Raw genomic sequence first — 114592 nt, forward strand, 5'->3', positions numbered from 1 at the left:
GAAATCACATCAGTGCAGGGGAAGTATAAGGCATTTTCCACTTGTGCATCTCACCTCTCAGTTGTCTCATTATTTTATTGTACAGTCTTAGGCATATACTTTAGCTCTGCTGGTACTCACAGCTCACACACAAGTGAAATTGCCTCAGTGATGTACACTGTGGTCACACCTATGCTGAACCCCTTCATCTACAGTCTGAGGAACAAAGACATAAAGAAAGCTCTGAAAAGAATCATTGGGATAACTGTTACATAAGGGCTAATTTTCCTGGGACTGAAGGAGTGCCTATTATTTTAGGGCTCAAAATTCAGAGATAGGTATTGCTATCCTCTGATCAGATTGTTGAAGAAGAAATTTCTCCTTCTATTTTTCCTGAAATTTCCATTTATTTGAACTAAACTCCTCTACACAATTTAAATCACTCATTTTGTAAAGCTTCTTTGGTGTATAAACAGCTTCCCCTTTGTCCATATTCATATATTCATATTTATAAGTAAATTTTCACATTCCAAAGTTTTTCCCAAGCTTGGATCAGAAATATCTGGTAGTTCCTGTTGTAGCTCAGCAGGTTAAGAATCCTGTGTTGCTGCAAGCTGCAGGCATAGGTCACAGATGTGGCTTGGATATCATGTTGCTCTCGCTGTTGTGTAGGCCAGCAGCTGCAGCTCCAATTAGACCTCTAGCCTTGGAACTTCCAGTGCTACTGGTGTGGCTGTAAAAAGAGAAAGAAGAAGAAATAATAAATATTTGAAAAATTGCATATCTTATATAGGTCAAATTGGATTTCTTAAAAATAATTTTGTTCTCAAATGACCTGTATCATACCATGTAATTTTTCCCTAATTTTCCTGAAGGGAGAATCATGAGGTATAAGACTTACATGGGCAAAAAACTATACTTGTCAACTATGATCATTTATGCGATATCATTGTAGAGGAAAATATGAAGTTCAGATTTTACTTTAGTCTATCACTTATTTCATTATTACCTTAACCTCTCTTCTTCAAAATATAGACTGTAACATTGCTCCATTTAATTCTCAGCATTTTGAAGTGTTACTATTGGCTAATAATGTCTGAGGCACTAACCTGGTCTTGTGCTACTATGACAAGACCACACAGATATTTCTCTTACCAAGTCTATGCTGTGGCTGGATTGGCCCTGTGGTTCTTATTATGAATGCAAGATGCATTTCAGCAATATCTATTGGGGAAATAAAAAAAATAAATTCACAAGTCCTAGAGGGTACACAGCATGCCCAAGGGCCAGGCAGATAGGTCTCTGGTAGAGATCTAAAGAGATGGAGAGAAGAATAAGGCATCAACTAGGGGATCCGCCTTATTGGGTTCAGGGGTGGGGGAGTGGCTAGGATTCTACTAGTTCACACTTTATTGGTGAATTTAAAACATAAGCATGGAATTAGGGCATGCAAGTGGAAATTAGGTTCACACATGCTACCCCATATATGTTTACTCAAGGCTTTTTAAAAGAGGAAGTTCATAGGTGGGAGTAGCCTATGTATTTATCTAGTATCTATGTCATTCAGCTGACAATATGATTATTTGACATGGTTACCTTTTTTTTGTTTTTGTTGTTTTCTTTTTGGTTTTTAGGACTGTGTCTACAGCGTATGGAAGTTCCCAGCCCAGGGGTTGAATCAGAGCTTCAGCTGCCAGCCTACAACAGAGCCACAGGAATGCAGGCTGAGCTGTGTCTGCGACCTACACTGGAGCTCACAGCAACACCTGATCCTTGACTCACTGAGTGAGGCAAGAGACTGAAACCACATCCTCATGGATGCTAGTCAGTTTTGTAATGAGCTGAGTCACAACAGGAACTCCAACATGGTTAGCTCTGAAATGGATGATTCAGAAACCAAAAGCTGAATTTCAGGCGCTTATATAAAAAAACTTAATGTCAGATACTTACACTGCAAGTATGCATTCTTCTGGTTTTATTTCACTATTCACCTTAGTGTCCAGAATGTCTACCATAGTCATTGGCAAAAATTTGATTATCAAATATATATCTTCCAATGAAGTCTACAAGAAAAGACAAATTGTGATAAATTGACTGATATGATCTTAGTGTTAATTTACAAATGACCATAAATATAAGGAAGCAAAATGTCAAACAACACATTTTGGTACTAAGCAAAATATTTCTTTTCATACTTCACATTGATTTATTAAAGCATGGAGGTTGTAGAGGCCACAGGTTGAAGAGGTTTATTCACTGAGGTGAGGAATTGGTTACCACATGTTATGTGTTTATTTATTATCATTCTATTTCTGCTTGAAAACTTCTAATGCTATCTACTATACAACTCTACTGTTCAAGGAAATATTTCCCATTTTAATTTTTTATTATTTTATTTGAGTATAATTGACTTACAAAGTTGTATTAATTTCAGGTGTACAGCAAAATTATTATGTCAAACATATACATATATCTATTTCCCACATAGGTTAATACTGATTAAGTATATTTCTCTGTGCTATACAGTAGGTCTTTGTTAATTGTCTATTTTAAATACAGTGATGTTATACTCATCCTTCCAATTTATTCATCCCCCTCCCATGGATTCCACGATGGTATTTGCAATAGCCAAGACATGGAAACAACCGAAATGTCCATCGAAAGAGGAGTGGATAAAGAAGATGTGGCACATATACACAATGGAATATTACTCATCCATTAAAAGGAATGAAATGGCATTTTAGCAACATGGATGGACCTAGAAATTATCATGCCAAGTGAAGTCAGTCAGACAATGAGACACCAGCATCAAATGCTATCACTGAAATGTGGAAAAAAAGGACACAATGAACTTCTTGGCAGAACAGATACTGACTGACAGACATTGAAAAAATTATGGTCTCTGGAGGAGACAGTTTGGGGGGTGGGGGGTTATGCTGGGGGTGTTGAATGGAAATTCTATAAAATTGGATTGTAATGATCATTGCACAACTATAAACATAATAAATTCATTGAGTGATAAAAAAAGAAATTTGTGTTAGATTCTATTTTATAAATAAGTTTTGTATCTTTTTTTGATTCTTCACATAAGTGATATCATTTGATACTGTCTTCCTCTGACTTCCTTAACTTAGTATGATTATCTCTAGGTCCATCCATGTTGCTGCAAATGACATTATTTTGTTGTTCTTTATGGCTGAGTAATGCTCCATTGTATATATGAACCACATTTTCCATTGATAGACATTTAGGTTGCTTCCATGTCGTGGCTATCTTAAATTCTGCTTCAATGAATAATGGGATATTCATTATACCTCCCTGGGGTTCATGTATCTTCTTGAATAATAGTTTTCTCAGATAGATACCCAGGAGTAGGATTCCTGGATCATATGTTAGTTCTATTTATATAAACACTTATTTAAGGAAACTACATGCTGTTCTCCACAGTGGTTGCACCAATTTACATTCCAAACAGAAGTGTAGGAAGTGTCCCTTTTCTCTGCCCTGTCTCCAGCATTTATTGTTTTGTAGACTTTTAGATGATGGTCATTTTGGCTGGTGTAAGGTGGTACCTCATAGTAATTTTGATTCGCATTTCTCTAATAATTAATGATGTTGAGCATATTTTCCTGTGTTTTTTGACCATGTGCATGTCTTATTTGAAGAAATGTAATTTAGCTCTTCTGCCAATTTTTAATTTTTTTATATTGAGCTGCATGAAAGGATTACATGTTTTGGAGATTAGGCCCTTGTAGTTTGCATCATTTGCAAAATTTTCATCTATTCAATGGGTTGTATTTTCATTTTGGTTTTTTATGGTTTCCTTTATTGTGCAAAATCTTTTTATATTAATTAGGTCCCATGGGTTCATTTTTGTTGTTATTATCATATACTAGGAGGTGAATCTAACAAGATGTTGCTGTGATTTGTGTCAAAGAGAATTCTGCCTATGTTTTCCTCTAGGATTTTATAGTATCTGGCCTTACTTTTAGGTCTTTAATCCATTTTGAGTTTATTTTTGTGTTTGGTGTTAGAGAGTGTTTGAAATCTCTTCCTTCATATGTAGATTTTCTGTTTTCCCATCTCTATTTATTGAAAAGGCTATCTTTCTTCCACTGTATATTCTTGCCTCCTTTGTCATGGATTAGTTGATGATAGGTGAGGGGATTTATTTCTGTTTATCCTGTTACACTGATCTATATGTCTGTTTTTGTGCCAGTAGCATATGGTTTTGATGACTCTAGCTTTGTAGCGTGGTCTGAAGTCAGGGATCCTGAGTCCTCCAGCTCCACTCTTCTTTCTCAGGATTAGCTTTGGCTATTTAGGGACTTTTGTGTTTCCATACAAATTAAAAAAAATTGTTCTAGTCTTGTGAAAAATGCCAATGGTAATTTGATAGGGATTGTATTGAATCTATAGATCACCTTGGGTTTTATAGTCATTTTGGCAATACTGATTCTTCTAGTCCAAGAGCATGGTATACCTTTCCATCTGTGTCATCTTTGATTTCTTTCATCAGCACCTTATAGTTTTCAGAGTAGAGGTCTTTTGACTTTTTAGGTAGATTTATTCTTTTTGAGGCAATGGCAGATGGGATTGTTTCCCTAACTTCTCTTTCTGATAATTCATGTTAGTATATAGAAATTCAGCCAATTTCTGTGTCATAATTTTGTATCCTGCAACTTCACCAAATTCATTGATGATCTATAAGAGTTTTCTGGTAGTGTATTTCAGGTATCTAGGTATATCATCATGTAATCTATAAATACATATAAGTTTTAGTTCTTTTACAATTTAGATTCATTTTCTTTCTTTTCCTTCTCTGGTTGCCATGGCTAGGACTTCCAAAACTAGGTTGAATAACAGCAGTGAAAGGGTATATCCTTTTTTTGTTCCTAATACTAGCAGAACTGCTTTCAGTTTTCACCTTTGAGAATGATTTTAGCTGTGGGTTTATCACATATGGCTTTTATTATGCTGAGTTATTTTCCCTCTAGGCCCATTTTCTGGAGAGTTTTTTTATCAGAAGTGAGTATTGAACTTTGTCAAAAGGTTTTCTGCATCTATTGAGGTGACCATATGTTTTTTACTCTTTAGTTTGTTAATGTGATATATCACACTGACTTGTAGATATTGATTTGTGGATATTGAAAAATCTTTGCATCCCTGGGTTAAATCCCCCTTGATCATGTTGTATGGTCCTTTTAGTATATAGTTGGATTTGGTTTGGTAATATTTTCTTGCATATTTTCACATCTATGTTCACCAGTGATATTGGCCTGTAATTTTCTTTTCTTTTTTGTGGTATCATTATTCGGTATTTGTATCAGAGCGATAGTGGCCTTATAGAATGTGCCTGGGAGTGTTCCTTCACCTGCAAATTTTTTGGAAGAGTTTCAGAATAATAGGTGTTAACTCTTCTCTGATATTTGATAGAATTCTCCTGTGGAGGTGCTGTACTTCTGTTTTTTGGAAATTTTTAAATCACATTTTCAATTTGAGTACTTGTGATTGATCTATTCAAATTTTCCAGTATTCAGTCTTAGTAGGTTGTACCTTTGTAAGAATCTGTCCACTTCTTATAGACTGCCCATTTTATTGGCATATATTTGATTATTGTGGTTTCTTATGATCCTTTGTATTTCTGTGGTGTCATGACTAAATTTTAACTTGAAATCTGCTGATTAGCAATGTTGATTAATCTAGTACCTTAGTCCTTCCTTGCTCCAAAAAAAAAAAAACATATTCAAGGGTACTAGAAAGTAGTATATGGACATATTTTGGAGCCCTTTATTCTACTTACTACAAAGTGTTTGTTAGAAGTGTATCATTTTACGTCATTTGAGAACCCTTATATAAAAAAAGCAACACAGTATTTCCATAACCTCTGAAATTAGTAAATATATGATTCCTTCAAAATTACATGCAAAGATAGTTTTTTTGCTGCAGAAAAAATGAAACTATCTACAGCTAACTATATCACAGGATCACAGCCTTATTACTCAAAGAGTGGTCCACAAACCAGGACCTGCAGCATCACTGTCACCCAAGAGGTTGTTAAAAATTAAGAAATTCTGGGCCAACCAGAATTGGGCTCATTCTGGGCTAAGTCAGATTGTAGTAAGATTGTTGTTGATTTTTAGGTATATTGAAGTTAGAGAAAAGTTTGGGTAGAATAAATTTACCACCTTTTATTTTTGACATTTGAGTAAGGATGTTATTTCGAGGATGCTTTCCTATGGGATTTAGATATTTATCAGCATCCCTTCAGACATTTCCAAAAATTCCAGGGGAAAAATCCTTTATGGTTTAAAACCAATGGCCTAGGATTTGAAAACTAGGAACATCTTGACAGATTTCCAATCAAAATCCACCACATACTCAGATACTAACTTTGGCTAAGATCACTAAACCCCTCCAAGCCCCATTTATGAAACTGAGAATGTAGTTCTCAAATGTACTTCCTCATAGATAAGAGTTTTGTAAGTATTAAATCATATAATTCATATAAGTATTAAGATTTTAGAACATTAAAAAGTACTACATATATCTCTTATCAACAAACATTTCATAATAAGGGACTGAATCACAGCTCTGAAAAAAAAGGTGTAAGTATGAAATTCCTATTTTTTATGGCCAAAGTATTATGAAGAAAATGCATTCATGCCTAAAATTTTATTATTAAAAAAAGCTCAGTCTCACACTACATCTTGTTGAAAAGAATTTAAATTCTCTGGAGATTTATGGGCTGTGTCTCCATCACAAGTCAAAGCTTTGAAGATATAAGATACCTAAACCAGACAGGTTACTCTGTCTTAGACTTGGAGAAAACTCTAACTCAGTTTTGAGATAAAGTGCTGGAGGTTTAGAAATCTGTAAGGGAGATAATTTCATAGAGAAGGAGTGAAAACAAAGAAAGCAAAATTGGTTTCTCTTGACTTCTACTCTAATCCCTTGTGAATAGAGAATAATTAGGTATGATTTTCTCCCATCAAGAAATTTTCCACAGGGAAATTATGTGTTTAGAAATGGAAACAACAAGATAGGAATGTGCCTAATGAACAGATAGAGGGAGCTATAAATATCACCATGTCTTCAGTCTTTCAGTGTGTGTAAACTTGGCCTGGAAGGGCATGAGGTTCTTTTTATTTCTTGGTTTTGAGTTATAGTTCTGGCTTCAGGGCTGTAGCTTCATTCCTTCCTGTTGTCCTGTCTTGGAAGACAGTTTTAGTCTCCATCATCAACCATCTAGGGGAAAATTCAAAATCCTCCACGGAGAACTTCCTCTAAGGTTACTCATCCAGGTGAGTCCATTAACCCAGAAGATGGTGCGTGAGGAGGTCAGGAAGAATGGAAGCCAATTCAACTCAGCCCAAAGGCAAGAGATGACCGTGTTTGTTTGCTTATTAATTTATTGAGGTATTTTTTTCAGTGGCTGCATAATATTCACAGTGTGGCTGTACTATTCAAACTTTTATGATATTTCATATTCTTTTTCACTAAATTGGTATTATGTCAGTGTTTTAAAAATGTGTTGAGATTGTTACTTTCAAACCATAGTTTTAAGCAGTAATAAATTTTATCCCAGGGGACACAATGAGCAATGTCCAGGGACATATTTTGCTTCACACTGGAGAGGGGTGGGTGGAGACCACAGATGCCATAAGCATCCTTCAATGTACAGCATGGAACACATAACAGAGAATGATCTGGCTCAGAAACCCAGTAGTGCTAAGACTGAGAAATCCTGGGGTAAAGAATACCATCATTTATATTTACAGCTGTCTTTGTATTGCTTTCCAATCTTGTAACACTTTATGCTTATGCCAGAAAAACTAAAATACTACTTATGTACCAGTTTAAAAATTCCAACCTCCATCATTGTGACAGCTCTTTCAAGTCCCCACCCCCTCCCCCATGAGGCTGATGGATTGAAAGACATTTCTTGTTTTTATAAACTACTGCTTGGTTTCAGCAAATTTTACACATTTGATCACCATTTTCATTTGCCTCTTATTGCTCTATGTTATATTTTTCTAGAGTTTTCAGCATTTTAAAATATTTCTACAGATCATTGTTCCTCATTTGACTTTTGAAGATTGTAGGTAATACTTCTGTGGGGTTTTTTTATGATGCCTGAGGGAGGGGACCAATTTTATGTTTTTCCAGATAGATAGCCATTTGCCAGCTTTTATTTAAGAACACAAACTGTTCCAACTAAATGGAAATATAACCTGGCCATGCAGTAAATATGCATATACACTGGACCTAATTCTGTGTGGTCAGTTCTATCAGTCAATCATACTGTGTCCTTCCACACTACATTTTAAACATAGAAGCTTTTCCTTAGTCCTTATTTGTAATAACATCCTTTTATATGAACTGTGCTCTAATTTCACATCTGTTTTTCCTTATCACAGTCTTTTAGTCTTTTGTATTTATATCTGTTTTTAAAATAGTAATCATCTTATTGCCTCTTGGAAGAGATGTTCTTTTGCATTCAAATAATTATAGTCTCTTTTTTCATAGGAATCCATTTACATTTATATATGAAAAAAGTATAACTTTAGGTACTACTTCTTCATCTTTTCAAAAAATGTATTTTATATTGTTCATTTCTTTAATTAAAGCCCATGTTGATGTGATTAAAATTGTATGTTTTATTTCAGAATTCAGTCTTAGATGTTTATTAAATGCCATTTAATACAATTATTTGAATCTGCTAGGCTTATTTTTAGTTTCCTTAATATTTTTATTTTAAGAATTCTCATTTTCTTAATTTTTTTCTATATACATGCACACATTTTGAAATAAAAAGATAAAGAAAGTGTGAGGTCTCTCTTTGGGGGATCTTAAATCCTAATGGAAAAGGCCTACTGCAGTAAAATCAATGCATGAATGTAACACACTGTCCTCAGAGATAAATCATATACAAAACATAAATTTTCACAGCTTGATGACTATTTTACCAAGCGTGGTTTGGGGAGGCCTTTTCATGCTGAGCAAGAAACAGAAATCTAGCGGGCACCCATTAGATGTGTCAAAAAAGAAATAAAAAGCCAATGTTTAAGAACAACACAGAAAACAATACCCCCCAAAAATGAGAGAAGTACAAGCACATTCACTCTTGGCCCATAATAAAACAAGTGTAGTGAAATAAATATAAATAGGTACAGGAGTAACAATTAGATCAAGGTCATGAGGTGGATCCCATGGTGAGGCAGGAAGAGCGATGAAAGTTCAGTCAGTGTTTGGTCCCTCGAGTCTAAGGCACTTCAGCACCCAAACTGCTTCTATTCTCTCTGCAACCTGGCTCTTATGAAGGGCCCCTCATCCATGTTGCTTTCACTCACTAGCAGGACTGGCCTTTTATTTTATTTTTTTTTGTCTTTTTGCCTTTTCTAGGGCTGCTCCCGTGGCATATGGAGATTCCCAGGCTAGGGGTCTAATTGGAGCTGTAGTCACAGGCCTACACCACAGCCACAGCAACTTGGGATCTGAGCCACATCTGCAACCTATACCACAGCTCACAGCAATGCTGGATCCTTAACCCACTGAGCAAGGCCAAGGATTGAACCTGCAACCTCATGGTTCCTAGTCAGATTCATTAACCCCTGAGCCACGATGGGAACTCCAGGACTGGCCTTTTTAAACTGGACTTGTCTTTACAGCAGTGGGTTCTAGATGTTTTTGACTGTATTTTTATTCTATGATCCAGTGTGTTTGCATACAGAAACCTAAAAATACAAACATGTGATGTATGCACACTCACACACAACTAAAAAAAGCTAACCATGAAATAACTTTGGATGCACCTTTACTATGTGTGATGCTCTCTGAGATTTTCTTTTGTGCCATATTGTCCATTTGTTTAATTATTCAAACCATAGTCTGAAACCCTAATGGGTCCCAATCTCAAAATATAAAAACATTCCTCTGATGTATCTTACATACCCATGTTAGTACAGTTTATTCTCTGTACCTGCCAGTCTACATCTAGAGATTCACCCACCTGCAGATCAAAAATATTGAAAAGATTCCAGAAAAAAATCTTCGAATCTTCCATGCACCAGCAATTACTTACATAGCTTTTCCATTTTGTTTGGTATTATAAGAAATCTAGAAATAATTTGAAGTGTATTGGAGCCTGTATTAGGTTATATGCAAATACCACATCAATTTATATAAGGAACTTGAGCATCCACAGATTTTGGTATCTGCAGGGAGGCCAGGAACCAGTCTCTTATGGGATCAATGTGATGGTAAATTGGTCAAATACTTTTTAAAACAGTATAGAGGATCCTAAACAACTTAAAAATAGAAATATTGCATGATCTAGCTATTCTCCTTCTGAGAAAATATCCAAAGAATCAAAAACACCAACTTGAAATGTATATGTACTTCCTTGTTCATAGCACCAGTATTCATAATAACCAAGATATGGAAACAACCTAAATGTCTGTGGATGAATGAATTAATAAAGAAGTTGTGATGTTTATATACAATGCAATACTACTTAGCCATTTAAAAAAACTGGGAAATCCTACATTTGTGACAACATGATTGAACTTTGAAGGCATTACTGGAAATGAAAGAATTCAGACAAAGATAAGAACAATATGATCTTACTTAAATGTGGAATCTAAAACAAAATGCAACAACCAAACTCATAAAAAAAAGAAAATAACAAACTGCCATTATCTGAGGCAGAAAGTCAAAGCCAGGAGAAATGAAAGAAGGTTGTCAAAAGACACAAATTTCAAATTATAAACAAGTGCTAGGGATTTAATGTACAATATAATAAATATAGCTACCACTGCAGTATGATATATAGGAAAATGTTAAGAGAGTAAATTCTAAGAATTTTTATAAATAGGAATTTTTTAATTTTTCATTTTCTTTTTATTGTATCTGTATGAAAAGATAAATGTTAGATGAAACTACTATGGTAATCATTTAACATTATAGGTAAATTAAACATTTATTGATAAGGGATCAATCTCTGAAATATACAAACATCTCATGCAGATTTATATAAAAAAGCCTAATCAAAAAAGGGCAGAAGATCTAAACTGACATTTCTTCAAAGAAGACAAACAGATGGCCAAAACACATGAAAAAAATGCTCAGCATCACTAGTCATTAGAGAAATGCAAATCAAATATACAATGAGGTATCAACGCACACCAGTAGAATGATCATCATCAAAAATCTCCAAATGATAAATGCTAGAGAGGGTGAGGATAAAGGGAACCCTCTTACATTTGTTGATGGTAATGCAAATTGTTGCAACCTCTATGGAGAACAGTAGGAAGGTTCCTTAAAAGACTAAATACAGAACTACCATATGATCCAGCAATCCCATTCTTAGACATATATCCAGAGGAAACCATAATTCAAAAAATACATGCACCCCAATGTTCATGGAAACACTGTTTACAATAGGCAAGGCATGGAAGCAACATAAATGTTCATCCACCGAGGAATGTATAAAGATGTGGTATATATATATACATTGGAATATCACTCAGCCATAAAAAGAACAAAATCTTGCCATTCCCAGCAACGTGGATAAACATAGAAGTTAGCATACTAACTGAAGTAAGTCATACAGAGAAAGACAAATACCACTTATATGTGGAATCTAATAAAAATGGTATAAAAACTGATTTATAAAACCTAAACAATCTCACAGATTTTGATATTGAACTTAATATTACCAAAGGGGAAACTGTGGGGGAAGGAATAAATTGGGAACACGAGATTAATACATACAGAGTACTATATATAAAATTGATAACTAGCAAGAACCTACTCTATAGCACAGCAAGTCTACCCAATGTTATCTGGTAATCTATATGGGAAAAATATAATGGATATATATATATATATCTGATTCAATTTGCTGTAAACCTGAAGTTAATACAACATTATAAATCAACTATACCCCAATAACATTTCTAAAAAATAAAATAGAGAAATACGATGTTGTCAAAAAAATCATTCAAGTTCACAAAAGAAAATCAGCCTAAAATAAATGAGAATAACTACACCTTCAAATGATATTTTTTGGAGTTTGTAGCATTGGTACTTCTAGGGTTATTAAATCTTACATATCCTCCAAAAAACCATATTCATGCCATATGCCTTCAAACTTCACAGTGGTGTAGGTCAGTTTTTTCAATAAAACAGGAAGAAAACAGATTTTGCTGTAATTATTTTAAGTCGAGGGAATAGTTTTTGCCTTGTTCCTGATCTTAGAGGAAAAGCTTTCATCTTTCATCATTGAATATGTTGTCTGTAGGCTTGTAATATATGTTTTTTACTATGTTGAGGTATGTTCCCCTCTATACCCACTTTGTTGAGCATTTTTACCATAAAAGTATGCAGAATTTTGGGAATTATCATATGATTTTTATCCTTCATTTTGTTAATGTGGGTTATCACATTGATTGACTTGCAGATGTTGACCCATTCTTGCATCCATAGAATGAGTAACACTTGGTTTTGATGTATGATCCTTTTTATATCACATTGACTGACTTGCAGATGTTGAGCCATTCTTGCATCCACAGAATGAGTAACACTTGGTTTTGATGTATGATCCTTTTTATACATATTGTTGAATTTGGTTTGCTAATATTTTGTTGAGGATTTTTGCATCTCTGTTCTACAACGATGTCAGTCTGTAATTTTCTTTTCTCATGGAGTGTTTTCCTGGTTTTGGTGTCAGGGTAAGTCTGGCTTTATAAAGTGCATTTGGAAGCATTTTTTCTCTTCTATTTTCTTGAATATTTTGCGAAGGCTGTCATGAATTCTTCTTTCAATGTTTGTTAGAATTCACCAGTTAAACCATCTGGTCCTGGATGTTTGTTGGAGGGTTCTGGATTATTGATTCAATCTCTTTCCTTGTAATTTGTTCAGATTTTCTATTTCACCATGATTCATTATTTGTAGGGTGTAGGTTTCTAAAAACGTATCTGTTTCTTCTAGTTGGTCCACTTTGTTGGCATGTAGTTGTTCATAGTAGTATTTTTTAATTCTTTTTATTTCTATTATATCAGTTGTAACAACTCCCCTTTTATTTTTTTTATTTTATCTGTGTGAGTCCTGGCCATTCTCTCTGCTGGGCACACACATCCACACATAACTTTTCATCTCCTTCCTGCTCTTACTTGAGGTCACTATTCAAATATCACCATGTTTGCCAGTCTTTCCTAAATACCCATAAAAATAGAATGTCATATTCAATCTCTTCTTTACATCAATTATCCATTTTAACATACAACTTGTCCCCATCTGAAGTATTATATAATTTTATCATTTTCTTATATATTTTTCAATTAGGAATTGTAGGAAATTTTGCTCTGTGGTGTCCCATACAGGCTAGAAAGTGCCTAAAATGTGGTCAGACTACAATTTACAGTCCTGAAATACATGGATAATTTCCCATTAAAACTGTAAAAGCCATGACCCTCTTGGGAAAAAGCTGATTGGGACAGAAATTCCAGAAGTGGCACAGGGGATCCACTAAAGAAAACCAGGTCCATACAACAAATATTAAAATTAATTTATTGACTGCGAAGTTTATATTGTAGCATTTTGAACTTGTGCATAATGCAAGTTTGTGTCATTATTAATCATGATATTTATTTCTTTCCCAGAAGTTACCTATACCACATGGAACCAGGAAATAATACACGAATTTCAGAATTTCTTCTCCTGGGCTTTTCAGAGGAACCAGAACTGCAATCCCTCATATTTTGGATTTTCCTCTCCATGTATTTGATCACTGTGTTTGGAAATTTGCTCATCATCTTGGCCATTAGCTCAGACGCCAACCTCCACACACCCATGTACTTCTTCATCTGCAACCTGTCCTTTGTAGACATATGTTTCACCTCCACCACTGTCCCAAAGATGCTGTGGAACATCCAGACCCAGAGCAAAGTTATAACCTATGAAGGTTGCATCACACAGATTTATTTTTTCACACTATCTGCAGTTTTGGATGTCTTTCTCCTGACTGTGATGGCCTATGACAGGTTTGTGGCCATCTGCCAGCCCTTGTACTACACAATCATTATGAACTCCCAATTCTGTGTAATCCTGGTTCTAATATCCTGGATCATATGTCTCCTGAATTCTTTGATACAAAGCTTAATGGTGTTGAGATTGTCCTTCTGTACAAACTTGGAAATCCCCCACTTTTTTTGTGAACTCAATCAAATGATCCAACTTGCCTGTTCTGACACACTTATCAGTAACATAGTGATGTATTTTGCAGCTGTCCTGATGGGTGGTGGTCCTTTTTCTGGTGTCCTTTACTCATACTCTAAGATAGTTTTTTGCATATGTAGAATCTCATCAGTGCAAGGGAAGTTTAAAGCATTTTCCACTTGTGCATCTCACCTCTCAGTTGTCACCTTATTTTATTGTACAATGCTTGGAGTGTACCTCAGCTCTGCTGCTTCTCAAAGCTCACAGTCAAGTGCAACAGCTTCAGTGATGTACACTGTGGTCACACCCATGCTGAACCCCTTTATCTATAGTCTAAGGAATAAAGACATAAAAAGAGCTCTGAAAGCATTCTTTGAGAGGCAAACTTCAAAATAGTCCATTTTCTGAGAACTGAGGATATACCCATGATTTGCAGAGATCAAAACATCAGAGTCAGAAATTATGATTATTTAATCAGACTTTAAGTAATATTTTTCTATTTATTTCCTAAAATCTTTGTTTTGACCTCAACTTCTCTATTCAATTTAAGTAACTGACATTTTAAACTTTCTGCTCTGATATCCAACAATTTTACTTGTAATTATTTTCATATTTTCCCAAATTTATTTCCAGTCATGGATCAGAAATATCTGGAAATTGCCATTTACCTAGTGAAACAACATTTTTAGAGTATTTTTCTCAAATTACATCTATTACACGAATATTTTGGTTTTAATAAAAGGTTGTCATGTGCTATACTACTCTGATGGAATAAAGCACAACTGATGACCAAGAAAGTTTATATAACTTAATAATAAAGTAAAATCTGTGACCACAGTTTTCACTTTTATATCTAATATCTTTTATCTTTTCTTAATGTTGTTATAGTTGATTTACAATTACATTCATTCTATATCACTATCTTAACTGCTCTCACTCCTAATGTAGATTTTAACATACTGGTACGTTAAAGCTTGTCACTAGGCTTATTCTCCTCATTAGGATTCTGGGTTTGGAGGTTCCTGTTGTGGCTCAGTGGTAACAGAAACTGACTACTATCCATGAGGATGCAGGTTTGATACTTGGGCTCGCTCAGTGGGTTAAGGAATCAGCATTACCATGAGCTGCAGCATAAGTTAAAGATGTGCCCCAGATCCTTTGTAGCAGTGGCTGTGATGTAGGCCAGGAGATGCAGCTGTGATTTGATCCCTAGCCTGTAAACATCCATATGCTGAATGTGCAGCCCTTAAAAGAAAAAAAAAGATTCTGGGTTTGTTTTTTTGTTTGTTTTGAGCTCAGTGTCCACAACACTTTAATCACTGACAAAATTATCAAATATGTTTCTTCAAGAGCAATATTTTTTGCAAGACAAAGTTTAATAAATATATTGACCCAATATGACCTTAGAGTCATATATGACATTCAATATTAAATATTTAAACCATACATTGAATTACTACTTGTAATATTTCTTCTTCATGACATCTATCTTTTGGATTAAGGAAGATTGTTGTCCATATATAAGGGGCTTTGTATATATGAGTGAAAGACTGCTTGGCACTTTTTATATTTTTATTTAACCATCTTCTTTTTTATGCTTCAAAATTTTCAGAAAAATGCCTGTAATATGAATCCCTGTGTTTCTATAAAGGAAATGTGTTCCCTTTCCTACACTGGAATAACTACTAAAGGGGTGGTTAAAAAACATTATCGGTATCACCCATTACACTTCTCCTTTATACTAAGGAATCTTTTCATGTTTATAGTCAAAAAGTGCCTCAAGGGAGCTTGAATTCCTGTTCATTCATATGAATCAACAGCACCAGTTTTCATATATAAATATGCATGTCATTTCAACCTCTCTAGGTTACCTAGAAATAAGCCCTAATTAGACACTTTTTAAATAATGCTGTCTGAAATATCACAGTAACCAAGAATGCTATCTTCAAATATAAAAAAATGCTAAGAATAATCAACAAAAGATTATTATTTTTATTATTATTATTACTTCTATTCACTGTGATCAACATATCAGTTAGTTGTTGCTACATGCTATCCTAAAAGCAAATGATTTAACATAATTCCTTTATTACCAAATGTTAATGGATGATGTGACATTGTTCAGAGCTCTGCTACTCTCCTCATGAGTCTATAGTCAGCTATGAGTATCTATACCTAATGCTGAAGCTCATTAATAAAGTTCTGTGAGGCCAGGTTTGCTTCTCTCTGAAATCAACATCCAAACAGTTTACTCCATTTTTATATTTGGGTTCATTTTTTTTCTTTTATATAAATGAAAGAATATCAAATGTGAATTCATTTAATTTACTTCTACTGGTCCTATATCCATATGTACCACTTCTTTCTTCCCAGGTAGAAGAGATACCTCCTATCACTGTTCAATGAAATCATCTGTTCATGCTCTAGATCCTACTCTGACGCATGCAATGTTAGATTTTTTTTTCTGATTTATAGGACTACAATTGCAGTATAGCACACTATAACTACACATAATTAAAATGTACAATTTGATAAATAAAAGGAGTCATACAAAAAGTACAGAGCACAACTTTAATAAATAAAAATAAATAAAAAATTAATTGGGGAAGGATAAATATGGTGGAGGAGTAAGATGTGGTGTTCACCTTCTCCCACAAACACATCAAAAAAGCACATCAACCTGAAGAATGATTCACACAGAACATCTACTGGATGCTGGCAGAAGAACTTAAACCTCCAAAAATGGCAAGAAACCCTTGACATAACTGGGTAGGATGAAAGAAAAAAAAAAAAGAAAAGAGAGAAAAGGAATCAGGACTAGACTAGAATTCATGAGATGGAGCTGGGAAAGAGAAAGGGAATCCACAACCTGGGAAGCCACCTGACTCCCAAGAAGATCAACCAAGGTGAAGAGACCTCAAAATCCCTGATAAAAGCACAGCAGCTGAACTGAGGAGGGCAAAGCAGAGGGAGAGCTGCACAGATCATCTGCAACAGTGCCCCACACACCACAGTGTGAGATGCTGGGGCAGGGGCTGGGCCCTGAGACTCAGGCTCTGGAGGTCAGGTCCAGGGAGAGGACTAAGTTTGGCTGTGTGGAGACAGACTGAGGAGCTAAGGATCAGTGTGCCACAGGCTGACTGGTGCACTATGGGATGGGGAGCAGAATGCCACAGCAGAGGGAACCTAGGAGAAGGCTGGCCTACAAGAGAAGCAAGGTGCCATTGTTGAGAAGGGCAAGAGGAGGAGGGGTGGACCACCATAGGAATCTCCCTGTGCACACACAGGCTCTTAGAGGGTGCAGTGCTTCCAGCACAGACTGTGGGTGGTGAGAGGCCACTTGCTCAAGGTATGGGAGACAGGGCACTTATTGTGCAGGCTACAGGTGCCAGGTACCTCTTGTGTGGGCTAAGGGCAGCAGGGGGCTAAGCATTACATGGTACCTCTTGTGTGATTTATGGGCAGCAGGGACAGACCACAGAAGTCATCACAGTAAACAGAGGGAGGCATGGCCTGCCACCAGTGGAGTCTTGTGAACAGGCTACACCTGTCTCAGTCACCTCAGTGGTTGGCAAAAAAAATGGTCACTGCAACCAAGCATCATCCATTGTTGCTCTCACTCCCCTGGAAACATACCTGCCCTGTTTTTGCCACTGCCAAATGCTCTGGACATTGCCCACACACTTGATCACTGTAACTCCCCAGGACCCTACAACTAGGAGCAACATGTGCAGCACCTCCTGTATGGGCTAAGCAGGATGGAGTGATTCTTGCATGGTCTAAAGGTGGTGGGGGTAAACCACCACAGTTATCTCTGACTTCAGATGTGGGTGTGGCCCAGCACCACTAGATGTCTGTGAACAGGCACCACTTGCAGCCCCAATAAGCTCAGAGGGCACCACGGAGGAAGGCATTGCCACCAAAAACCATATGTTGCTGCTCTCACTTCTGTTGGAACTCACACACCTTGTCACTGCCATTGCGAAATGCTTTGTGCACTTCCTAAATCTGACTCAGGCTCCTAACCTCTCACCAGGGTTCTGAAACTAAGAGTAGCATATGACACCTTCCTGCTATCAAGAGCCCAGAAAATAGGTACCTGTTGCTTCCTTCTCTCTGGAAACACACTCAGCACCATGGGGATAACATCCTGTTTACATTGAAGAATGAGACAAAATATCCAAACTCCCAAACTAAAAATTAATAGTAACACCCCACAAAATATGAAGGGATGAACTTGCAAAGAAATAGCCCTTCAGGACTATAGTTTGGCTTGCCTAAACTCACAGAAAAAGAAAATTATAAGCAAGATGAAGAAGCTTAGGAACAATTCCCAGTTAAAAGAATAGGAGAATTCACCTGAAGCAGCAAACAATGAAACAGAATTCTTCAGTTCAAAAGGGGGATAAGAAAAATAAGGAATTAAGGCTGAATATCAAGGAATTAAGAGCAGATATAAACAGTAATACCAATTACTTTAGAAAGAAACTAGAAAATATAAGGATTACCAGGAAAAATTATAAAATTCATTTGCAGAGACACAAACTAAGCTAAAGGCACGAAAGAGCAGAATGAATAATGCAGAAGAATGAATTAGTGATTTGGAAGATAGAATAATGGAAATCACACAATTAGGACAGCAGACAAAAAAAAAATGAAAAAAACACAAAAGCAATATAAGAGATCTATGGGATAATATAAAGCAGGCCAAACTATGAATAATAGGAATTCTGGAAGGAGAAGAAAAAGAAAATGGGATTGAAAATATATTTGAAGAAATTATGGCTGAAAAGTTTCTGTATGGAAAGGAAACAGATATCAAGATACAGGAAGCACAGAGTGCCCCAAACAATATGAACCCAAACAGGCCCACACCAAGATATATTATATAAAAAATGTAAAATGTTAAAGATAAAGAGAGGGTTCTAAAGACAGCAAGAGAAACACAACCATTAATCATAACAGAATATCCAAAAGCCTATCAGCTCTTTTCTCTACAGAAACAATACAGGCCAGAAGAGAGTGGCAAGATATATTCAAAATTCTAATAGGGAAAAATTTGCAGCCTAGAATACCCACCCATCAAGGATATCATTTGAAATAGAAGGAGAAATAAGGAATTTCTCCAATAAACAAAAGCTAAAAGATTATAGTAATATTAAACCCATTATAAAAGAAATACTGGAAAGGATGCTCTAAATAAAAAAGAAATAAGAAGAAATAGGATGGAGGAAATCACATTCAGAAAGAAATCACTTAAATAAGCCAGTATACAGATCTAAAATTGAAAAAAAAAATATTGTAAAAGAGATGATAAACACAGAAACAGCAAATGAAAAAATATGAAGATGTTAAAAAAAAAGATTTCAAAATCTTAAAATGTGGGAGGAAAGTAAGAAAATCTAGACTCTTTTTTTAATAAGTTGTTTAAGCCTATATGACTATCAGACTAAATCAAAGAAGGGGTTAACATACTTAAAAAACAGGGAAACCGGAGTTCCCGTTGTGGCGCAGTGGTTAACGAATCCAACTAGGAACCATGAGGTTGCGGGTTCGGTCCCTGCCCTTGCTCAGTGGGTTAACGATCCAGCGTTGCCGTGAGCTGTGGTGTAGGTTGCAGACGTGGCTCGGATCCCGCGTTGCTGTGGTTCTGGCGTAGGCCGGTGGCTACAGCTCCGATTCGACCCCTAGCCTGGGAACCTCCATATGCCGCAGGAGCGGCCCAAGAAATAGCAACAACAAAAAAGACAAATAAAAAAAAATAAAAAAATAATAAAAAACCAGGGAAACCACAAATACAAAACAAACAGTATATTCATAAAAAACAAAAAAGAAAAGTACATAAGTATAAATAAAGTGTAAATCATTCAAACAAAAAAAAAAAGAAAGGAACAAATGACAACTATAGAATTAACTGAAAATCAAGCTTTAAAATGCCAATAAATGCATATTTTTCCTTAATTACCTTAAAAGTCAATGGAATGAATGTTCCAATCCAAAGATATAGAGTAGCAGATTGGATAAAAAAAGCAAAAGGCTACAATATGCTTTCTACAAGATACTCACCTTAGGGAAAAGGACATATATAGATTGAAAGTGAGGGGATGGGAAAAGATATTTCATGTCAATGGACAAGGCAGAAGGAGTTGCAAAACTCATATCAGATAAAATAGACTTTAAAATGAAGGCCATAAAGGAAGACAAGGAAGGACACTATTTAATGGTGAAAGGATCCATTCAAGAAGAGGATATTACAATTGTCAACATATACTCCCCTTATATAGGAGTACCCAGATATATACAACAAATACTAACAGACATAAAAGGAGAAATTGATGGGAATACAATCATAGTAGGAGATTTTAACACCCCACTCATGTGAAGGGACAGATCTCTAGACAGGAAATCAATAAGGCAAGAGAGATCCTAAATGACACAGAAGAAAAGTTAGACTTAATTGATATTTTCAGAACATTACATCCCAAAAAATCAGAATATACATTATTTTCAAGTGCACATGGGACATTCTCAAGGATTGACAACATACTGGCCCAAAACAAACCTAAACAAATTTAAGTGTACAGAAATAATTTATGGTGTCTTCTCTGACAACAAAGGCATGAAACTAGAAATAAACCGCAGGAAAATTAGTGAGAATATACTAACTCCATGGAGACTAAACAACATGCTATTAAAAAACTAAAGATCAGGAGTTCCCATCATGGCACAGAGGAAACGAACCCAACTAGGAACCATGAGGTTGTGGGTTAAATACCTGGCCTTGCTCAGTAGGTTAAGGATCCAGTGTTGCCATGAGCTGTGGTGTCACAGATGTGGTTTGGATCTGGAGATGTTTCAGCTGTGGCATAGGCTGGCAGCTGCAGCTCCAAATGGACCCCCAGCCTGGGAAACTCCATATGCCATGGATGTGGCCCTAAAATGAAAAAACAAACAAACACAAAAACAACAAAAAACCCACTAAAGATCCAATGAAGAAATCAAAAATAAATTAAAAAATACCTCAAATACCACCAGAGTCGCAAAAAAAAAAAAAAAAAAACTCAAGACAAATGATAATGAAGATACAACCATTCAAAATCTACAGGATGCCACAAAAGCAGTGCTCAGAGGGAAGTTCATAGCAATAAGTGCCTTCCTCAAAAAAGAAGAAAAATCTCAAACTGAGAACTTAATCCACCATCTAAATGAATGCAATAAAGAACAATCAAAACCTAATGTCAGTAGAAGGAGAGAAATCATAAAGACCATAGAAAAGATCAATAAAGCAGAGATCAAAAATAATAGAAAGAATTGGAGTTCCCATCATGGCGCAGTGGTTAACGAATCCAACTAGGAACCATGAGGTTGCGGGTTCGGTCCCTGCCCTTGGTCAGTGGGTTAACGATCCAGCGTTGCCATGAGCTGTGGTGTAGGTTGCAGACGTGGCTTGGATCCCGTGTTGCTGTGGCTCTGGCATAGGCCGGTGGCTACAGCTCCGATTCAACCCCTAGCCTGGGAACCTCCATATGCCGTGGGAGCGGCCCAAGAAATAGCAACAACAACAACAATAACAACAACAACAAAAAAAGACACAAAAAAAAGACACAAAAAAGACAAAAAAAATAATAGAAAGAATCAATAAAACCAAGAGCTGGTTCTTTGAAAAAGTAACCAAAATGACAAACCTCTGGCCAGACTCACCAAGAAGAGGAGAGAAAAAAACCCAAATAAACCAAATAAAAAATGAAATAGCAGAAATCACAATGAATGCTGCAGAAATCCAAAAAAAACTATAAGAGAATACTATGAACAGTTATATGCCAAGAAATTTTACAACCTAGAAGAAATGGACAGCTTTCTAGAACTTATATCCCACCAAAACTGAATCAAGAATGAATAGATAAACTGAACAGACAAATCACTAGAAATGAAATTTAATGTGTAATAAAAAGATTCCCTGCAAACAAAAGTCCAGGACCATATGGATTCACAGGAGAATTCTACCAAAAATACAAAGAGGAACTTACAAATATTCTTAAACTTTTCCAAAATGTTTAAGAAGGAAAAGTTCCAAAGTCATTCTATGAAGCCATCACCCTAATACCAAAGCCAGACAAAGATCCTACCAAAAAAGAAAATTACAAGCCAATATATTTGATTAATATAGATGTGAAAGTGCTCAACAAAATTTTAGCCAACAGAATCCAACAACATATTAAAATATCACATACCATGACCAATTAGATTAATCCCAGTTTCACAAGGGTGGTTCAACATATGCAAATCAATCAATGTCATACACCACATTAACAAAGAAAAGTCAAAAAACACATGATCATCTCAATCGATGCAGAAAAATCACGTGACAAAGTCCAACATGCCTCCATAAAAACTCCTACCAAAATGGGTATGAAAGGAGTATACTTTAATGTAATCAAAGACATTTATGACAAACCCACAGAAATATAATATTCAGTGGAGAAAAGCTGAAAGCCTTCCCACTAAAATCTGGAATAAGAGGAGGATGCCCACTCTCATTGCTTTTATTCAACATAGTATTGGAAGTCCTAGCCACAGTAATCATACCAAAAAAAAAGTATACCAATTGGAAAAGAAGGAGTAAAATTTTTCACTGTATGCAGATGACATGATACTATATATAGAAAACCCTAAGGACCCACACAAAAACTACCTGAACTGATCGACAAATTCAGCAAAGCAGAAGGAAGATTAATATTTAGAAACTGGTGGAATTTCTGTATGTTAACAATGAAATATTAGAAAAGGAATACAAACATCTTTTAAAATCACACCCCCAAAAATTAAATACCTAAGAATATACCTGGCAAGGCAATGAAAGTCTTATATGCTGAAAGCTGTAAAACACTAACCAAGGAAATTAAAGAAGATATAAAGAAATGGAAAGATATTCCATGCTCCTGGGTCAGAAAAATTAATATTGTAAAAATGGCCATACTACCCAAAGCAATCTACAGATTCAATGCAATCCCTATCAAATTACCCATGACATTTTTCACAGAACTAGAACAGACAATCCAAAAATTTTTATGGAACCACAAAAGACCCAGAATTCCAAAGAAATCCTGAGGAACAAAAACCAAGCAGGAGGCATAACTCTCCCAGACTTCAAGCAACATTACAAAGCAATAGTAATCAAGACAGTGTGGTACTGGTGCCAAAACAGACATACAGAGCAATGGAAAAGAATAGGGAACCAGAAATGAACCCAGACACCTCTGTCAATTTATCTTCAACAAAAGAGGCAAGAATATAAAATGGGAAAAATATACTAACAATTTATACAACTCAACATAAAAAAAAACCTAATTGAAAAATGGGCAAAAAACCTGAATAGACTTTTCTCCAAAGAAGATACACAGATGACCAACAAGCACATGAAAAAATGCTCAACATCACTGATTATTAGAGAAATGCAGATCAAAACTACTATGAGGTACCATCTCACACCAGTCAGAATGGCCATCCTTAATAAGTCTACAAATAACAAATGCAGGAGAGGGTGTGGATAAAAGGGAACCTCCTACACTCTTTGTGGGAATGTAAATTAGTGCTATGGATAAATGTATGGAGTTACCTCAGAAAACTAAATATGGGACTATCATATGACACGGCAATCCCACTCTTGGGTATATATCTGGGCAAAACTTTCCTTGAGAAATACACATGCACCTGTATGTTCATTGCAGCGCTATTTACTATAGCAAAGACATCAAAACAACCTAAATGTCCATCAACAGATGAATGGATTAAGAAGATGTGGTATATAGACACAGTGGAATAATACTCAGCCTCAATAAAGAACAAAATAATGCCATTTACAGCAACACGGATGGAAATAAAGACTCTCATACTAAGTAAAGTCAGAAAGAGAAAGACAAATACCATATGATATCACTTATATCTGAAATACAATACATGGCACAAATGAAGCATTCCACAGGAAAAACACTAATGGACTTGGAGAACAGACTTGTGTTTGCCAAGGCAGAAGCGAAGGAGTGGGATGGTCTGGGAATCTGAGTTTAATAGATGCAAACTCTTGCCTTTGGAATGGATAAGCAATGATATCCTGCTGTATAGAACTGGGAACTATATCTAGTCACTTATGATGGAGCTTGATGGAGGGTAAAGTGAGAAAAAGAATGTATATATGTATGTGTGACTGGGTCATTTTTCTGTATGGTAGAAAATTGACAGAACAGAGTAAATCAGCTATAATTGAAACAATAAAAATCATTTGAAAAATAAAAATAAATAAAAAAGTTTTACATATTCTTTATCAATACATCGCTAGTATAACAATCATACAGACATAGTTTGAGATTTTTATTTTAAAACTCTGATTCTCCACCAGACACAATATTGTTCCACCAGGAGACATTGAGCAATGTCTGGAGACTTTATTGGCTGTAATTTGGGGTGCATACCCCACCAGAAATAATGACCTGGCCCAAAATGTCAATAATGCCAAGATTGAGAAACTGCAATTTTAAATATCTGTATTTTAACATTTATAGCTATCTTCAGGTTTGTTCCCCAAAGTGTAACACTTCGTATTTCTACTAGCAAAATTAGAGAATCCTCTTTCACTATCTGTTTAAAAATTCCATCCCCAATCAATATGAGAGATCTTTACATTGTCTCAGACTGTTGAATTTGAAAGATTTCTTGTTGTTTTCTTAAACTATTGCTCAACATATATTCCTATATTTGATCACCATGTTAATTATTATTTGCTTATTAACACTATGTGTCCATAAATTTCATGCCTTTCACAGTGAGTAGCATTTCAAATGATTTTTACAGATTCATGTTTAATGACTTGGATATTTTCCATAAAAAATGTTTTAAATTCTATATAGTCAAATATATCTTTTTACATCTAATTTTCTTGCCTTATTTATAATGGTTTTGCCCTCCTGTAGCTTTTTATTGTTGTTATTTACATGTTCACCTACTATGTAATTTTTCCATTTACATTGAAGTATTTACTCCTTTTGAATTCCTTTCAGATGTGTGAAGTGGGTAACAACTTCATTTCCTCCTAGATGGAAATCCAATTATGACCACTTTTATGAAACAATCAACATTTAACAACTAAATTGAAATACAACTTTGTCCTATGTTAAATGTCCAGATGTACTGAAACCTAACTTATGATTCACTTAAAAAATAATAACAAAACATCAACTACATGCTAGAAATTTAGGTACACTTCATTTATGCTGCTTTTATGTCAGAATATTTGCTTAATTAATTATTGATCCATGTGATGTCTTTCAATTACCACTCTTATGCATCATATCTCAGTTTTCCTTGCTCCATTCATTTAATACAGTTCTATAACACTGATCTACCTAATTTGTTTCTCTGCCAATCATTTTATTTCACAACTTTTCATTTTCTTGTATTTGATTCTGTATAAGTGCACATATATTCACATAAAAGTTTGAAAAACTAGAGTGAACAATGCAAGTGATGGCCTTGCTCCTCTGATACTTGTTTTATAATGTTGAATTCATAGAACAATTAATGTGTATATGACACATACCTCAGACATGAATCCTGTGAAGAAGGTTACTTAAAGTTGGAGGATGAGTTGCCATGGTTTGTGAAAAATTTTATAGTGTGGTTAAGGGAGCCTTTGCACAAAGGCCAGAATCAAGACTAGATTGTGCCCAGTGAATTTTTCAAAAAAAGATATTAAAATTCAAAGCTCAGGGAAAAAAAAGAAAAGAAAAAGAATATAAGCCACATAAGAAAAGTAATAAAAGAGACTTGCCTCATCCACTTCAAGATCATATAAAATCCAATTGGTCAAAGAAATAAGAAATATGGAATAGATACAGGAAAAAAAACAGTCTTCTACTGCCTCATGTATCACATACAACCTATATTACATTGTGATTACTTTACATATTTCTTTTAGTGAAATGTTGGTTTATTCCCTTAACACATTTTTCTCTTGGAACTTTGAATTTATAAGTGACTGATACCATAAAGATATCACTGTTTTTGTCTACTGGCCAAATTTATGTTTGCTTCTTTTATTATTTCTGCTCACTATCAAGGAGTTGTAACAGGATTTAGAATATCACCAAAACAGAGGATTTTTTTCCTTTAACACCATCTCTCAGGGACCACTCGAATTCTTAGATCTTTTTTCCCAGTCATGTCCAATTCTCTCTCTTTCTCACTCCATCTGTCTCTCTGTTTCTCTTTCCTAAATGAGCAGATTATTTATGTTCCTTTAAATACAGGACAGAAAATGAGCATGCTAATCTGGATCCTCAATTTTATCTGTCCATGAGAAACAGTAATTGGAACTTCAAGTATCATTTCTACATTATTTAAGGAAATGATAATTGATTTGGCCAATTTGAGTTACACCCAATCATAGATTAAACATTGGAGATGGATATGAAAAAGCGTGGTAAGAACATAGGTCATTAAGCAATTGTTGGTGTGTGTCTATGTGGGAGGGGTGTGTGTGTATGTGTGTGTGTGTGTGTGTGTGCGTGTGTGTTGCGGAATGAAATAAGTCCTTAGAGAATGGGTACAGAGCAGATCTCATATAGTCCAAGGTGACTCTTTTAATATGAGATTAGGACTCAAACAACAAATGGTATTAAAGAAGGGATCTATTTCAATTTACAGAATGCCTTTGCGACAAGATTTGTAAAGTACAAGAGGTATGGATGAGTGATTCTTTTTGTCTTGAAATTAAAATAGTGAGGCCACTTGTTTATTCAAAAATGCCTGATACCATCACTGATCACTCTTTCTTATTCCTCTTTGTGTACTCCTTTCCACTTTTGGACTCTAGATAAAAGTCTTATAATACTGAAGGCATTTAAAGTGGCCCGTCCCTCTGTCAGGGACATGCTGTCCCAGGTATGCTTGAGGCTCTTGTGTTTTCTTCCTTGAGGCCTCTGTTCAAATATCATATTGATTACTTGTCTTTCCCAAATACCAATTAAAAATTAACATTACTAGCACTCTTTCCTTTATACCCACTTTGCTTTATTCATTACCCCTGCCACCATCTGACATAGTATATTTTATTTTATTAGGTTAAATTTTTTCTCCATCATTGAATTGTAGTGGTGCTGGGAGCCACAAAGTAGCTAAGAAGAACAATCCTGCGTGAGGCCTAACTGTAAGCAAAGCTATAGCAGAGGATGAAGAGACTGAAACTGCAAAGCAGCTTCGAATAATTCCCCAGCTGATCCTGTTTAGTAAAAATTCCTGAAAAATGATTTCCTCTTCTATTCTTGAGCTTTTCTGCTGTCTGACGTTAATGTGTGTTGTAAGTCATTCTTGGCTCATAAAATGGGAACCTTCTCAAATTCCTGAGCCTCCACCCAAGTATGGGCCATTACCTACTTATAAACCTAAGCCCTTGCCAAATAGGTTGAAAACAGTTGAACGATGTGTAAGAACTTTCCTAAGAATGGGAAGTTTCCCTGCAGTGGAATAATAGTAGATGGTAAATATTATGCAGAACTGCTACATAAGGCTGGGGATTTTGTTGGACTTTGGTCCGTTCCCATGGAGACAGATTAGGGGGTGGTTTGGGTGTTGCCCATGGCCCAACAATTGTGGCTACTATAAGGCGAGATATGTTTCCACTAAAAACACTACCTGTTGGGACCCAGCAGGTGGAAATTATTATTTTAATATTGGCAGGATTATTTAATACATAGACCTGATAATTAATAAAGGCTTATATAACTATAGACAAAGATTATATAAGACAGTTTATGTTCCCACAATCTGCTAATCGTCTGAGGTCAGCCTGACCTCAAAATCAAGCCACGTATGAATACCACACTCCCCATTAACAGCTGCTCATGCCTGCTATAGGAGCACAATAGGTAGCTTGAGGCAAGAATATCTATCACCTTATGCCAAATCATGCTGAAGCAAAAATTAGATGCCTATTATTCTTCTTGCTAATCATTTATTTTCTAAGAATAAAGTACAGTTTGCACGTATTTTCTATGTAATCATTTAAAATCTAAAACTAAAAGAACAGTTTGGAATAATAAATTAGCACATATTGTTGTTTTGTATAATCTTGCACAAAAGTAAAATGTATAAAAGCTGATGCTCTCCCTTCAATAAATGAGTCATCTGCAGAATTTGCTGAGGGAGTTGGCTCCAATTCCTTCCATGCCGTTTGTAGCCCCTCCTCCTGTTCGTTTTCTCCTGGCTGCTGGGGCTGGAACTTGGCATAGTGGCTTTGGGTTTTCAGGACCTTATACTCATTCATTGCCTAGATATCACCTGGAACACATACAACACTTTATATATCCTCTAATGTATGGAAGATATTCTTAGTAATGCAGTAGAATGCATGATCTTCTGGGGAAAATGCTGAGAATGGGGTAAAAACTCCTAATCAAAGATGAAATAGAGAATCCTTTTTTTTGTTGTTGTTGCTTTTTAGTGTCATGTCTGTGGCATATGGAAGTTCCCAGGCTAGGGGTTAAATCAGGGCTACAGCTGCTGCCCTACACCACAGCCACAGCAACACAGTATCTGAGCCACTTCTGTGACTTACACCATGGCTCACAGCAATGCCAGATCCTTAAAACACTGAGCCAGGTCAGGTATAGAAACAACATCCTTAAGGATCCTAGTTGAGTTCGTTACTGATGAGCCACAATGGGAACTCTGAAATGGGGAAAATTTAAGTGGACAGATGCGTACACAAATACTGAAATTACTTTCTTGACAGCAAATTTTTTAAAATGTAGCATTTTAATTATGTGAGTAATGACATTTGTGTGAAATTTATTGATATCTATTTCCTCTTTCCTGATTTCAGGATTTATTCTTCTGGGACTTTCAGAGGAATCAGAACTGCAGCCTCTCATTTTGGGGCTTCTCTTCTCCAATTAGCTATCACTATGTTTGGATACCTGCCCATCATCCTGGCTGTCAGCTCAGAATCCCACCTCCATACACCCATGTACATCTTTCTTTCTAACCTGTCCTCTTTGTAGACGTCTGTTTAACCTCCATCATCATCCCAAAGATGCTGTGGAACATCCAGACACAGAGAAAAGTAATAACCTACAAAGGATGCATCATCCAAATGTTCTTTTTCATAATCTTTTCTATCTATCTACTATCTATCTACTGGCATTGATGGCCTATGACGGGTTTGTAGCCATCTGTCACCACCTGAACTACATGATCACCATGAAACCCAGTCTCTGTGGATTCTTAAGTGTCCTGGCTCACTAGTATCTTGCATTCGTTGGGATCTTTTTATTTTTTAAGATTTCATTTTTTCTATTAGAGTTGATTTTCAATGTTCTGTCAATTTCTGCTGTAGAGAAATTTTAGCAATTATATATATATATATATATACAAATAATATATATGTGTGTGTATATACATATATATATATATATATATATATATATATACACATTCTTTTTCTCACATCATCCTCCATCATGTGCCAACACAAATGAATAGATAAAATTCCCTGTGCTGTACAGCAGGATCTCATTGTTTATCCACTCTAAATGCAATAGTTTGCATCTACTAACCCCAATCTCCAGGTCCATCTCACTTCCTCCCCCTTCCCCTTGGCAACCACAAGTTTGTTCTCCAAGTCCATGAGGTATTTCCTTTATTGTAGATGGGTTTATTTGTGCCATATATTAGATTCCAGGTATAAGTGATATCATATGGTATTTGTCTTTCTCTTTCTGGTTTACTTACTATGAGTCTCGATTTCCATTGATGTTGCTGCAAATGGCATTATTTCATTCTTTTTTTTGTGGCTAAGTGGCATTCCACTGTGTATACATACAACATCTTCCTAATCCAATCGTCTGTCAATGGACATTTGAGTTGTTTCAATGTCTTGGCTATTGTGAATACTGCTGCAAAGAACACGAGGGTGCATGTGTCTTTTTTAAGAAAAGTCTTGTCCAGATATATGCCCAAGAGTGAGATTTCTGAATCATAAGGTAGTTCTATATATAGTTTTCTAAGGTACCTCCATACTGTTCTCCATAGTGGTTGTACCATCTTACATTACCACCAACTGTGCAGGAGGGTTTCCTTTTCTTCACACCCCTCCAGCATTTGTTATTTGTGGACTTATTAATGATGGCCATTCTGACTGCTGTGAGGTGGTATCTAATGGTACTTTTGATTTTCATTTCTCTAATCTTCAGGGATGTTGAGCATTGTTTCAAGGGCTTGTTGGCCATCTGTATATCTTCCTTGGAAAATAGTCTATTCAGGTCTTTTGCCCATTTTTCCACTGGGTTGTTGGCTTTTTTGCTGTTGAGTTGTATAAGTTGCTTGTATATTTTAGAGAGTAAGCCCTCATCAGTTGCATCATTTGAAACTATTTTCTCTCATTCTGTAAGTTGTCTTGTTTTATTTTTTGTTTCCTTTGCTGTGCAAAACCTTGTCAGTTTGATTAGGTCCCATTGGTTTATTTCTGCTTTAATTTCTGTTGCTTTGGGAGACTGACACTGAGAAAACTTTTGTAATGTTGATGTCAGAGAATGTTTTGCCTATGTTGTCTTCCAGGAGTTTGATGCTGTCTTGTCTTATATTAAGTCTTTCAGCCATTTTGAGTTTATTTTCATGCATGGCATGAGGATGTGTTCTAGTTTCATTGATTTGCATGCAGCTGTCCAGGTTTCACAGAAATACTTGCTGAAAAGACTGTCTTTTTCCCATTTGGTGTTCTGGCCTCTTTTGTCAAATATTAATTGACCATAGGTGTCTGGGTTTATTTATGGGTTCTCTATTCTGTTCCATGGGTCTGTATGGCTGTTTTGTTACCATTACCATACTGTCTTGATGACTGTGACTTTGTAATATTGCCTGAAGTCTGGGAGAGTTATGTCTCCTGCTTGGTTTTTGTTTTTCAGGATTGCTTTGGCAATTATAGGTCTTTTGTGGTTCCATATAAATGTTTGGATTGTTTGTTCTAGTTCTGTGAAAAATGTCCTAGGTAATTTGATAGGGATTGCACTGAATCTGTAGATTGCTTTGGGTAGTATGGCCATTTTTACAATATTAATTTTTCTGACCCAGGAGCATGGAATATCTTTCCATTTCTTTATATCTTCTTTAATTTCCTTGGTTAGTGTTTTACAGCTTTCAGCATATAAGTCTTTGACCTCTTTGGTCAGGTGTATACCCAGGTATTTGATTTTGCAAGGTGCAATTTTAAAGGGTATTGTGTTTTTGTATTCCTTTTCTAAAGTTTCATTATTAGTATACAGAAATATGACTAACTTCTGAATGTTAATCTTCTATCCTGCTATTTTGCTGAATTTGTTGATCAGTTCAAGGAATTTTTGGGTCAAGTCCTTAGGATTTTCTATATATAGTATCATGTCATCTGAATACAGTGACAGTTTTACCTCTTCTCTTCCAATTTGGATAGCTTTGATTTCTTTGTCTGATTGCTGTGGCTAGGGCTTCCAGTACTATTTTGAATAACAGTGGTGAGAATGGGCATCCCTATTTTGTTCCAGATTTTAATGGGAAGGCCTTTAGCTTTTCTCCATTGAGGTTTATATTTGCTGTGTATTTGTCATAGATGGCTTTGATTATGTTAAGGAATGTTCCCTCTATACACATTTTGGTGAGAGTTTTTATCATTAATAGATGTTGTACTTTGTCAAATGCTTTCTCTGCATCTATAGAGATGGCCATATGATTTTTGACTGTTCTTTTGTTAATGTGGTATATGGTGTAGATTGATTTGCATATGTTGAACCATCCCTGTGAACCTGGGATGAATGCCTCCTGTTCATGGTATACTATCTTTTTGATATGTTGTTGGATTCGGTTGGCTAAAATTTTGTTGAGAATTTTTGCATCTGTATTCATCAATGATATTGGCAGATTTTTTTTTGGTGGTATCTTTGTCTGGTTTTTGGAATTAGGGTGATGGTGGCATCATAGAATGTCTTTGGGAGTGTTCCTTCTTCAACATTTTGAAAAAGTTTAAGGAGGATGGGTATAAGTTCCTCTCTGTATGTTTGGTAGAATTCGCCTGTGAAGCTTCTGGTCCTGACTTTTATTTGTAGAGAGTGTTTTTATGACATATTCAATCTCATTTCTACTGATCACTCGGTTCAGTTGGTCTATTTCTTCTTGATTCTGTTTTAGCACGCTGTAAGTCTCTAGAAAGTTGTCCATTTCTTCTAGGTTGTCAAATTTGTTAGCATATAATTGTTGATAGTATTCTCTCATGGTTTTGCATTTCTGTAGTATCTGTTGTGATTTCTCTTTTTCATTTTTTATTTTGTTTATTTGGGCTTTTTCTCTCCTTTTCTTGGTGAGTCTAGCCAGAGGTTTGTCAATTTTGTTTACCTTTTCAAAGAACCAGCTCTTGGTTTGATTTATTGTGTCTATTGTTTTTTGAATCTCTATTTTATTGATTTCCTCTTTGGTCTTTATTTCCTTCCTTCTGCTTACATTAGGTTTTGTTTGTTCCTCTTTTTCTAATTCATGTAAGTGGTGGGTTAAGCTGTCAATTTGAGACTTTTCTTCTTTTTTGAGGAAGGTCTGTATTGCTGTGAACTTCCCTCTGAGCACTGCTTTTGTGGCATCCCACAGATTTTGACTTGTGTCATTATCATTTGTCTTGAGGTATTTTTTAATTTCCTTTTTGATTTCCTCATTTTACCCACTGGTTTTTAGTAGCATGTTGTTTAGTCTCCATGTAGTAGGTCTTTTCTTATTTCTTTTCCTGTGGTTGATTTCTAGTTTCATGCCATTGTGGTCAGAGAAGATACTTGAAATAATTTCTATACTCTTAAATTTGTTGAGGTTAGCTTTGTGCCCCAATATGTGGTCAATTCTTGTGAATGTTCCATGTGCACGAGAAGAGTGTGTATTCTGATTATTTTGGATATAATGTCTTGAAAATGTCAATTAAGTATAACTTTTCTATTGTTTCCTTTAGGATTACTGTGGCTGTATTTATTTTCTGTCTAGAGGAAATGTCCATTGTTGTGAGCAGGGTGTTAAAGTCTCCTACTATGATTATACTCCCATCAATTTCTCCCTTTATGTCTGTTAGTATTTGTTGTAGGTATCTGGCTGCTCCTATGTTTGGGGCATATATGTTGATGATTGTAATATCCTCTTCTTGAATGGATCCTTTAACCACTAAAGAGTGTCCTTCATTGTCTTTCTTTATGGCCTTCATTTTAAAGTCTATTTTGTCTGATATAAGTATTGCTATTCCTGCTTTCCTGTCTTGCCCATTGACATAAAATATCTTTTCCCATCACCTCACTTTCAATCTATATGTGTCCTTTGTCCTAAGGTGAGTTCCTTTTAGACAGCACATTGAAGGTTTTTGCCTTTTAATCCAATTTGTCACTCTATGTCTTTTGATTGGAGCATTCAATCCAAATGTACTGAAAGATGTTTGGATTAGGAAGACGTGGTATATAATACACAATGGAGTACTACTCAGCCATAATAAAGAATGAAATAATGCCATTTGCAACAACATGGGTGGAATTGTAGAATCTCATCCTGAATGAAGTAAGTCATAAATAGAACAAAATACCGTATGATATCATATATCTGGTATCTAATATATGGCACAAATGAAGCTTTCCACAGAAAAGAAAATCATGGACTTGGAGAACAGTGGAGAATCATGGACTTGGAGAACTTGTGGTTTGCAAGGGGGAGGGGAAGGGAGTGGAGAGGATGGGGACCTTGGGGCTAATAGTTGCAAACTATTGCCTTTGGAATAGATAAGCAATGAGATCCTACTGTGTTGTGCTGGGAACCATGTCTAGTCACTTACGATGGATCATGATAATGTGCAAAAATAGAATGTAGGCATGTATGTGTAACTGGGTCACCATGCTGTACAGTAGAAAAAAAATTGTATTGGGGGAATAACAATTTTTAAAAAGTAAAGAAAAATAAAAATAAATTAAAAAATTGTACAACATTGTAAATCAACTATACTTTTAAAAGCATCAAAAATCATGATGCTGTCAGAGGAGTGCCTGAGGTTGGTGAACACTGACTTAATTCCAAGGGTTTCACATGCCCAGTAGTTAGTTCTCAGTGTGTATAGTTGTCATCAGTGGAAGCCACCTATGCCAGAACCAAGCCATGGTCTTTGACTTCATAACAACATGGTGGGGGTGAGAATCAAGTGTGGCCAATGGGGACACATGGTAATACCACTGGGTATCACCTACCTAAGTGTGGATGGATGACAAGAAAGTCAAAGAACAGGAGACAGTAACAGAGAGAAGAATGCACATCAAGTTAACCATGATTTTTTTTTTCCGTGTGGGACTGCTATTTTTGTTTTCATATGTGCTTTTTAGGTATTTCCAAATGTTCTGCATTTTTCCTGTATTTCTTTTGAAATCATAAACACATCCTATGTTCTCTTTGGAATACAGAGTCAATTCTGTATTTATACTCCAAAGAATAGTAGCTCAAAGGCATTATAAGACTCAGCAGCCCATGAGTGAGGGAACAGAGAAGATATCTATGGGCACTGCTGATCTTTTTTCCTTCTCATTTCTTGGAAGAGCTTCTGAGAATGGTCTCTTCACCTGGATTCTTCAGGTTTTCCCCTTTTCTCACTACTTAGTCCTTTTCACACCCTCCCAACTCTGTCCTGAAGCCATCACTGTAATCTTCAAATTTTATCTTCATATCCCTCCCTAAATCTGAAGATCCCCTAGCCAGCTAGACCCCTTGCCCATGCACTCATTGGCCATTTTATCTCCTATCCCAATATCCCTTGTTCACTCATTTCCACCAATCCCAGAATCTCGCTGCCCTCAGCTTCCAAAGAACATTGAGAACACTCTAACTCCATCCAAATGCCCATCTCCTATTTCCCTCCCAGGTTTCTTATCTGCCCATCCCTGCCCTTTCTCTCCAGGATCTCCCATATCCCTCTTCCAGCAGCAGCCTCCCAGCCCCTCACTTGTTCCCCTGAGTCCTACCTGTTAACCAGCACCCACAAACCTCCCTCAAACACTCCACCCCATATCAAAGTTACTGTAATTTCCTCCCCAAATCCCCACCCACTTCCATTCTTCCAGGACCCTCATACTCATTGCCTTCTTTTACAACATATTCCTGATTCTCATATTTCATCCTTTCACCTACCCTATGTGTGCTCAGTGGTTTCAGTCACCTGAGAACCATAGGACTTCTGTCCATCCCAGAGTGTTGAGTCAATAATCCTTAGAGGGTCCCCATGTTCCCCCAGTCCAGCTAGTTCTCCTCATTCTGCCAAGATCTCCCTCATTTAACACTCTCTCCCGTTCTGTTCCCCCAATTGCTATACCAACTCAGATCTACTCATCCCACACTCATGAATCCTTACAAGCCCTCTGATTTCACCCTCCACCCCTCATATCTCCCTGTATCCACTGTCCTCCTAGTTTCTGTCATCCATCCTTTTTCCCCCTCTGAAGCTGAGGTTACCCCAATACAGACACTCTCCAATTCCATGGTGCTCCCAACTTCCCCCCATATCCTCCACAGAACTGAATGCCTCTGCAGGCCCCCTTCCCAGTGCCAATCTCTTCAAATACAATTCTGATCTAGCCCCCTCATAATTCCCCCAGTCTTCCCTTCTTCATTTACAAAATTTCCCACCTGATTCTTTCCAGGTCCCTGGCCCCTACTCACTATGTCATTTTATCTCCCACCCCAGAACACCCCAAAGGAAGACTGACCATCTAGCTCAGTCTCACAGGCTCCTACAGTCCCCAGCAGCCCCCAATGTTCCCCTCCATATACTTTATTTCTATACACCTTCCCCAATGCCCCTCTTTCCATGCTACCCTCTAATCCTAATGAATTCTCATAATCCTAACTCTGACTGTTGCAGCCTCCAGTCACTAAACCCAAATGCCCAACCTCTGAATATTAAAGTATTCCCAGGATTCAAGGACTGCATATATGCAGATTCTGTTGTCTGTAGTTGCAGTGAATGACTTTTATTTTTTTAATTTTTACTATACTTGATTTACAATGTTCTGTCAATTTCTGCTGTACAGCAAGTGTGTACACACACACACACACACATATATTCTTTTTCTCACATTATCCTCCATCATGTTCAATCACAAGCGATTAGATATAGTTACCTGGGCTATATATAGCAGGATCTCATTGCTTATCCACTCCAAATGCTATAGTTTTCATCTACTAACTCCAAACTCCCAGCTCATCCCACTCTCTCCCCCTTGGCAACCACAAGTCTCTTCTCCATGTCCATGAGCATGTTTCTTTTCTGTAGATAATTTCGCTTGTGACATATATTAGATTCCAGATATGTGATATCATATGGTATTCGTCTTTCTCTTTCTGACTTAATTCACTTAGTGTGAGAGTCACTAGTTCATCCATATTATAGAAATTGAAATTATTTTGTCCTTTTTATGGCTGTCATCCCGGGACTCCAGGACTGCATAGATGCAGAGCCTGTTGTCTGCAGTTTTGCAGGAACTGACTTGTAAACTTCCAGTTCCATGACACATGGGCTCCTTAACATCCAACTTTGAGAGCTTCTTCTTACATATTTCAAGTGTCCAGATTCTATGTTATCCATCAGGGGGCTAAATGAGTCCCTGTTTCCTAATTCATACAATGACCATTATATCTACAAAGAGGGAAGCCAGTTAGGGGAGGTGCTCATAGCCAACCCCCTAAATGGAGAGCTGAAGGGAGAAACCTCTTCAACCTTGTATCGTAGCCCTCCCATCCCCTCCCCACCCATTCTTCTTTTTTATTATACTTGATTTACATTGCTGTGTCAATTTCTGCTGTACACAAATATATATATACAAATTGTGTGTACATACACACACAAATTCTTTTTCTCATACTATCTTCCATCATGTTCTACCCACTTTTCTTGATGGTATGGGCTTGTACTGTAACTCTAGAATGAGAAGTGTAACCCCACTTCAGAGCCTTGTCTCACAGACATTTCCAACTCTGTGATACAGCTCTGGAGAAATGATCTGGGGGAACCTGCATGCTTACTTTCCCTGGTTAACTCTTTTATGGACACAGTCATGGCATTTGGAAGTTCCCCAGGCCAAGGATTGAATATGAGCTGCAGCTATGACCTATGCAAAACCTATTGCAGCTGTGGTAACATAGGATCCTTTAAGCTACTGCACCAGGCTGGAGATCAAACCTGCACCTCGCAGTGACCCAAGCCCCTGCAGTCAATTTCTTCACCCACTGTGCCATAGTGGGAATTCATCCCTGGTTAACTCCTGTTCATCTGTGGGTTTCATACCAGAATTTAATCTGTATTTTCTCATTTAACATTCAAAAAAACCCATAAGATGTGAGGGAAAATACTGAAATCTGCCTTCCAAACCCTAATCATTTTGGGATGCTGCCATCAGTGGACCCAGAGCTCTCTCCCAACTATCCTCCAAGCCAGGGCTGTTCCACTCCTACCATGTCCCTGCAGGGGCTCTGTGTCCCCTAGACCACATTATATTCTTTACTGTATATTCCCTTTCTCTTTACATATTATCATGAACTAAACATTTGTGCCCCTACTAAACTCATATGTTGAAGGCCTAACCCATAATGTGATGGTGTTTAGTGATGGGGCCTTTGGGAGATTAGTTAGAGTTAAATACACATGGGGCTTTCATGGTTGGATTAGTGCCCTTGTAAGAAGAGTTGCAAGAAATCTTGCATTTTTCTCTCTTTATACACTTAAACATGGAGAAAAGGCCATGTAAGCACAAAGTGAGATGTCTGCCATTTACAAGCCAGGAAGAGAGCTCTTACTAGAAACAGAACCCTGTCAAACCTTGATCTTAGACTTGATTAAGATCAAACCTGATCTCTAGAATTATGAGAAAATAAATTTATGTTGTTCAAGCTACATAATCTATGGTATTTTGTTATAACATCCTGAGCTAATACACAGGTCTTCAACAATCCTGGACATGGGGATCATGTATGCCTTGTTCACTTTAGTTTCCTTCTGTTTGACATCATGCCTTGCAAAAGACTAAATGTTCATCAAACATTTGAAGAGCTAATGGACACATTTCCAATAGGATGAATAGCCCTTCTCAACATCCTAGGACAGGGGGTGGCAAACTATGGCCCTTGGGCCAAATTTGACTTATGTATCACCTGTTTATGTACAGCTCACAAGCCAGGAATATTTTTTACATTTTTGATTGAGGTATGATTGACATGTAGCATTGTATTAGTTTCAGATATACAACAGAATTCAACATTTGTGTGTTGCAAAATTATAACACAGTAAGTCTCATTAATATCTGTCCCCACACATATTCACAATGTTTTTATTCTATGATGAGGACTTTTAAGATTTATTCTCTTTGCAACTTCCAAGTAGGGCAATACTGTACTATTATTAACTATAGTCACCATACTGTACATTACATTCCCATGATTTCTTCATTTCATAACTGGAAGTTTGCACCTTTGACCTCCATAATCCTTTTTGCTTACACCCATTGCCTGCCTCTGGTAACCACTGACATGTTTTCTGTATCTATGAGCTTGAATTTTTATTTTTTTTTAGATTCCACATATAAGTGAGATAATACATTATTTTTATTTCTTTGACTTATTTCACTTAACATAATGACCTCAAGTTCCATTCATGATATCAAAAATGACAGGATTTCATTTTTTCTTAGGGAAAACAGTATTCCTGTGTTTGTGTTGTGTGTGTCTGTTTGTGTATGTGTCTGTTTTTGTATCTTACATTTTCTTTATCCATTCATCCATCAATAGATACTTTACATTTTTTATGGCCACACCCCATGGCATATGGAAGTTCCTGGGCCAAGGACTGAATCCAAGCCACAGTGGCAGCAATGCTGGATCCATTAACACACTGCACCAGGACAGTGATCAAAATTGCACCTCTACAGTAACCCAAGCCACTGCAGTCAGTTTCTTAACCCACTGCACCCCAGCAGGAGCTATTTTACATTTTTTAATGGGTGAAAAAAAATCAAAATAACATTTTGTGTCATGTGAACATTACATGAAATTCACATCCAGTATTGATAAATAAAGCTTTATTATAACACAGCCATGATCAGGAGTTCCTGTCGTGGCTCAGCAGAAACAAATCTGACCAGTATCTATGAGGACAGAGATTTGATCCCTGACCTTGCTAGTGGGTTAAGGATCTGGTGTTTCCATGAGCTGTGGCAAAGGTCACAGATGTGACTCAGATTCCCACGTGGCTGTGGTGTAGGCCAGTGGCTACAATTCCAACTCCACCTCTAGCCTGGGAATCTCATATGCCATGGGTGCAGCCCTAAAAGAAAGGGAAAAAAAGCCATGATCATTCACTTATGAGTGTCCATAGCAGTTTCCATGCTACAATTTCAGAGTTGAGTTGTTACTATGGTAAATTTTGTATGTTAAATTGACTGGGCCATGGGATGTCCAGCCAACTGGTCAAAAATGATTTCTGAGTGTATGGGTGAGGCTGTCTCCAGAAGTGATTAGCATTTGAATTGGTGGATCCAGTAGAGCTAATGGCCCTCTCCAGTGTGGATGAGCATCCCCAATCCATTGAGAGACTGAATAGAATAAAAATGTGGAAGCTGGTTAAATTAATTCAGCCTGACTATTTGAGCAGGGATATCAATCTTCTGCTCTCCACACTCATGGTTCTCAAGTCTTCAGACCCAAACTGGAACCACATCATCAGCTGTCTAGCTCTCAGGCCTTCCAACTCTATCACTGGCTTTCCTGGGTCTCCAGCTTGGAAATGGCAGATTGTAGGACTTCTCAGCCTCCATTATCATGTTAGTCAATACCTCATAATAAGCATTTACATGCATGTGCGCACGTGTGTGTGTGTGTGTGTGTGTGTGTGTGTGTGTGTGTGTGTCCTATTGGTTCTATTTCTCTGGAGAATCCAGACTGATACACTGGTCCACAAAATCCAAAATATACCTGTCATGATCTGAGCTTTCAAACTATGTGAAAATTGGTGTGAGGATGAAAGAAGATGGTGTCTGTCAAATGGTTTATACTTCAATCACCCAGCTCTACAGACATGACTTAAAGGACCCTTTAGCAGCTAAACCAACTCTAGCTGCAAAAAATTTACTTATCTCCCCCTGAGAGCTCCATGAAGGCAGGACCTGTGTCTCTCTTGATCTCGCCTTGGATGCGGTGAGTAATAAATATTTTTGAATGAGTGACTAATTAAACCCATAGAAAACAGAAGCAATTAAGAAATACAGACTATGGTATGAACACTATCATTCTTTTGGATGTTGTTTGTATTAAAATCTCTTGAGAATGATTTTCCTGCTCATAGACTTTCAGCATCTGGAAGAGTCTTTGTAGGAAGGAGAGGCTTCAGAAAAGGGTTTACCCAACATGCCTGAGGCATTGGGCCACAGCTAGCCCTTGCTCTGTTGACAGTTTTCTGAATGCACTGTTGGGCACAAAAAAATTCCAGATTTTGCAAGAATTGAGTATCGAACATGTCCACCACGACTTCTTTCACATTGCTGACACAATGGATTTCTTGAAACACACATAACAAAGTCTTTTTTATACTCTCTTCATGACTCAAAGAATAATACTTCAGATTTTTCCATAGAATTAGAGGATACAGTTCAAAAGATTTTCAGAATATGTTTTTTTTTATTTTAAATGATTTTTATTTTTTCCATCATATCTGGTTTACAGTTTTATGTCAATCTGTCAATTTTCTACTGTACAGCAAGGTGACCAGTCACACAAACTTATATACATTCTTTTTCTCACATTATCCTCCATCATGCTCCATCATAAGTGACTAAATATAGTTCCTAGTGCTATACAGAAGGATATCATTGCTTATAAATTTTAGAAATAATATATGGCTATAGAAAGATAACCTAAAAAGGTTCCTTTGAAAAAAGAAATAAGGAATTTAAGAAGTCTTTAAGCACTAAATTTTTTTGACAGTTGGGTTTGTCAGGGTAAGATCAAAAGTCCTACCATATTGCATTTTGGTAGACCTTGGTCTTTCTCAGGAGTCTCATCTCCCTACATTTCCTACCCTCAAGTTATAGAATATAAGAATAGTTAAATATACTACCAAAAAAATACCTGTCTTTTCAAAATGTATGTCCTGATTCCTCTGCTTAAAGATTTTGAAATATTGTTTCCTGCAGAAAGTCATAAAAAGGGGAAAGTGGAAGATTAATGAAAGGTTGGAAATGTTATCTCTTGTAAATCACCTGAGATGTAAAGGAAGAAGCATTCAGTTCTTCTTATACCTATCCTTACCATCCTAAATATGAGTTATTTATTTATAGGTCTATAGGAAGATCAGGGTAATTTCAGATGCTTGAGATGGGCAACTTCACATCTTTATCTCTACTCAAGAAGTTTATGAATATTGCACTTTGGGAAATTAGACAGAAATAGACACAAGGGAAAATATTTTGTTTTTCTTGAACAAGACTACAGGAAGCCACAGAAGAGATGCCATAATGAGAGGGACACATTTCTACATCTTTTAAACACAGAGACACCAAATTTTATGAGACAGTATAAGGTAAATTCAGTAGTATATTTGTTTTGTCCTTTGATAGTGGAAAGAGCTGATCAAGTGCCTGCATTTAAAAATCACTCATTGGCTATATGATGCCATTACTGTATTTTGCTACACAGAAAGTACATTTCCTTCCTCACTGTGTATATTATCTCTGATGGGATAGAGGATAATGGTAAATATTTATTCAAATAGCTATAATATGAGGCAGATTTTGATGGTTCTACAGTAGGTCAGCTAAACCTATGTATAATAGGTGTGCTAGGCAGAAAATGGTCCCCTAAAGATATTCACATCCTAATCTCTGGAACCTGTGAATTTATTACTTTACATGGAAAGGAAATATATTTTGTAGTATAATTAAGATAGGGATTTTGAGACAGGAAAATTATCCTGGATTATTAAGATGAGCCAATATAATGACCAGGGTTCTTATAAGGAAACGGGGGAAATAGAGAGTTATATACAGGAAAATAAATATAATGACATAAGCAGAGGAAACTGAGGGAGACTTGAAGATGCTGAAGGCTTTGAAAATTGAGTGGAGGATGGGGCCACTAGCCAAGGAATGCATGCAGCCTCTAGAAGCTAACAAAAGAAACAAATATTCCCCTAGAGACTCCAGAAAGAATGCAATTCTACTGAACCTTGATTTTAGTCCCATAAAACCCATTTTGGAACGACTGAGAAGCTAGGAGATCCCGGCTGGGGGGACGTCAGATCTCATTGTTCTCCTAATCTTTCGACTCTCCCCCAAAGCCCCTCAATAAAATGCATTGATCTCAAAAAAAAAAAACATTTTGGACTTTTAACTTCAAGATCTGTAAGATAAATCTGGTGTTGCTGTGGCTGTGGTGTGGCTGGCCAGCTATAGCTCCCATTAAACCCCTAGCCTGGGAACTTCTATATACTGTGCATGTAGCCTTAAAAAAGAGATTAAAAAGTGTCATGATTTTATCTACATTTTGAAAAGTTAGTTCTGATTTCTGTGTAAAAGATGCATTGGGAGGTGACAAAGGTGGAAAGAGTATTCAGGAGGATGTTGCAGTGTTCAGGCAAACGACGATGGCAGCCTAGCTGAGGAGGAGGTGATGGAGGTTGAGCCAGATGGACAAATTGGGGACACACTGAGAAGATAAGCACAACAGGATTGAAAAATGGGTAGGTTGTGATGGGAAATAAGATAATTGTTGGAAATAACTTTTAGGTTCCAAACTTGTGCCACAGGATTAATGTGGTACCATGTAGATTGAGAAGGACACCATGGGAAAGGATTGGACTAGGGTAAAGATTGCAACGTTTGTACTGGAAGGCTGAGATGAAGACGTCTTTTGAGATGTCAAAGATGTCAAGTACTTCTCTAGATTGCAGAGGAAATGTCAGAAGTAGAGAAAGATAGTGGGTAACACTTGCATCTATCTGATGACTGAATCTAAGGAAGAAATATTATTGTCTAGAAGGAAAGAATTTAATGCAAATTGAAATTGTTTTGGAACCAATCCTCTTGTTAGAACTATAAAGGAAACAATAGAGAAGAATGAGAGAGAATGGAATAATGACATGGAGGGGCATGTAAGTAGAATCTAGAGGGAATAAGGAAGGAGTGTTTCATGAGAAAGGGGTGATGAATAATCAAAAGTTTCTGAAAGAACTTTTTGGGAGATAGAAATCATTGTAGATCTAAGAGATATTTGTTCAGTGGAATGATGGAGGAAAGAAGCTATATCTTCATGGGTTGAAGGAGTGGTTTAAAGGAAAGGAAATGGAGACAAGAGTGAAAAGTCAACCCTCAGCTGGTAGCTAGAAGAGGGCCAAGTAGGACAAGTTTGTAAGATAGAAGAGGACCAAACATGTATACATGACTATGGGAAGAATACTGTTGAAAAGTTGAGGGAAGGAGGGAAGGAGGGAGGGAGGAAGAGAGAGGGAGAGAGAGAGAAAGGGAGGAAATATATGTGAACAATAATGTAAGGATAACTGATAAGGCATGAATGATGGGGTCCAAAGTGCAGGTGGAAGCACTGTCTTCGGAGAGAAGAAGGAAAATTGTGTCAGTATGGAGAAGGTGCATGTCACTGTTTGGTACAGTTTACGACATGGAATTCACAAAGTGTCATCAATGACGACTTTGATTTTCTCTGTGAAATAGGTGATGAAAATATTTCTTAGAAAGGGGGAGGAGATAGAAGATTCAGTGGTGGAACCAGTGCTTATGGAGGTTGGTGAACAAGATAATGAGAGAATTGCTGAAGGACTTCCAGGCATATAGTAAGCTCCTGTAAATAGGAAGTAAAACTTAAGGGATTTAACAGAAGATGGAAGAGGTGAGAAAACATCAGTAAAATGTTTGTAAGTTTAAAGTAGTAATCGTTGGTTCTTAGGAGTCATTGCCATGAATTATCCCATGTCATTACTGCCTTTCCTTCTTGTTTTTCCTTTGGGTAAAAGGTGACAAAAATATTAGGCAGCCTTGTTAAGAAAGTCTAAAGTGCTAGATAACACACTTCTGTTTAATGCATAAATAAGTACATAATTCCAGCCCCAATTTTTGCATTTTTGTAGGGGTGCTGTTGAATGAGTGTTACATGGAAGAAGGTGTAGAGGAAAAGGATAGAATAATGTGGCTCTGTGTGGAATGTGCCTTGCCACTTCTGATCATTGATTCTTGCTTATTTAGTTAACTATTCATGGCACATAGCAGATGTTCAATAAGGGTATTTATATATGAATAAATGGTAAACACATGATAAACACAGTTCCCTAAGCAACAAGAGTGGGATATATTTTCAAACAAACTAAGACCATTTCTAATGGTTAATGCATCAATGAGTAAAACCAAGTGTGAGCCATCCTAGGACATCAACTATTGCATACCTAGTTGTCGAGTACTAAAGCATGTGCTGCACAAGTGGATTAGTTAGTTACACTCTGTGTCCGCAATGTGAGATCTTACAGCACTATATTTGCAAGCATCAGACTCGGTCTTTCTGGACAGTGTGTACTTCTCAGACCTGGATTTGGTTATATCGATCCCTTTGAACCATTCCCCATATTGCTTCCGGACCTGCAGAGGCAAAACCACACTCTGGGTCAACTCACTGAAAGGAGTGAGGTTGGGAAGAGTCCTGAGTGGGAGTCAGACAGTAGCAGTACCTGTTGGTTGAGGAGGCAATACACCAGGAAGATGAAGACACCCTGCAGGCTGTTGATGATGGTGAAAAGGTAGGCCATGACATGGGCAGCTGGTCCCACCTGCAGGATTCCCAGACACCATGTGCATCCCAAGATAAAGAGCTGAGCTGTGGCTTTAAATGTCAGCATCCTGGATAGGAGGAGAAAGGAGGCTCATGATGCACCCTGAGCAACACAATCAAGGCCATTCTCATCTTTGACCCATGCATGCTCCTGCCTTCCCCTGTTGGTAATGAGTTTTCAGACTGAATTGCGATTAGCTTTGATATTTACTATCAATTATTTTCCACAATAGAAATGCCACTCAGGTCCAGGTAGGCACTTTAATTTGGATTGAAGAGGGTAGTGACACTTCATAATGTAAGCTGAAAAATACCTTTATGATGCTCCATGGAGATCCCTAATTTCATTCAACCAATGCATTATACACTGTGCCAGGGCCTCAGAATTAAAAATAACAAAGGCAAAATTATTACTATCATAAAGCTCACAATCTATTCAAATGACAGATATACAACCAAACAATAACATGCAAATTTTGGGAAATATTATAGAAACATGAAAGAAAGAGCATCATTTATGCCCAAGGGCTCCTGGAGCAAAGGAATACCCAAGCCTCCCAGGAGATTTGATTTTGCCTAGGAGTTTCTTTTTTCCCAGAGAGAGGAATGGAAGAAGGGTGAGAAGGAGCTTGAAATGACGGTGGAGTATGAAAGTGTGCTGAGTTGTGGGAGCAGTCACAGATTTTTCTAAGGACTTCATGGGAACATATTTGTTCTTTGCCTTTTTGTCATAGGACTGATGACAAAAGCCCAAAGATTGTTGCTGAGGGAGTCACAAGCTGGGCTTAGAGATGGACACTGTACACCACTGGATCTGAACTGGCTTCCATAGAAGGACAGCTGCATCTGTTCTATTCTGGGTTCCCTCAGAAGACTCTAAGAAGGGGCACCAGGAACTGCCCAGGCTCACAGCTTTGCTCTTGGGACCACACTTCTGTGGGCTTGTCAGCTGCTGTTCCATCTTACCTTGTGTTCTGGAGGGTGGACACATCACTGTTGAGGGAAGAGAGTTTGCTTTTCAAAATCCAGAGGGTCACCAGAAAGAAAACTATATTGACCTTCAGGAAACCACAAAATGTTTATTGAGTAAAATTTTGATCCTTTATCTAGTCTGTCCAACCTCAATTCTGCACTTATATTCCATGTCTAGTAACAGTATTAGAGTGTGTAGTTTTTGCCATAGGAATAGTCTTAGAAAACCAAAGCAAACCCAGGACAAGTCAGGAACATTCTTGCTTCCCTCACCTCCTCACTCCCACCACATTTACAGTTATGCTCTTCTGATAGCCCTCAGCTGAGCATTAATGATGCTTTGATGTCATTACTCACCGAGAAGATGGAACAGACTGGTCCAAGGAAACTCCATTTAAATCCCTTTTCTGAGTTGAGCCAGCAGCTAAGCAAGGGAGAGAATGAAAAACTCATTGGTCCACAGAAATCTAGAAAAAATATATAAATTCATTCATTCATCAACAAATACTGAGTGTTCTGTGTCAGGCTCCATGGCTGGCTCTGAAGATAGAGTGGTCAAGAAAATAAATATGGTCTTAAGCCATAAATCTCACATCAGTACGAGACACACAATTAGATACATGGCAGTGTTAAAAGAAAACTGGGAGGTGATGATAATGTATAACTGAATATCATGCTTAGTTTGGGAACTAAAGGATTAGGATGGTTATAGAGAAGATTCTAACAATCCTAAATGAAAAAAAAGAAACATTTTAGCTTAGATATTAATAATGAGTGGATGTTTACTGAGGGAAATAGTGTGGAAAGAGGGAAGAAGTCTATAAATGTGTTTGTTTTTGAGAGTCCTGTGACCCTAACATGGTTTTAAGGTGACTTTCTTGCAGTATTCAGTTTAATTTTTTTATCTGCTGCATTTCCCATCCTCTGAGATTTTTTTTCAATTATATGACTTTATTGAGATATATTTCACATACCGTTAAATTCACCCATTAAAACTGCATAGTTTAGGAGAGGAGGATCAAGATGGCAGAGGAATAAGATGTAGTGCTCACCTTTTCCAACAAACACATCAAAAAAACATATCTACATTTAGAACAATTCACCCAGAACATCTAATGAACACTGGCAAAAGAACTTAAACCTCCAAAAAGGGCAAGAAATTCTCCAAATAACTAGGTAGAGCAAAAGAAAAATAAGAGAGAGAGAGAAGGAATCAGGAAAGAACTATCACTCTTGAGAGGGAGCTGTTAAAGAGGAAAAACTCACACCCAGGGAAGCCACCTAACTGATGGAGAAATCAGCCAAGATAGAGAGACCTTAAAATTGTTGAGAAATGGCAGAAACTGGACCAAGGAGGGCAAAGCAAAGTGAGAGTCAAACAGAACATCTGCACCACTGCCCCAGACACCACAGCCTGAGATTCTTGGTCAGATGCTGGGCACTGAAACTCAGGCTCTGGAGGTGGGTACCAGGGAGAGGACTAGGGTTGGCTGTGTGGAGACAGCCTGAGGGGCTAGGAAGCAGTGTGCTACTGGCTTGGAGCAGAATGCCAGAGCCAAGGGAACCTGGGAGGAGTTCTGGGCCTGCAGGAAAAGCAAGGTGCCACTGTTGGGGAGGCTGAGAGGTGGAGGGGTGGACAGCCACAGGAATCTCATTCCCTGTGTATGCACAGGTCCTCGGAGTGTGGGGAGGCTCTGGTGCAGGCTACTGCTGGTGAGAGGCCACTTCCTCAGGCTATGGGAAACTGGGCACCTCTTGCATGGTCCACAGTGGCAGAGACAAACCAGAGCAGTCATCTCAGAAACCAGATGGAGGTATGGTTCACCACCACTAAGGCTCTGTGAACAGGCTCCACCTGCAGCCCCACTCATCTCAGAGGTCAGCAAAAAAAGGGCATTGCAACTGAGCACCACCAACTGTTGCTCTCACTCCCCTAAGAACACAACCTCCCTGCTGCTGCCACTGCCAAACACTCCAGGCAGTGCCCACACATTCCTTATCACTATCACTTCCCAGGACCCTGCAACTAGGAGAAGCCTAGCAGGATGAGGCTAAGCAGGATGAGGTGTTTCTTGCGTGGTCTACAGGTGGCAGGGACAAACCGTCACAGTTATCTCTGACTCCAACGGTGGCATGACCTGCCACCACTAGGGGTCCATGAACAGGCACCACTTGCAGCCCCAGTCAGCTCAGAGGACACCACAGAGGAGGGCATTGTGACTGAATACTACCTGTTGTTGCTCTCACTCCACTGGGAATTCACACACCCTACCACTGCCACTTCCAAATGCTCTGGACACTGTCAAAATCTGCCTGAGGCTCATTATCACTTCCCAGGGCCATGCAAATAGGAGCAGCCTGTGACACCTTCCCACAGGTCCTTGCTACTGTCAAAAGCCCAGCAACCAGGCAATGACTACAGCCCTGCCCATTGCATCCTTCTCCCTAGAAACACACTCAGTACCCAATCAAGGGGATATTATAATAAAAATGGCAAAAGTTAAAGATAAAGAGGATTCTAAAGACATCAAGAGAAAATAAAAGCATTAAGTATAAGGGAATCCCCATAAGTCTATCAGCTGATTTCTCCACAGAAACACTACCAGAAGAGAGTGGCAAGATATATTCAGAATTTTAAAAGGGAAAAAGTTGAAGCCTATAATACTCTATCTAGCAATAATATCATTTAAAATAGGAGAAATAAGAAATTTCTCCAACAAACAAAAGCTAAAGGAGTACAGAAATACTAAACCCATTCTAAAATAAAAACAGAAAGTGCTTCTCTAAATGAAAAAGAAGAAAGAAGAAATAAGATGTGGGAAATCACAATTGGAAAGCACTTATATAAGCCAATATACAGATGTAAAACGAAAAAAAATCTATTGTAAAAATAACAACAAACACAAGGCACAGCAAAAGGAAAAACTTGAAGATGTTCAAAAAAGGACTTCAAAATCATAAAATATGGGAAAGGAAAGTAAGAAATCTAGACTCTTTTTTCACAGCGTGTTAGAGCATATATGACTATCAGGCTAAAGCAAGCAGACATAGGAAGGAGTTGACATACTTGAAACATAGGGCAGCCACAAATCAAAACCAAACATTACATTCACAAAAACTAAAAGGAAAAGGACACAATAATAAAGTAAAAGTAAATCATCCAATCAAAGAAAGAAAGGAACAAAAGGAGAAACATAAAATCAACTGTAAAACAAGACTTAAAATGGCAATAAATACATATTTATCAATAATTACCTTAAATGTCAGTGACTGAATGCTCCAATCAAAATACATAGCATGGCATATTGGCTAAAAAAAGCAAGAGCCTATAATATGCTGTCTAAAAGAGATTCATATTAAGGCAAATGGAACACACAAATTGAAAGTGAGGGGTTGGAAAAAGATATTTCATGAGAATGGAAAAGACAAGATAACAGGAATCGCAATACCCATATCAGACAAAATAGACTTTAAAATGAAGCCCATAAAGAGAGACAAAAAGGACACTATTTAATGATGAAAGTATCCATTAAAGAAGAGGATATTACAATTGCCAATATATGCTCCTGATATGGGAATAGCCAAATACATACAGCAAATACTAACAGACATAAAAGGAGAGATTGATGGGAATACAATAATAGTAGGAGACTTTAAAACCCCCTTCACATCAAAGGACAGATCCTCTAAAGAGAAAATCAATAAGGCAACAGAGATCCTAAATGACACAATAGAAGAGTTAGACTTCATTGACATTTTCAGGACACTACATCAAATACACACACACACACACACACACACACACACACACACATTCATTTCAAGAGTACATGGAACTTTCTCAAGGAATGACCACATACTGGGGCACAAAATTAACCTCAACAAATTTAAGAGTATAGAAATTATTTCAAGTATCTTCTCTGACCACAATGACATGAAACTAGAAATCAACCACAGGAAAAGAAATGAGAAAAAACTGACTACATGGAGAATAAATGACATACTATGAAAAAAAACAATGGGTCAATGGGGAAATCAAGAAGGAAATTAAAAAATACCTCAAGACAAATGATAATGAAGACACAACCATTCAAAATCTATGGGATGCTGCAAAGGCAGTTTTCAGTGGAAATTCAGAGTGATACAGGCATTTCTCAAAAAGGAAGAAAAATCTCAAATTGACAATTACCCAACACCTAAATGAATTAGAAGAAGAAGAACAGGAGTTCCCTTCGTAGCTCGGAGGAAATTAATCTGACTAATATCCATGAGGATGCAGGTTAGATAACTGACCTTGCTCAGTGGGTTAAGGATCCAGCATTGCTATGAGCTGTGTTGTAGGTAACAGACATGAATCAGATCTGGCATTGCTGTGGCTGTGGTGTAGGCCAGTGGCTATAGCTCCAATTTGACCCCTAGTCTGGTAAACTCCAAATGCCATGAATGTGGCCCTAAAAAGACAAAGGATAGATATATATATATAGATAGATGATAGATAGATAGATAGATAGATAGATAGATAGATAGATAGATAGATAGATATCTTTATTTTTTTAATAAAAAAGAAGAATAAACAAAATCTGGTCAGCAAAAGGTAGAAAATCATAAAGATCAGAAAGAAAATCAATAAAATAGATATTCAAAACACAATAGTAAAACCAAGAAAACCAAGAGATGTTTTCCTGAAAGGGTAAACTAAATTGACAAACTTCTGTCCACACTCACCAAGAAGAGAAGTGAAAAAATCCAAATAAACAAAAAAGAAATAAAAAAGAAAAAACCTCAGCAGATTATGCAGAAATACAAAAAAACATAATAGAATACTATGAACAATTGGATGCTAACAAGTTTGACAACCTAGAAGAAATGGACAACTTTCTAGAAACTTACAGCCTGCCAAGACTGAATCAAGAAGAAACAGATCAACTAAACAGACTGATCACTAGCAATTAAATTGAGAATGTAATTAAAAAAAAAAACACTCCCTACAATCAAAACCCCAGGACAAGATGGCTTCACAGGTGAATTCTATCAAACATACAAAGAACATATACCGAGTCTTCTTAAAATTTTCCAAAAGGTTGAAGAAGAAGGAACACTCCCAAAGATGTTCTATGAAGCCACCATTACCCTAATAACAAAACCAAAGATAGTATGAAAAAATAAAGTTATAGGCCAATAACTTTGATGAATATAGACACAAAAATTCTGAACAAAATTTTAGCCAACTGAATCCAACAACATATAAAAAAGCTCATACACCAGGACTAAGTGGGATTCACCTCAGGTTCACAAAGATGGTTCAACACATGTGAATCAATCAACATCATACACTACATAACAAAAGTCAAAAAACACATGATCATCTCAATAGATGCAGAAAAAGCATTTGACCAAATCCAACAATGATTTATGACAAGAACTCTTACAAAAGTGGGTATAGAAGGAACATAAATTAACATAATATAAGCCATTTATGAAAAACCCACAGCAAATATAATACTCAATGGAGAAAAGCTGAATGCCTTCCTGCTAAAATGTGGAACAAGACAAGAATACCCATGCACTTTTATTCAACATAATATTGGAAGTCCTAGCCACAGCAATCAGACAAAACAAATTAGAAATAAATGTATCCAAAGTGGAAAATAAGAGGTAAAACTGTCACTGTATGCAGATTACATGATAATATTTATAAAAAACCCTAAGAACTCCACATAAAAATTATTTGAACTGATAACCGAATTTAGAAAAGTAGCAGGATACAAGATTTACATTCAGAAATTGGTTGCATTTCTGTATACTAACAAAGAAATATTATAAATGGAATAGAAAAATACAATAACTTTCAAAATCACACCCACAAAATTAAATACCCAGGAATAAACCTGAAAAAGGAGGTTTAGACTTATATACTGAGAACTATAAAATATTAACCAAGGAAACTAAAGAGGATTCAAAGAAATGGAAAGATATTCTATGCTCCTGGATTGGAAAAATTAATATCATAAAAATGGCTACACTACCCAAAGCAATCTACAGATTCAATACAATCCCTATCAAATTACCCATGACATTTTCCACAGAACTAGAACAAACAATCCAAATTTTTATATGGAACCATAAAAGACCCAGAATTTCTAAAGCAATCCTGAGATACAAAAATCAAGCAAATGGCATAACTCTCCCAGACTTCAGGCAATATTACAAAACTACAATAATCAAGACAATGGGGTACTTGTACCAAAACAGACATAGAGACCAATAGGACAGAATAGAGAACCCAGAAATAAACCCAAAAACTTGTGGTCAATTAATCTTCCACAAAGGAGGCAAGAATATAAAATGGGGAAAAGACAGTCTTTTCAGCAAGTGGTGATGGGAAAACTGGACAGTCCCATGTAAATCAATGAAACTGGAACACACCCTCACACCATGCACAAAAGCAAACACAAAATGTCTGAAAGTCTTAAACGTAAGACAAGACACCATCAAACTCCTAGAACATGGGCAAAACATTCTCTGACATCAATATTACAAATGTTTTCTTAGTTCAGTCTCCCAAGACAACAGAATTAAAAGCAAAATTAAACCAACTGGACCTAATCAAACTGATAAGCTTTTGAACAGCAAATGAAACCTTAAAAAAAAGACAACCTATGGAATGGAGAAAATATTTTCAAATGATGCCACTGTCAAGTGCTCAATCTCTAAAATATACAAACAACTTATACAACTCAACAGCAAAAAAGCCAACAACCCAATTGAGAACTGGGAAAAGACCTATATAGACATTTCTCCAAAGAAGATATACAGATGGCCAACAAGTACATGAAAAAAAAGCTCAACATCACCAATTAGTAGAGAAATACAAATCAAAACTACTATGAGGTACCACCTCACACCAGTCAGAATGGCCGTCATTAACAAGTCAACAAATAACAAAGGCTGGAGAGGGTGTAGAGAAAAGGGAATCCTCCTATACTGTTGGTGGGAATGTAAATTGGTACAAACACTATAGAAAACAATATGGAGGTACCTCAGAATAACAAAATATAACACTACCATATGACCAATCAATCTCACTCCAGGACATATACCCAGACAAAACTTTCCTTGAAAAAGATTATGCACCTTTATTCATTGCAGCACTTCACAATAACCAAGACATGGAAACAACTTATATGTCCATTGAAAGATGAAGGGATTAAGAAAATGTGGTATGTATTCACAATGGATTACTACTCAGCTATAAAAAATAACAAAACAATGCCATTTGCTGCAACATATATGGAACTAGATATTTTCATACTAAGTCAAGTAAGTCAGAAAAAGTAAGACAAACAACATATTATATCACTTATACCTGGAATCTCATATGCTGCACAAAGGAATCTTTCCAGAGAAAAGAAACTCATGGACTTGGAGAACAGACTTGTGGATCCTAAGGGGGAGGGGGAGGGGGAGGGAGTGGGATGGACTAGGAGTCTGGGGTTAATAGATGCAAACTATTGCATTTAGAGTGGATAAGCATTGAGACCCCGCTGTATAGTGCAGGGAAGTATATCTAGTCATTTGTGATGGAACATGATAGAGGACAATGTGAGATAAAGAGTACATATGCATATATATACATATGTATATATATATATGACTGGATCACTTTTCTGTACAGTAGAAATTGACAAAACATTGTAAATCAACTATAATGGAAAAAAATAAAAATCATTTTATAAACTGCACAGTTCAATGATCTTTAGAATATTGAGCTGTGCAACCATCACCATACTCTAACTTCAGAATATTTTCAACTCCTAAAAAAGAAATTTCATTCAAATTTGCAGTCACTCCTCACCCCCACTTTTATGCACCCCCAACCCCAACCCTAGCCCCAAGGCACCAGTAGTCTGCTTTCTTTTTTAATTTACTTTTTATTTTATAATGGAGTATAGTTGATTTACAATGTTGTCTTAGTTTCAGGTATATGTGAAAGTGATTCAGTTATACATATCTCTATTTTTTTCAGATTATTATGCTATATAAGTTATTATAGAATATTGAGTAGAGTTGTCAGTGCTATACATAATGTCTTTGTTGATTATCTGTTATGTATACAGTATTGTGTATATGTTAATCACAATCCTAATTTATCCCCCTCCAAACTTTGGTCACCATAAGTTTGTCTGCCAAGTCTGTGAGTCTGTTTATATTTTATAAATAAGTTCATTTGTATCATTTTTTATATTCCACATATTAGTGACATCTTATGATATTTGCCTTTGACTTATTTCACTTAGTACAATAATATCTAGGTCTAACCACGTTTCTGAAAACGACATATTTCTTTATTTTTATGGCCAATATTCCATAATGTATATATACCACATGTTCTTCATTAACTCATCTGTCAATGGACATTTAGGTTGATTCCATGTCTTGGTTATTGTAAATATTGCTGCAATGAACATTGGGGTGCATGTAACCTAATTTCTGTCTCTATGGATTTGCCTATTTTGGACATTTCACATAAATAGAATCATACAATATGTTATCTTCTATGACTGGATGCTTTCACTTAACATTATGTTTTCAAGACTAATCCACATAACCACATGTTTTTATGGCTGAAAAATCTCTTCATTCTTTGTAATGGCTGTATAACAATCCATTGTATATTGGAATTAATTTTGTTTATTTCCAGTTTTTGGCTATTTTGAACAATGTTGCTATAGCCATTCATATACAAGTTTTTGTGTGAACATATGTTTTCATATGCTTAGAACATATACCTAGGAGTGGAATTGCTGAGTCACATGGTAGCTACATATTAAACCTTCTGAGAAACTGTAAAACTGATTTTTACAAGAGGCTGAACTAGTTTTATTATGACCAGCAATTTTTCCACATCCTTACAAACACTTTTTATTGTAAGTCTTTTCTCATTTTAATCACTTTATCAAATAGGTATTAAATGACATCTCATTTTGTGGTTCTTGATTTGCATGTTCCCAATTACTATTGATGCTGAGCATCATGTGTTTATTGATTATTTAAATATCTTTGGAGAAAAGTCTATTCCAATCTTTTTTTGTGGGGGTTATTTGTCCTGTTGAGTTATTTAATTATTTTTACCAACAGTGAAAAACAGAAGTTCTCTTATTGATTAACTGAAGTATAACCAAGGCAGAGACATTTTTAGTCTATTGCTCAAGGTTTATGGATAGACAGTGACAGAATTCACCTTGTTTTAACATTAGAGTAAAATAAAGAGTAAGGCAAGACATGTAAGGACAATGAAGTACATTGAAAAATGTAAGGAAAAAAGAACTGAAGTGTTTAAGGACACCTGGGATGAACACAGTTGGTGAACATAAACTTTAGCAGCATGTTTTAGTTAAGAGTATGCATCCTGGGAGGTTGACTTCCTGAAGGAAGGAGTGAGGACCTTGGCAAATTTTATCTCCTATGAACACAACAAAAATATAAGCAAAACAACTAAAGCCAAAAATTCCAAAATTCTGGCAAACACCCAAAGCAGCAGAACAAACTAAAAATAGTCTACGAGATAGAATAGAAGCTCAATAATAACGGGGAGGAAGGAGTCTTTGATGTTTTAACTCAGTTCCATTTCCATTTCTTCTCTCTCCAGCTTACTGGTTAAACAGCCAAAATTTGATGGCACTGCAGACAGCAGAGATGTATATTTTTGAATCTGCATTAAAAGCACCATCATCGTCATCCCCAGAGCACAGTTAATATTTTTTTCTAATCCTTTATCTCTCGGAGCTCTTTATTCTTCTAATTTGGTGGCTATTTGATTTGACTGAGAGCTGATCTCAGTGGGGGCCAAAATACTTACACCTAGGGCATTATCAAAACTAAAGCAAACTCTCATATCACCAGCTGCCCAAAGCTGTGATTTCAGGTGAGGTCAATAAGAACTTGGGAATTTAGAAGGACAGAGTGGATACTAAAGAACAATAGGGAATTTTGAAAAAATCTCAAATCTCTCTGGGAATCTAAGGAAGCACAATAATGTGCCCATGCTCAGGAAATATCTGGGGGTAAAAAAACACATCAGTCTTTTATCTCTGGCTGGCTTTATAGCTTTGTGCAATCAGGAACTGAAGGCCCAACTGCTATGTAAACTTCCTGAAGTTTGAAGGTGTGCCTTATCACACAATTACCTTTGCAAAAGAGTGTAAAGCATATATGCAAGGCACTTAATAAATCTTATGACCAAACATTGGGTGGATACCAAATTATACTAAAACAAGTATAACCCCCCTAGGGGCCCAGAATTAAAAATAAAAACAACTAAAGCTAGAAGAGATATCAAAGGGAATTATTAATATACATAGTCCAGAAATGTCACAAACAAAAAACATGTAGAAACAACAAACCTGGGAGAGTGGAGGAATCTGATAAAAAGTGTTGTGATATATATAAAACACCTAGTTTTAAACAAAAAATTATGATATGTGTAAAGCAACAGGAAAGTACACAACATACACAAGAAAAATATCAGGCAAAAGAAAGTGAGCCTAAGTACAAATTTTGTACTTAGACAAAGTTTTTAAATCATTAATTATAAAAACATTAACGTAACTAAAATATACCATGTCTAAAAAATTAGTGGCAAGTATGACAACAATGTCTCACCAAATAATATTTATACAGGGGTATAAATTGTGAATGGAATCAAATAGAAATTCTGAAGTTGAAAAGTACAGTAATTGAAAAGAAAATTTCACCAGAGGGGCTCAAGAACAGATCTGAGCCAGCTAAAGAAAGCACTAATAAATTTGAATATAGGACAACAGAGATTATACATCTCAAGAATACAAAGAAAAAAATGAAGTGAACAGAACTTCCAAGATCTGTGGCACAGGACCAAGTGTACCAACATATACAAAATTGGAGTCTTAGAAAAAGACAAAAAAAGGAGGGGTAGAAAATACTTAAAGAAATTAATAGCTCAAAACTTCCTAAATTTGAAGAAAAATATTAATCTACACATCAAAGAAGTTCAATGAACTACCAATGGAATAAGCTCAAAGAGAGTCACACCTAAGCACATCATAGACCTGCTGACAAAAGTCAATCTTGAGAGTGATGAGAGAAAACTCATTTTTCATGAATAAGAGCTCATCAATAAGATTAACAAATGACTTATTGCATGAAATCAAAGATCAAAAGGCAGTGAAATAATGTATTCAAAGAGTCAAAAAATATTGTCAACCAAGACTTTCATATAAAGCTACATTCTCCTTGAAAATGAAGAAATTGAGCCATATCAAGATAAACAAAAACAAAATAAATACTTGATACCATAACTACAAGAATTTCTACAAGAAATATTAAATGAATCCTTCAGGCCAATATGAAAGGACACTAGATAGTAATATGAATCCACACACAAAATAAAATAAAGAGTACCAGTAAAGGAAACTATATAGGTATTGCGAAAGATACTCTAAACACATTTTCGTTTGTAACCTCTTTCTTCTGTTTTAAAAGTTAACTGCACAAAACTGTTTTGACTCACTTTTGAAAATGGGATTAAGAGGGCAGAGTAGAAGGACTGGAGCTTAACTTCTTTCAAAGAAGCAGCAAAATTACAACCAACTGCTGAACAACCTTCAACAAAATAGACTGAAAATTATCAAAAAAGATATCCTACTCCAAAGAGGAGGCCACATCAACATGTTAGGGGGGGTGATTACGTGATGTAAGAAACTCATACCTGCTGGGTGGATGGCTCACAGACTGGAAAGTAACTATATCACAGAGGCTTACCTATGGGAGTGAGAGTTCTGAGCCCCACACCAGGTTCCCATGCCTGGGGATCTAGCATTGGGAGGGGGAGCCCCTGGGACATTTGGTGTTGAGAGCCAGCAAAGTTTGTATGCAGGAGCTCCACAGGACTGGAGGAAATGGAGATTCCACTCTTGAAAGGCACACACAGGCTTGGTCCCAGGAAAAGCAGAGACTTCGTAAGAATCTGTTTGAGACCAGTCTGCAGTTCTTGGAGTATCTATTGGGAAAACAGGGGCTACTGTGGCTCATTGTAGGGGAAGGACTATGGAGGCAAAGGTCTCAGGAATAATCATCAGTGTGAGATCCTCTAGAGGTGGCCATTTTGGAAAAATATGGCCCCACCCACCTGGGCTGAGAATCCTCAGGCTGAACACTAAACCAGGTGGGAATATAGCCCCAACCATCAGCCAACAGGTTGCCTAAAGATGACCGAGGCACACAGCTGCCTCTAATCACATCCAGAGACAAAGCCCCACACAACAGAGGGATAAGAATCTGGAGCTCCCGTCATGGCGCACAGTGGTTAACAAATCCGACTAGGAACCACAAGGTTGCACGTTCAGTCCCCAGCCTTGCTCAGTGGGTTGGGGATCCGGCGTTGCTGTGAGCTGTGGTGTAGGCTGCAGATGTGGCTTGGATTCCATGTTGCTGTGGCTCTGGCATAGGCCAGTGGCTACAGCTCCGATTATACCCCTAGCCTGGGAAACGATGTGCTGCAGGAGCAGCCCAAGAAATGGCAAAAAAAAAAAAAAAGAATCATCTTCACCTACCAGAGGCAGGAACTAGTTCCTCCCATCAGGAAACCTGCAGCAAGCCCATGTACCAAATTCAGCCACAAGGGGAGCAGACATCAGAAGGAAGAGAGGCTACTACACTATTCTCTGCAAAAAGGAGACCACACCAAAAATCTATACAAAATGAAAAGGCAGAGAATTATGACTGAGATAAATGATCCAGAAAAAAAAAATAAAAAGAAAGAAAAGAAGCTAACTGATCTCGAGATTACCAACCTCCATGAAAGACTTTAGACTGATGATAGCAAAGATGAGTCAAGATCTGGGAAATAAACTGGAAGCAAAGATTGATAAATTATAAGAAACAATGAGCAAAGAAATGGAAGATTTAAGGATTAAGCAAGCAGAGATGCTAAATAAAATAACTGAAATAAAAATTCACTAGAAGGAACCAACAGCAGAATACAGGATTCAGAAGAACAAATAAGTGAGGTGGAAGACAGACTAGTGGAAATCACTGATGTGGAACAGAAACAAAAAAAGATTGAAAAGAAATGCAGACAGGCTAAGAGAAATCTGGGACAATGCTAATCACACCAACATTGGTATTATAGGGGGGGCTAAAAGGAGAAGAGAGAAATGGCCAGAGAAATTATTTAATAGCCAAAAACTTCCTTACAGTTGGAAGGGAATCACTCACTCAAATCCAGAAAGCACAATGAGTACCATATAAAATAAACCCAAGGAGGGACACCCCAAGACACATATTAAATCAAACCGACCAAAATCAAAGACAAAGAGAAAATATCAAAAGCAACTATGAAAAAGAAACAAATAACATACAAGGGAACCCCAATAAGGTTATTGGCAGATTTTTCAGCAGAAACTCTGCAGGCCAGAAGGGAGTGGAAAGATATTCTTAAAGAGATGAAAGGAAAATATCTCCAACCAAGAACTTTACCCAGCAAGGCACACATTCAGATTTGAAGGACAAGCTTTTCAGACAAGCAAAAGCTAAGATAATTCACCAACATTAAGCCAGCTTTACAACAAATACTAAAGGAACTTCTCTAGGTGAAAAAGAAAAGGCCACAACTAGAAAGAAAAATATTACAAATGTCAAGGATCACCAATAAAGGCATACATATAGTAAAGGTAGGAAATCATTCACACACAAGTATCCTACCAAAACCAGAAATTGTGAGAAGAGGAGGGTACAAATGCAGGATAATGGAGATGCATTTGCAGTTAAGAGACCAACAACTTAAACCAACCTTGTATATATACATATAGACGCCTATATCAAAACTTCATGGTGACTGCAAACCAAAAGTCTACAACAGATATACACACAAATAAGAAAAAGCAATCAAAATACAACACTAAAGTTAGACACCGAACCACAAAAGAAGAGAACAAGAGAAAAAGGGAAGAAAAAAAGACCAGTAAAAAATCCAAAACAATAAAATGACAATAAAAACATACATATTGATAATTACCTAAATGTAAATGGATTAAATGTCCCAACCAAAAGACATAGACCTAGCTGAATGGATACAAAAACAAGACCCGTATATTGCTGTCTTCATTAGACCCACTTCATTTCCAGAGACACATACAAATTGAAAGGGAGAGAATGGAAGACAATATACCATGCAAACAGAAATCAAAAGAAAGCTGGAGTAGCAGTACTCAGATCAGACAAAATCGACCTTAAAGAACATTATATGAAACAAAGAAGGACATTATAATGATCAAAGGGTCAAACCAAGAAGAAGATATAACAATTGTAAATATATATGCACCCTACATAGGAGCACCTCAATATATACGGCAACTGCTAACAACCTTTTAAAAGGAGAAATTGACAATAACACAATAATACTGGAGGACTTTAACAACCACCTATAGCAATGGGTAGATCACCCAAAGAGAAAGTCAACAAGGAAACACAGGCCATTAATGATTCATTAGACCAGACTGGCTTAAATGATATTTATAGAACATTCCATCAAAAGCAGAATACATATTCTTCTCAAGTGCACACAGAACATTCTCTAGGATAGATCACATTCTGAGCCACAAATCAAGCCTCAGTAAATTTAAGAAAATTGAAGTCATTTCAAGCATCTTTTCCTACCACAATTCTATACAACTGGATATCAGTAAGAAAAAAACTGCAAAAAACACAAACATGTGTTTGTGGATACTAAACAACGTGCTACTAAACAACCAATGGATCACTGAAGAAATCAGAGGACATTAAAAAATATCTAGAAGCAAGTAATAACAAAGACACAACAATCCAAAACCTATGGAATGCAGCAAAAGCAGTTCTAAGAGGGAAGTTTATAGAAATACAAGCCTACCTCAGGAAAGAAGAAAAATGTCAACAACAACAACAACAACAAAAAAAACTAACCTTACACCTAAAGTAACTACAGAGAGAAAAACAGGCAAAACACAAAGTTAGCAGAAGGAAAGAAATCATAAAGATCAGTGCAGAAATAAATGAAATAGAAATGAAGAAAATCATAGAAAAGATCAATGAAACGAAAAGCTGGTTCTTCAAAAACATCAGCAATATTGATAAATCTTTAGCCAGACTCATCAGAAAAAAAAAGAGAGAGGACTCAAATCAATAAAATTAGAAATGAAAAAGAGAAGTTACAAGAGACATCACAGTGATACAAAGGATCGTAAGAGATTACTAAAGCACCCATACGCCAATAAAATGGAAAACCTAGAAGAAATGGACAAATTCTTAGAAAATACAATCTTCCAAGACTAAACCAAGACAAAATAGAAAAGATGAACAGATCAATCACAAGTACTGAAATAGAAACTGTGATTTCAAAACTTCCAACAAAAAAGAATACTGGATCACTTTGCTTCACAGTAGAAAATTGACAGAACACTATAAACCAACTATAATGGAAAAAAATTAAAATAATTTAAAAAAATTAAAAAGTAAATAAAGAACAAAAACTTCTAACAAACAAAAGTCCAGGACCAGATGGCTTCACAAGTGAATTCTATCAAAAATTTAGAGATGACTTAATACCTATCATTCTGAAACTATTCCCAAAAAAAATTACAGAGGAAGGAACACTCCCAAACTCCTTCTATGGGGCCACCATCACCATGATCCCCAAATCAGACAGAAATACCACACACACACACACACACACACAAAGAAAATTAGAGGCCAATATCACTGATGATCATAGATGCAAAAATCCTCAACAAAATATTAGCAAACCAAATCCGGCAATACATTAAAATGATTGTACACCATGGTCAAGCAGGATTTATGCCAGGGATGCAAGGATTTTTCAATATCTGCATATTAATAAGTGTGATACACCACATTAACAAACTGAAGAATAAATACCATACAATCCTCTCAATAGATGCAGAAAAAGCTTTTGACAAAATCCAACACCCATTTCTAATAAAACCCTCCAGAAAGTGGGCATATAAGGAACCTACTTCAACATAATACACGCCATATATGACAAACCCAGAGCTAACATCATTCTCAATTGTGAAAAGCTGAAAGAATTCCTGCTAATATCAGGAATAAGACAAGGACGTGAACTCTGTCACTACCATTAAACATAGTTTTGGAAGTTCTAGCCACAGTGATCAGAGAAGAAAAAGAAATAAAAGGAATTCAAATTGGAAAAGAAGAAGTAAAATTATTATTACTGTTTGCAGATGGCATGATACTATACCTAGAAAACCTGAACACACTACCAGAAAATTGTTAGAACGCATCATTGAATTTGGCAAAGTTGTAGGATACAAAATTAATACACAGAAATCAATTGTATTTCTATATGCTAACAACAAAAGGTCAGAAACAGAAATTAGGGAAACAATCCCATTTGCCATCACATTAAAAAGAATAAAATACCCAGAAATAAACCCACCTAAAGAGACAAAAGACCTTTACTCTGAAAACTAAGATTCTGAGGAAAGAAGTCAAAGATGACACATACAGATTGAAAGATACATCATGATTCTTGGTTTGGAAGAATCAATACTGTCAGAATGACTATACAACTCAAGGCAATCTATAGATTCAATGCAGTCCCTATCAAATTATCAAGGACATTTTACACAGAAATAGCACAAAATATTTTAAAGTTGGTTTGGATGCTCAAAAGATCCATAATGGCCAAAACCAAATTTTATAAAGGTGTATAAATTAAACAACACTGTCCTAAATAATGAGGAGGAATGTACAGTTGGTCTTTAACAGGCTGCTAAGACAAGTCAATATGGGAAAATATTCTTTTCAAAAAATGGTGTTGGAAAAAACAGGTATCCACATGCAAGTGAATGAAATGAAGCCCCCTATTGCACAACATACATGAATATCAACTCACCAGCTATCATAGACATAATTGTGATAGCTAAAGCTAGAAAACTTCTAGCAGAAAAAAAAACCCTTGCATTAAGCAACAGTTTCTTAGATATGGCATCCCAAGCATTATCAACAAAAGAGAAAAATAGATAACTTTAACATCATCAAAATTAAACTTTTCTGCTTTAAAGGACATCATAAAGAAAATGAAAAGACACAGATAGGGAGAAAATATTTCCAAATCATGTATTGATTATGGACTAATATTCAGAATATATTAAGAACTCTTACAACTCAGCAGTAAAGACAAATAACACAATTTAAAAACAGCGAAAAGATTTGAATAGTTATTTCTCCAAAGAAGACAAGCAATTGATCAATAAGATAAAAAGATGCTCAATATTATTCATCATTAGGGAAAGATGTAAATTGAAACCACAATGAAATATCACTCCATACTCATTAGGATAGCTACAAGTAAAATGTAGAAAATAAGTGTTTACAATGATGAGGAGAAATTGAAACCCTCATACGTTGCTGGTGGAACTGTAAAATGGTACAGATGCTCTGGAAAATAGGTGTTGGTGTGTCAGAATGCTAAACATAGTTTTTCCATTTGATCCCAGAAATTCTACTTATAGATATGTACTCAGGAGAAATGAAAACATATGCCCCACAAAAACGTGTACATGTTTGTTTATAGTGGGAAAAATAATACAGCCAAGAAAAAGAGAAAACAACCTAAATGTCTATCGACCAATAGGTGGATAAACAAAATGTGGTATATCCATAAAATAGAATATTATTTACAAAACAACAGCAGCAGAAACAACAAATATAGATAATAAATGCGTGCTACTACAACTTGGATGAGTCTTAAAAACATCATCGTAAGTAAAAGAATCCAGTCACAAAGACCACATGCATGATTTCATTTGTGTGAAATATTCAGAATAGGCAGATCCATAGAGACAGAAAGTAGTTCTTCTTAGAAGTTGTCAGGGGTTGGGACAGAGGACTAGGTAGCAGGAATGAGGAGTGAATGTTATTGTGTATGAGGTTTCTTTGAGGAGTTAAAAATGTTTTAAAATCAGATTGTGGTGATGGCTGCTCAACTCTGTGAGTATTCTAAAAACCATCGATTACATGTTAAAAGGGTGAATTTTATGGTATATGAATTATATAACAATAAAAATGCAAATATATTTAAACTAGTACTAAAAGCTGAAAATATAAGAGTGCAAACTAAGGAGCTTGACTCCCTGATTTTGCATCCTAGCTCTGGTACTTAACTAATTGTGCACCATTGGGCATTTACTTAAAGTATTTGTGTCTCAATTTAATCACCTGTAAAATAGGGCAAATGACAGTAACTGATTAATAGTATTGGTGTGAAGATTAACTGAATTAACACATCTGAAAATGGTCAGAAAAGTGGGAGTTACCATTGTGCTGCAGCAGGTAAAGAACCTGACCAGTATCCGTGAGGATGCAGGTTTGATCCCTGGCCTAGCTCAGTGGACACACCTATGCCATGGCTGTGGTATAGGCCAACCACTGCAGCTCCAATTAGACCCCTAGCCTGGGAACTTACATATGCCTTGGGTATAGCCCTGAAAAGAAAAAAATAGTGTCCGGCACAAAGTAAGTACCATATAAATCTCCACTATGGTACAATCTATTACTTTGATCACTTTAATCAGCTCTACTGTTAGAAATGAAAATCTTATAGAATTAGGATAAAGAAACAAGTTAGATTGTTCTAAATGATGTCCTAAGTACTTCCTTTGATTTCATATTTGCTATTTCAAGCACAGAGATCAAAGGTATTCTTTTTAATTACTGTCATCTTTCACCAGAAAGATGCTCCAGGGATTATTACTTTTCATTTCTTCTATATATTAGGGATTATTACTTTTCATCTATGTATTATGCTCTTGCATGGTGAAATGCTATGTTGCTTCTATAAATAATATCATGGTTGTGCTGGAGAAGGCAAAGAGAGTGGAAATTTGCCTTTACCTGGTGGGTGTTCCATAAAGATGAGGCTGGGATGCGGCAGATATGGTCACAATCACAGCCGGGACTCCATAGCCCACAGGGAACATGAGCTTCTTCATGAACATGTTCACACTGGAGTAGTTGACCACCATCAGGTTGCGTGCAGTGAGGAAGAGGTACAGGCCCTCCAGCAGCATCCAGGTGAAGGAGGCCAGGTAGAGATAGTGTAAGGCACCTGCGATGATGCTACACAGCACCTGGGGGAGCAGTAAGATATTGCGAGGAGGGACTGTCAGAACCTCTTCTACACCTTGCCACTGGGGAATGCTGATGTATATGAAGGGGTTGTCAATGGAGTGTTTGTCTTCTAGTTGTGTGTGTCACTGTGAAGTTGGCTACTTACCCATCTAACCTTACCTAGAGCCCAGGCCATTTTCTTCAGGGGTCAAAGGCAGCATGGCTTCAAGAATTCACCACCCCCTGGGGCAGGGCAGTGGCATTTTGGGGCAGTATAAGTACCTTGATCTCAGTTCTGTCGATGGCTGTTAGGAAGAGCAAGTGGGCCAGGAAGAGGCAAATGGAGAGCTGCAGGAGGAGTGAGGTGCTTGTATTGTGAATGGCTTTGCAGAACAGGAAGGTGAGCACCGCCAGGAGAAGGCACAGCAGAGAGAGGCTAAGCCCCATGTAGCTGATCACAGTCAGTGCAGAATCCTTCTGGAAACGAGCAGAAAGGAGATCACAGTCACACTCTCCTGCTCTTGGGTAATGTCCCTTCCACCACTTTTATTTTCATTTTTTTTTGGCAAAGAATAATCAGGAATGAAGGATCCAGGTAAATTTGTGATGTTTATGGGTAACTTCCTTCAGATTTAGAATGTTAGAGTTTTATGGAATCTGAAGTGATTATTTATTTTTCTGGAGGAATTGAAGGATAAGATGGTCTCCAGTCAAGACCACACCCTGCAACTCACAAGGGTTTATTTTTCTGTAGACTTTTGTACATGACTAACATTACGGGTCACCATGAGCCGTTCATAGAGTCATGAGGCTCCATGTGGAGCACCATCCTTCATCCCCATCATGTGCTGTTGTCTGTATGTGGAGACTGGATGTCTAGGTATCAGCTCCCCAGCATGGACTCCACTCACCTCATCCCTGCAATACTTGTTCCTGGTTGGTCACTAATCCTTACAGATTTAGAACTGGATAATTTGTTAAAGGAGGAAAACTATTACACTTTGACAGTAGCAGTGGCTTAAATCCACATTTCCCTACCTCTTTTGCAAATAATTCTAAGTCTATGGAGAAATGAAAAAGACATCCACCAATTCCATTTCCATGTAACTAAGAGAAAGAGAGTGGGAAGGAGAAGGGGGATTCAAATGATAAAGAAAATGGAGGTAAATGTTTAAACCAAGTGCATCTGGATAAAGAGAAACTGGATATTATTTACACTGTTCTTATTTTGCAACATAACTGTTAATTTGAAAATTTTTCTGAATAAAATATCAAAAAATAAACAGCAAAACCTGCAGATGATTTTGATGCATACAAAATCTTGATATTTTAATGTAACAACAAAGATCTAATTTCTGTACTATAAAAATAGCCCCACGAATCCATTTAATTTTTTTTGTCTTTTTGCCCTTTTTAGGGCTGCTCCTGTGGCATATGGAGGTTCCAAGGCTAGGGGTCGAATCGGAGCTGTAGCTCTGATCTTTCAGATGAGTAATGATACAAAAATTTGATAATACCTTGTGGTGAAGGTGTGAGGAGTCACACACACACACATTTATATAATGCTGGAGGGAATGGTCAGAGATACAGCCTCTTTATGTTGGAAAATAGAAATATCTACTAATACACAATTATTAATTTTACCCACTAAACATCCTAAATGTATACTCAAACATGAGAATAATGAAGGATGTCTAAATCATTGCAATATTCATATTAGCAAATGCACAGAAACAAAATGACCATTAGGAGGAGTTTTGACATGTAATTTATGGTACATTCACCTAACAGAAGGCAATGTGTCCATTAAAAGGATGGAAGAATCTCTTTGTGGATGGAAATAGAGTGATCTCTCAGATGTAATAAATAAAAACACAAAATGAACAACAGTTAATAATGCCACTGTGTGAGTGAAAAAAAGGGGGAGATCAAGAACAAATACACATATTTGTTTTATAGATATAAAATACTCATATAAAAATATAGGAAAAATTGATATTCGTTTGCAGAGGCAAGAGGAAGTAGGTGTACAGCGTTAGGGATGCGATGGAGAATCATCAATGTTACATCTCCTGTTTGAATTATGAAACACAGATATTTTAACCCTCCAATAAATATAAAACAGTATACAAATAAAATTAGTAATATTGTGTTATCTAGAAACATGGCAAGATGAAACACAGCCTTGGAGAACTGCTCAAACTCCTGAGGGCTACTATGATGTCTGGCCCTTTGGCTAGGATCCTTTCCATGTTTATTTTCATGTAGATGTTCAAGTAAATACCCATTAACTGAGGTCACCTGAGTGAGTGTGTTTTGATGATCCAGAGAAATAACTAGCTCATCTGACCAGGGTAGGAGATAAAAAACATACTCTGACCATCTGTACTCACTCAGCCCCTCTAACCTCTGCCATCACCAAGTCTTCCTTTCTGCAGCCCCTAAGCACCATTCTCCTGAAGACCCCTGCAGTAAGAAGAATTCTAATTGGCAAATATGACCCCACCCCATCTTCTCCCATGCTTTCAATAAAATACCAATCTAGGTGCTGCTGTGAAGAGACTTTGCAGATGGAATTCAAGTCCTCTATCAATTGACTTCAAGAGAGGAGTTTATCCTAGGTGGCATGACCTAATCAGTCCTTAAAAATATCTTAGCTCCTCCTGGAGAAAAAGATTCAAATGCTGAGAGAATTTCGATATGAGGGAGTTTCTCCTGCTGGTATATGGATAGAGAGCACCATATGAGAAGGAATCCAGGCAGCCCCTAGGAGCTGAGTCTGGTCCCCTGCTGATAGCAAGAGAAGAGACAGTCCTCCCACCACAAGGAACTTAATTCTGCCAGAAATCAGGGAGCTTAGAGGAGGATTCCAAGCCTCAGAGGAGAGACTTTTAAGACTTCTAGAATGCTGAAAAGACAGCCCATCTACACCATGCCTATTTGTTGACTTGAAGAAGCTGCAAGATAATAAATTTGGTTATATAGCTGCAACATGTGTGGGGATTTGTTACACAGTAGTAGACACTGAACTCAGCCCCTCTCAGGGCTCTCACCTGTACTTCATAGTGAGCCATGAGGATGGCAAAGCTGCTGAGGTGGGTGCACTGGCAGATGGTGCTGTTGTCTTTGGTGCCCACCATCCTGCAGCCACTGGTGGCCCAATGACCACTTCCATTCTGGCCATGCTCCCAGAAGACGCAGAACACTTTCTCTCTTGGACCAGGGATGACTGACTGTAGGAACAGGAAGTGGATGTGAGCTCATGGTTCTGATGTTCAGAAATGCTCACCCCAAGCTTGCTTTTTCACGTGTTTCCTGGGGAGATGGTGAACCCATGGGGGAGCTGCCTGAAGCCCAAGACTGTGTGCAGGACTCATGCCTCTTCCATACCCACAGCTCAATCCCACCATGACTCACATGTTGGAAGACAAAGGTGACCGGGTGCCTGAGGTTCTGAGGGTCCTTGTTGCTGATAAAGGCAGAGATGACATCTGATAGCAGATCATGATAGAGTTCCTGTAGCACACCTTTGTGTGTCTCATTCAAAGCTGCCTGTTCCACAGTATCCAGGACCAGAGGGGCCTTAGCCAGAAACCTTCCCATCCCTGGAGTGGACAGAAGGCCCACCACAGCAGGGCCTGCACGATGAGACTAATGTTAGTATCTCAGGGTCCTCAACAGTACACCTTCTTCAGATAGTTTTTCCCTATGGGACTTCAATCCAAGGAGATAAAACTTTGAGTTTTATCTCAGCCTCTGGCTGAGATAAAAATTACCAGAATCTTATCATCTCTCACTGGAATTGTTACAACATTCCTGAGGCCCTCCCCTACCCCAACAACCTGGCCTACTCCTTCCTGTCCTCCACTAGGAAAGGTATGTGGCCCACTCCTCACCCCACCCCTATGGGGCAATATATGCCCCCAACAAGCCAGCAAGCATATCAGAATATCAGATCTTTCCCCAAGAAATCAGCAAGTCAACAGGTGTATGATAAGACCTCTCTTCTTATCCTTTGCCTCTGGGCTATGAAAATAGAAATGACCATGGTCCCAGAATCTGTCCTCTCTGATTGGCAGGAAGTTGGCTAGCTATGTGAACAGCATTTCTTCCCTCAATAAACTTGTCTTTTCTTCACCCTGCTCTGAGTCTGGAAAACTCTTTTTCCAACAATCATTCATGGACATGACATTTTCCTTTGACCCTCTGCAGCCCATACTTCCATTTAAGCTTCAATTCTCTATTTGTCACAACTTTGGGCATCTTGTCCCACTGTGAAGCTTCAGAGACCCTCTCCCTATTCAGTCATTACCTGAGTCACCAGATTCATGCACTGTATCCCAGGTGAGCATCATCTTTGTCTGATTCTGAATCAAGGTGATATTCTCGTATCCTTGCTCTTGCACCTTCAATGACAGCTCTGTGTGTTGTGGGAGTCATGTAAGAGAGTTGGATTAGTAATTGCAACTGTAGGGGTTATTATAATACCATTTTTATAGTACATATGTTTAATTATATTACATCCATCCTTGTAATATCTGCCTCAATTTCATTGACATAATAAAAATGATGGTATAATGACAGTTAAATCTGGTTCAATGACAATTTTACAAGCTTATTTAGCAAGAGTGAAAATAGTAGACAGTCAAAAGAAGCTAAAAACAGAGAGTTCCTTTGTGGGCTAGTGGTTAAGGACCCAGCATTGTCACTGCTGTGGGTTGGGTTAATGCTCTGGTGCAGGTTTGATCCCTGGCACAGGAACTTCTGCATGACATGGATGCAGCCAAAAGAAAAAGTAGCTAAAAAGATAAGGTGTATCATAGTGCTTAATGTTTCTGTAACTGATGGTAAGGCTTACATAATATAACCATATATTATACCTTTTTTAGTTTTTAGGGTCACACCCATGGCATATGGAAGTTCCTAGCCTAGGGGTCAAACTGGAGCTGTAGCTGCTGGCCTATGCCACAGCCACAGCAGCATGGGATCTGAGCCGTGTCTGTAACCTACATCACACATCACAGCAACACCAGATCCTTAACCCACTGAGCTAGGCCAGGAATCAAACCATGTCCTCATGGATACTGGTCAGGTTCACCACTGCAGGAACTCCCAAAACTATACATATTATATACAAAATATTATGCAAAATGTTATTATGTGTACCAAGTAATGCCATAATTTTACACATAATATTTGTTATACATAATAATGGTATATACACACGTATGAAACCAAGTGGAACTCTGCGGCCCTCACCACCACCAAGTATGAAGCCCCCTCCATGTCTCCTGCCTCTTGTTTATAGAAAAGCTGAAGTCTCCCAGGCCTCTATAAGTCACAAAAGAGCAGGATCAAGCAGTTAACAATTAGGATAATGGAGTCACAGAATCTTTTAGTGTTCAAGGCACATTTATGAATTGTTTCACAAGATACTAACTGCCACCAGGGGGGAAAAGCTACCTGGATGATGACCAGACTGTATCCATGACATAGGCTGTTCCATCTTGAGCTGTATTGAATCTATAGCTAGTACAAGTTCAAGAACTGTCCTCAAGAGAATGGGATTAACGTTATTGCTCATAATAATCTATATCTTTGTGAGCATCAGAATAATTATATCTTGCTCTGCCCACATAATAAGCAAACAACTAAGATGGTCAGCAAAGAGATGCTACAAACCCATGTCAACATCCCTCACTTTAAGAATATGGCACCCTATGTCAGCATGGAGAAGTTACAGAAGATGGGCCTTCATCCCTAATCCCATAGAAATGGAATGATATCTAACAGTGAGGATTTGTAAGCAGCTCTTTGCCTCTTGCATATTTGCCTATTTCTATCTCCCTTAAACATTTTTAGGTTTATTTTATTATTATTAAAATATAGTTGATTTACAATGTTTCACCAAGTTCTGTTTTACAACAACAGACCCAATCATACACATTTCCCTGTGCTGCACAGTTACAATCCCATTGCCCATCCATTCCAGGTAACATTTAACCTAACTCCTGATTTATGCTCTACTGAATGCACATAGTCCCTTTCCTAACCTGTTGATTCTTCTCCTAGATTAAAAGAAGTAGGAGGAGTTCCCAGTGTGGCTCAGTGGTAGCAAACCTGACCAGTATCCATGAGGATGCTGGTTTGATCCCTGGCCTCATTTGGTGGGTTAAAGATCTGGCATTGCCTTGAGCTGTGGTGTGGGTCACAGACAAGGCTCAGATCCTGCATTGCTATGGCTGTGGTTGGCTGGAAGCTGCAGTTCCAATTTGACCCCTAACCTGGGAACTTAGATATGCCACAGATGCAGATCTAAAAAGCAAGAAGAACAAGAAGGAGGAGGGGGAAGGGAGGGAGACGAGGAGGAATGAAGAAATAGGTAAAGAATGATTAGCTCTCTACCCCCAGCCCACACAGACAAGATAACATCTGAAGAAAAACAGGAGGAGTCAATCAGCCTGGACATAATGGAAAATCATGCAGAGATTGACATTCTACCTTGATTCACTGAAATTTTTCCTTTTAAAAACTTCCATGGCTGAGCAGAATCTTGGGAGATAGTTTTGACAGCACAAGCCTGCCTTCTCCCCATACTGCTGGCTTTCTGATTAAAGCATCATTTGCTTTCTACCAACATTTGCCTCTCAATTACTGGCTTTTGAGTGGCAGGTAGCCAAACTTGAGTTCAATAACATGTACAACATGAATTTACAAAGAATTATTCAAAATTGTGAAAAATTTTTCTAACTAATGTAATCCCTGACAGTTTTTTGTTTGTTTGTTTGTTTGTTCGTTCATAATGCCAGTGCTTGACTTAATCTTTAGGCACCTGCTTCAAAGACAATAAATACATTGCCAGCAGGAGAACTAGATAAATATACAGGACTTCCACCTACTAAGACTCCTTTGTTTTAGAGGTCTTCATTAATTTCAACAGCTGACAGTTTAGGCTACCTAGTTTTAACTCTTCACACAGTTTCAATTCTGGCTTTTGTGTTATAAATGCAGTAACAAAGAGTGAGCTCAAGGCCCCCTCTATACACCTCAATAAATCAGACCCCAACCCATGTTCTCATTCCCTCTCTCTCTCTCCCTATCTCTCTCTCTCTTTCTCCCCCTGTGGTACGCCCCCAAGTGTGCTGTGTACTTTCCAGGTATTATAAACTTTTTCAAAAGTTTCATGATATTTATTGCTGAAAGGAGTCTTGCAATCATAATAAGAACTAAAATTGAGCAGGACCCTATGGTATAATGGACCCGTCCCCCATGTCTCCTGCTTTAGTTCCTCTCTGAATAACCTAGATAACAGTATCTGATTCACATTTCCTGAGTTGCCTTATATATGTTGAAAACCCCCCAAAAATGGAAGAAGTTAACTACTTGATGACCATGAGGACAGTATCCCACAGACTTACTGGAGCCTGAGGATTGATATGATAGCTTGTTATCTCACCATCAACTAGATAATTGTGAATAAGCCAGTCATATACCCTGAGACTCCCCTCCTTCACCTTGCCTGTAAAAATGTTTCCCTGAAGCCCACAGTAGAGCTCAGGTGTTTTGAGCATTAGCTGTTCTGAACTTCTTGTCCGGCACCTTGAAATAAATGTTATACTTTCCTTCACCACAACCCTGTGTCAGTAGATTGGCTTTACTGAGAGAGGGTAAGCAGGCCCAAGTTTGGATCAATAACAGAACCACCAGGGTCATTCCAATAACATCATTAGTTATTGATAGGCAGGGACAAGCTCCAAACAATAACCTAGATGAAATTCCCACAGACACACAAAATTACAAAAGTAACTGAAGAAGACACAGAAAGTCAGAAAGTCTGAACAGACCTATAACTATTAAGAAGATTGAATGAGGAACCAAAGCTTCCCAAAGTGAAAAGCCCAGATCAGAATCCTACTAACCATTTAAGGAAGAATTAACATGAATTCTTTGTCAATTCTTCCAAAAAGCAAAGGAGGAAGAAACACTACCTAAATAATTTTAAGAACCCACCATTACCCCAGGAAACAAAGCCAGAGAAAGATATCACATAGAAAAATAGATAAATATCTCTTATGAATATACATGTAAAAATCTTTTTGTTTGTTTTTTTTGTTTGTTTGTCTTTTTGCCTTTTCTAGGGATGCTCCTGCAGCATATGGAGGTTCCCAGGCTGGGGGTCTAATCGGAGCTGTAGCCACCGGCCTATACCAGAGCCACAGCAATGCAGGATCCGAGCCGTGTCTGCGACCTACACCACAGCTCACAGCAATGCCAGATCCTTAACCCACTGAGCAAGGCCAGGGATCAAACCTGCAACCTCATGGTTCCTAGTCAGACACATTAACCACTGAGCCATGATGGGAACTCCTAGATGTAAAAATCTTACACATTATATTAGGAACAATTTTACCCAAGGAGGTTCAAGACTTGTGCACAGAAAAGTACAAAAGATTGTTGAAAGAAATTTAAAACCCTAAATGAATGGAAAGACATCCTGTGTTTATGGATGGAAAGGTAATATTTTTAAAATGGCAGTACTCCCCAAAGTGATTTATAGATTCAATGCAATACTAACAATATCTCAGCAGCATTTTTTTTGCAGAAATGTAAAAGTTTATCCTAAAATGCATATGATATTGTAAGAAGCACAAATATTCAAACAATATTGAAAATGAAAAACAAATTTGTAGTTTTTACCTTCCTGGTTTTAAAACTTAACTACAAACCTACAATATTCAAAACAGTATGGTATTGGCATAGATATATACATCAGTAAAGCAGAACTGAGCATCCAGAAATACACCTGTTAATCTAGAATCAATTGATTTTCAAGAAGAGGTTCCAAGACCTTTCAATGGACCAAAGAATAGTCTCTTCAATCAGTCGTGCTGGGACATCTGGTTATCCACACAGGAAAAAAAAAGAAGATGGATCCCTACCTCACACAATATACAAAAATTAGCTCCAAATGAGTGGAAGACCTACATTTAAAAGATAAATATAGAACACTTAGGAGAAAACATCGGGATAAATCTTCATGGTCTTTGATTTGGAAGTAGTTCTTATAAATGACTGAAAAAAATGCAGAAGCAACAAAAGAAACAATAGATAATATAGACAATCAAAATGTAAAATATTTTTCATGGAAGTGAAAAGACCATGAAGAAAATGAAAATTCAATCTTCAGAATGTGAGACTACATCTGCAAATCACATATCTCAAAGGATCTACTATTGGACTATATAAAGAACTCCAACATCTCAACACCAAATGTCGAATAATTGAAAAACAGGCAAAGGACTTGAATAGACATTTTTCAAAAAAAGATAGACAAATATTCAACAATGACATGAAAAGATGTTAAGCATCTTTATGCCCTAGGAAAATGCAGATAAACCATGATGAGCTGTCACCTGACACACACTAAAATGAGTATAATAAAAATACAACAAAATGAAAGTAACAAGTACTGCCAAGGGTGAGGAGATTGGAACTTTTGTGCATTGCTGTTGAGAATCTAAAATGGAGAAATAGACACTTTGGGAAAATAGCTTAGTGCCTTTCAAAAAGTTGAACATAGAATTAATGTATCACTCAGGGATTCCACTCCTAAGCATGTACCCCTCAAAAAACTGAAACAAGGTTTACAATTCTGGATTCCAATATTCATAATACCACTATTTTCAATAGCCAATAGGTGGCAAAAACTCAAATTTCCATCAATGGATGGATGGATAAACAAAAAGTGGCATATCCATACACAATGGATTATTATTCAGCCATAAAAAGGAATGAAATACTGATACACACTACAACATGAAACAATGTCAGAAACATTATGCTGGGTGAAAGAAGCTAGACTATCAGGTCATATATTGTATGATTCTATTTATACAAAATATCCAGAATGAAAAAGCCATAGAGATAGAAAAGAGATAGATGGTTGCCAGAGGCTGAAAGAAAAAAATAAATGAGTGACTGCTTAGTGGGTGCCAACTCTACTTTTGGGATGATGAAAATACTTTGGAAATAGAGTCGAGGGTAGTACAACTCTGTGAATGCAGTAAATTACAGTGAATTGTATACTCTAGGTAAAAAGGTGGCTTTACATGAATTTTATCTCAATAAAACAAATAATATTTAAATATCAAATAATGCTAAATTTATATGCTTCAAAATTGAATAATTTTTCTTTTGAAGCTGCTTATATTTTATCTTAAATTCTTCACTGTAATTATTTCATCTCCTGATAATTTTATAATGAAAATGTACATTATTTACAGTTTTTCATTTATTTTTAATTATTTGCTTTTTTTAACTGACATAAAATTGGCACAGAATATTGTAATAGTTTCAGGTATACAACACAATGATTCAATATTATTTTACACTACAAAAGTATCCCCACAATAAGTCTAGTTACCATCTATCTCCATACAGTATTTTTTCTTTCTTTCCTTTTTCATTTTATGTTGGTACCTGTGGTACATGGAAGTTCCCAGGCAAGGGATCAATAGGAACTGCAGCTGCAGGCCTACACCACAGCCATGTGACCTATGCCACAGCTTGCTGCAATGCCACATCCTTAACCTACTGAGCAAGGCCAGGGACTGAACCTGCATCCTCACTGAGACAGCATCAGGTTCTTAACCTGTTGAACCACAACAGCAACTCTTGTCTCCATAGAATATTGTTGACTATATTCCCTGTGCTATATATTATAGCCCCTTAACTTATTTATTTTATAACTGAAGGAAGTTTGCACCTCTTAATCCCCCTCACCTATTTTGCTCTTAACCTTTTATTTTATTTCATTCATGAGATGAACACTGAGATACAAGCATGGTCACTTGACTCTAATGGAACTAGAAAAGGAATGAGGCAGAGGAGAAGCCTGGGGACAGTCCCAGGTACTTACTTGTGCCAGCAGATGAATTAAAAGTCATTGTCCCAATGGGCAGGGCCTTGCCCAGCCATCTCAGAGCTTTCTCCAGGCCCAGGAGCAGATTAGTGCCCACATGCTGCTTCTCTGATTGGGACAGGTTTTCCAGGTCCTGGGGCCCCTCCAGCAGATCACCAACCTCCTGTATGAGGTCCTGGGAAGGGGGGTGGCAAAGAGTCAGCAGCCTATGGGCCAGAGAGGCTGCATGAAGTTACCCACTCAGCCACAGAGAACAGATCCTAGAGACTGAGTGATATAAAGACAGTGCCCGATGGAATTCTCTGGGTGGTCTTTGCCTCTGGAATCCAGTCACTCAGAGGTCAACCCTGTTCACGAATGCCAAGTATGAGGTAAACCCAATATCTAGAAACAGCAAGAGGAAAGGTCATTGGTAGGTGCACAGTAATGTCTAACAATGAGCACCAATTCGTATCCACTCATTCCACCCAGCCTGGAAGAGGTGGGGCTTCAGAGCAGTGCACCATTGTTTTGGGGTATTTCCTCCAAACCCAAAGCGTCCCCCATCTGTATGGGATGCCTCCACCTCCCTTGGCTCTGCCCTTACCTGGATAGTTCTCTGAACAGAGGCTGAACTGAAGTTCCCACGCAGATGCTGGAGTCTGTGAAAGAAGCAGGAGAGCCTCTGGGGAAAAGGAGATGAGGGAGTCAGAGAGGATTAGATGCTGGTGGAAGAGTTTGTGAGAAATGGGTAGGCTGTTCCAAGAGATTTCCTGCCCCTGGGTCCGTGTGCCACTCACCTGGCTCTTGATTCCAGGGGGTGGCATCCAGGTGGGAAAGACCTCTGTGGGGGACAAGACAGTGGTTCACTAGGTGTGGGAGTGTCTGCATTTGTTGTGGGCGGGGTCTGGGGTCAGGTCAGGACATGTACCTTCACAGACGGTGGTATTTTTCTCATTCTGGAATCCAGGTTTGGGCACCCAGCCTTGGCGGCAGTGGCACACATGTGAACCTTCAGTATTGTTGCAGATGGTGGAGTTGTGACAATGATGCTCCCCGGAGCTGCACTCGTCCTTATCTAGGAACACAAAGGTCGCTGCTGGGATAGAGGTTTGATAACTGTCTTGGGAAATTCCCAAAGTGGTGGGCACAGATTAAAAAAAAAAAAAGTAAAACAAAGTAAAAGTAAAACAAAGTAAAAGTAAATAAAACCAGTCCCCAACAGCCATCACTCTTTTGTGCTTTGTGATGTCAGATAACTTCGCATCAATTCTATGAGGGAAGCACCATTGTCAGCCTCTTTTTACAGATGGGTAAACTTGCACAGAAATAACTTGTGCAAGATCATACAGTTAACAAAGGGCTAAGCTACTTATATTTTTATCTATGAAATATAGGGGCTCTATTAAACCAACACATACAATCACAATATTATCACATCTCCTGTGTTAAAGGTGACTTCAGAATAAGTACCTTGGCCAGGGTAACACACACAGCAAAGCTAGGATTTAGGCCCTTGGCTCATGCAACCCTTCTCTGGGTCCCTAGAGAGGGGATGGACCAGTACAGCTGTTCATTGAGCTCCCACCAAGGGGCACAGCCCCCAGGGATGCCCAACCTCAGAAGATACATTAGGTCGTAATGATTATAATTTTAAAGCTGCAGTTCCCTGGTGGCGCAGTGCATTAAGTATTTGTCAGTGCTGTGGCCCAGGTGTAATACCTGGCCTGGGCACTTCCACATGATGCAGGCACAGCCAAAAAATAAAATAAAATAAATCAAACCCCGCCAACCATCACTCTTTTGTACTTTGTGATTTCAGATACTTTCCTGCATTCGATGAGGACAGAAGCATTGTTAGACCCTTTTTACAAATGGGTCAACTGAGGCACGAAGAGGTATATAAATTTTCAAAGATCACTAGACGCAAATGTGAATTCATGTTTATCAGTGAAAGATAGGGACTCGAGCACACACACACACACACACACACACACAAAAGATCACAATACTATCACATCTTATATGTTAACAGTGACTTCGGAATAAGTCCCCTGGCCAGTGTTGCACCCATGCAGCAAAGCTAAGATTTGGGCCATTGGCTCATGCAGCTTCTCTCTGTACAGGTGGCACAGTCAAAGGCATATCTGTCCCTACTCATACTTGGGTGTTACACCTGCAACAAAGACCCTGCCCCCTGGAGGCTTCAGGAATGATTCTGGTGACCCTGAACCTCATGCGTGGAGAGGTGGAAGATGCAGGGTCATTCTTACCTTGACAGGTGTTCTCACTCTCATTCCTGAACGTTGGTGCCCCAGAAGCAAGCTCATATCCTGGGATGCAGGTGCAGTGGTAGCCCCCTTCCGTGTTCTGGCAGTCTGCATTGTTTCCACAGGACACGGTCGCGGGTGGTCCACACTCATTGATATCTGGAACATAGCAAGGCAGTGGGTTACCTCTCAAAGGCATGAGCTCCTACAAAGTAGAGATCCCCATTTCTTTCCTGTCACCCCAAAACTGGTCCAGATGCATATTCCATGTCTGTGTGGAAAGCATTAGCCTCTCAGGCAACACTGCTGAGGCTGGGCTACAGCTGCAGCAAGCCATGCCTGAAGACTGTGCAATCAGCTCTGCTCTTCTTGGCCCTATGGCTGACACCCCAGGATTAGACGTGGCAAAGTGAGAGGTGGGTAAAGGCTTTGCATCCCCCTCCCCAATCCTGAAGGAACAAACTGAGGCATCGACTCCACACTCCTGGACACCCAGCTTCTCTCTCTCTACGAAGCCAGGTGTATTCATTTCTTATTTCTCCACCTATCTTTTCCTTTTCATTTTTTCTGTTCTTGATGACAGTTCTGGGGAAAAAGGCAGAGGCCCCCAACCAATATCCATGCCCCTACAGGAACTGGGCTATACCCCACAATCTCTGCCCTTTATGGTTCCAATTAAGGAATTGCCTGGACTGGCAGGAAGTGGTGAAAATCCACATCTGAGCAAGACCTGCAAGGGGTGAGGGCTGAGTAGCTAGAGCAGCTAGCAGGTGCTTCTGGGCAATGGGTCATAGGTGTGTTTCTGTCATCTCAGCCCTTGGCCTCCCACTGGGGACGTAGATCTACGGCCCCTGCCAAGTGGGGCTCAGCCTCGACCTTCTCTCTCCAAGTAGTCTGGGACACCAGACTCTTGGGTTGATTTCCTCAGTAGAGTGTCAGGCCCAGAGCAGTGGTCCGAAATGGCAAACTATTTTGCCATCTGTGCAGATGAAAACATCTTTTTCGTATTTTTATTTATTTCTATTAAAGTATAGTTTATTTATAGTGTTGTGCCAATTTCTGCTCTTCAGCAAAGTGACACAGCCATATATATACATATATATACATATATACACACATACATACACATTATTTTTCTCATATTCTCTTCCATCATGTTCTATCACAAGTACTTGGATATAGTTTCCTGTGCCTTACAATAAGACCTCACTGTATATCCATTCTAAACATAATACTGTGCATCTCCTAACCCCAAACTCCAAGTCTACGCCCCTCAATTCGCTCCCCCACCCCTTGGATAGAAGCCTCTTCATTCAGCTGACTCTTCGGAGGCAGGGAGGAGGTGACATCAGCCTGCCCTCCCCTGACACAGGATCCTCCTAGGCCCCAGTGCTCAGAGCTCCCTCAGAACCATGAACTGGAATCACTGCGGACGGTCAGAGTGGAGCCATGCATGGAGAAACAGAGGCCGAGGGGCTGAGAGGCGGGATCAGGGTGCCGCGAGGTGTCTTCTCCCGCAGGAATTTTGGCCAGGGGCGGGGCCAGCCAGGGACACTGGGCCTATCCCTGGAATTCTCCCTCCTCCCACATTTCTGGACAGTATCCCATGGCCCTCCTTGGCCCAGGGGTTCTGAGAGGGTTCCAGTGTGGTCAGCTCTCCCCCTAACAGTCACTGACAATGATGGAGAGGGTAGATAGTGTTCTGGATCACAGGGCGCTGAGCTCCGTGAGCATCTTGAATGTCAACCTCTCTTTTATTTTCCACAAAAAGAGGCCATGGGGGCGTCATCTTTGTTTCAAACATCCGGAAATGACCCTGTGCAGAGGCGTCTATGCCTTGGGGTTCAGAGAGCCTCAGGAGACTAGGTTGGTACTCAGGATGCTCTTCTGATGCCTCCAGAAAGTGGGACAAGGAATCCAGAGAGCAGCCCAGTCTCCTCTCCAGCAGATACCACGTTCGGAACATGGGCGAACATGTCCTTGAATGTGATGAAGCCTGGAATGCTGAGCTAGGATTGCATAGACATTCCAGGTGAACTGGCCACAGAGCTAGGTCTTCAGGCAGCAAATTCTGGTCCAAACCATCAGGCGGCTCTCTCCCTGTCACAAAACTCATGGTCCATTTGGGCCCTCTCCCACCTCCCTCTTGTTCACCCATGACTCTGAAGGGGCTCACACAGCGGATGGACGGCTCCCTGAGTCTAAGCACACTGAGTGGAACCCATGACCACCATGGGTGGTCGTGCAGGTTGCTCACTGCTCAAGGATGTCTAGCCAAAGAAACAAGCAGGGGACAAAAAGCAGCTCACTTTCCTTTCCTCAAACACGGGGTACACAAGATGAGGGACCTTTTACCGACTCACAGGAAGGCTCTGCCTTCTGTCCTCGCCACATGGTTCAAGTACAACATCCACCCACAGAGGCCCCTGGGAACCAGCAGGGCCTCCACACAGATGCAGGTCCACTCTAGCTTCCTTCCAGGATGCTGTGTTATCCTCCCTCCACAGGGAAGGAGGGAAGGGGCTGCAACTAGTTTGGGGGCTCTTCCTCTGCAGACCCTCCTCAGAGTCCTCCTGACACCGGGCTCAGCCTCTTCCTCACCTCTCACCTTCACGCTCCTCCCATCCCCATCCTCAGTATTCAGCTCTAACCCCCTGTCTGGTCACTGCTGGCCTCATCTGCCACTACAGATGCCTAAACCCTGCCTGCTTCCCTTGGAAAGGAGGCGAGACCTAGCGATGTGTGGAGAACAGGCTCCTCCCGGGCCCTTGGTGAGGCGTTGGACCAGGACAGCTGCTCTCTGAGCCCCACACATGGGGCACAGCCCCCGGGATGCACAACCTGGATAAGATACATTGGGTCATTATGATTATAGTTTAAAATCCCAGAGTGGGTTAAGGTTCTGTCACCTAGGGTGTTAAGGATGCTGCCGTGCCCCTGGATTGATACCTGGCCTGGGAACTTCCACATGCAATGGGCACGGCTAAGAAACAAACAAACAAACAAACAAAAAACAAACAAACAAACAAAAAACGTAAAACAATGTAAATAAAATAAAGACCCAACAGCCATCTCTGTTTTGAGCTTTGTGATCTCCCATATCTTTCCTGCAATTCTATGAGGCAAGCACCATTGTCAGCCCCTTTTTACAGTTGACTCAGCTGAGGCTCAGAGAAGTGACATATCTTGTCCAAGACACACAGATAACAAAAGGAAAGCTACTTTTGTTTTTATCTATGAAATATAGGGGCTCTAGAAAAACACACACAGTATCACTATATTATCACGTCGTGTAGGTTAACAGTGACTTCTGAATAAGTCCCCTGGCCAGTGTCTCACCCACACAGCAAAGCTAGGATTTGGGCCAACGGCCCATGCAGCTTCTCTCTGTACAGGTGGGACAGGCACAGGCACATCTGTCCCCACACATACTTGGGCACCACACCTGTACCCAAGCCCCTGCCCCCTGGAGGCTTCAGGAATGATTCTAGTGACTCTGAACCTCATGCGTGGAGAGGTGGAAGATGCAGGGTCATTCTTACCTTGACAGGTGTTCTCACTCTCATTCCTGAACGTTGGTGCCCCAGAAGCAAGCTCATATCCTGGGATGCAGGTGCAGTGGTAGCCCCCTTCCGTGTTCTGGCAGTCTGCATTGTTTCCACAGGACACGGTCGCGGGTGGTCCACACTCATTGATATCTGGAACATAGCAAGGCAGTGGGTTACCTCTCAAAGGCATGAGCTCCTACAAAGTAGAGATCCCCATTTCTTTCCTGTCACCCCCAAAACTGGTCCAGATGCATATTCCATGTCTGTGTGGAAAGCATTAGCCTCTCAGGCAACACTGCTGAGGCTGGGCTACAGCTGCAGCAAGCCATGCCTGAAGACTGTGCAATCAGCTCTGCTCTTCTTGGCCCTATGGCTGACACCCCAGGATTAGACGTGGCAAAGTGAGAGGTGGGTAAAGGCTTTGCATCCCCCCTCCCCAATCCTGAAGGAACAAACTGAGGCATCGACTCCACACTCCTGGACACCCAGCTTCTCTCTCTCTACGAAGCCAGGTGTATTCATTTCTTATTTCTCCACCTATCTTTTCCTTTTCATTTTTCTGTTCTTGATGACAGTTCTGGGGAAAAAGGCAGAGGCCCCCAACCAATATCCATGCCCCTACAGGAACTGGGCTATACCCCACAATCTCTGCCCTTTATGGTTCCAATTAAGGAATTGCCTGGACTGGCAGGAAGTGGTGAAAATCCACATCTGAGCAAGACCTGCAAGGGGTGAGGGCTGAGTAGCTAGAGCAGCTAGCAGGTGCTTCTGGGCAATGGGTCATAGGTGTGTTTCTGTCATCTCAGCCCTTGGCCTCCCACTGGGGACGTAGATCTACGGCCCCTGCCAAGTGGGGCTCAGCCTCGACCTTCTCTCTCCAAGTAGTCTGGGACACCAGACTCTTGGGTTGATTTCCTCAGTAGAGTGTCAGGCCCAGAGCAGTGGTCCGAAATGGCAAACTATTTTGCCATCTGTGCAGATGAAAACATCTTGTTTCGTATTTTTATTTATTTCTATTAAAGTATAGTTTATTTATAGTGTTGTGCCAATTTCTGCTCTTCAGCAAAGTGACACAGCCATATATATACATATATATACATATATACACACATACATACACATTATTTTTCTCATATTCTCTTCCATCATGTTCTATCACAAGTACTTGGATATAGTTTCCTGTGCCTTACAATAAGACCTCACTGTATATCCATTCTAAACATAATACTGTGCATCTCCTAACCCCAAACTCCAAGTCTACGCCCCTCAATTCGCTCCCCCACCCCTTGGATAGAAGCCTCTTCATTCAGCTGACTCTTCGGAGGCAGGGAGGAGGTGGACATCAGCCTGCCCTCCCCTGACACAGGATCCTCCTAGGCCCCAGTGCTCAGAGCTCCCTCAGAACCATGAACTGGAATCACTGCGGACGGTCAGAGTGGAGCCATGCATGGAGAAACAGAGGCCGAGGGGCTGAGAGGCGGGATCAGGGTGCCGCGAGGTGTCTTCTCCCGCAGGAATTTTGGCCAGGGGCGGGGCCAGCCAGGGACACTGGGCCTATCCCTGGAATTCTCCCTCCTCCCACATTTCTGGACAGTATCCCATGGCCCTCCTTGGCCCAGGGGTTCTGAGAGGGTTCCAGTGTGGTCAGCTCTCCCCCTAACAGTCACTGACAATGATGGAGAGGGTAGATAGTGTTCTGGATCACAGGGCGCTGAGCTCCGTGAGCATCTTGAATGTCAACCTCTCTTTTATTTTCCACAAAAAGAGGCCATGGGGGCGTCATCTTTGTTTCAAACATCCGGAAATGACCCTGTGCAGAGGCGTCTATGCCTTGGGGTTCAGAGAGCCTCAGGAGACTAGGTTGGTACTCAGGATGCTCTTCTGATGCCTCCAGAAAGTGGGACAAGGAATCCAGAGAGCAGCCCAGTCTCCTCTCCAGCAGATACCACGTTCGGAACATGGGCGAACATGTCCTTGAATGTGATGAAGCCTGGAATGCTGAGCTAGGATTGCATAGACATTCCAGGTGAACTGGCCACAGAGCTAGGTCTTCAGGCAGCAAATTCTGGTCCAACCATCAGGCGGCTCTCTCCCTGTCACAAAACTCATGGTCCATTTGGGCCCTCTCCCACCTCCCTCTTGTTCACCCATGACTCTGAAGGGGCTCACACAGCGGATGGACGGCTCCCTGAGTCTAAGCACACTGAGTGGAACCCATGACCACCATGGGTGGTCGTGCAGGTTGCTCACTGCTCAAGGATGTCTAGCCAAAGAAACAAGCAGGGGACAAAAAGCAGCTCACTTTCCTTCCTCAAACACGGGGTACACAAGATGAGGGACCTTTTACCGACTCACAGGAAGGCTCTGCCTTCTGTCCTCGCCACATGGTTCAAGTACAACATCCACCCACAGAGGCCCCTGGGAACCAGCAGGGCCTCCACACAGATGCAGGTCCACTCTAGCTTCCTTCCAGGATGCTGTGTTATCCTCCCTCCACAGGGAAGGAGGGAAGGGGCTGCAACTAGTTTGGGGGCTCTTCCTCTGCAGACCCTCCTCAGAGTCCTCCTGACACCGGGCTCAGCCTCTTCCTCACCTCTCACCTTCACGCTCCTCCCATCCCCATCCTCAGTATTCAGCTCTAACCCCCTGTCTGGTCACTGCTGGCCTCATCTGCCACTACAGATGCCTAAACCCTGCCTGCTTCCCTTGGAAAGGAGGCGAGACCTAGCGATGTGTGGAGAACAGGCTCCTCCCGGGCCCTTGGTGAGGCGTTGGACCAGGACAGCTGCTCTCTGAGCCCCACACATGGGGCACAGCCCCCGGGATGCACAACCTGGATAAGATACATTGGGTCATTATGATTATAGTTTAAAATCCCAGAGTGGGTTAAGGTTCTGTCACCTAGGGTGTTAAGGATGCTGCCGTGCCCCTGGATTGATACCTGGCCTGGGAACTTCCACATGCAATGGGCACGGCTAAGAAACAAACAAACAAACAAACAAAAAACAAACAAACAAACAAAAAACGTAAAACAATGTAAATAAAATAAAGACCCAACAGCCATCTCTGTTTTGAGCTTTGTGATCTCCCATATCTTTCCTGCAATTCTATGAGGCAAGCACCATTGTCAGCCCCTTTTTACAGTTGACTCAGCTGAGGCTCAGAGAAGTGACATATCTTGTCCAAGACACACAGATAACAAAAGGAAAGCTACTTTTGTTTTTATCTATGAAATATAGGGGCTCTAGAAAAACACACACAGTATCACTATATTATCACGTCGTGTAGGTTAACAGTGACTTCTGAATAAGTCCCCTGGCCAGTGTCTCACCCACACAGCAAAGCTAGGATTTGGGCCAACGGCCCATGCAGCTTCTCTCTGTACAGGTGGGACAGGCACAGGCACATCTGTCCCCACACATACTTGGGCACCACACCTGTACCCAAGCCCCTGCCCCCTGGAGGCTTCAGGAATGATTCTAGTGACTCTGAACCTCATGCGTGGAGAGGTGGAAGATGCAGGGTCATTCTTACCTTGACAGGTGTTCTCACTCTCATTCCTGAACGTTGGTGCCCCAGAAGCAAGCTCATATCCTGGGATGCAGGTGCAGTGGTAGCCCCCTTCCGTGTTCTGGCAGTCTGCATTGTTTCCACAGGACACGGTCGCGGGTGGTCCACACTCATTGATATCTGGAACATAGCAAGGCAGTGGGTTACCTCTCAAAGGCATGAGCTCCTACAAAGTAGAGATCCCCATTTCTTTCCTGTCACCCCAAAACTGGTCCAGATGCATATTCCATGTCTGTGTGGAAAGCATTAGCCTCTCAGGCAACACTGCTGAGGCTGGGCTACAGCTGCAGCAAGCCATGCCTGAAGACTGTGCAATCAGCTCTGCTCTTCTTGGCCCTATGGCTGACACCCCAGGATTAGACGTGGCAAAGTGAGAGGTGGGTAAAGGCTTTGCATCCCCCTCCCCAATCCTGAAGGAACAAACTGAGGCATCGACTCCACACTCCTGGACACCCAGCTTCTCTCTCTCTACGAAGCCAGGTGTATTCATTTCTTATTTCTCCACCTATCTTTTCCTTTTCATTTTTTCTGTTCTTGATGACAGTTCTGGGGAAAAAGGCAGAGGCCCCCAACCAATATCCATGCCCCTACAGGAACTGGGCTATACCCCACAATCTCTGCCCTTTATGGTTCCAATTAAGGAATTGCCTGGACTGGCAGGAAGTGGTGAAAATCCACATCTGAGCAAGACCTGCAAGGGGTGAGGGCTGAGTAGCTAGAGCAGCTAGCAGGTGCTTCTGGGCAATGGGTCATAGGTGTGTTTCTGTCATCTCAGCCCTTGGCCTCCCACTGGGGACGTAGATCTACGGCCCCTGCCAAGTGGGGCTCAGCCTCGACCTTCTCTCTCCAAGTAGTCTGGGACACCAGACTCTTGGGTTGATTTCCTCAGTAGAGTGTCAGGCCCAGAGCAGTGGTCCGAAATGGCAAACTATTTTGCCATCTGTGCAGATGAAAACATCTTTTTCGTATTTTTATTTATTTCTATTAAAGTATAGTTTATTTATAGTGTTGTGCCAATTTCTGCTCTTCAGCAAAGTGACACAGCCATATATATACATATATATACATATATACACACATACATACACATTATTTTTCTCATATTCTCTTCCATCATGTTCTATCACAAGTACTTGGATATAGTTTCCTGTGCCTTACAATAAGACCTCACTGTATATCCATTCTAAACATAATACTGTGCATCTCCTAACCCCAAACTCCAAGTCTACGACGCCCCTCAATTCGCTCCCCCACCCCTTGGATAGAAGCCTCTTCATTCAGCTGACTCTTCGGAGGCAGGGAGGAGGTGGACATCAGCCTGCCCTCCCCTGACACAGGATCCTCCTAGGCCCCAGTGCTCAGAGCTCCCTCAGAACCATGAACTGGAATCACTGCGGACGGTCAGAGTGGAGCCATGCATGGAGAAACAGAGGCCGAGGGGCTGAGAGGCGGGATCAGGGTGCCGCGAGGTGTCTTCTCCCGCAGGAATTTTGGCCAGGGGCGGGGCCAGCCAGGGACACTGGGCCCTATCCCTGGAATTCTCCCTCCTCCCACATTTCTGGACAGTATCCCATGGCCCTCCTTGGCCCAGGGGTTCTGAGAGGGTTCCAGTGTGGTCAGCTCTCCCCCTAACAGTCACTGACAATGATGGAGAGGGTAGATAGTGTTCTGGATCACAGGGCGCTGAGCTCCGTGAGCATCTTGAATGTCAACCTCTCTTTTATTTTCCACAAAAAGAGGCCATGGGGGCGTCATCTTTGTTTCAAACATCCGGAAATGACCCTGTGCAGAGGCGTCTATGCCTTGGGGTTCAGAGAGCCTCAGGAGACTAGGTTGGTACTCAGGATGCTCTTCTGATGCCTCCAGAAAGTGGGACAAGGAATCCAGAGAGCAGCCCAGTCTCCTCTCCAGCAGATACCACGTTCGGAACATGGGCGAACATGTCCTTGAATGTGATGAAGCCTGGAATGCTGAGCTAGGATTGCATAGACATTCCAGGTGAACTGGCCACAGAGCTAGGTCTTCAGGCAGCAAATTCTGGTCCAAACCATCAGGCGGCTCTCTCCCTGTCACAAAACTCATGGTCCATTTGGGCCCTCTCCCACCTCCCTCTTGTTCACCCATGACTCTGAAGGGGCTCACACAGCGGATGGACGGCTCCCTGAGTCTAAGCACACTGAGTGGAACCCATGACCACCATGGGTGGTCGTGCAGGTTGCTCACTGCTCAAGGATGTCTAGCCAAAGAAACAAGCAGGGGACAAAAAGCAGCTCACTTTCCTTTCCTCAAACACGGGGTACACAAGATGAGGGACCTTTTACCGACTCACAGGAAGGCTCTGCCTTCTGTCCTCGCCACATGGTTCAAGTACAACATCCACCCACAGAGGCCCCTGGGAACCAGCAGGGCCTCCACACAGATGCAGGTCCACTCTAGCTTCCTTCCAGGATGCTGTGTTATCCTCCCTCCACAGGGAAGGAGGGAAGGGGCTGCAACTAGTTTGGGGGCTCTTCCTCTGCAGACCCTCCTCAGAGTCCTCCTGACACCGGGCTCAGCCTCTTCCTCACCTCTCACCTTCACGCTCCTCCCATCCCCATCCTCAGTATTCAGCTCTAACCCCCTGTCTGGTCACTGCTGGCCTCATCTGCCACTACAGATGCCTAAACCCTGCCTGCTTCCCTTGGAAAGGAGGCGAGACCTAGCGATGTGTGGAGAACAGGCTCCTCCCGGGCCCTTGGTGAGGCGTTGGACCAGGACAGCTGCTCTCTGAGCCCCACACATGGGGCACAGCCCCCGGGATGCACAACCTGGATAAGATACATTGGGTCATTATGATTATAGTTTAAAATCCCAGAGTGGGTTAAGGTTCTGTCACCTAGGGTGTTAAGGATGCTGCCGTGCCCCTGGATTGATACCTGGCCTGGGAACTTCCACATGCAATGGGCACGGCTAAGAAACAAACAAACAAACAAACAAAAAACAAACAAACAAACAAAAAACGTAAAACAATGTAAATAAAATAAAGACCCAACAGCCATCTCTGTTTTGAGCTTTGTGATCTCCCATATCTTTCCTGCAATTCTATGAGGCAAGCACCATTGTCAGCCCCTTTTTACAGTTGACTCAGCTGAGGCTCAGAGAAGTGACATATCTTGTCCAAGACACACAGATAACAAAAGGAAAGCTACTTTGTTTTTATCTATGAAATATAGGGGCTCTAGAAAAACACACACAGTATCACTATATTATCACGTCGTGTAGGTTAACAGTGACTTCTGAATAAGTCCCCTGGCCAGTGTCTCACCCACACAGCAAAGCTAGGATTTGGGCCAACGGCCCATGCAGCTTCTCTCTGTACAGGTGGGACAGGCACAGGCACATCTGTCCCCACACATACTTGGGCACCACACCTGTACCCAAGCCCCTGCCCCCTGGAGGCTTCAGGAATGATTCTAGTGACTCTGAACCTCATGCGTGGAGAGGTGGAAGATGCAGGGTCATTCTTACCTTGACAGGTGTTCTCACTCTCATTCCTGAATGTTGGTGCCCCAGAAGCAAGCTCATATCCTGGGATGCAGGTGCAGTGGTAGCCCCCTTCCGTGTTCTGGCAGTCTGCATTGTTTCCACAGGACACGGTCGCGGGTGGTCCACACTCATTGATATCTGGAACATAGCAAGGCAGTGGGTTACCTCTCAAAGGCATGAGCTCCTACAAAGTAGAGATCCCCATTTCTTTCCTGTCACCCCAAAACTGGTCCAGATGCATATTCCATGTCTGTGTGGAAAGCATTAGCCTCTCAGGCAACACTGCTGAGGCTGGGCTACAGCTGCAGCAAGCCATGCCTGAAGACTGTGCAATCAGCTCTGCTCTTCTTGGCCCTGTGTCTGATATGGCAAAGGGAGAAGTCGGTAGAAGCTCTGCATCCCCCTCCCCGGTCCTGAAAGAACAAACTGAGGCATAGACTCCACACTCCTGGACACCCAGCTCCTCTCTCGCTAGGAAGCCAGGTGTATTCATTTCTTACTCCTCCTCCTTTGTATATTTTCCCTTTCACTTTTTTCTGTTCTTGATGTCAGTGCTGAGGGCTAAGGCTGAGGCCCCCCAACCAATATTCATGTTCCCCAAAGCACTGGGCTCTACCCCACAATCTTTGATTTTTCTTATTCTTTTAAGGAATTGCCTGGACTGGCAGGAAGTGGTGAAAATCCACATCTGAGCAAGACCTGCAAGGGGTGAGGGCTGAGTACCTGGAGCAGGGAGCAGATGCTCCTGGGCTCTGCATGGCAGGTGTCTCTGTCATCTCAGCCCTTGGCCCCCCCCTGGGACATAGGCCTATTGTCCCTTCCAAGTGGGGCTCAGCCTAGATATTCTGACCCCAAGTAGTCTGAGTCACCATTAATCCTAGGTTCATCTCCTCTGTTGAGGGTCAGGTCGGGGCAGTGGTCCCCAGTGACAAACTCTCTTGTGCTCTGGTCCAGATTCAAAGCCCGATTTATTGATTGATTAATTTATTTATCAATTACAGTGTTGTGTCAATTTCTGCTGTACAGTGGTGACCCCGTCAAATATATATATTTTTTCACATACTGTCTTAAATCATGTTATATCAAAAGGATTGGATACACTTCCCTGGGCTGTACAGTAGGACCTCAGTGTTTATCAATTTGAACTGTAGTAGTTTGCATCTACTAACCCCAGACTCCAAGTCCATCCCAATCCCTCTCCACCTCCTTGGATGGAACCGTCTCAGTTCACCTGAATTTTCAGGGAGGAGGTCGCCTTCAGTCTACCCACCCCTGACACAACGTCCTCCCAAGCACCAGTCAACAGAGCTGCCTCAGACCCATGAACTGAAATTACTGGGGAGGGTCAGGCTGGTGCACTGCATGGGGAAAACTGATGGAAATCTGAGCAGCTGAGAAGTGGGGTCAGGGTGCCAGGAGGCATCTTCTCCAGGTGGATTTTTGGCCAGGGGCAAGGCTTGCAAGGGACAAGGGGCCTGCCATTGAATTCTCCCTCCTCCCACATTTCTGGAGAGTATTCCAGGGTTCTCCAAGACCCCGGGATTCTGAGAATGCTCCAGTGTGGGCAGCTCTCACCCCAGCAGTCATTGATAATGACAGAGAGGATATGTATTGTCCTGGAACACATAGTGTTGTGAGCTAATTGAGTATCCCTCTCTTTCGCTTCACACAAATCAGAGGCCAAGTGCAGGTGGGGGGAACGTGCCACACATCCAGAAATGACCCTCTGCAGAGCGATCTGAGCATGGGGTTCAGAGAGGGTCAGGAGTCTGGGAAGATACCCAGGACTGTTCTCAAATGCCCAGAGAAGGTCGGATAAGGTACCCAGGAAGCAGGCTGGGTCTCATGCCCATAGCAGACTCCACATCTAGGACATGGGTGAACACATCCTTTGATGCAATGGAGCCTGGAATGCAGAGATGGGATCCATGGACAATCCAGCTGAACCCGTCCCAGAGCTAGGGCTTCAGGCAGCAGACCTGGTTCTAAACAGCAGACTACTCTCTCCCTGTCACACAGCTCATGGTCCATTTGGTTAAGATCACCCACAACACTCTTGTTCATCCATTACTCTGCTCGGGCTCACAACAGTGGATGGGCAGCACCCCCAGTCCAAGCACACTAAGTAGAATTCATGACCGACATGGGCAGCTGTGCAGGTTGCTCACTGCATGAGGATGTCTGGCCAAATAAACAAGTGGGGGATGAACAGTAGCTCACTGTCCATTCCTCAAACACAGGGTTCAGAAGATTAAGGACCTTTTCCCAACTCACATGAAGGCTCTCTCTTCTTCCTGGGCCACATGCTTTGAGTACCATATCTACCCACAGAGGCCCCTGTGGACCTGCAGTGCCTCCACACAGATGCAGGTCCCCTTGGCCTCCCACCAGGAGGCTCTGCTATCCTTCCTTCACAGGGTAGGAAAGAAGGGGCTGAGACTAGGTTTGGGGCTCTTTCTCTGCACTAGGGCAGTGGGTGGACCCTCCTCAGAGTCCTCCTATCCCTGGGCTCAGTCTCCTCCTCACCTCTTACCTTCACTCTCCTCCCATCCCCATCCTCAGCATTCAGCTCTAGCCCACTCTCTGGATGATCTGTGTCTCCCATCTGGTCACTACTGGCCCCATCTGCCCCTGCAGTTGCCTAAAGCCTGCCTGCTCCCCTTGGAAAGGAAGCAAAATCTAGTGATGTGTGGAGGAAAAGCTCTTCCTGTGTCTCGTGAGGGGATGGACCAGGACTGCTCTCTGATCCCCCACCCTGGGGCACAGCTCCTGGGGATGCCTGTTGTGGAGAAGATACATTAGATCATCATGATTATAGTTTAAAATCCCAGAGTTCACTCTTGGCATAGTGGGTTAAGTCTCTGTCACCTGCTGTGGTTAAGATCGCTGCTGTGCTGTAGGTTTCATGACTGGTCAGGGTAACATTCCATGTAGTGGGAACAACTAAAAAAAATTAAGACAAAGTAAATTAATTAAAAACTCAACAGCCATCACTGTTTTGTGTTTTGTGATCTCGGATACCTTCCCAGCAATTTTTGAGGCAAGTACCATTTTCAGCCCCTTTTTACAGATGGGTAAACTCATCACAAAGAAGTGACATAACTTCTCCAAGATCACACAGTGAACAAAAGGCAAAGCTGCTTTTATTTTTATATATGAAATAAAGGGACTCTGTTAAACACAGACAGAAGATCACAATATTCTCACATCTCCTATATTAAACATCACTTCTGAATAAATAACCTGACCAATGTCTCACACACAGAGAAAAGCTAGGATTTAGGCCCTTGGCTCATGCACCCATCCTCTGTGTCCCTGGTAGGGGACAGACCAGGAAAGCTGCTCACTGAGCCCACAGCCTGGGTCACAGTCCCCACCCAGAGATGCCCAACCTGGAGAAGTTGCGTTAGATCATAATGATTATAGTTTAATACCCCAGAGTTCACTGGTGGAACATTGGGTTAAGGATCTGTCACCTGTTTTGGGTAAGGTCGCTCCTGTGGTATAGGTTTGAGAAGTGACCGGGGCAGAAGTCCCTAAAAAAAAAAAAGTAAAAAAGTCACCTCCCAAAGACATGAGTTCCTTCAACGCAGAGATCCCCATTCCCTACCTGACTCCCCAGCACTGGTCCTTATGCATATTCCATGATTTTTTGGAATGAATTACACTCTCAGGTAATATTGCTGAAGCTGGGCTACAGCTGCAGTAAGACATTCCTGAAGATTGTGCAATCAGCTCTGCTCTTCTTGGCCCTGAGGCTCACACCCCAGGTTTAGATGTGGCAAAGCGAGAGGTGGGTAAAAGCTCTGCATCCCCCTTCCTAGTCCTGAAAGAACAAGCTGAGGCATAGACTCCATACTCCTGGACACCTAGCTACTCCCTCTCTAGGAAGCCAGGTTTATTCATTTCTTTTCTCTCCACCTGCATACCTTTTCCTGTTCACTTTTCTTTTCTGTTCTTGAGGACAAAGGCTGAGGCCCCCAACCAACTCCCATATCCCCCACTGGCACTGGGCTTTACTCTGCAATCTCTGCTTGTCCATCTACCACCCCTAGGTCACTCTACCTTCACAACTATCTAAGGGGCTGGTGATTATCTCCTCAGACAAAGAAGTGAATCCTGAGAGCAGTGGCAGGCAGTGCTATTTATACATGTGGATCCTGGAGGGCACCATAGAGCACAGGTTGTAGCAATATCTGTAAGGATGGATACCATGTTCAGAAGGCTCAAGGAATAAAGGAAAACAGTTTACAGTTGTGTGTGCCAGAGCAGAGGAGGGAAGGGTGGGAGGAGGAGAGTTTGTTGCCATCAAAACAGGAAGCACTCAAAACATTCTGGGCATTTGGGGAAGAAGAAACCACTTCTCTATTCCCAGAGAACTATTTCTGAACCTCACATGCAAAATAAGCCTCCATTTCCCCCATTTTTAATGAGAGGTCCTGGACTCTGGCATGCACTCCCCATCTTCTCCACTGATGGAGCTGGCTGGGAAGACTCACATGTAGTGCTCTGGGTTGAAGGTCCACATGGAAACATCAGCAGCACCAAGAATCCTAGGCATAAAAACAGAGACAACAAGGATAGGAAATGGGAACTCCCACTTCAACCCTTTTCCTCATGGCTGTAGCCTCCTGAGTAGGGGGGCTCTGGCCCTGTAGCCCATCACTTTCCTGTAGCAGCCCCATTGGTACAGAATCTGGGACTCAGATTTTCTCCTCCATCTCGCAAATGTCCCCAAGGAATCAGTCATTGACAGGCACAGCCCTTGTGGAACCTCGGTTGCTACATGTAAGGGGACAGAATGTATACAGATACCTGATGACTGGTACACATCTTAGAAACCCCACCTTCTCCCAAAAGAGGGATTACATCTGCAGGAGAAAATCCTCAGATTGGTGTGCCTTTTCCCATACCCAGGTTCTTTGTTCTCTGGCAATAGCAGAAATCTGCTTTGAGGTTTTCTCTCCAGCATCACTCTTCCTATTTAAGGTAACATACAAGAAGAGCATGGGTATTGGAGTCAGACAGCCCAAAATCTGAGCCCTAGCTTACAGTATCTGCAGGACAGCGATCCATGAAATTGAGGGACAAGGAGTTGAGGACAGTTGAGTTTTAGAACTAAGGCACCTGTGGGTAGAGCCAACACCTCCTGGTTGAGTGGCCTCTCCAGGTTTAGCACCCATGGCTTCTATGGTTCTTTACAAATGAGCTTATGGCTCTGCTATAGTGCATAGAGGGCACAATTTTCCCCTTGATTTGCAGTGCTGCCCTAAGAAAGGAGTTACTGACAGTAGTAGGCTTTGGAGTATGAAACTGCTGTGGGTGTAAGGGGATGAAATCTACACCACAGGCAATGGCCAGTCTCCCCTATCAAGGTCTGTCATCCCAGTCAAGTGACCCCTATGAAAATCTTCTCAGATCTGTGTGCCTTTACATGATCTTTCTTGGGTAACAGAGAAAAAAAAAAGAATTCCTCTTTTGGACTTCCACTATTTCACCATTGCGTAAGGTGACAGAGGACACTGGTGGACAATTTAGAACTTGATATGCTTAAGTATGCATTCAAACTTCCACCTGGTTGCCACACATCTTTGGGAACATCACTTATCCTTTGAATCACAATTGTTCCTGTGTAAAATGAGTGCAGTGGTTGTGATAGTAGGATGAGATTTATTTTGGTCATAGATGAGTGAGAACTAATAGGGGGTTAGCACAGTACCTGGCAAAGAGTAAGCAGTCAACACATGTATGCAAAAGAGAAAGAAGAAGTAAGAGAAGAAAATGAAGTGAATGGATAAAGACGTGGTACATATACACAATGGAATATTACTGAGCCATAAAAAAGAATGAAATAATACCATTTGCAGCAACATGGATGGACCTAGAGGTTCTCATAATAATCAAAGTCAGAAAGAGAAAGACAAACATATCACTTATATGTGGAATATAAAATATGACACAATTGAACATATCTACAAACAGAAACAGACTCAGACATAGAGAACAGACTTGTGCTTGCCAAGGGGGAGAGGCTGTGGGGAAGGAAAGAGTGGAGGTTTTGGATTAGAAGATGCAAACTATTATGTATGGAATAGATAAGCAACAAACTATTATATATAGGATGAATAGCATAGGGAACTATATTTAATATCCATAATGGAAAATGGATATTTCTCCACACACTTACACACACATATGTATAACTGAGTCATTTTGCAGAAGAAATTAAAAAAGAAATTAAAACTACATTGTAAATCAACTATACTCCAATAATTTTTTTGAAAAAGTAGAAGAGGAGTTTCCATCGTGGTGCAGCAGAAACGAATCTGACTAGGAAACATGAGGTTGTGGGTTCCATCCCTGGCCTTGCTCAGTGGGTTAAGGATCTGATGTTGCCATGAGCTATGGCGTAGGTTGCAGATGCAGCTCAGATCTGGCATTGCTGTAGCTGTGGCCTAGGCCAGCAGCTGTAGCTCTGATTAGATCCCTAGCCTGGGAACCTCCACATGCCCTGGGTGTGTCCCCAAGATGCACAAAAAAAAAGTAGAATAAAATGAGCAGAGATTCTCTCCTGTTTATGTATTACAGACCTATTACCTAAGAAATACTTGTATCTGGATCAGACTCCAGGCTCAGGCAGAATTGCATGCTCACCTTGGTTCTCTCAAGGTCAGAGTCCCAGACTTCCACTCTTCACTCTTTGACCATGAAATGTTCCTTTTCTCTTGGGGTTCTGGTAAAGAGAACCAGGCTCCAGGGCCAGATCACCTCAGTCCAAACCCATCATGGATCTGCCCCTTAGGAAATTTGTTTAGGCCTTCCATGCCTCAGATGACCCACCAACTACGTCCCTTCCATTTTCTTAAGAGTAGCATCCAAAGCAGGATCAAATGGGTGACATTACAGCATAACATCCCATATATATGAATAAAATAATTCAGTCTTCTGAGACTATTATAGACATGCACACCTAAAAGTGTAAATATATTGAAGAAACAAATTTTGCTCTCCATTTCTTTCCCTTTTGGGGGATGGGGGTGTGTGACTGCAGCATGCAGAAGTTCCCAGGCTAGGACTGAAACCCATCTCATAGCAGCAATGCTGTGTGCAATGACAATGCCAGACCCTTAACCTGCTGTGCCTCAAAGTAACTCCTGTTCTTCATGTTTTTAACTGCTCACAGCATTTTGTAACTTAGACCCTCCAAAATGTGCCCAGCTTTAAAAAAGAAAGCATCTTCCACAAATACAATGATAAGAAATCTGGGTATTTTTATAAAACCAGGAAATAAATTACAACCAATGAGGATAACATATTAGAAACACCTAACCAAATATGTAATATACATACATATATATATATATATATATATATATATATATATATATATACTTTAAAAATTTAAATAAAATTTTATTATAGTAAAAAAAGAAACACCTAACCTACCAGGTAATGGGTATTATTCTAAACACTGAAAGAAATAAAGACTAATTGGAATTAAGCTAACCTCACTGATACTAGTTTCTACTAATTCACTGTTATTGGATTCAAATCATTCCATGACCCACACAAAACCTAAGACTAAAGGACAATGTTTTTCTTAGCACATCAGAGTTTATAGAGAGTTTGGGCTATGACATCATATAAAAAAGTGTATAAGTGGTGAGGTGGTTAATTGTATGTGTCAATTTTGCTCAGCCATAGTACCCAGCTATTTTGTCAAACACTATTCTAGATGTTGCTGTGAAGGTGTTTTAGATGAGTTAACATAGAAATCAGTACATTTAAATAAAGTGTATTACCCTCCATAATATGGTGGGCCTCATCCAATCACTTGAAGACCTTATAAGAAAAAAAATGACCTCCAAGGAAGAGAAAATTCTAAAAGATACATTCGCCCCTATGTTCATTGCAGCACTATTCACCATAGCCAAGACATGGAAGGAACCTAAATGTCCACTGACAGATGAATTGATTAAGAAGATGTGGTGCACATATACAATGGAATACTACTCAGCCATAAATAAGAACAAAATACTGCCATTTGCAGCAACATGGATGCAAATAAAGATTCTCATACTAAGTGAAATAAGTCAGAAGAGAAAAGTGAATACTGTATGATATCACTTATATGTGGAATCTAATATATGCCACAAATGGACCTATCTACAGAAAAGAAACAGACCCATGGACATGGAGAACAGGCTTGTGGTTGCCAAGGAAAGGGGGAGGGAGTGGGATGTACTGGGAGTTTGGAGTTAATAGATGCAAACTATCGCTTTTGGAGTGGATAAGCAATGAGATCCTGCTGTATAGCACAGTGAACTATATCTTATCACTTGTGATGGAAAATGATGGAGGATAATGTGAGAAAAAGGGTGTGTGTGTGTGTATATATATGTATATATATATGTGTGTATGTATATATGTGTGTGTATGTGTGTGTGTATATATATAAAACTGGGTCATTTTGCTATACATCAGAAATTGAAAGAATAATGAAAATCAACTATAATAAAAAATTTTAAGCTAATAAACAAATAAACAAGAAAATCCTGCTTCCAGACAGCCTTCAGACTTGAGATACAATATCAAGTTGTCCCTGGGTTTCCAGCCTTCCCGCCTGTCCTAAAGACCTTTGAACTTTCTAATCTCCACATTCTCATGAACTAGTTCCTTAAATTATGCCTTTCTCTCCCACTATATATACATCCTACTGGTTATATTTCTCTGGAGAAGTTTGTCTAATACAGGTGGTAAAATGAGAAATCTTTGTTAAAGCCCCCAACTTTCTACTTTGAGTACTTAATATAATTGCATTAATGTCCTTCTAAAAATTCCTTCCCTTTCAGAGATAGTGGGTAGCTGTAAGAAAAGCAAAAGCAGAAGTAAAGCAAAGAACAGAGAAAATGATCAAAATGGATAAATAGTCCCAGTGAGTTTTAGTCATTTATCCCCTTTGTTATAATTCTACCCACCTGGAAGCAACCTTAGATATCTGTTTCTCATGGTGCAGAGACCAGCAAGCTCAGCCATGGAGGATGCCTTCTCTTGGTCTGTGTGTGTTAAAAGGATTTCTAGTCTTCGGTAAGACTTGTGTTTTATATGAGCAGACAGGAAATCATGGGCCTGGATGCTTTCTTCCCCCTCTTCTGCTGGATGTTTTCTTCTCTGAAACTTCTAATTTACATAGCATTACTTGTGTTTTTACTGAAAGCCTCCAAGAGGGTGGTTTTTGTGTCTTTTTGATATAGGAAGATTCCCCCCCACATCAAACATGAAGAATCTTTCCACTGATATTTTTGCCCTTATGATGATCTTGGTTCAGAGTGAACAGGCTTCTCTAATCACTACCTATTAACAGACTTTTTTAATTTTTCACTTTGAAATCAATGTAGATTAAGAGGAAGTTGCAAAAAAATACACAGAGGTCATTTTCCCACAAAGATTATCATTGTATGCCATGATAGTCCAACTTCTAAATTGAGAAACTGGCATTGGTACAATGTGTGTGTATGATTCCATGTCATTTTATTGCATGTATCAATTCATGTATAACATTCACTGAAATGGAGATAGCATAAATATCCCGTCATCACAAAGGTCTCCCTCAGGTGAGTGTCTCAGGTTCCTAGCCAAAAGCATCACTATCAATAGTCTGGTTCCAACAGAACACCCACCAATGAGCATGTGAGTGAGCTTGGAAGTGAAGCCTTCTCCAGTCAAGCCTTTAGATGAGACCACAGCTTCAGCTAACAGCTTGACTGAAGTTTTGTGAGGGATGCTGAGCAGAGGACCCATACCCCAACATGGAAAAAGCTATACAATAAATATATGGGTTTTTTGTCTTTTTTTTTTTAGGGCCACACCTGTGGCATATGGAGGTTCACAGGATAGGGGTAGAATCAGAGCTGGGCAACCCCTGATCCTTAACCCACTGAATAAGGCCAGTGATTTAACCAGCATACTCATGGAGGCTAGTCAGATTCGTTTCCACTGAGCCATGATAGGAACTCCTAAATATTTGTTTTTTTAACCCAAGTACATCAACAGATGATTGATGTTATATATGTTTTATACATAATATATAATACATGCATAAAATATGTATGTACATACAATGGAATGGTAGCCAAGAAAAAGAATGAAATATTACTATTTGCAGCAACATGGATGGACCTAGAGATTATCATATTAAGTGAAGTAAGTCAGACAGAGAAAGACAAATATTATGTGATTTCACATATTTTGGGGGTCTAAAAAACAATACAAATGGACTTATATACAAAACAGAAACAGATTCACAATGTTCTTATGGTTACCAAAGGAGAAAGGGAGGAAGGGGTAAATTAGGATTATGGTATTAGCAAATACAAACTGTTATACATAAAATACATAAGCAACAAGAATTTACTGTATAGCAGAGGGAACTATATTCAATACCTTATAATAACCTATGATGGAAAGTAATCTGAAATATATATACATATGTGAATCACTTTGAATCACTGTTCTGTACACCTTAAACTAACACAATACTGTAAATCAACTATACCTCAATTAAAATCAAATAATACATTAATAATTAATAATAATTAGTATGTGTTGTTTTATCCTGTTAGGTGTGTAGGGGGTGATTTTTAATGCAGCCACTGGTAGCTAATACATGCCGTAACAGAATTCTCCTTGATGAGGCTCTAAACTACCCTGTCAGCCTTATCTTCCCCTCTCCATCAGACCATGCTCCTCTCACAACCGGATGTTGGAAAGCCAGGACTTATCTCACACTGTTCCTGTCTCAAGGAGGCCCCAACACCAGCTAAGAAATGATCCTTTCTATATATTGTAAAACCCAGGGAATATAACCAATATTTAAAATAACTGTAAACAGACAGTAACTTTTTAAAATTGTATATATACAAAATATATTTATTACTTATTATTTATATTTATTTATTTTTCAAAAAAACTGATGAGTATAGAGGTGCCCAGGAGCATGGCTGCAGTGAGGTATCTGACTCCATTTCCTTGACAAATCTCAATTTTTGGAGCTCATAACTCAACTGTAGAAACATATTTTGACACAGAGTACAGACATGGTTGCCAAGGGGAAGGGGGAGTGGGTGAGAGATAGAGTGGGAGTTTGGGGTTAACAGATGCAAACTATTATATGTAGAACATATAAATGATAAGCACAGGGAACTCTATTCAATATCCTGTGATAAGCCATAATGGAAAAGAATATAAGCAAGCCATAATGGGAAAGACTATATAAATCACTTTGCTATACAGCAGAAGTTAATATATTGTAAATCAACTATACTTCAATTTTTTAAGTAACTTAAAAAAACAAACAACACCATAAAAAAGGAATTCCTGCTGAGGTGCAGTGGGTTAAGGATACAACTGTGTCACCTTGGGTCACTGTGGGGGTGTAGGTTAGATCCCCAGCCAAGTGCACTGTATTAAAGGATCTGACATTGCTGCAGCTGCAGGGCAGGTTGCAGCTGCAACTTGGATTCAATCACTTGCCTGGGAACTTCCATATGCCTTGGGTGCAGCAACTAAAATAAAACCAGCAAAAACAATCCAAATAGGAATCATGAGGTTGTGGGTTCGATCCCTGGCCTCGCCTAGTGTGTTAAGGATCTGGCATTGCCATGATCTGTGGTGTAGGGCAAAGACAAGGCTCAGATCCTGCCTTGCTGTGGCTGTGGTGTAGGCCGGCAGTTGTAGCTCCGAGTGGACTCCTACCCTGGGAACCTCCATATGCTTCAGGTGTGGCCCTAAAAAGCAAAATCAATCAATCAATCCATCCATCCATCAATAAAAATTAAAAAAAAAAACAAAAAAACCAATGCAGTTCCTTGGTGGCAAAACAGGTTAAGGATTGAACATTGTCAACACTGGCTCAGGTCATGTCTGGGATACAAGTTCAATCCCTGGACTGAGAACTTCCATATGGTGCAGGTGCAGCCAAAACAAACAAACAAAAAGTAATATGCTTTGCATTTAACAATAACAACAACAAAAAAGCCAAGCCTAAAAATCGTCTCTTTGATAAAGGAGGAAAAAATAAAAAACACACAAAACAAAATTTGGCAAAGCTGAAAGCCCACTTTTGTCAGTCCTCCTCAGATTCAGCTGCCAGTGCAAGGGCCCCGAGGTTACCCACTGGGGGTGAGTGCCAGTGGGATACAGTAAGGGGAAAGGAACGAGTAGAATGACGGTGTGATAACTCAAACTGTGGGTCCCCTTAACTTTAGATCACCCATGTAGTGGGTTGAAGTGTGTGTTAGTCAGCTAGGACTGTCATAACAAAATTGCAAAGACTGAGTGGCTTAAACAACAGAAATTAATTTTCTCACACTTCTAGAGGCTAGATGTCTAAGATTAAAGTGACAGCAGGGTTAGTTTCTGGTAAGAGCACACTCCTTGGCTTGCAAATGGCCACCTTCCTGGCATGTTTTCATATGGTCTTTCCTCCAGGAATAGGCAGTCCTAATGTCTCTTTCTCTTCTTATAAGTACACCAATCCTAGTAAATTAGGACCCCGCCCTTATCACCTCATTTAACTGTCTCTTTAAAGGCTCAATCACCAAATACTTCTTACTGGGGGCTAGGGCTTCACCATATACAGATAGAGGGGGACACAGTTCAGTCAATAAAAATAGTATCCTTTGAAAAGTTCATGTCTACTCCAAATCTAAGAATTATACCTTATTTGAAAATAGGGAACTGGGAGTTCCCATCATGGTTCAGCAGAAAAAATATCTGATTAGCATCCATGAGGATGCAGGTTCAATCCCTGGCCTTGTTCAGTGATTTAAGGATCCAGTATTGCTGTGAGCTGTAGTGTAGGTCACAGATGTGGCTCAGATCTGGCATTGCTGTGGCTGTGGCATAGACCAGCAGCTATAGCTCCTATTCTACCTCTAGCCTTGGAACTTTCATATGCCCTGGGTGTGGCCCCAAAAAGACAAAAAAAAATGAAAATAGGGAACTGGAGTTCCCATTGTGGTTCAGCAATAATGAACCCCACTAGTATCCCATGAGAATGCAGGTTGGATCCCTGGCCTCCCTCACTGGGTGAAGGTTCTGGATTTGCCATGAGCTGTAGTGCATGTTGCAGATGTGGCTCAGATCTGGTGTTGTTGTGGCTGTGGCATAGGCCAGCAGCTACAGCTCCAATTCAACCTCTGTCTTCAGAACCTCCATATGCCCTGGGTGTGGCCCTAATAAGACAAAAAAAAATGAAAATGAAAATACGGAACTAGAATTGCCATTGCAGCTCAATGGTAATGAACCCAACTAGTATCCATGAGGATGTGGGTTGGATCCCTGGCCTTGCTCAGTAAGTTAAGGATCCCACATGGCTGTGGCTGTAGTGTAGGCTGGCAGCTGCAGCTCTGAGAACGTCCATATGCCCTGGGTGGCCCTAAAAAGGCAAAAAAGTGAAAATGAAAATAGAGAGCTGGAGTTCCCATTGTGGCTCAGTGGTAACGAACCTGACTAGTATCCATGAGGATGTGGGTTGGATCCCTGGCCTCTCTCAGTGTTTTAAGTATCCCACATGTCTATGGCTATAGTGTAGGCCAGCAGCTGCCACCCTGATTCGACCCCTAGCCTGGGAACTTCCATCTGCCCTGGGTGTGGCCCTAAAAAGACAAAAAAAAATGATAATGAAAATAGGGAACTGGAGTTCCCATTGTGACTCAGTGGTCAAAAAAAAAAAAAGAAAGAAAAGAAATTAGGGAACTAGAGTTCCAATTCTGGTGCAGTGGAATAATTATGCAGCTTGTCTCTGTGATGATGCCAGTTCAATCCCCAACCCAATGGATCCAGTGTTGATGCAGCTGTGGTGTAGGTCACAGCTGTGTCTTGGATTCCATTGCTGGCCTGGGAGCTTCCATATGCCCATATGCCATGGGTGAAGCTTAAAAAGAAAAAAAAATGGAGACATTATATGTGTAATTATTGAAGGATTTCTAGAAGAAATCATCTTAGATTAACCAGGTGGGCCTTCAATCCATTGACTGGTGTCCTTGTAAGAAAAGTAGAGGACACAGTGATACATGGAAAGGGGAATAAGGCCATGTGAAGGGAGAGGCTGAATTTGGAGTGATGTGGCCACAAGCCAAGTGACATCTGGAACCACCAGAAGCTGGTATAGACAAGGGAGGATTCTCTCCTAGAGCTTTCAGAGAAAGTGTGTCCTGCAGCGTTTTGATCCCAGACTTCCAGCAGTGAACTGTGAGAAAAGAAATGTCTGTTGTTGAAAGCCACCAAGTCTGTGATAATTTGTTACACCAGCCACAGGGAACTAATACCACCTGAAACTTGGATACAAAGTTTAACTTGGATACAAAGATAAACTACTTAATCTAGATATAGGATCCGGAACCAGCCTGCTTGGGTTTAAACCCAGTTCCATCACTTACTGTATGTGTGTCCTTAAGCAAGTTCCTGAGCTTTCCTTTGCCTCAATTTTCTCATCCATAAAATTGGAAACCAGTTTCCACTATGTTTCAGTGGATTAAAAACCCAATTATAGTAGCTTGGGTCACTGAAGAGGTGCATATTCTACCCCCAGCCTGGTGCAGTGGGTTAAAAGATCTGGAAATTTAATCCCTGGTCCAGGAACTTCCATATGCTGCAGGTGCAGCCATAAAAAGAAAAAAAAATAGAGACATAATAGCACTTGCCACACAAGATGTTGTATGAATTAAATGAGTAATACTAATAAACTACTTAGTAGAGTAACTATTTACATAGTAGGTGTGAAATAAATGTTAGTAGTATTAATAAAGTAATACAGTTATTATGCTCTGAAATCAGATTTTTAATTATGAATTAAATCAAGATGACCAGATTTGTATCCAATAATCTCTCCCAATTTTTTCAAGATTGAAATTCCAAATCCCTTGAGCAATTGCTTTTCCTTTTCCTCATTATGCTCTTTCCTAAAATATGATACCTAGGGTAGGAAATAAATGAGTTCTGGCATCATATATGTGATTTTACATACTGATTTACATCATGGATTCTTGGGTATATTCTATGCAAATATCTACCCTTTCAACACTGAAGTCACTAGTTTTGCTGTCTACTTCCTTTAAAATTTCCATAGCATTTAAGCCAATATTTAATTATTTATTCATGCTGTTTCAGATTCCTTTCCACTGTGGTTTGTTACAAGATATTGAATATAGGCCCCTGTGCTATACAGTATTATCTTGTTGTTTACCTGTTTTATATATAATAGTTTGTATCTATTAATCCCTAACTCCTAATTTATCCCTCCCCTCATCTTTACCCTTTGGTAACCATAAGTTTGTTTTCTATGTCTGTGAGTCTATTTCTGTTTTGTCAGTTCACTCGTATCATTTATTTAGATTTCACATATAAGTGACACCATATGATATTTATATTTCTCTATCTGTCGTACTTCATTTAGTATGATAATCTGTAGGTCCATCCATGTTGCTGCAAATGTAGGCCAATGTTTTATATGCAGAAGTTGCCCATCAAACCTGGCTACTAGTCAGAAATTACATTTCCCATTGCAGACTAATAAGAACTGAGGTCACATAAAGTGATCAATATTTCCCCACATTTAAGGAAAATATTAAAGCATGTATTGAGCACCTATATACTCACCACGAACCAGAGAGAAAAAAAAAATACACTTAAGTTGACATTTCAAGGAAGTCTTCCTCCACTCCATACCATTGCACTTCAAATTATCCAATGATCCACAAAGAGCAAACAGTTTAACTACATCAGATCTCTCTTAACACATTTGGGGAGTGTGGGGTCATTGATCTATGGGATTTGATCCAAATCAATAATCCCATGGGTAGAAAAATGAAAAATGCCATTTAAGCTCCAAGTTTTTCCCATGAAAAAAGTGTCAGTCTCTTATTTCTAAGAAAGTTAGAAAAATCTTAAAAATATTATTTTGCAAATAGATTTATTTGTATAATTTTTTAGGTTCCACATATAAGTTATATTATATATTTGTCTTGACTTACTTCACTTAGTTTGATCATCCAGATCCAGCCATGTTGCTGTAAATAGCATTATTTCATTCTTTTGTATGGCTGTGTAATATTCTACTGTATCAATATATCATATTCTTTATCCAGAACATATTTACAAAACTGAAACAGACTCACAGACGCAGAAAACAAACTTATGGTTGCCAAAGGGGAAAGGCAAATTAAGAGCTGGGGGTTAAGAGATACACACTATAATATATACAATAGGTGAACAGCAAGGTCTTACTCTATAACACAGGGAACTATTTTCAATATGTTGTAATAATGTATAATGGAAAATAATCTGAAAAGAATACATAAATATATTTGTATAACTGAATCGCTTTGCTATATACACCAGAAACTAACACAACTTTGTAAATTAACCATACATCAATTTTAAGTTAAATTAAAATATAAAGAAACAAGAAAAACAAAACAAAAAAATCCTAATTTTCCCCTTTATTATTTCATTTCTTCAGATAGTATAAAAACAGATAAGGAAAAAAGAAAGAAGAAGAAAAAAAGGAAATGACCCTCAAACTGGATAAAAAGTTCCCATGTCATATCTGAAGAGTATAAAATACATTCAATGTAGTGTATGAAGTTTGCAGACTTAAATTCCCAGCTCACTGAATGTTTTTGTTTGTTTTGTTTGTTTTGAGAAAAGCAAAGGCTATTTATTTCTAGCTGACTGGAGCAAGGGAGAACTCCACCATCATTTGCCTCTCTTGTCTTCCCCTGCCCAATCCAACAGATATTGAAGGACCACAGAACCATGACTATATATTCACCTTCTTTTCAAGCACACATAGAATATTTACCTACATTGCACAAGTGCTGGGCTAAAAAATGACCCTCAACTAATTTAAATGTGTGGCAAACTGCAGATCACATTCTTTGGCCCCAAAGCCACACTGGAAATCATCAACAAAAAGATGACTAGGGGAGGTGGAGCAAGATAGTGGAGGAGTCAGAGGTCGTGCACACCTTCTCCAACAAACACATCAAAAAAACACATATGCATGTAAAACAACTTGCATGGAACATCAACTGAATGCTGGCAGAACTTAAACCTGCAAAAAGGGCAAGAAGCACTTGACATAACTGCGTAGAACAAAAGAATAAAAAAGAGAGAGAAAAGGAATCAGAACAGGACTAGCATTCCCAAGAGGGAGCCATGAAGGATAAAAGAAACCCACCTCCTGGGAAGCCACCTAAATGACGAAAGATTGGCTGAGTCAGTGGGACCTCAAAGTTGCCAAGAAAAACACAGCAGCTTGTCTGAGAACAGCAAAGCAGAGTGAGAGCTGCACAGACCATCTGAACCACTGGCTGGACACCACAGCCTAAGATGCTCGGGCAGGGTCTGCGCACTGAGACTCAGGCTCTGGAGGTCAGTTCTGGGGAGAGAACTGGGGATGGCATGAGGGGCTAAGGAGCAGTGTGCCATGGGTTAAGGAGGGGAAAGCCATGGCAGAGGGAACCCAGGAGAAGGTCCACACCCACAGGAGAGGCAAGGTGCCATTGTTGGGGAGGAGAGAGGAGGAGGGGCAAACTGCCATAGGAAACTCCCTGTGCAAGCGTTCACATGCCCACAGGCTGAGAGGGCAGAGAAGCTCTGCAGAGGCTATGGGGCAGCCGGAAGCCTCTTGCTTGTTTAGGGGAGATTAGGCACTTCTTGTGCAGGTTACTGGTGGCCAGGCACCTATTGTGTGGGCTAAGGGCATCAGGGGGATAAGTGTGATGTGATGCCTTTTGCACGATCTACAGGTGGCATGGACAGACTGTGGCAGTCACTCAGAGGCCAGAGGGAGGCATGGATTGCCACTACTGGGGGCCTGTGGGTGGGCTCCACCAGTGACCCCAGTCACCTCAGGGGTTGGCAAAAAAACAAAACAAGAGGGCATTGCAACCAAGCACCATACACTGTTGCTCTCACACTCCTGGGAACACACCCACCCTGCAGCTGCCACTGCCAAACACTCTGGGTGATGCCCAGACACTTGGTCACTGTCCCTTCCCAAGACCCTACAACTAGGAGCAACTGGTACAGCACCTTCTGCGTGGGCTAAGTGGGACAGGGTGCTTCTTCCTTGGTCTGCAGGCGGCAGGAGCAAACTGCCGCAGTTATCCCTGATTCCAGAGGTGGGCATAGCCCATTGCCATTGGAGATATCTGAACAAAAATCACTTGCAGCCCCAATCACCTAAAGGGCACCACAGAGGAGGGATTGTGACCAAATACCACCTGTTGGTGCTCTCGCACCCCCAGGAACACACCTGCCCTGCTGATGCCACTGCCAAATGTTCTGGGCAGTACTCACATGCCTGATCTCTGTCACTTCCCAGGATCCTGCAACTAGGAGCACCCTTTACAACACCTCATATGTCGGATAAATGAGACAGCTTGCTTCATTCATGGTCTACAGGTGGCAAGGGCAAACCACCACAGTTATCACTGATACTAAAGACAGTCATGGCCTGATCCCAATAGAGGTCCCTGAACAGGCACCACCTGCAGTTCCAATCACCTCAGAGGAGGGCATTGCAATAAAACACAAACTGTTGTTGCTCTCACTCCCCTGGGAACTCACTCACCCTGATGTTGCTACAGCCAAATGCTCTGGTCACCTTGAAGATCGGCCTAGAGCTTATTACCACTTCCCAGGGCCCTTCAACTAGGAGTAGCCTGAGGCACCTTCCTGCAGGTCCTTGCTACTATTGAGGGCCGGACAAACAGGCACTGACTGCTGGCCCTACCCATTGCCTCCTTCTCCCTGAAAACACACTGAGCATTCTGCAAACAACAGCCTGCTCACACTGAAGAAAGAGACAGCAAATATTCAAACTCCCACACCAAAAATAAATAGTAAACCCCCCAAAAATACAAAGGGGTATTATTGCATAGAAGTAGCCTTACAAGACTACAGTTTGGCTTCCCTGAACTCACAGAAAAAGAAAAATACAAGCAAAATGAAGAAGTGTAGAAACCATTCCCAGTTAAATGAACAGGAGAATTCACCTAAAGCAGTCAACAACGAAAGAGACCTCTGCAGTATAACAGACTTTGAGTTCAAAAGGGAGGTATTGAGAATACTGAAGGAATTAATATAGGATATTAACATAATGCAGACTCCCTCAGAAAGAACTAGAAAATATAAGGAGGTGCCAAGAAAAACAAGAAAATTCATTTGCAGAGATACAAACTGAGCATAAGACAATAAAGAGCTGAATGAATAATGCAGAGGAACGAATTAGTGATGTGAAAGATAAAATAATGGAAATCACCCAATAAGGACATCAGACAAAACCAAATGAAAAAACATGAAAGCAATATAAGAGACTTATGGGATAATATAAAGCAAATGAAAAAACATGAAAGCAATATAAGAGACTTATGGGATAATATAAAGCAGGCCAAACTACACATAATGGGAATTCCAGAAGAAAAATAAAAAGAAAAGGGGATTGAAAATATATTTGAAGAAATTATGGCTGAAAACTTTCCAAATATAAAGGATACTGATATCAAGATACAGGAAGCACAGAGGGTTCCAGACAAGCTGAACACAAACAGGCCCACACCAAGACATATTATAATGAAAATGACAAATTTAAAGATAAAGAGAGGATTCTAAAGGCAGCAAGAGAAAAGTAAAGCATTAATTATAAGGGAACCTCCATAAGGCTATCAGCTGATTTCTCTACAGAAACACTACAGGCCAGAAGGGAGTGGCAAGATATATTTAAAGTGCTGAAAGGAAAAAATGTGCAACCTAGAATACTCTATCCAGCAAAAATATTATTTAAATTAGAAGAGGAAATAAAGAATTTCTCCAACAAACAAAAGCTAAAAGTGCACAGTAATATGAAACCCATTCTAAAAGAAGTACTGAAAGGGCTTTTCTAAGTTAAAAAAAAAAGACAGAGAAAAAAGAGTAAAAGAAGAATTAGGATGGAAGAATCCAAGATTGGAAAGCAATCACTTATATAAGCCAGCATACAGATCTAGACATGAAGATGTTAAAAAAAAGACATCAATATTATACAATGTGGGGAAGGAAAGTAAGACAATACAGAGTTTTTAAAAAATTTTAATGATGTGTCTGAGCCTATATGGCTATCAGACAAAAGCAAGGATAGGAAGCATGCTTAAAAAACAGGGCAACCACAAATCAAAACTAAACATTACATTCACAAAAACTGAAAAGAAAAGTACTCAAGCATAAAATAAATGGAAACCATCCAATCAAAAAAAGAAAAGAAGAGAGAAACATAGAATCAATTGGAAAATAAGGTTTAAAATGGAAATAACTACATATATATCAATAATCACTTTAAGTGTCATTGGACCGAATGCTCCAATCAAAAGACACAGAATGGCAGATTGGATAAAAAAGCAAAAACCTTTAATCTGCTCCCTACAAGAAACTCACCTTAGACAAAGGGCACATATAGATTGAAAGTGAAGGAATGAGAAAAGATACTTCATTCTAATGGTCAAGATGTTATTGAATTGTGGGAATTGCAATACTCATATTAGACAAAATAGACTTTAAAACAAAGGCCGTAAAGAAAGACAATGAAGGACACTATTTAATGATTAAAGGATCCATTCCAGAAGAGGATATTACAATCGTCAATATATATGCCTCTAATATAGGAGCACCCAGATACCTACAACAAATACTAACAGACATAAAAGGAGAAACTGTTGGGAATACAATCATAGTAGGAGACTTTAACACCCTGCTCACAACAATGGACAGATCCTCTAGACAGAAATCCTAGCAACAGAGATCCGAAAGGAAACAATAGAAAAGTTAGACTTAATCAACATTTTCAGGCCATTACATCCAAAAAAATCAGAATACACATTCTTCTCAAGTGCACATGGAACATTCTCAAGAATTGATCACATACTGGGGCACAAAGCTAACCTCGACAAATTTAAGAATATAGAAATCCTTTCAAGTATCTTCTCTGACCACAATGGCATGAAACTAGAAATCAACCACAGGAAAAGAAATGAGAAAAACTTACTACATGGAGACTAAAAAACATGCTACTAAAAAAACAGTGGGTCAATGAGGAAATCAAGAAGGAAATTAAAAAATACCACAGGACAAATGATAATGAAGACACAACCTCTCAAAATGTATAGATGCCACAAAAGCAGTGCTCAGAGGGAAGTTCATAGCAATACAGGCCTTCCTCAAAAAAGAAAAATATCAAATTGACGTCTTAACCTACCACCTGAATGAATTAGGAAAAGAGGAACAAACAAAATCTAAAATCAGCAAAATGAAGGAAATCATAAAGATCAAAGAAGAAATCAATAAAATAGAAATTCAAAAAAACAATAGAAAAAAATCTATAAAACTAAGAGCTGTTTCTCTGAAAAGGTAAACAAAATTGACCAGCCTTTAGCTAGAGTCACCAAGAAGAGGAGAGAAAAAACCCAAATAAACAAAATCAGAAATGAAAAAAGGAGAAGTCACAACAGATACTACAGAAATATAAAAAACCATGAGAGAACACTATGAACAATTGTATGCCAAAAAAAAATTGACAAACTAGAAGAAATGGGCAACTTTCTAAAGTCTTACAGCCTGCCAAAACTAAATCAAGAAGAAATAGATCAACTGAAAAGACTAATCACTAGAAATGAAATTGAATCTGTCCTAAAAATCACTCCCTGAAAATAAAAGTCCAGGACCAGATGGCGTTACAGGTGAATTCTACCAAACATTCAAAGAGGAACTCATACCCATCCTCCTTAAACATTTCCAAAAAGTTAAAGAAGAAGTAACACTCCCAAAGACATTCTATGATGCCACCATCAGCCTAATTCCAAAACCAGACAAAGATGCAATCAAAAAATAAAACTATCAGCCAATATATTTGATGAATATGATGCAAAAATTCTCAACAAAATTTTAGCCAACCAAATACAAAGATATGTAAAAAAGATCATACACCACGATTAGGAGTGATTCATCCCAGATGCACAAGGATGGTTCAACACACATGAATCAATCAACGTCATACACCACATTAACAAAAGAAAAGTCAAAAACCACATGATCATCTCTATAGATGCAGAGAAAGCATTGACAAAGTCCAACATCCATTCATGATAAAAACTCTCACCAAATGAGGGAACATTCCTTAACATAATCAAAGCCATTTATGACAAACCCACAGACAATATAATAATGGAGAAAGACTGAAAGCCTTCCCACTAAAATCTGGAACAAGACAGGGATGCCCACTCTCACCACTGTTATTCAACATAGTATTGGAAGTCCTAGCCACAGCAATCAGACAAACAAAAGAAATAAAAGGCATCCATATAGGAAGAGAAGAGGTAAAACTGTCACTGTATGCAGATGACATGATACTATATATAAAATACCCTAAGGATTCAACACAAAAGCTACTTGAACTGATCAGAAAATTCAGCAAAGTAGCAGGATAGAAGATTAACATTCAGAAGTCAGTCACATTTCTGTATACTAACAATGAAACTTTAGAAAAGGAATACAAAAACACAATACCCTTTAAAATTGCACCCCGCAAAATCAAATACCTGGGAATATACCCGACCAATGAGTTAAAGGACTCATATGCTGAGAACTATAAAATATTAATCAAGGAAATTAATGAAGATGTAAAGAATGCAAGGTATTCCATGCTTCTGGGTCAGAAAAATTAATATGGTAAAAATGCATATACTACCCAATGTAATCTACAGATTCAACGCAATTCCTACAGATTAAATGGCTATACTACCCAAAGCAATCTACAGATTCAATGCAATCTCTATCAAATGTGACATTTTTCACAGAACTAGAAGAAACAATCCAAAAATTTATATGGAACCACAAAAGACCCAGAATTGCCATAGTAATTCTGAAGAAAAAAACCAAGCAGGAGGCATAACTCTCCCAGAGTTCAGGCAATATTACAAAGCCACAGTCATCAAGACACTGTGGTACTGGTACCAAAACAGACATACAGACCAATGGGACAGAACAGAGAAACCAGAAATAAACCCAGGCACCTATGGTCAATTAATACTTGACAAAGAAGGCAAGAACATAAAATGGGAAAAAGACAAGTCTTCTTAGCAGCTCTTGCTGGGAAACCTGGACATCTGCACGCAAATCAATGAAACTAGAACACATACTCACACCATGCATGAAAATAAACTCAAAATGGCTGAAAGATTTCAATGTAAGACAAGACACCATCAAACTCCTGGAAGAGAATATAGGCAAAGCATTCTCTGACATCAACCTTACAAAAGTTTTCTCAGTGTCAGTCTCCCAAAGCAGCAGAAATAAAAGCAAAAATAAACCAGTGGGACCTAATCAAACTGACAAGCTTTTGCATAGCAAAGCAAACCAAAAGGAAAGCAAAAAGACAATTTACAGAATGGGGGAAAATAGTTTCAGTGATGCAAGTGACAAGGGCCTAATCTCTAAAATACACAAACAATTTATACAACTCAACAGCAAAAGAGCCAACAACCCAATTGAAAAATGGGTAAAAGAACTGAAGAGACATTTTTCCAAGGAAGATGTACAGATGGCCAACAAGCACATGAAAAAATGCTCAACATCACTGATTATTAGAGAAAATCAATCAAAACTACCACAAGATATCACTTGACACTTGTCAGAACTGCCATCATTAATAAGTCCACAAGTAACAAATGCTTGTGGGGGTGTGGAGAAAAGGGAACTCTTCTGCACTGTTGGTGGGAATGTAAGCTTGTACAACCATTATGGAGAACAGTATGGAGATACCTTAGAAAACTATACATAGCTACCATATGACCCAGAAATCCCACTCTTGGGCATATATCTGGACAAATCATTCCTTATAAAAGACACATGCACCTGCATGTTCATTGCAGCACTATTCACAATAGGTGAGACATGGAAACAACCCAAATGTCCATTGACAGAAGATTGGATTAGGAAGATGTGGTATATATACACAAAGGAATACTACTCAGCCATAAAGAAGAACAAAATAATGCCATTTGCAGCAACATGGATGGAACTAGACACTCTCATCCTGAGTGAAGTAAGTAAGAAAGAGAAAGACAAATACAGTATGATATCACTTATATCTGGAATCTAATATGAGGCACAAAGTTACATTTCCACAGAAAAGAAAATCACAGAATTGGAAAATAGACTTGTGGTTGTCAAGGGGGAGTGGGAGGGAGTGGGGTAGTTGGGGAGCTTGGGGTTAATAGATGTAAACTAATTGCTTTTGGAATGAATTAACAATGAGATCCTGCTGTGTAGCACTGGGAACTATGTTTAGTCACTTATGATGGATCATGATAATGTGCAAAAATAGAATGCGTACATGTATGTGTAACTGGGTAACCATGCTGTACTGTAGTGAAAAAATTATATTGGGGAAATATGTATTAAAAATAATAATAACAGGAGTTCCTGTAGTGGCTCAGTGGTTAACAAATCTGACCAGGAACCATGAGGTTGCGGATTCGATCCCTGGCCTTGCTCAGTGGGTTAAGGATCCAGTGTTGCCATGAGCTGTGGTGTAGGCTGCAGATGCGGCTTGGAGCCCTCGTTTCTGTAGCTCTGGTGTAGGCCGGAGGCTACAGCTCTGATTAGACCCCCAGCCTGGGAACGTTTATATGCTGCAGGAGCGGACCTAGAAAAGGCAAAAAGACAAAAATAATAATAATAATAATAATAACAAAAATAAATATTTTTAAAAATTAAAAAAAGATGACTAGAATAAAACCCTTGTGATTGGGGTTGAAGAAGCATGGTTATATATACATCATGGATGGACAGGTCAAAGATAGTGTCTTTGTCCACTATGGTTTCCATCACAAAGTGTACAGGTCAGGGGGCTTAAACAACAAAAATTTACACTTTACCACATCCTTCCATTGGCTAGTTAGTTTTATCCATATACATTTAACTTATTTTCTTTTACTTGCATAATTTTATGTGTCAACTGGGCAAAGGAATGCCTCGAAAACTGATAAAATATTATTTCTTTTTATGTCCTTGAGGGTGTTTCTGGAAGAGATTAACATTGATTCAGCAGAGTGAGCAGAAATCCTCCCTCACAAATGAGCTGGCACCATCTCCCAGCTCAATGAATTTGTACATGTGTGTAAATCAATGTAACCTAGCAATAAAGACAGAAAAGTCCCCCAGAAAGCTCCCTCTATAGCTTCCCAGCTGATAATTTCCCATGGTAGGCACTATTCTGACTTCTCTCACGATTGGTTATTTTTTCCTGTTTGTAAACATTCTCAAGTAGTTGGAAACAGACAATACACATGGTTACAATTCTACTTTCCTGGGATAAATGGTAAATAGCTGCTCCTCACGGTGAAGAGGCAGTAAAGTTCAGCTGTGGAAGTTTTCGCTTTTGATTTTAAGTAAAATATATTTCCTATTCGGATAAACCACATGAGAATTTGAATGTGTGGGCTCCCCAGATAAACTGA

General features: G+C 39.4%; 2 protein-coding genes and 1 pseudogene across 3 annotated transcripts; 2 read left to right on the top strand and 1 right to left on the bottom strand.

Annotated features, from left to right (window-relative positions):
* The window catches only part of LOC125124628 (olfactory receptor 7A17-like), a 907-nt pseudogene extending 652 nt beyond the window's left edge, over positions 1-255 (top strand).
* A 13380-nt stretch (positions 256-13635) lies between these two features.
* LOC125124247 (olfactory receptor-like protein OLF4) lies at positions 13636-14595 on the top strand. Its single transcript, XM_047774397.1, has one exon. The coding sequence runs from the start codon at positions 13660-13662 to the stop codon at positions 14593-14595; it is 936 nt and encodes a 311-aa protein (XP_047630353.1). The 5' UTR covers positions 13636-13659.
* A 26509-nt stretch (positions 14596-41104) lies between these two features.
* Positions 41105-98152, bottom strand: LOC125125569 (adhesion G protein-coupled receptor E2-like). Of its 2 annotated transcripts, XM_047776779.1 has the most exons (21): positions 98015-98148; positions 93536-93589; positions 92513-92572; positions 91905-91979; positions 89019-89174; positions 85476-85631; positions 81936-82091; positions 78397-78552; positions 77055-77201; positions 76924-76967; positions 76731-76808; positions 76142-76319; positions 69536-69643; positions 68641-68861; positions 68277-68456; positions 65506-65700; positions 65008-65243; positions 46417-46483; positions 46054-46145; positions 44987-45155; positions 41105-44897 (listed from the first exon to the last, which is right to left on the bottom strand). In XM_047776779.1, the coding sequence occupies exons 1-21, from the start codon at positions 98070-98072 to the stop codon at positions 44751-44753; spliced, it is 2733 nt and encodes a 910-aa protein (XP_047632735.1). In that variant the 5' UTR covers positions 98073-98148; the 3' UTR covers positions 41105-44750. The 2 variants fall into 2 exon arrangements, with proteins under 2 accessions (XP_047632735.1, XP_047632736.1); XM_047776780.1 differs by lacking the exon at positions 78397-78552 and having other exon boundaries at positions 98015-98152.
* Positions 98153-114592: the final 16440 nt, after the last annotated feature.

The sequence above is a fragment of the Phacochoerus africanus genome, chromosome 4 (assembly GCF_016906955.1).
Source record: "Phacochoerus africanus isolate WHEZ1 chromosome 4, ROS_Pafr_v1, whole genome shotgun sequence".
NCBI lineage: Eukaryota > Metazoa > Chordata > Mammalia > Artiodactyla > Suidae > Phacochoerus > Phacochoerus africanus.

What these genes read in the sequence shown, in the direction of transcription:
- LOC125124247 (XM_047774397.1), top strand. Translation starts at nt 13,660, where the DNA reads ATGGAACCAGGAAATAATACACGAATTTCAGAATTTCTTCTCCTGGGC.
- LOC125125569 (XM_047776779.1), bottom strand. Translation starts at nt 98,072, where the DNA reads ATGGCTGAGCTTGCTGGTCTCTGCACCATGAGAAACAGATATCTAAGG. An exon ending in GAGTGAGAACACCTGTCAAG is followed by an intron (nt 78,553 to 81,935) that starts GTAAGAATGACC and finishes GCTATGTTCCAG; the next exon opens with ATATCAATGAGTGTGGACCA. An exon ending in GAGTGAGAACACCTGTCAAG is followed by an intron (nt 77,202 to 78,396) that starts GTAAGAATGACC and finishes TTGTGTTCCTAG; the next exon opens with ATAAGGACGAGTGCAGCTCC.